The sequence below is a fragment of the Hevea brasiliensis genome, chromosome 5, assembly GCF_030052815.1.
Source record: "Hevea brasiliensis isolate MT/VB/25A 57/8 chromosome 5, ASM3005281v1, whole genome shotgun sequence".
NCBI lineage: Eukaryota > Viridiplantae > Streptophyta > Magnoliopsida > Malpighiales > Euphorbiaceae > Hevea > Hevea brasiliensis.
The window spans coordinates 112,785,350-112,895,902 of NC_079497.1; the positions used below are offsets into that span (position 1 = coordinate 112,785,350).

General features: G+C 32.7%; 9 protein-coding genes and 1 pseudogene across 9 annotated transcripts; 4 read left to right on the forward strand and 6 right to left on the reverse strand.

The window, feature by feature from the left end:
• Window positions 1-19,942: 19,942 nt before the first annotated feature.
• Window positions 19,943-26,753, reverse strand: LOC110666775 (embryonic protein DC-8-like; annotated as a pseudogene).
• Window positions 26,754-32,443: 5,690 nt separating this feature from the next.
• LOC110666749 (probable glycosyltransferase At5g03795) lies at window positions 32,444-36,005 on the reverse strand. The gene is made up of 4 exons (XM_021827339.2): window positions 35,195-36,005; window positions 34,280-34,515; window positions 33,412-33,760; window positions 32,444-33,263 (listed from the first exon to the last, which is right to left on the reverse strand). Exons 1-4 carry the CDS (start codon window positions 35,609-35,611, stop codon window positions 32,580-32,582), a joined length of 1,686 nt encoding a protein of 561 aa, XP_021683031.2. The 5' UTR covers window positions 35,612-36,005; the 3' UTR covers window positions 32,444-32,579.
• A 4,224-nt stretch (window positions 36,006-40,229) lies between these two features.
• Window positions 40,230-44,338, forward strand: LOC110666776 (beta-galactosidase 15). Its single transcript, XM_021827372.2, has 17 exons — window positions 40,230-40,415; window positions 40,488-40,583; window positions 40,684-40,796; window positions 40,959-41,025; window positions 41,117-41,209; window positions 41,295-41,438; window positions 41,524-41,612; window positions 41,684-41,789; window positions 41,876-41,963; window positions 42,031-42,149; window positions 42,244-42,405; window positions 42,486-42,700; window positions 42,796-42,905; window positions 42,977-43,086; window positions 43,181-43,414; window positions 43,497-43,985; window positions 44,082-44,338. Exons 1-17 carry the CDS (start codon window positions 40,248-40,250, stop codon window positions 44,187-44,189), a joined length of 2,511 nt encoding a protein of 836 aa, XP_021683064.2. The 5' UTR covers window positions 40,230-40,247; the 3' UTR covers window positions 44,190-44,338.
• A 913-nt stretch (window positions 44,339-45,251) lies between these two features.
• Window positions 45,252-48,147, reverse strand: LOC110666751 (pentatricopeptide repeat-containing protein At5g03800). Its single transcript, XM_058147450.1, has one exon. The coding sequence runs from the start codon at window positions 48,066-48,068 to the stop codon at window positions 45,321-45,323; it is 2,748 nt and encodes a 915-aa protein (XP_058003433.1). The 5' UTR covers window positions 48,069-48,147; the 3' UTR covers window positions 45,252-45,320.
• A 319-nt stretch (window positions 48,148-48,466) lies between these two features.
• Window positions 48,467-67,192, forward strand: LOC110666753 (E3 ubiquitin-protein ligase UPL7-like). Its single transcript, XM_058147451.1, is given in 16 exon segments — window positions 48,467-48,632; window positions 48,828-48,950; window positions 49,262-49,502; window positions 50,251-50,843; window positions 52,592-53,575; window positions 53,677-53,981; window positions 54,407-54,685; window positions 54,782-55,034; window positions 61,575-61,745; window positions 61,831-61,923; window positions 63,052-63,065; window positions 63,067-63,154; window positions 63,707-63,823; window positions 65,156-65,245; window positions 65,393-65,510; window positions 66,737-67,192. Coding segments are annotated over 15 exon segments (3,459 nt in total). The 5' UTR covers window positions 48,467-48,608; the 3' UTR covers window positions 65,477-65,510; window positions 66,737-67,192.
• LOC110666752 (GDSL esterase/lipase At5g03820) lies at window positions 65,859-68,832 on the reverse strand. Its single transcript, XM_021827342.2, has 5 exons — window positions 68,225-68,832; window positions 68,001-68,131; window positions 67,675-67,908; window positions 66,751-67,006; window positions 65,859-66,297 (listed from the first exon to the last, which is right to left on the reverse strand). The coding sequence occupies exons 1-5, from the start codon at window positions 68,469-68,471 to the stop codon at window positions 66,104-66,106; spliced, it is 1,062 nt and encodes a 353-aa protein (XP_021683034.2). The 5' UTR covers window positions 68,472-68,832; the 3' UTR covers window positions 65,859-66,103.
• A 2,830-nt stretch (window positions 68,833-71,662) lies between these two features.
• LOC110666754 (threonine dehydratase biosynthetic, chloroplastic) lies at window positions 71,663-76,490 on the reverse strand. Its single transcript, XM_021827344.2, has 9 exons — window positions 75,923-76,490; window positions 74,903-75,082; window positions 74,552-74,821; window positions 74,156-74,362; window positions 73,583-73,831; window positions 73,435-73,505; window positions 73,149-73,266; window positions 72,476-72,610; window positions 71,663-72,355 (listed from the first exon to the last, which is right to left on the reverse strand). The coding sequence occupies exons 1-9, from the start codon at window positions 76,370-76,372 to the stop codon at window positions 72,215-72,217; spliced, it is 1,821 nt and encodes a 606-aa protein (XP_021683036.2). The 5' UTR covers window positions 76,373-76,490; the 3' UTR covers window positions 71,663-72,214.
• A 4,489-nt stretch (window positions 76,491-80,979) lies between these two features.
• Window positions 80,980-82,600, forward strand: LOC131180171 (uncharacterized). The gene is made up of 5 exons (XM_058147800.1): window positions 80,980-81,093; window positions 81,136-81,522; window positions 81,684-81,821; window positions 81,920-82,162; window positions 82,235-82,600. Exons 1-5 carry the CDS (start codon window positions 80,980-80,982, stop codon window positions 82,598-82,600), a joined length of 1,248 nt encoding a protein of 415 aa, XP_058003783.1.
• Window positions 82,601-88,645: 6,045 nt separating this feature from the next.
• Window positions 88,646-91,472, forward strand: LOC110652089 (wall-associated receptor kinase-like 20). The gene has a single exon (XM_021807594.2). It carries the CDS (start codon window positions 89,003-89,005, stop codon window positions 90,920-90,922), a length of 1,920 nt encoding a protein of 639 aa, XP_021663286.2. The 5' UTR covers window positions 88,646-89,002; the 3' UTR covers window positions 90,923-91,472.
• A 1,166-nt stretch (window positions 91,473-92,638) lies between these two features.
• Window positions 92,639-99,909, reverse strand: LOC110652088 (splicing factor Cactin). The gene is made up of 13 exons (XM_058147452.1): window positions 99,428-99,909; window positions 99,233-99,324; window positions 98,889-98,988; window positions 97,904-97,975; window positions 97,670-97,732; window positions 97,419-97,559; window positions 94,822-94,917; window positions 94,132-94,416; window positions 93,907-94,045; window positions 93,678-93,817; window positions 93,398-93,574; window positions 93,004-93,270; window positions 92,639-92,921 (listed from the first exon to the last, which is right to left on the reverse strand). The coding sequence occupies exons 1-13, from the start codon at window positions 99,755-99,757 to the stop codon at window positions 92,802-92,804; spliced, it is 2,022 nt and encodes a 673-aa protein (XP_058003435.1). The 5' UTR covers window positions 99,758-99,909; the 3' UTR covers window positions 92,639-92,801.
• Window positions 99,910-110,553: the final 10,644 nt, after the last annotated feature.

Genomic DNA, 110,553 nt, shown 5'->3' on the forward strand with positions numbered 1-110,553 from the left:
AATGCAAATTTGTTTTTGAAAGTGTTTTCATTGAAAATTTTATCAAATTAGCTTTCCAACGATTCAAACGGATCGAAAATCCAAGTTCCGATAAAAAAGTTATGCATTTCCGAAGCCTAAGTGCCCTTTTGCACTTTCTGTTTAGAGAGCACTTCGGCAGTCGAAAGTGGGAAGTTTGGCTGCCGAAGTTCATTCTTTAAAACATGTTTTTTGAGCATTAAAAGCCATTTTGTCCAGAGAGCACTCTGGCAGCCAAAAGTGAGAACTCCGGCAGCCAAAAAGTGGAAACTTTGACAGCTGAAAGTGACTTTTCAAAAGCTATTTTTTGGCGCTCCAATTTTTGACAGCTGAAGTAAATAATTTCATCAGCCCTACCTGGGTTTTTCCAACTCGATAAAATAGAGATTTGGGTGGTTGAACTGCTAGTTTTGCATCTAATACACCCCCAACAGTTATTTTCTTGCAAAAACTATAAATAGGCACCATTTTTTACTAGAAACAAGTTTTGAGAACAACAATCTTCTTGGAAATTTATTGTGTTCTAAAATTTTCTTCATTCTCTCTCTCTAGAACTTGAGCTACCATAGTTAATGTTGAGAACTTGATCTTTTAGTTATAAATTCTTTGTTCTGAGAGTTCATTCAAGATTGTTGTGAGCACTTATTATAATTTTGAGTGTGATAGAGCTTTAAATAGCTTTTGGGTATAAAGAGATTTGTAAAAGAGCAAGGGCTTGCTCTTGTGGTGATTGTAAGGGGTTTATTTTTCACCCAAAGAAGAATTTTAGTAGAGTTAACTCTCAAGGAGGGCCTTGAGGAGATGACGCAGGTTTGGGATAACCGAACCTCTATAAATTTCTTATGTCATCATTCTTCATCTACTCTTCTTTGTGTCTAAATTTCTTTTAGTCTTTAATTTTACAATTAGAACCCAATTCACCCCCCCTCTTGGGTTGCTACAAGGGATAACAATTGGTATCAGAGCTAGTCTCCATTCAAAGACCTAATCATCTTGGAGCAAAGATCAATAGTAACCCTCAATACACAAAAAGGTCAATCGGTGGTAAGACCTCTTTTCTTTGATGGTAATGACTTCTTGTATTGGAAAAATAGGATGTATTATTTCCTTAAATCAGAAGGGCTTGACTTATGGGATGTTGTAGAAAATTGGCTGTTCACCCCAACTAAAATTGTGGATGGTGTGCATGTAGCTAAGCCTAAGGGTGAATGAAGTGAGCAAGAGAAAAGAAGAGTGGCTTTAAATGATAAGGCTATTCATGTTATATTTTGTGCATTAAGTAGAAGTGAATATAATAAAGTGTATATGAAGTCTACTGCAAAAAGAATTTGGAATGCCTTGGTGGTTACTCATGAGGGTACTCGTCAAGTAAAGGAAAATAAGATGGATTCCCTCATCTATCAATATGAATTGTTCAAGATGAAGTCGGATGAAACCATAAGTGAGATGTATGATAGATTGTGGAGATTATAGGAGGAATTAAATTCCTTGGAAAGACTGTCACGACCCAACCTATGGCCGGACCCAAGACTAGGACTGGCCAGCCTAAAGCCCCCGAGGCCCGTAGTAAGCCTAACTGTTCATTAACCCAACTCTAAGGCCCATTGGGCCCAAATTCAAGAAAACAAACGGACAGAGTCCGGCCATAAAATGGACTTTCCAACGGGGAGTTTTCGACTCACCCACTGTAAACACAATAAACCATCCATTGGGAGCTCACCACCCTCCACATACTCATCAACATAATAATAAATGGGAGCTCGGCTCCTCATCCAATCCATCAAAACAGACTTAAAATATTAAGTTTACAGTCCAACATAAATATAATATTACGGACCAAATTCAAATAATTATTGCTAACACATGCGAAAATTCTAGAGTAAATAAAATTACACAAATATCGATAAACAACTGCGAAGTATAAAAGCAGTTAACCTGAATAAATATCCTCCCGTGGCTGTAAAAATTTTTGAACAGAGTGAGCGTTCGACTGAGAGAGTAAAATATCAATCTTAACTATAATCTCTATAACTATCTCAACTAATGCACTGTAGAGTGAAATGCAACATTAACAACATTTTCACATCATAACATCAAAAAGGTAATTTGGAGCACTCACACACCTGTAGTATCAATCATAACATATGGGAGTGATCCTATACGCCTCTCTTAAATCCAACCAGTGCCAATAATTACTCAAGCTCGGACTTCCACTTAATAACCAAATCGAGGGTCCCAATTACTCAAGCCGTGACTACCCCTCAAGGAACGGGTCCCAATAATTACTCAAGCCGTGACTACCCCGCCCTATCCATAGTCCACACCACATCACACGCACGCCAACGACACCGCTCCAAATTACCACAACAACATCCATGGCATATTAACGATTATGAATGCAACATAAATCATGCCTAGAGTTTAACTAAATAAATATATGCATATAAGTGATGCATGGGCATGCTGAACATATAATAATATCGAAATTACAATTAAAATTAATATTTTACTCACAAACTTGACGATAAATTACTGTGGCGGCTGGGCGGAGGAAGAAGGCTGTCCCGGCTCACCTGACAATTACATTACATCTATTTAATAAATTTGACTCAATACAAACAAAGAAAAAGATCAAGTACGTCCTAAGTCGTCTAAAATCGCAGAGTCTCCCTATACCTAGGACCTACCCAACTGCAAAAGGGCTAAAACGCACTTCTATACTCACAATCCATATATCAACAGTTCAATCATATCACACAGCCCCTCCTGGGCCCATCAAATCAATCATCCATCACAATACGCAAAATTTCAATTTAGTCCTTATTATTGATCATTTTTGCAAAAACTGCCCAAACAAGCTCTAAAAATTATAAAACTTTGCCCCGCGGTCCTTAGCAATATTACTAAGCTATTGCAAAAAGAATCGTAATTTTCTAAGCTACCACGAATATTTTATGGATTTTTAATCCTATTTAAGCACTAGAAAATTACGTAAAAGAAAGGTTCGGTTTACCTTTGCCGATTCCGACTTGAGGAACGTGCTCGATGCCCGACAATGGTGGGGTAGCCAAAACCTCGATCCAATTCGAGACTTTTCCGAGTCGTCTGTTCGCATAGGAAATTCACGCATCCGACAAACCGTCGAATTTCCGAATTGAGGATACCTACACGAAGCCCAATAATAATATATAAAAATCGTGGGTGTTACATTCTTCCCCCTTACAGAAAAATTCGTCCTCGAATTTTACACAAGCGAATAAAGCACATTATTACACATTGAGCAGATAAGGGTACTTGCTACGCATGTCCCGCTCGACTCAGTGCACTCTTCCACCGATGGCTCCTCCACAAAACCTTAACCATAGGGATCTGCTTTGATCTTAGTCGTCTCACTTGGTAGTCCACTATGGCTCAAAGTTGCTCCTCAAATGTCAAGTTCTCCTTTAGTTCTATTACATCCGATTGTAGTACATGAGAAGGATCGGAATGTATTTCTGAGCATGGAGATGTGAAACACGGATGAACGTGAGAGAGGTTGGGTGGTAGCTCCAACCGGTGAGCAGCTGCTCCAACTCTATCAAGAACCTCAAAAGGTCCAATATACCGAGGTGCCAACTTGCCCTTCTTTCCAAATCTCATGACTCCCTTCATTGGAGAAACCTTTAGGAATACATAGTCGCCATCGCAAACTCCACATCCTCCGTCTGGGTCCGTGCATAACTCTTACGCCATCTTGAAAGCTGTTTTGATCGTTCCTGATTAAAGGAACTATCTCTCAAGTGTCTTGCACTAGGTCTACATCATGCACTTTCGCTTCCCATTTCTGTCCAAACACAGAGGAGACCTACACTTTCTTCCATATAATGCCTCATAGGGTGCCAACCTATCTTTGGAGTGATAATCGTTGTTGTAGGCAAACTCCACGAGCTAGTTGCTCATCCCATCGACCTCCAAAATCCAAGACACTCATGCGAAGCATGTCTTCCAATGTTTGGATTGTCCTTTTGACCGGCCCGTCTGCGAGGGTGGAAAGCCGCATCGAAGTTCAATCAGGTGCCAAGTGCCTCTGCAAATTTCTCCAAACCGAGAAGTGAACTGGGGCCCTCTGGCCGATATTATGGAAGCCAAACTCTATGCAATCGACTATTTCTCGAATGTAGAGCGGGCGTCTTGTGCCACGAATATGTAGTCTTCACAGCAAGAAGTGAGCCGATTTGGTCAAGCGGTCTACAATTACCCATATCGAATCATATCCTCGCGTGGTACGAGGCAACCTACCACAAAATCCATAGTGATCATTTCCCACTTCCATTCGGGATAGGGAGCTCTTGCAACTTCCCCTCGACGGTCTCTCGTGTTCAAACTTCACCTTACGACAAGTCAAGCACTTGGACACAAAGTCTGCTATGCCTCTCTTCATGCCATTCCACCAATAGCTATCTCTCATCATGGTACATCTTGGTGGAACTCAGGTGGACACTGCAGATGTGTAGTGTGCCTCTCGCATGATTTCATTCTGAGGTTGTCCACATCGGGCACACATATCCTAGAACCTTGCACTAGGGCGCCATCATTGGCAAATCCAAACTCACCACCTTCACCTCTTTGTACTCTTTCTATGATCTTCATTAATTGTTGGTCTCTGCCGGGAAACTCTAACTCTGTCCCTCAAGTCCGGCCTCACCAAAAGTGAGCCAACAATACCCCTCATCTGAAAGATCTAGGATTAAACCTTGATCCATCAACTCATGTACCTCCCGAATCAGCTCTTCTCTTGAAATGTGCGCCAAATCGGTAAGATTTTCTCGCTAAAGCATGCTACTACATTGGCCTTCCTGTGGTGGTACTGGATGGTGCAATCATAGTCTTCCGTAAGCTCCATCCATCTCCTCTGTCTCAAGTTTAAATCCTCTGTTGGAAGATGTACTTCAAACTCTTATAGTCGGTGTATATCTCGCACACTTCACCATACAGTAGTGTCTCCAGATTTTTAGTGCAAAGACTACAAAGCCATTTCCAAATCATGGGTGGGATAGTTCGCTCATGCCTCTTCACCGCCTTGAAGCATAAGCCACTACTTTTCCATTCCGCATCAAAACACACCCTAGGCCAACTCTAGAGGCATCACAAAGACACCTGTATCCTTCACCGCTCATAGGTAGTGTTAACACCGGGGCAATGGTTAGACACTCCTTATCCTCATCATTATAACTGACTCTATCGAGCTCTCTTCCTGTCCTTTGCATCTTATCCACTTCCCTTTTCCTATTTTTGGTATTGTTGGTATCATTTCAATCTGCTGTACTTATTCCTTAATTTTAGTCCTATCTCATCCTTACACCTTTTCCTTCAAAGATGTCTATCCCATCATCAACTTTAACTTTCTTTTTATTTCTTAGTCTTATCTTGAATACTAGTTTCATTACTTCAAGAATTCTAACCCTATGATTTACTCCTACCAGCACATTCTTCACCTTATGTAACACTTATAATTACCCATAGAAAAATTTTTTTTTTGTACCTCCTTTTTTCCAACTTAACTATCAGAACATTATCATTCCCTACCAGCCTTAGTAGGAAATTGCTTATCTTGGATGAATATGAGCCCCATAAACTATAAGTTCCATCTGAACTAACACGGCTGTAGGAAATATGTGTCATGCCTTAATTCCAAACAAGATACTTCACGTGTTCATTCTCCTTAATATAATCACATATACTACATATAGCTTTCTAAACTTCAACCTCAAATTATCCACCAGCAACAATTTCATCTATTGAAACTCATCCATAAATAGTACTTCCTCTAGCTCATAGTTTAAAACGGTGGCAAGCCTTGGTAGCTAACTCCTTTTGACTCCTGTCATTACTCTGTCATCCTTTCATAATTAATACTAGGTATGCACTTACTGTCATTCTCATATCAGGAAATTATGTATGAATTTGTGCCTACCAAACTCTCAATAACTAGGTCTCCTTGACTCAGTTTCTGTTCCTTATATAACCTTCTAGAACCAAAAGCACAAGCTAAACTTGAAAAGAAAGAAAATATCCTCTTATATTCAACTACACCCGATTGTCATATTATAACGTTTCACCTAAGTTTCTTAGTCTTTCTCTCCAAATTTCATCATCTCCTAGCACAATTATGCTCTACCTATAAGGTATCATCTGCATGAACCCTTTACCGTACCATTTTCCTTCTTGACATAATATTTTATAATTTATTAACTTTACTTATACTCGACCTATGATTCATATCTATCATCGCTTTTATTGTGCCCTTAACTTTTGTTGATTCTGAAAGATTTCTCTCACTAATAAATTCTTCCAACACTAATTCCACCCTTATCTAGGTCATTAATTTAATCCCTTAGACGACTTTTATTCAACTTATCGCTTATTAACTTCTCTTTCTCTACCTATTTAGGTAGTCCGCAATACCATCGCACACCTTCTAACATTTACTCATTATTATTGTATTCCATACCTCCATCACTTTTCTTACTAATGTGGTCCCATTTTGGGTTTTCCATCCTTGTCATTCTCCTTGCCAAGAATAACACTTAGCCTATCCTATATCTTAACTTTGTTCCTTTTATTATGCGCTCTTTAGGTTGTCCTTTCATTTATTTCCTTTGTCTTACCCAAAATAGAACTTGACTATTCTATCACTGGTTCCATTCTTCTTCCTAACATAATAGCTGTACTTGCTAACTATATCTTTCAGAGTCTCTATCGCGTTATCATATGTCTGCTACTGATTTGGTCCTTTGACCACTCTAGCTAGTACTTCCACTAGCATTTAGATTATATTGCATCCAATCAATTGCCCAAACTTTCATTCGCACTTTCTTTATCCATTGGCCTTCTGTGATTTATCTTCGCTAATTTATTACTCTTAACACTATTATAATTAGATTATACTATTGTTTTGAATAATTTGAAATTAGAAAGGAACTCAGCAAATTACAGTCATACTTTTATTGTATGATCTCTATTCTTATCCTTTAGCTTACATAATACCCTTACTACCTCGAGAACTGATTCTGCAGTAATTTTATTTATTATTATTATTATTATTATTATTATTATTATTATTATTATTATTATTATTATTATTTTCCATGTTTACTCAATTCCAAAACTTAAGATTTCGGGCACCCAAACCCGTCATCCAATTCAAAGGATTTACATCCATCGTGATCTGATTATATATGATTCCTATAATGGAACTTGTATCCTCTCCAGGATACCCGAGCCAACTACTCTCTACCACACTCTACAGTCCCATCTGGGACACTATTCCATAAGTCATCATTATCAGTAATAACCTTCGATCCATTCTGAAAAGATAGGACTATATCCTAACTTGCTGCAACAAAGGTACTACATCTACCACCTTGCCAGAACCATGTCAAGTTAATGACTCTTTTATCATATCATAGCTCTATAAATCATCAATTCATAGTTTCGACCTTCTCTAGGTAGTAGAGTTGTACTTTATTCCATACTGATACACACAAGGTATACTATTCTCACTCTATAAGTGTCACCTTTACTTTGCAACTAATCCAAACCTCAGTCCGATGGCAAATCTTGATGTAACTATAGCTCATGATGGTGTTACTGAGTCACTGACTCTAGTTATCACCCAAATGTGACCTTTCAATATTCTAACTCTTGACTCTTAGCCAGGAGTTCCCAACTCCTCTGCAAATATAGAACTCGTTACGGCATAACTGTACCAAAACAGGCCATCTCAAACACCCTCATTATGGAGCACCACGGGGATGCACGCACTCTACACAATAATCTCATGTCGATGCATCTGCGCAGCTTACAGAGCAGACATCGAGAATATTGTATAGTTACTACGATACGTCCTGACAAACTAGGTCTCCTAATTTCTTATCTCTCCTGAATCTTCTATTATCACAAACTTATTCTGACTGGGTCATCTACTGATGACTGCCAGTAGTGGTATCCTCATCCTTATCTAACAACAGTACTTTTAAGACTCACTTTTATGTACTCGTGCCTTACACGAAATGGGCACACCATTTAAACCCATACCGACAAAATATAATATTTCTTGAGTACGTATCCTCATGATAGATCTCACATGTCTACTAACTCTATTTCACATTTCTGTACTCCACGAAAATCAAGACACTAATCGAGGTAATCTTATATTTCCAGGTATAACGTAGAATCTAAAAACAAAGAATTACAGGAAAAGACGAAAGAATCCTATACTCCGCATGTGACTCCTAGTAGACTCTTCCCAACACTTAGATAATTTTCCCTATGAATGAGCCTAAGCTCTGATACCAAATTTGTCACGACCCAACCTATTGGCAGGACCGGCACTAGGACCTGGGCCAGCCTAAAGCCCCAGAGGACCGTTGTTAGCCTAACTTTTCATTAACCCAACTCTAATGCCCATTGGTCCCAAATTCAAGAAAACAAGCGGACAGTCCGCCATAAAATGGACTTTCCAACGGGAGTTTTCGACTCACCCGACTGTAAACACAATAAACCATCCATTGGGAGCTCGGCTCACCCTCCACATACTCATCAACATAATAATAAATGGGAGCTCGGCTCCTCATCCAATCCATCAAAACAGACTTAAAATATTAAGTTTACAGTCCAACATAAATATAATATTACGGACCAAATTCAAATAATTATCGCTAACACATGCGGAAATTCTAGGAGTAAATAAAATTACACAAATATCGATAAACAACCTGCGAGTATAAAAGCGGTTAACCTGAATAAATATCCTCCGTGGCTCAGAAAAATTTTTGAACAGAGTGAGCGTCGACTTCGAGAGTAAAATATCAATCTTAACTATAATCTCTATAACTATCTAACTAATGCACTGTAGAGTGAAATGCAACATCAACAACATTTTCACATCATAACATCAAAAGGTAATTTGGAGCACTCACACACCTGTAGTATCAATCATAACATATGGGAGCCGATCCCTATCTGACTCTCTTAAATCCAACACAGTGCCAGTAATTACTCAAGCTCGGACTTCCACTTAATAACCAAATCGAGGGTCCCAAATAATTACTCAAGCCGTGACTACCCTCGAAGGCGGTCCCAAGAATTACTCAAGCCGTGACTACCCCGTCCTATCCATAGTCCACACCACATCACACGCACGCCAACGCACGACACCGCTCCAAATTGCCACAACAACATCCATGGCATATTAAGCTATGAATGCAACATAGATAGTGACTAGAGTTTAAATAAATAAATAAATGCATATAAGTTATGCATGGGCATGCTGAAAATATAATAATATCGAAATTACAATTGAATTTAATATTTTACTCACAAACTTGACGATAAATTATCGTGGGCGGCGGAGGAAGAAGGTCATCCGCTCACGACAATTACATTACATCTATTTAATAAATTTGACTCAATACAAACAAAGAAAAGATCAAGTACGCCCTAAGTCGTGTGAAAATCCCAGAGTCTCCCTATACCTAGGACCTACCCAACCTGCAAAGGGCTAAAAACGCACTTCTATATTCACAATCCATATATCAACGTTCAATCATATCACACAGCCTCTCCCGCCCATCAAATCAATCATCCATCACAATACGCAAAATTTCAATTTAGTCCTTATTATTGATCATTTTTGCAAAATCCCAAACAAGCTCTAAAAATTATAAAACTTTGCCCGCGGTCCTTAGCAATATTACTAAGCTATTGCAAAAGAATCGTAATTTTCTAAGCTACCACGAATATTTTATGGATTTTTAATCCTATTTAAGCACTAGAAAATTACGTAAAAAGAAAGGTTCGGGTTTACCTTTGCCGATTCCGACTTCGGGACTGTGCTCGGGATGCCTGACAATGGTGGGGTAGCCAAACTCGTCAAGTAAAGGAAAATAAGATGGATTCCCTCATCTATCAATATGAATTGTTCAAGATGAAGTCGGATGAAACCATAAGTGAGATGTATGATAGATTGTGGAGATTATAGGAGGAATTAAATTCCTTGGAAAGACATTCACAAATGAGGAGCTAGCAAAGAAGATTTTAAGAAGTCTTCTTAAGGAGTGGCTACCCAAAGTAACTTCACTAAAGGATTTCAAGGACTTGAGCAAGGTACAACTTGATGAGCTCTTAGGAAATCTCATTGACTATGAGATGACCCTCAAAAGAGAGCAAGTGGAGGAACCTAACAAAGCCAAAAAGACCATTGCCTTTAAAGTATCTTCTGAAAACTCAAGTGATGAAGATGATGAGTTTGATGAGGAAGAATTGGCTTTAGTGATAAGGAGAATAAGGAAGATGCTCTTCCAAAACAAGAAGTTTATCCCAAAGAGGATCTTTCAAGAAGGATAAGGGTGAAAGTAGCAAGAGGGATCCTCCCATATGCTTTGAATGCAACAAGCCGGGTCACATTAGAACGGATTGTCCCAAATTGAAGAAGCCTTTCAAGAAGTTCAAGAAGAAGGCACTTAAAGCAACATGGGATGAATCAAGTGACTCCGAAGATGAGGAGATTGGTGATCAAGTTGCCCAAATATGCTTCATGGCAATGGAGGAAAGCTCTAATGAGGTAACTTTAAATGATGATGTTGTTGAATTTTCTTATGATGAACTAGTTAATGCACTTAAAGTTATGAATGATGAACTTGAGATGAGTCATAAGAAAAATAAGCTCTTGAAAAAGGAAGTAGTTTGTTTAAGGAAAGAAAATGAAACATTAACTAAGGATGATAAACCTTTAGGGGATGATATGCAAAAATCCTTAAATGACCTCTCATTAGAAAATGAAAAGTTGAAAAATGAAATTATTGAGCTAAAAACTTCTCCTTCCAAATTTGCTAAAGGAAAGGACAAACTTGATGTAATTTTGTACTCTCAAAGGTCTCCTAGCATCAAGTATGGACTTGGATATAGTAAATTTTTCCAAACACCTCCTTCCAAGACCATCTTTGTGAAAGTATCTAGTTCTAATGAGCCTAGTCCTTAAATGCCTAATCTAAAGGTTTTTAATCCTAGAGGATAAGAACCAAAGACATCTAGTGGAAATGAAACTAGAAAGATCTCAATTCATCAATATACATCTAAGAGAGTTATACCTAGACCAAACTTCCATAAGGGACATGTTACTAGGCCTCATAACCATCATCACACTCACCATGCCTCATGCTCACATGCACATAATGGATATAAAAGAATGGTCATATGAGGCCATATTCACACTCTCATGCATATAGACCAAGAATAAGAAGGTTCAATGGTCATTGTCACTATTGTGGCAAGTTTGGCCACACCAACTATAGGTGTGCTCTTAGGAAAATCCATCTTGGATATGGTAGAATATTTGATTTTAATGATGGAACTACTAACCCCCAAGGACCTAAGTACATTTGGGTACCTAAAGTAAATTGAATTATCATGTGTAGGTGTGCTTGAAATCCTTAAAGCTTGAAAGCAAGTGATACTTGGATAGTGGATGTTTAAGACACATGACCGGAAATGCCAATCTCTTCCTTTCATTTGAAAAGAAAAATGGAGGTGGGCAAGTGACTTTTGGTGATAATGGTAAAGGTAAAATTGTGGGAATATGTAAGGTTGGTAAGGAAAACTCCCTTATTCTTGACAAAGTGCTTTTGGTTGATGGTTTAAAACATAATTTACTTAGTGTTAGTCAATTAAGTGATAAGGGTTGTAGAGTTGTTTTTTAGTCTAAATCTTGCTTTGTGTCTAGGATGAGTGATAACAAAATATTATTTATTGGTGAAAGAATTGAAAATATTTATGTTATCGATTTGCATGCTTTGTCTAACAAAGATGTCAAGTGCTTTGTTTCTATTAGTGATGGCTCTTGGACTTGGCATAGAAGGCTTGCATATGCTAGCATGGACTTTCTTGCAAACTTGAGCAAGGATGAGCTAGTTGATGAGCTACCAAAGATCAAGTTTCAAAAGGATAAGATGTGTAATGCATGCCAAATGGGTAAGCAAGTCAAGAGCTCTTTTAAATCTATTCATAAGGTATCTACTTCTAGACCCCTTCAATTATTGCATATGGATTTATTTGGTCCTACTAGAGTAGCTAGCTTAGATAGTGCATATTATGCCTTGGTGATTATTGATAACTACTCTAGGTATACTTGGGTTACATTCCTTGCTCATAAGGATGAATATTTTGATATTTTTGAGAGATTTTCAAAAAGGGTTCAAAATGAAAAGGTTTTTCAAATCTCTTATATTATGAGTGATCATGGTAGAGAATTTGAAAATGAGAAATTTGATAAGTTTTGTAACTCACTAGGGATCACTCATAATTTTTTTTCTCCTAAGACTCCCCAACAAAATGGTGTTGTTGAAAGAAAAAGTAGAACTCTTTTAGACATGGGAAGGACTATGTTAAATGAATATAACTTACCTACTTTTTTTTGGGCGGAAGCCATTAATACGGCTTGTTATGTTTCAAGTAGAGTTTTAATTAGACTTATTATGAAGAAAACCCCTTATGAGCTATGGAATGGCAAGAAACCTAAAATAAGTTATTTTAGAATTTTCGTTTGTAAATGCTTCATTTTGAATACCAAAGATAATTTAGATAAATTTAGCTCCAAAACTGATGAAGGTATCTTCTTGGGGTACTCTACATCTAGTAAAGCATATAGAGTTTTTAATAAGAGAACCTCAGTTGTTGAGGAGTTAATGCATGTTGTATTTGATGAAGCTAAGCCCTTTGGTCCTAGAAAGGATATGTCTTATGATGATGATGTTGTAAGTAATCTTGATGAGTTGACTCTTGAGGATTCTCAATCTAGTGGAATTCAAGATCAACAATGGAAGATCCCTTGAAGGACTTGGGAGTTGATCAAGTTAAGCTTCAAAAGCAACAAGGTCAACCAGTTCCATATCAAGAAGTTCAACAAGATCTACCTAAAAATTGGACATTCAAGAAGGATCATCCTAAAGACCTAATCATTGGCGATACATCAAAAGGGGTAACAACTAGATCCTCTCTTAGAAATATATGTAATAACCTTGCATTCATTTCTCAAATAGAACCTAGAAGCACAGATGAGGCCATTAATGATGAGAGTTGGGTACTTGCAATGCAAGAGAAGCTCAATTAGTTTGAAAGGAATAAGGTTTGGACCTTAGGTCCTAGGCCAAAGGACCATCCATCCACAGGCATTAAATGGGAGTTTAGAAACAAATTAGATGAGGATGGAAACATAACTAGGAATAAAGCTAGATTAGTAGCCAAAGGCTATAACCAAGAGGAGGGCATTGACTATGATGAAACCTTTGCCCCCATAGCTAGATTAAAAACCATTAAAATCTTACTTGCATATGCATCATACATGAATTTTAAGCTTTTCCAAATGGATGTTAAAATTGCTTTTCTAAATAGTTTTATTGATGAGGAGGTATATGTTGAGCAACCTCCTGGTTTTGAAAATCATAAGTTTCCAAACCATGTTTTTAAATTAACTAAAGCCTTATATGGTTTAAAACAAGCTCCTAGAGCTTGGTATGAAAGGCTTAGTAACATTCTTTTGCAAAAAATAGTTTTTCAAAAGGAAAAGTTGATACAACTCTTTTTGTTAAAAATCATGTAAATGACATCCTTGTAGTACAAATATATGTTGATGATATTATATTTGGTGCTACTAATGAGTGTTTGTGTGAAGAGTTTGCTAATACCATGAAGAGTGAATTTGATATGAGCATGATGGGAGAACTCAAGTTCTTCCTTGGGCTTCAAATTAAGCAAGCTAAGGATAGCATCTTCATCAAACAAGCCAAGTACACTAAAGAATTGATCAAGAGGTTTGAAATGCAGAATAGCAAGCCAAGTAGAACTCCAATGAGCACAAACACCAAACTTGACAACGATGAAAAAGGAAAACGTGTTGATGAAAAGCTCTATAGAGGTATGATTAGTAATTTCTTATATCTCACAGTTAGCAGACTGGACATTAGGTTTTTCGTATGTTTTTGTGCACGTTTTTAATCATGTCCTAAAGAGTCTCATTTGCATGCTGTTAAACGTATTTTTAAATACTTGAATGGTACACTGCATTTAGGCCTATGGTATCCTAAAAATGCATCCTTTAATTTATGTTCCTACTCGAATGCTGACTTTGCTGGAAGCATCCTTGATAGGAAGAGTACCTCAGGTACTAGTCAACTCCTAGGACATTATTTAGTTTCTTAGTGTAGCAAGAAACCAAACTCGATTGCACTTTCCACAGCCAAAGCCAAATATGTGGCTGTGAGTCTTTATTGTAGCCAAATACTTTGGATCAAGCAACAATTGAGAGACTTCAAAGTATCTCTTGATCACATTCCTATTAAATCTGACAACACAAGTGCATTCAATTTGATCAAGAACCTCATACAACATTCTAGAACCAAGCATATAGACATTAGATATCATTTTATATGTGATCATGTATTGAACGGTGATGTTGTTCTTGAGTTTGTTGATACACATCACCAATTAGCTGATATCTTTACAAAACCTTAGTGTGAAGATAGGTTTAATTTCATTAAGAGAGAATTAGGCATGCTTGACAACCTTGATGCTTGAGATGGTGATTTACTGTTCACGTTACTGTACACATGAACAAAATATTGGTTTCCTATTTTTGGCTGCCACATGATCACAACACCATTCCTCATTAATTTAGATTATTCTCTGAAGGTTATTTGCCAAAATTCTATTGTTGCTTTGAATAGACTCCTTGATGTTTTTACAAGTCCTATGAAAATGAAATTAGTGAATTTGTATTGAAGTCTTCTTGGCTCTTTGTAGGCTATTCTTGAGAATAGCTGTTTATGCTGCCTCTAGATTGAGCATACACTAGATAGGTGGTTTGAGTGTCTAAACAATATAGTTGTATTCATAATAGGATTCAAATCCAATAAGCTACGCCTTGTCTTAGAATTGCACCTTGTGAGTTTGCCATTATATGAAGTGTTCTTGTAATCTTTGCATATTGCCATATGTTCTTATATCTTTTGGCATGGTGGTACGCCTTTGAATGATGTCATAATTTTTGTATTTCTTTCCTTTTAGAGTGAATTTTGATGATGCCAAAAGGGGAAAATATATAGCTAGTGGATGAATTAGTTAGTGAATAAATAGTTCCAAATTTTAGGCTTTAAACATGATGTATAAATGATGATTTAGTGGGATACATATTTTGGGTATACTTATGTGATGCTTCTTGGTAATTCTTTGATACATATTCTGGATTGTTTTTGATATAAAAATAACTTTGCATCATCATTCACCTAGGACTCATGGCGTTGCATTCATTGAGTTAAAATCTCTCTTATGTGCTCTTCAAATTCTATTTATTAAGGCACAAATTGTTTTTGACAGGAGGAATACATTAAAGGGGAGAATTTCTGAAAAATACACACTTCACTTGTGCTTAATTTTCCTCATCCACTAATTATTTGTCATCATCAAAAAGGGGGAGATTGTTGGACCTAGATGTCTTAACTCATTTTTTGATGACAATAAATAATTAGTGTGCTACTAATATACTTTGGAAGTGTTTGTGTTGAGTTTGTAGGCCCTAAATTTAAAATTGCCAAATTGTTTCAAATCAAGGTTAAGGAAGAGCAAGATAAGGAAGCAAAAATTTATGGGATCCTACAATGTAACTTTTATTCATTTTATATCTTGTAAATCTCATTTAGTTAATTGTGTTGGCTCAAGTCTAGGTAATACTAAGAATATCTTGTTCAACTTAGTTTTCTCCTAATTTTTTATAAAGGGAAAATTAAATAAAATTTTCAAAAATGCAAAATTAATTTTGAAAAGTATTTTAGTTGCAAAATATGTTGAATTAGCTTTTCAATTGCTCAAACGGATTAAAAATCCGAGTTCGGATCAAAAAGTTATGAGTTTTTTCAAACTCTTAATTTCTTAGTGTCTTTACTTGTAACCTTTCCTTGACCAAGGAGGAGAAAAATAAAATTTTCACATTTGAGAAATGCAAATTTTTTTTTTGAAAGTGTTTTCATTGAAAAGTTTATCAAATTAGCTTTCCAACGGTTTGAACGGATCGAAAATCCGAGTTCTAGTAAAAAAGTTACGCATTTTCGAAACCTAAGTACCCTTTTGACACTTTCTGTCCAGAGAGCACTTTGGCAGTCGAAAGTGGGAAGTTTGACTGCCGAAATTCATTCTTTAAAACATGTTTTTTGAGCATTAAAAGTCATTTTGTCCAGAGAGTACTCCGGCAACCGAAAGTGGAAACTTCGGCAGTCGAAAGTGGGAACTTCGGTAGCCGAAAGTGACTTTTCAAAAGTTATTTTTTGATGCTCTAACCTTTTGCAGTCGAAGTAAATAATTTCGACAGCCGAACCTGGGTTTTTCTAACTCGATAAAATAGAGCTTTGGGTGGTTGAACGGCTAGTTTTGCATCTAATGCACCCCCAACGGTTATTTTCTTGTAAAAACTATAAATAAGTACCATTTTTTACTGGAAACAAGTTTTGAGAACAACAATCTTCTTAGAAATTTATTGTGTTTTATAATTTTCTTCATTCTCTTTCTCTAGAACTTGAGCTACCATAGTTAATGTTGAGAACTTGATATTTGAGTTGTAAATTCTTTGTTCTGAGAGTTCATTCAAGATTGTTGTGAGCACTTATTATAATTTTGAGTGTGATAAAACTTTAACTAGCTCTTGAGCATAAAGGAATTTATAAAAGAGTAAGAGTTTGCTCTTGTAGTGATTGTAAGGGGTTTATTTTTCACCCAAATAAGAATTTTAGTGGAGTTAACTCTCAAGGAAAGCCTTGAGGAGAGAACGTAGGCTTGGGATAACCGAACCTCTATAAATTTCTTGTGTCATTATTCTTCTTCTACTTTTCTTTGTGTCTAAATTTCTTTTAGTCTTTAATTTTACAATTAGAACCCAATTCACCCCCCTCTTGGGTTGCTACAAGGAACAACAAAAATGTATTTATTTTATATTATAAATTTATGTAAAATGATAACTATTTTTATCAAAAAATTATTTTATAAAAAATATATCATGTTAATAAAAAATAATTTATACTTGAATATAGTATTTTAAAAAAATAATTTAATAGAATGTTATTTTTAATTAATAATAATGTTATATATTTTTATTATTATTAAAATTAAATAATTCAATTCATTATTATTAATTTAATTTTTTATTATATTAATAATAAAGAATATTAAATTTATATATTTTTAAAATAATATTATTTTATCATTAATATAATATATTTTCTATAATTTATAAAAAATAAATATTGATTAATATAAATTATGAGATAAAATATAAAAATTTCTTAAAATGTAAATTATTTTTTGAATAAATTATTTTGATTACATTTTAAACGAAATAATCATGAAAAATACTATTAGTATAAAAAGAGTTAAATAAATATTTTAATTAATTATATTATAAATTAATTAAAATTTTGTTATTATAATAAATAAAAAATTATTTAAATTAAATTAAATAAAAGAGAAATTTTAATTTAAAATTAATTTAATAATAATAACAATAATAATAATTTATCTTATTTAAAATATAATTAAAATTAAATTAAAAATAGAAATTATAAATTACCCATGGGCATTATACTAGTTTAATACACAACCATTTTGTTTTGTTGATAAGCCAAGAAACTCTTTTATTTCTTTTTTCTTGAATGTCTAGTCGTTCTTTTTATTGAATTTAAATAAAAGTTTGAATATATTTAAAATATTACAATTTTAAAAATATTCTAATATAAATGAATCAACTCACCATAATTTCTAAAAAAAAGTAAATTAAACCATCTAACAATAGAGTATATGTAAAATTTTTAAAATAAAATAAGATAAAATAATAAAAATAAAATATCAAAATCCCTCTAATTCATCAAATTGATAAGTTCTTTAAAACATACTGTAAGAGGCAAATAGCAAATGTAAAAAAAGTGTGTATTGGTGAAGTGGGATAGATATTAATTCCATATGATAGATGATTTGATCTTGTTCTTGTCCAATTTGTTCACAGTGCAAGACATTATTGGTTATCTTTGTCAATTACCATATATATTATGGTTTGAATATGTGCATATGTGGGTGTCCTGTAATTATTTTTTAAAGGGAAAGAAAAATTATAAGAATTTTAAATTTCAAACTTTATATAAATTGTTATATAATATTCAATATTTATTTGATATTTAAATTAAAATATTTTTAATTAATTTATTGCTGGATAGTGCATTATATCCAACAGCTTTTTATTTAACTTTTGTGTAAATTAATTAATAAACCTTGCCATTTTATTTACCCACATCACTTGATTCTTCCTCTCATTGATATTTTTCCCTTAATTATTACATGATGAGTGTGGGATTTCTTACACTAGTGTTTATAACATTTTAATTTGTTTTAAACTTTTATTCTTTCTTATTATAAAAAATAATTTTTTGTAATAATTTTAAAATTACATTCCTTCATATTATTGAATTAATGTATTTAAAATTATAATTTTGTTATTTTTATTGATATTATAATTAATAAATTTTAATTTATAGATATTAAAGTAATCTTCAAAACTAGTTTTCAAGTTTCATAAAGCGTAATATAACGTAATCAACTATATAACGCAATTAAAGTTGTGATATATCATTGTATTGCTTATATTTAATTGCAATAATTATTTTTATTTTAATATTTAATTTATTTATATCATTAATAATAAGTAATAATTTTTATAGTTATTGACAAGTAAGTGATAGTAATGATGGTGGAAATGTAAAATAGTGATAATGATAATAGTGATCAGGTGGTGGTAAAAATGAGAAAATAAAAATAAAAATAATTAAATAGTAATAACAATAAGAATAATTAAGTAATGATAGCCGATAACAATGAGAGTAATTAAGTGGTAATAATGATATTATTATGCATAGCTTTTTTTTATATATTTAATTTATTTATTTTGATAAAAGCATGTGGCCATAATTATAGAGGGTAAGAATTAAAACTGGATCAACACTTCTCTATATTTGTCCTTTTCTCCCCCACCTAACATTGATGCTTATACATGCACCCACAAGCTAGTCTAATTAACAAGTAATCAATATATTGTGGACAAAACCAATAACTCCATGTGTGTACTCATGCACCTTAATCTTTAATTAATTAACATTCAATTTTTACCTTTTTATATACTGCAAAATAAGTAGTGGACATATTTTTTTAATTAAATTAGAATTTATATTTTCTAATATATTAGTTTTTAGATATCTACAAATTATGAGTGCTTTTTTTTTTTTAATTATTTGTCATTTGTAAGAGGAAAAATGAGGTGCAACTGCAAGATTCTCATCCGTTGGAAAAAAAAGGGGAAGAAAGAAAGCAAAAGATTCCTCTATATTCTATTCAATCATGACGACTAGACTTGAAAGGCCCTCCATTATTACCCCAATTAGGAATTAGGAAAGCCGACGAGGATGGTGAGATTTTTGTTTTATTTGCTCAACAAGCCTGTAACTTCATCTTATACAATCATAATGTCTACCCTCATGCGTTGCACCCCACAAAATTACTAATCACGATAGATTATCTAAATACTCTTAAATTAAGTTTCCTTAAAGTTTGATTTCACATGCCTACCCTAAGGCATATCACTAATCTTTGTGAAAGAGAGTGCACTAATATTACTCTGTGAATCTGAGAGAGTCAAGTTCCGAGTTTTGCTAAAAGAAAATTTTGATCGAAAGCCCAAAAACCTGTGTTTGTGGACTGAATTATTCACACACAAAGCAAACAAAGAAAAGCCCAATAAACTCCAAAATGGAAAATAAACATAGCTAATGTGAAGTCCACCTTACTCGCTCGGTGGGAGGAATCACTTATCGTCTTGACGGTCGGTGCATTTTAAGCGAATAACGCCCTCATCATCTAGGCGTCCAACATCGTTGAAAGTTTGACCCCTCATCTGATCCACTGCTTTCAGAGTGGATGCCACAGCTCCTGGCGGTGTCTCTTCAACAATAAGTACCACCTCCTCCTGCACCTTGTCTCTTGCTGCGCTTCCTCTAAACACAAATTAATAAACAACAAACAATAATCTAAAGGGTTAGGGGTTAAGAAACGAATTTGGATGTGCAAAAATGGAAGAAATTTAGAATTTTTACCGTACAGATGTACTATATAAGTAAAAATATCAAAATATATTGTACAAGTTTTTGAGTAAAAATATAAAAATAGGGTAACATTTAGGTAAATTATAAAAAAGAGGTGAGTTATGGTTAGTTTACAGAAGACACTAATTAAAATAATATATGAAGGATAAAAATATTAATTAAAGTAGTGTTCGAAGAAAAAAAATACGAAACACACATTAAAAATAAAACGCTATTTTAACTGGCGTAAGTGGATTAATAGTATTTTTTACCAAAACGTTAATAATAGTAGCGTTTTTGCCTCGTACACATGTCCAAATTCAATGCAATAGTTTTGACACCAAAACGCTATCCATAATGGCGTCCTCCTTGACCACCATACAATATTTAACTTATATTTATTTAATATTATTAATATAATTAATGTGTAAAATATGTTTTTATTTTAGATAAAAAATAATAATGTATATAATATTGGAACCATGCTTTTGGGAATTTTTTTTTTATTTTTTAAAACATGTTAATTTTGTATTTTTAAAAATACATTCATTTTATAGATTAAAAATATTAAAGTATAAAATTTTAATCGTATTTATTAACAAAAATATATAATGTAATTTTTTTCCAAAATATGTTAGTTTTGTAAATTAAAAAAAAATTAGAGTATAAAATTTTAACTATATTTGTTAATGAAAATTTATATTGTAATTATTTAAAAAAATATTAATTTTATAGATTTAAAAATATTAAATGTTCAACATAGTATAGCGATACTGTACAATTTAAATTACTAGAAAAAGGTACCAATAAACTAAATTACTGGAGGGTATGTAGAACGCTAGCTTAATTAGCATTTCGAGGCCACACCCGTACATGTAGACATAAAAATTTGTATTAATTTGTACGCGTAAAAAAATTAAAATTGTGAAATTATATTTTTCACAAAATATTGGTAATATAAAAAAAATAAGAAATTAAATGAAATTTGTTGCTTTAATATTCAAAAATTAGAAATTAAATAAATTTTTTCTTTAAAATATTAAAATTTAAGTCATATGAGACATAAAAAAATGGTAAACAAAATTTATTATCCTCAATTAAATTAATTTGCACGTGATATTAATTTTTGTTCTTATTATAATTATGGATAATTTATTTTCTTGATAGTAATTAATAAATTTAAGTATTAAAAGAAATTAAATTATTATTTATTACGTGTGAGTATTTATAATAACATAAAATTTAGATATTATAATTGATTTTCACTTAGTACTAAATTAAGTTTTAAAAATTTGTATGAAATTAAATTACAATCTCTTATAAAATTTATAGGTTTTAGTAAAGTATGGGTTGCATCATATGTTATATAATTATTAGTTTTAATTACTTTTTTTTAATTTTCAATTTAATAAAACTAATTTATTAAAACTAATGACTATATAACACATGATGCAACCTACACTTTATTAAAAATTATAAATTTTATAAGAAATTTATAACAATCCGATTTTTCTTAAATTCTATTTTTTTTAAATTAAAATATTATTTTTAATAAGATATTTTAATCGGATATTATTTTAATAAAACTACTATTATTTAGAAATTTAAATTAGTGTTATGGACTTAAATATAAACACTTCCAAAAATTTATTTAAACATATTATTATTATTATTATTATTATTATTATTATTATTATTATTATTATTATTATTATTATTAGTTCTTTATTGTTTAATTATACACAAAATTTCACTTTGAACTTAGATGAATAAACTCGAAAAGTTTGAGGATCAATCATGTAATTAAAAGTTAAAAAAAAAAAACTAGATTTTCGAAATTTCGGCTGAACCCCCCCTCCCATTTCCTTTCTCTCTCTTCAACCTCTCTCCCTTCCTCACTTTCTCTCTCTCGTTTACCTTCTGGCCGGCAAACCAGCGATGCCGATGGTGGACCATCGAACTCTAGAGGCGACAGGTGACCTTCACGGCGGCTGCAGCACCCCATCCGACGAAGGTTCGGTGCATTTTGGAGGAGAGAGAGAGAGCAACGCAATGCACCATATTCCAAGGCCATTTCCGACCAGCTCCGGTGACCGTTCGATGGAAGGAAGGTAGCGCTTGACTCTTGGGACCACGGGCTTCTTGTCCTGATCGGCGGTGTCTCATTTCATGGTGGTTTTTGGCGAGAATCGAGGAGAGAGAAAGAGAAGAGAGAAAGTTGAGGCAATGGGTTTCTGGCTGATTTCTCGATGATCCGATCAGACACTGTTTGAAAAAGGCGATCAACGGATGACCCAGATCAATAGTGAGATTTTCGAGCTTTTTCAATTTTTAAAAATTAAAAATAATTTTATGATAATTATTGATAATTTTTTAACTTAATTTAGGTACAATCAGATCGGTGATAGCTCACCAGCTTCAGGACTGAGTTTTTGACCCCGTCTGAGTGTCCGACGGGCTGTCCTGGAAAGGAATCATATTTATAGTTGATCCTAGCGTTTTCAGACGTTCCATATGCATTTCAAGTGTTAGATTTAGCATAGGTAAACCCGAACTTGAAGCTGTTTATTTTTGCCTAATACCTTATCAAGAATGAAAATTCATAAAATATGCATGGCTGATTAGAAAATTATGATTCTTATTGCAATAGATTTATAACCTTGTTAAGGACCGTGAGACAAAATTTTAAAATTTTAAGAGCTTGTTTGAGTATTTTTCCAGAATGTTAGTTTTAGAGGCTAAAGCATAATATTTTAATTTCATGATTATTGCTTGGTTTGGAGAGCCTAAGAGGGGCCAAATGATGCTGATGAGATATGGGTTGAGATGTGCAATTTTAGAAGTGTTATTTGAATCATTTTACAAATTGAATAGGTCCTAGGTATAGGAGAAATTCTGCCAAAATTTCAACATAAATTATGGCATCTTTTACCTCTTTAAAGCTTTTTTTTGAATTTAATATTGATTAGTTTGTAATTTAATTGTTTAGGTGAGCCGGTCAGCTTTCTTCTTCCGCCCAGCTATCGCAGTGATTTGTTAAGTACTGTGAGCATATATTGATTTTATTTATAATTTCAATATTATTATATATTCAAGGCATGTTCATGCATCACTTATAAATATATGTATATAGTTAATTATCAGGCACGCCCTTTATTCATATGTAATTGATGACTTGCTATATATGTTGCTTTATGGCAATTTGGAGCTGTGTACATGAGTTTGGTGTGTGTGTGGTGTGTATGTGGATACAGATAGGAAGGGTAAACGCAGCTGGAGCTTAACTCATTGGAACCCGATCCTTATTATGAATAAGTCAGGGTAGGCACGGCTTTAAATTGATCTTGCTAGCTCCCACATTTGGATACCAAGAGAAAGTCCAACTTTGAGTTGATCTCGCTAGCAGAGGTTGGAGCTAAGAGAACTGTATAGAGGATCAAATCCCATATTTATATGTGTTAGTATGGATTGACACACGAGTGTGTAAATGCTCCAAATTACTTTTAACGTTATTATGACTTGACCTGTTTAAACAGTGTGAAGATATTGCATTTCATTCTTAAGGATGCACTAGACTTATATAGTTATAGAAATTATATGTAAAATCAATATCTTCCTCTATAAGTCGAACGCTCACTCATGTTCACTCTATTCTTCCAGGCTACTGGAGGGGTTTTTTTTTTTTTTTTTTTTTTTTTTTTTAAGAGCAACCTGCTTCATTCCTCGTAGTTTTATTAACAGTTAGTTATTTGTATTATTATTTTCTAAATTTGAAATCTAAAACTCTGCATATGTTAGCAGTAACATGAATTTTGTCAGGGATAGTATTAATTTAAGTTTTTAGTATTAATAAATGAAAATTTTTATGATATTTAAATAATTTATAAATGATGGTATCAGGGTTGAGTTGGGCTCCTCTGGCTTTAGTTTTTTTTTTTTTATGGTTATCGGGTTGGGTTGACCCGTATAAAAATATAATATATTATTTTATTTTATTTACATATTGAGCCTTAGTTTTAAGCTCTAGTTATGAATTTGAGGAATAATAAGACTTACTATGAGTCTTTGGGGTTATGCTGACTTAAGTTCTAATGCCGATCTGGCCCGTGGGATCGGGTCGTGACAAAATTACAATTTAATTTTACACAAATTTTTAATAACTTAATTTGGTACTAAGTGAAAATAAATTACAATATCTAAATTTTATATTGTTATAAATGTTTACACGTAATAAATAATAATTTAATTTCTTTTAATACTTAAATCTATTAATTGCTATCAATAAAATAAATTATGCATAATTATAATAAGAATCAAAATTAAGATCACATGTAAATTAATTTAATTGAGGATAATAAATTTTGTTTATCATTTTTTTGTCTCATATGACTTAAATTTTAATATTTTAAAGAAAAAAATTATTTAATTTCTAATTTTTTGTACATTATATTATGTGAATATTAAAGCAACAAATTTTATTTAATTTCTTATTTTTTTTTGTATATTACCAATATTTTGTGAAAATATAATTTTACAATTTTATTTTGTTTGTGTACAAATTAATACAAATTTTTATGCCTACATGTACAAGTGTGGCCTCGAGATGCTAACTAAACTAGCGTTCTGCATACTCTCTCGTAATTTAGTTTATTAGTACCATTTTCTGGTAATTTAAATTGCACAGTATTATTATACGTTCAACATTTAATTTTTTTAAATCTATAAAATTAATATTTTTTTAAATAATTACAATATAAATTTTCATTAACAAATACAGTTAAAATTTTATGCTTTATTTTTTTTAATTTATAAAACTAACATATTTAAAAAAGAATTACATTATATATTTTCGTTAACAAATACGGTTAAAATTTTATACTTTAATATTTTTAATCTATAAAATTAATCTATTTTTTAAAAATACAAAATTAACATGTTTTAAAAAATAAAACAAGAAAATTTGCAATAGGATGGTTCAAATATTATATACATTATTATTTTTTATTTAAAACAAAAACATATTTTACACATTAATTATATTAATAATATTAAATAAATTTAATTTAAATATAATATGGTAGCCAAGGAGAATGCTATTATAAATAGCGTTTTGGTGCCAAAACTATTTCATAGAATTTGGACGTATGTACGATACAAAAATACTATTATTATTAGTGTTTTGATGAAAAATATTATTAATTTCTGGACACTAGTTAAAATAACGTTTTATTTTCAAGACGCTACTTAAAATAGCGTATTTATTTATTTTATATTTTTTTTCTTCGAAAGCTTTATATACTACTTTGATTAGCGTTTTTATCCTTCGTATGCTTTTTTAATTAGCGTCTTAAAAATATGAGATAAATAGATACGCTATTTTCAAGTTGACCATATCTAACTCCCTTTTAGCACCCTATTTAAGTATTTTTATTTGTACAGTACTGTACGCTAAAAATTCCAAGAAATTTTACTTTTGAAGTTCTTGATGACTTATCTTTCAGCTTCAGTGTCCTTGACTACTTGGGCTTTTTCCTCAGCCTCATTTTTGTACTCCTTACCTTCCATCTTCAACTCCTCCACTTTCCGCCTCGCTTCCTCCTCGGCTTCGCTCAATTTCTCCTATGGATTCAAGTAAAATAATGCTTATTTGTTTATCTAACAATTTCGCGCATTAGTTGATGAAAATTAAATGGCAAAAAGGTTAAGATTGGGAAAAAAGATGACCAACCTTGGTTGCCTCTTTTGTCCCTTCTGTTTTCTCTTTAACTTCTTCTTTCTTACTAGAGAAGAGGTCCATAGCTTTTCTTGCAGCAGCTTTCGCAGATTCAGTAAGCTCACTGAGCTTACTAGAAGCAGTGCCCTTACCTTCCTTGGCTTTCCCTGCAGTACAATCCTTTGTTTGCTTCGCCTTCTTTGCAGCCCCTTTAGCTTTTTCAGCAGTGTAATCATTCGTTTCCTTTGCCTTCTCGGCTGCATAGTCCTTGTATTCCCCAGCCTTGTCTTTTGTTTCTTTGGCTTTCTGGGCAGCATAATCCTTATACTCTTCTGCCTTTCCCTCTGCAGATTCTTTAGTCTCTTTTGCCTTCTCAGCTATATAATCCTTGTACTCACCCAACTTCTCCTTCGCTGCTTCCCTTGTCTCTTTCGCCTTATCTGCATACTCTCCCATCTTTTCCTTTGCCGACTCCTTCGTCTCCTCCGCCTTCCCTTTCACAGATTCCTTCTCTTCTTCCATCTTTCTTGCAGCAGCATCCCTTGTCTCCTTCGCCTTCATAGTAGTATTATCCTTATACTCCTCAGCCTTCTGTGCAGCCGAATCTTTAGTCTCTCCAACCTTCTCCGCCGCTCTATAAGTACCTTCCGTCCTCTTGGCTCTTACCCACAACAGCCTCCTTGGCCTGCTTGTAAGTACCAGCAACTGCCTTCAACACGGACCCAATAACGCCCGGCCTTCCTTCTTCTTGTTGCTGCTGGTAGTGATGGTCAGTCTCCATTTTGGCTCTTTCTTCGTACTCCTTTAATTATAATTATTGATTACGATGAAATTATTATGCGATTCATTATAATCAACCATGCAATGAAACCGTCGTACATTCATCGATTTTATTATATAATTTTTCATATATATAAGTATAACTGCTTTGTCAGACAACAAATTAAGAAGGTGCATCGTAAGATCTCTATCTTCAGTTGCGCCGGCTCTATAATGCCTTAAAGAAAATTGAGTGCATCTATACTTTTTTAATAATTACTTTTAATAAAAATAATAACACATAATTTTAAGAGATAACAAGTTAAAGGTAATTAGAATAGAGCGGCAGCATAAGGATGAGCGACCACCATAAGACGTATTCTGTTTTAAGGTCCGTATTTAAGTTTTAACTGCAAAAATAGGGTTTGTTATAGGAAATATTGTATGGAGTTGATTGATGAAAAGTTAGAAATTTGATTTGGTATAAGGGGAAATTATTATATAAATTTGGTTAATTTAAAATATAAATATATAAAATTTATGTATTAATATGTGGATTCTATCCAATATTTTATTAGTATTTTATCTATCTTAATAAAAGGCGATATAATTATTATAATTATTAATTTTTTTAATAACATGCATCCTCTTAATTTTTGGTAACAAATAAATAGTAATCGACAAATATTAACATGGTAGATAATAATTTTCTTCACATACAAATTATTATATAAACATATTTAAATTGAAATAGGGAAGGGGCAAAGTGTATATATATAGGGCTTTTGACAAAAAAAGTGTAATAAAAAATGTAAAATACCAAAAAAGGGTGAGTTTGAAACTAATTACTAAAAATGGGTAAATTTTACTGAGGTGGAGGAGGTGAGTGCGGGACGCTAATTATAATAGCGTTTTTAAAATCCGGATGCTATTCAAAATAGCGTCCGGGTGAAAAAAGTTGAAAAAAGAGCTGGACGCTATTCAAAATAGCGTCCAGCTCTCAGTTTAAAGGTTGGACGCTACTTATAGTAGCGTCCAACCTTTTTTTTTAATTTTTAATAATTTTATTTTATATTTTAAATAAAAATATAAATATTATTTTAATAAAAAAATTATAATATGTAATATTATATATTGTAATATTTTTATTATGAATATTATTTTTTAATTTAAAATTAAATTAAAATTTAAATAAATAAAAAATTAAAATTAAAAAATAAATAATTTAAAAAATTTAAAAAAAGTTGGACGCTAATATAAGTAGTGTCCAATTTTTCTTTAAATTTTTAATTATTTTATTTTATATTTTAAATAAATTAAAAATATTCTTTTAATAAATAAAATTATAATAATTAATATTATATATTCTATAATATTTTTAATTATTTTATATTTTATATAAATTAAAAAAAATAAAAATTATAATAAAAATATAAAATAAAATAATTAAAAAAAAATTAAACTATAAGTTGCGTCTAATTTTTTTAAACCTTTTTAATTATTTTTTTTTAATTTTAATTTTATATTTTATTAAATTTTAATTTAAATTTAAATTAAAAAAATAATATTGATAATAAAAATATTATAATATATAATATTATAATTTTATTTATTAAAATAATATTTATATTTTATTTAAAATATAAAATAAAATTATTAAAAATTTAAAGAAAAGTTGGATGCTACTACAATTTTTCTTAAATTTTTTTAATTATTTATTTTTTAATTTTAATTTTTTATTTATTTAAATTTTAATTTAATTTTAAATTAAAAAATAATATTTATAATAAAAATATTATAATATATAATATTATAATTTTATTTATTAAAATAATATTTATATTTTATTTAAAATATAAAATAAAATTATCAAAAATTTAAAGAAAAGTTGGACGAGCGTCCAACTTTTTTTAAATTTTTTTAATTATTTATTTTTTAATTTTAATTTTTTATTTATTTAAATTTTAATTTAATTTTAAATTAAAAAATAATATTCATAATAAAAATATTATAATATATAATATTACATATTATAATTTTATTTATTAAAATAATATTTATATTTTATTTAAAATATAAAATAAAAGTAGCGTCCAACCTTTAAACTGAGAGCTGGACGCTATTTTGAATAGCGTCTAGCTCTTTTTTCAACTTTTTCACCCGGACGCTATTTTGAATAGCGTCCGGACCTTAAAAACGCTACTATAATTAGCGTCCCGCACTCACCTTCTCCACCTCAGCAAAATTTACCTCTTTTTGATAATTAGTTTCAAACTCACCATTTTTTGGTATTTTGCATTTTTTATTACACTTTTTTTGTCAAAAGCCCATATATATATATATATATATATATATATATATATATATATATATATTGAAATGGGGAAGGGGCAAAGTATACATATGTATATATATATACCACCTCAAAATAATTTTTATTATTTTATTATAATATAAATAATGTAAAATATATCAGAAAATTTTATTTTTCAATCATATATTTAATAAATTTTATTACATTGACACCTTTAAAATAAAATTTTCTAACTTAATTATGATCATTCATTAAACTTAACTTTTGTGAAATTTTAATGTTCAAATCTACTAATGATTTGTCTTCCTCTACTGATTTCTTGTAATGATTTGTCTCACTTTACTAATTTCTTAAAATAACTACTTAAACTATAAAATTATAAGAAATATGAAGACCCGAAAGCATCATATTTATAACCTAATTGAAATAAAAAAAAAATATTGTAACATTCTGCAATTTATAATAGATTTTTTAACATATTCATTAGAATTTAAAACTTATGAGTTATTGTATCTTTTTTCTTATTTTTCTTCCATTTTGACAGTAAACCTTATGTAATCCCGAATCACGAATCACGTAATCTTATGTTATTTGCATAATGTTTATGTTATGGATGGATAATTTATCATTTTTATTTTTTAATTTAATTTTTATTACATTTTAAATAAAAATAAATTATTATTATTATTAAATTAATTTTAAATTAAAATTTCTTTTTTATTTAATTTAATTTGAATAAATTTTTACTTGTTATAATAATAAAATTTTAATTAATTTATGATATAATTAATTAAAATACCTATTTAATTCTTGTTATACATATATTAATATATTAATAGTAGTTTTCATGATTATTTTGTTTAAAATGTAATAAAAATACTTTATTCAAAAAATAATTTAAATTTTATGAAATTTTTATATTTTATCTCATAATTTATGTAAATCAATATTTATTTTTTATAAATTACAGAAAATATATTAAATTAATGAGAAAATAATATTATTTTCAAAATATATAAATATAATATTTTTTGTTATTAATATAATAAAACATTAAATTACTAATAATGAATTGAATTATTTAATTTTAATAATAATGAAAATATGTAACATTTTTATTAATTAAAAATAACATCTGTTACATTATTTGTTAAAAATACTATATTTAAGTGTAAATTTTTTTTTATAAATCTAATATATTTTTTATAAAATAATTTTTTGATAAAAATAATTATCACTTCACATAAATTTATAATATAAAATAAATATATTTTATAAAAATTAAAATTTTAAAATATCGTCATTTTCTATTAGTATAATAAATATTAAAAATACATTTTAAAAAAAATAGATTTCATAATTTTAATACTATAACTTTAATTATTTTTAATTATTTTTATTTATAATTAAATTTTTGATGCAATTATATTTGTAATTTATCTTTAAAATTCTACTTTTATATAAAAATATAGTTGTTAGATAATTTATACATAAAAATATAAATATTAAATTATAATTTAAAAATAATTCTGTTGAAAATTAATGATAATAAAATATAAATAATCAAAATATTAGTTATCATTGCACTCGATATATAATTATAATAAATAAAATATTCAAAAGTTTAAGAAATATTAAATAAAAAATTTATAAAAAAATTAATAATTAAATAAATATTAATTAAATATATTTAAATAAATAAATTTTGAGAATAATAATTAATAACTTTTGAAAGAAATAATAAAAATATAGTGCAAATAAAAAAAAAAAGATTTAAGATTATTTAGGTGAAATGAAAATATTTGGTGAGAAGAAAACACTTGATATGTATTAAATGTCTCATATGACATAAAGACAAATAAATGAAAATCATTTAAATAAAAAATTAATTTATATTAAATATTATTTAATTGAAAAATGGTAGCAAACATTTAAATTCAATTTTTATAATAGTAAAATATTTCCTATTTACTTGGCCATTCTAATTAAATCGTCATAAGTTGGTAATAATAATAATAATAATAATAATAATAATAATAATAATAATATAACAATACGCATTAATTAATCTTAAAAAAGTGAAATAAAAATAATGTTAAATTATTAACATAAAAAATAATATATACTAATTATAAATAAGTTAAATTTCTATATTTTATTTTTATAACTTTTTATGTAAACTATAATTTGTCTCTCAAAATTTTTAATAAAAATTTTATAATAAAAATAATAGAAAATATAACAATATAATAAAAATATTTATTAAAGATATGAAATAATTTAAAATTGACTAAATTATATGATAGCTGATTATAAGATCATAAATTAATAGTCAATTTTCTTTAAACTAATGGCCATCAATGACTTATTATTATTATTATTATTATTATTATTATTATTATTATTATGTTTTAAATTATTTTTTATTCTAAATTATTATTATTATTATTATAATAGAGGGTAACATATAGCAAATAATATTTTTACATTATAAATAATAATGATAATTAAAAAAAATAAAAAAAATTAAATAATAAATTAGTATTTATAAAATAATATAAATAATTTTTAAATATTATATTAAATTACAAAATGTCTTAATTTTATTGAAAAAAAATATAATAGTTTAAATAATAAATATTAAAATAGTATCATAAATAATAATATAATTAAAAGAGAAATATAAAAATTAAATAATAATTAGTATAAATAAAAATATTTAAAATTTTTTTATGAGATTACAAATTAGTGATAAATTTTTTTTAAAGTAATGACCATCAAATACCTACTATTATTATTATTATTATTAAAAAAAATAACTTGACAAATAATATTTTTTTTATAAATAAATTTATAAAAGAAATAATATAAATAATTTTTAAATATTACATTTAATTATAAAATTTTTTAATTTTTTAAAAATTAAATTTTAAAAATAACAATAATTTAAATCATAAATATTAATATACTATTATAAATAATAATAGTAATATAAAAAATAAAAATATAAAAAAATAATTAATATTTATAAAATAATATAAATAATTTTTAAATATTATATTTAATTATAAAAAACTTTAATTTTTAAAAATTAAATTTAAAAAAATAATAATTTAAATCATAAATATTAATATATTATTACAAATAATTAATAATAATAATTAAAAAAATAAAAAAATTAAATAATAATTAATATTAAATAAATATTTATAAAACGTAGCATGTGATAAATTTTTCAAAAGAAATTACTACGTATCAAGTCACCCCTTTGCTTTGTTTATATATATATATATATATATATATATATATATATAGAGAGAGAGAGAGAGAGAGAGAGAGAGAGAGAGAGAGAGAGATTCGTGCCTATCACAATGTGATTATTCCTTCATCAGTTATTAGAGATTCAAGCAGCACAAGTCCACCCATAACCCTAATTAATTATGAACAAATATTAATGCAAATATTTAAAATAAGAATCCGGATGCCTAAAAGTACAAGTTACAATAACAACAGCAGTAGTTCCTTTAGAAGGAATTCTCTAATTTTGATCACCCATCAAGGTCTAGCTCTTCAATCAACTGGTGATAGCTTGTTGATTATCAGAGATTCTAACATTCAGCCTTCTGAGCCAAATTGAATGAAGAATCATATGAAAAACATCATACCGCTTAGGTGGAGAATTAACCTCAAAATGCCTCCTTATTTGTTGTCCTCTTCTCTGCATTCTAATGTACTGCCTGGTAGATATACTCATCAATATTCTCTTCAAATTAGGGATATCGCTCACCGGAATCTCGACGGAGAATGACTTCCAATTCAAAACATCGCTAAAAGGCGGTACATAGTGGTCGGAAATCAGCACTGGCACACATCCTGCGTAAAATGCCTCGACAACTCTCGGGCTTGCAACTTCATAACCACTTGGGCAAAGGCAGAACTTGCTTTTTCTCATCATTTCGTAGTAAGATACACCTTTCGGGAGGTACTTATGCACCCTGATATCATCATCTTTGTCTTCCCAATGCTCAAGTAGGATTGGCCTTATAGGGCCATGAACCCCTCCAGCAAAGAAGGCTAAGATTGATCGTCTTGATGGAGATGGTCCACCTATCAAGCCTCTTGTAGTACCTGTTTGGAGATTGATTTCTGGAAAGGATACATCCTTCATGGGATTGAATCTTTCTGATGTGTTCGCGTTGCATAGCGCACGGATCGAGTTTTTTTCAAGGTAAGGAATGGCAAATGAAGTTTCCGGCCCCTGGATAAAGGATGGCAGATGCATACTTAAAATTAGAACATTATTATTTCAATTTTTTTTTGGAAGCACTACCTTACAAGTCCAACCTTAGCAAGCTTAAGAAATCAAGCATACAAATTTAAAATAGCTCAAGTATAGACATTCTTACCCAATCATGGCAAGCAAGCATGAAATGGTCAGCTCCAACGCTTCGATTCCAGAAGGGGTATTTTCCAGCAATGAGACTGACATAGTCTCTTACAGTCCTTCTAATGGGACCAAAATCATGCGAATTGTGAACATAGACGAACTGAACCATCATGGCTACACTAAAGGGAAGGAAATAGACGTGTGCCTTGTTGGGATCTTTGGTCCTAAACTGGTCATCCATCTCCATCCTGTGAATAAAATTTCCTTCCATGGAGTATATGCTCTTGCAAGGACCATTGTGAAAAACCGGTGGTTCTCCTTCTTCGTAGACGAAGACTTTAAACTGTTTCTCCATTTCTAAGTAACTCCTGTGGTGGAAGAAACACTAATTGTTAGGCTAGGCATGGGATACCAGCAGGCAGGCTACAGAATGAGCCTCATAGGGAAAAATGTAAGAAAAAATCTACTGGGTTGAGCCTTATTCCATAAATCTTGGGCAGAATTTTCCTTGGATGCCTAAATTTTTCACATACTTTCCGCATAGGCTTTGAATCAAGTATAGAATTGGCCTATAGACCAAAATTATTGAAGGGATAAACATTTTCTTTCGATGTGTTTTCCAATTTTTAAGGCTCGATAAACTCCCATTGTGTTTCGGGTATGCACCTATTATATAAGCTCATTCTTATTGTATAATCAATTTAGATGCACACACTAGCAAGTATATTAATCTTGCATGAATTTCATAACAAATATTTGATTGAAGGGTTAAAGGACGATATTGGTACAATTGGACTAGTAGCCTATATCTAGTAACTCAATAATCAAGTATGGGCATGGTGGTATCTCCAATGTAAAATAGAAGGATATGTTGAAATTGAAATCACCTGTGGAAGACTTTGGAGTTCCAATACATAGGGCCCATTGGAACATATTCAGGGTCTCGCGATTGATTTCCAAATTTAGCATCTTTAATTGCAGCACGAGCAATTTGGAGAGCAGCTTCGAGCCTTTCTAAACTGGAATGCTCTTTTTCATGTCTGGTTTTGATCGAAAGATCCATGGAAGCAATGGTAGTTTCGTTCCTTGAAATTTCCAAGTCTTTTTCTTCTTCACTTGCATTCTGGAAAATCAATTTACAAAAATCTCAGTCGCTATTAAGAAAAATAAATTAAACAGTAACTCCAAGAATTAATTATTATTATTTTTTTTAAATATCTGTGAAAATAGTCAATTGGGTAGCAATAAAAGCTCATCAAATTACATTTATTTGTTCATAATTACATTATGCTTACATTATGCTCCAAAAGAAGGAGCACAGTAGCTTATTTTGACTACTCTTGGCCCACAAATTACCTTAAATACAAGTTGAATAATTCCACTCTTCCCAAAAAATTAAAAAAAAGAAACTCGGTTTATTATTAGGATTCGACGTTTTCAAGGCAATAGTTATGCAGACAGCGTTTTGATTTCTCTTTGTTGTTGCTGAGTTCTTGTTTTGTCCTAATCGAGACCCAGAAAAACAAAAAACACAACTTTGCCTGTACGCTAAATTACCACAAATCAAAACATCAACATCATTTAAAAAAAAAAGGAAAAAAAAAAATCAGGGATTCCAAATTCTAATTTGTAAAAAATCAGAAAGACTGGAGGGCAAAGGATTTCTGAATCCTGATAAAGTAACTACAAAGAATCATCATCCAAATCTGCAAGAATTAGTAGTTTTTGATTATGTTAAACAACAGAAAAGTGGTGCAGAGTAAATACTAAGTAGTAATGCATGAAGAGAAAAAGGGACTCACATGTTCTTGAACGTCTACAGCCTGAAAATCTAGAACAGGTGGAGGAGTAGAGGGAGAAGAAGAACTGTTAAGGGCAGAGTATTCATCAGCAAGAGCCTTCTTCTCTTCTGCATAGTGAACTCTCACTTCCATCCCCACCATCGCTTCTTTAGGAAGCAAATCCAGTACTCCACTTCCATTATTCTCTTTTGCATGTGAAGAAGCTGGCGCAGAACTGTCCAAAGAATCAGCTGCACTAAATCCCATCAACAAAGGATGGCCAGATAAAAACTTCCAACTGGAGAATTTTGGTCCCAAAATAGCAACAAACCCAGAAACCAAAATCAATGGCGTCATAAACAACAAAAGCTTTATTGATGATGATGAAAACCTCCATGCGTGCCCTTTTCTAGACCCATAATTATAATTATCCCCCATCTCTCTCTCTCTCTCTCTCTCTCTCTCTCTCTCTCTCTCTCTCTCTATATATATATATATATATATATCTGTTTTCGATCAAGTGCTCTCCTACTCTGCAGCTAGCTTAGACTATAATCTGTTTGCAACTGAAACCAACTCAAGACTTTGTTTTAAGTCTTAGCCATTTCTTTAAGTTCTTCTTGACCTTAATTAAAGAGCAGAAATAGTTGAACAATTGGTAAGCAGTTGTTGTCCCCCCCCTCCACGCCAAGCAGCGTCGTCAAGAAGCACTGTAGATTGGGCTTTCCCCATGCAAAATTTCCTATTTTCAATTTTACCCTTTCCACGTGTGGTCTTCTTTTGATCTTCAATGTCCACCCATCGTCTTATCTGTACAGTGTACGTTTGATAAGAAAGTATAGTGATTTTTTTGGAATCTAATAGAGTGTTGCAGGGTCTGGACAGAAATGTGTATATGTTTCCTTGAACTCTGATTCTCTGTTTCTGCTACTTATAGCATCAAGAAAATGAAAATTTTCTAGCTGGAATGACTATATTACCCCTTAATATGTTTTGGACTTGTGTATATGTGTGATTAAAAGAAAAATTGGACTTGTTATCAGTAATTGGTGTTTCATGTGTATCTCCTGAGATGAATTGAATTCGGCACCTCATCACCTCTCATTAAATTCCCAGAAGGGCAAACTCATAAACTCAAGTAAAGATTTTCTTTTATTTCCCAATTTCCTCTGCTTCTTGTTGTTGCTCTCTGTGTCATCGTCTTTTCCAGGCAAATACTGGTCATGGGCGTCAGGGACTCATGACTCAGGCCTAACCGCCAGCTTTCAATACTGCAAGTGTGAAAAATTCTTGTACTGTCTAAATCTAGTTAAAAATATAATAAGAATTATCCATGACATCACATGCAAAAAAAATAATAACCATCTTCATCTTATCGACTTGTGTTTTGGCGGTTACCCATTAAACAAAACCTCTTGAGCTATAATTAATATTCATGTTATGGCCTACACCTCCACTCATGGGGTTGAACTTGAATTGAAGTGCACTTGCCGTGAATTTCTTGCTGGCCATTGATTATATTGAAATGGATCCACTCCCTATATAATTTTTGAGATGTATTTAGTGATATTAACTGTTTTAATATTTGTAAATTATTTTATATTAATTATTAATAATTAATTATTTATATAATTATTAAATATAAAAATAATGATATAATTTTATTAATTTAATCAAAATATTTCTTTAATTTTTAAAAAATTAAGAGAGATAAATTTTTATAAATTATATTCTTAATTTTTAAATATGAGTATAAATATTATGTCATCAAAAAATAATATTTTAATTAACATCCATATCAATTCAAAAACTTAATAAGCTATTAACCCATTAGATAATAAGATTCAAAAATTATATAAAATTTTAATATCTTAAATATTTTTTAACGTGAAGATTTTTAATTTTAACACCATTTATTATATATAATAATCAAAATATAAAAATTTTTTAGCTCCAGCACAAATTTAATATGTTGGATTTCTTCATATGATATGTGGGGAGAACAAGACAAATTACTATGATTAATTCCATATTGATTAAGTGCATAACATAGTATTAATTTCAATCCTAATCTCAATGTTAAACCACTAATTATATATATATATATATATATATATATATATATATATATATATATATATATATGACGATTTTTAAATTATTATTAGTATTATTAAAATTAATTAAATATTTTTAAAAAATAAAATTTTAAATTCCATAAAAAATTTTCTAATGAATAATTATTTAAATATATATCTTAAAATTTTTTTAAAAAAATAATTCACTCTTTTCTAAAAATTTAAATAAAAAATTATTATTTTCTTGATAATTTTTTAAAATAAGATAAAATTTTAGTAGTTGAAATTTAAAAATATTTAAATAAAAAGTTGATTTTGTTTCAAATATTAATATATAAATTAGTCATTTTACTCGCATAAATATGGCTCTTTTATTTTTTATTTTAAATTATAATTTAATATTTAATTTTATAAAATTTTATATTTTAAAACAATATTATAAATTTTTTTAATGATAAAATTATTAGTTAATTATATTAAATATAATTAAAATTTGAATAATTATATCCCTATTAAATTAAATTTAATTTTTTTTAAAATGATTATCAATTATTTTTCTCTAAATATTCTTTCATAAAAATGTACAATATAATATTATAATTAAAAAAAATAAAAATTGATAAAAAAAATAGAAGAAAAAACATAAAAATATTACAATGCAAGAAGTAAAATAAATAAAAATAAAAAGAAAAATGAGGATTTAAATTTTAAAATTAAAGAGACTAATTGAATTTTAAAGTAATAATATATATGTCGAGTGAATATTATTTAATAAATCATTAAGCAATGTGGATTAATATTATTTGATAAATCAGCTTTGCATAATTTTTTTAAGTGTGCTGATAAGTTTATACAATATTTTATATTTTTTTAAAAATAATATTTATTTGTTTTTATATAAATCATTAAAAAATTATACTGATTAATGGTATATCTCTTTACTCTAGCTATTTGATTTTTAAATTCTATATCTTTTACTGAAATACTTTTTTTTCAAGTACATACAAAAAAAACTTTAAAAAACAGTTTATTATTATAAATATAAACATAATGAATTTAAAAAATAAATCATAATAAATAATTAAAAAATAATTATACAAATTTTAAAAAATATAAAACAATTAAATATCGATATAAGCTAGTCAATTAAGTTGATTTTATTTCAAATATTAATATATAAACTAGTCATTTGACTTATTTATTATTTATTTTAATATATATTTTAGTATTTATTTTTATAAAATTTTATATTTCAAATCATATTATAAAATTTTGTCCTTAGTTAGTTATATTAAATACAATTAAAATTTTTATTAAAATTTTAAATAATTATATTCAATATTAAAATTAAATTAAATTTTTATTTCTAAAATGATTATCAATTATTTTCCTTTAAAATATTCCTTCATACAAATGTAGCAATATAATATTTTTATAGTATAATTTCATTTGAAAAAGACCATATATTATTAGAAATAATTTGTCCATAATAATTATAATAATAAATATGCTAAAAATAAAATCTTAGATATTATAATAATATTCAAGAAATAACAATAATAATAATAATAATAATAATAATAATAATAATAATAAATCAAATAATTTCTTAATTTATGATTTGCATTTTGTTCTTCTCTTTTTTTTTTTTTTTGAAGTCTTAAGCTTCTTCTTCTAATTTTGAATTTTTTATACTTCTCAGAAATTATAAATTTTCATTGTTTTTTTTTTATAAAATATTTTGTATTTTTCTATAATCACTGAAAAGTTGTATGGTTAATGTTATATCTCTTTATCATAACACTTTGATATTCAAACTCTATATCTTTTATAAAAATATTTATTTTTTGAAGTATAGTAGATAATTATGCACATAACAAAAAAAAATTGAAAATAATTTATTATTATAAACATAATGAATTTGAAAAATAAAACATAATAAATAATTTAACAATAATTATGTAAATTAAAAATTATTAAACAATTAAATTATTGCTATAAGCAAGTAAGAAAGTGAGATTTTTATAAATTATATACTCAAAATTCAAGAGAAATGAAAAATGAATTTATTTTCTAATATTAATAAATAAATTATTTAATAGTAAATAATATAAATATGATTTAATTTTGAATTTTTAATTTTGATAAATGATAAGTATTATATTTTAAATTAGTTCATGTATATCAATTAAAAGATAAAAAAGTAAAAAATAAAAATGTTACTAATTTGAAAAAAAGTAAAATAGATAAAAAGAAAAAAAAAGAAAAATGAAGATTTAAAATTCAAAATTAAAGAGAATAAATTACATTTTAAAGTAATCAATATTTGTGCCAAATAAATATTATTTGATAAATTATTAAGTCATGTAGATTATAAAATATGACATATAACAAGTTTTTAAGTGTCTTAATAAGTCAAATAGTTTAATTTTATAAGATCATTTTTATACCTTAACTTTAATATATATATATTTCATTAAAATATTTTTTTATAATTATATTTTAATATAAATTAAAATTTTAATGGTTGAAATTCAAAAGTTGAAATCCAGATAGAATAGATAAATAAATTATTTAAAAAGATTAATAGATTATTTTTTAATTTAAAATCAAATGATGAATAAATTATTTTTTACTATTTTTTAAATATATATATATAGCGGTTTTTAAATTATTATTATCAAATTTATTAAATTTTAAATACAAAAAATTTTTTAAAAATAAATATTTAAATTTTATAAGTAATTATCTAGTGAATAATTATTTAAGTGTATACTAATTTATTTTTTATTATTAAAATATAAAAAATAAAGATAAAACGTGGTGATTTTTTAAACTATTCAGTGAATACTTCTATACAAGAGAACCAATCCATTTCAGTTTATTTATAGCAATCCATTTCAGTTCATTTATAGCTATAAATACAACCCAATTTCTCATTTTTAATTCAGATTTTATTTTCGTTTCAATTTCCAGCTTCAGGAAAATTAACAATAATGGGGTTTTCTGCCATTTTTTCAGCTTTATGCTTAGCTAGTCTTGTATTAGCCAGCTCCCTTTCTTCTGCTTATGAGGTGACTTACGATGATAGAGCCATGAAGATCGATGGCCGGAGAAAATTATTGATTTCTGGTTCCATCCATTATCCTCGCAGCACTCCTGGGGTAAGCCAAATTTAATTAATTAATTAATATTTTTAATTGAAATTCACTAATTATTATTATTATTTTTTTCAGATGTGGCCATCTCTTATTCAAAAATCCAAAGAAGGAGGTCTTAATACCATTGAAACTTATGTTTTTTGGAATGCTCATGAACCTCAACCTCGTCAGGTTTTTCATATTATCCCTTTTTATTATTATTTTTTTAAATATATATTTGTTTATTTATATTGTATAATAAATAATACTAATTTTATTTTTAAATTTTCAGTATGATTTTGCTGAAAATCTTGACCTGGTTAGATTTATCAAGACCATTCATGATGAAGGACTTTATGCTATTCTTAGGATTGGACCATACGTCTGTGCAGAATGGAATTATGGGTAATAATTATATTTAATATATTAAATCATTTAAAAAAATTTTTTTTGTCTTTAAAATATAAACACTGAATTCCACTGTATATTTTATGTTTTGAGTTCGAATTTAAATAAGAAGAATTTTATTTTAAATATTTTATTAATTAATTTTTATTATTTTTTTAGAGGGTTTCCAATTTGGCTCCAAAGTTTGCCAGGCATTAAGTTGAGAACTAATAATGAAGTGTTCAAGGTAAATTTATATGCATTTTTTATATTATTATTGTTATTATTTAATAATAATATTTATCTTTCTTTAAATTATTTTATTTTTGCAATTGTAGAATGAGATGCAAATCTTTACAACATATATAGTGGACATGATGAAACGTGAGGGTCTTTTTGCATCACAAGGAGGACCTATAATCCTTGCTCAGGTTTAATTAATTTTCACTTAATTAATTTTATTTTTATTTATTAATGGTATTAATATTTTAATTTTCTTTTAATTTTAATTAAAAGATTGAAAATGAATATGGAAATGTCGAATGGGCTTATGGAGATGATGGAAAGGAGTATGTGAAATGGTGTGCTAAAATTGCTGAAGACTACAAAATTGGTATCCCATGGCTCATGTGCCAACAAGATGATGCCCCATCACCAATGGTATATTAATCCTTTTTAATCTTTATTAAACTATAATTAACATTTGATTATCCAATTAATTAATGTTATTAATTTGATTCTACAGCTTAGTGCTTGCAATGGTTGGTATTGTGACCAATGGTACCCTAAGAACACCAATATTCCCAAGATTTGGACTGAGAATTGGAGTGGCTGGTTGGTCCAATTACAATTTATTTTGATTAATTCATGTTTTTGTTTTCTGATTTTAATGAAAATTAAATTAGGTTTATGGATTGGGGAAATAGAGTTCCACAGAGAACTGCTGAGGATCTTGCATTTGCTGTTGCTCGTTTCTTCCAACGAGGTGGTACTGTGCAGAATTACTACATGGTTAGTGTTTAATTATTATTATTATTTAAAATATAATTATATAATAATTTTAACAAATAATTAAATTTCCAAAATATTTTCTTTAGTACCATGGTGGTACCAACTTTGGCAGATCAGCTGGAGGTCCATATATCACTACATCTTATGATTATGATGCACCACTGGATGAATATGGTGAGAAAATTCAAGTTTTGTTTATCTAAATTAAATGAAGTTTATTTTTCTAATAAATTTTTCTTAGGTAATCTACGCCAGCCCAAATGGGGCCATCTTAGGGACCTTCATCTGACATTAATGTCAATGGAAGAAGCTCTCACCTATGGTGAGAGAACATCTGTGGATTACCAGAATAATAAATATGTAAGCAAATTTTAATTTTCTTTTTTTTCTTTTTTTGACAATAGAAAAACCCATTTTCTTTTATTAACAAAGTCTATTTTTAAAAAAATTTTAGGTCACCATTTATGCTTATCAAGGAAAGAGAAGTTGCTTCTTCTCTAACACAGATGAGAAGAATGATCAGATATTAACATTTGAAGGGAAAAACTACTCGATTCCTGCATGGTCTGTTAGTATCCTTCCTGACTGCTACACAGAAGTTTACAACACTGCCAAGGTGATTACATATAATAATAATAGTAATTAATTAGTAAATCAGAAATCTAATACATGGGTTTTAATTATAATTATTGGTAGGTTAATGCTCAAACTAGTATCATGGAGAAGAGGCCAAATGGAGCAGATGATTCTGAGGAGCCTTATGCTTTGTCATGGCAATGGAAAGAGGAGAAAATCCCTCACCTTGATAATGAAGGCCAACTTCAGAGTAGTTCTTCATTGGTTTCCAACGTTCTCATGGATCAAAAAAGGGCTGCTAATGGTTCCAATGATTACTTGTGGCTTTTGACCAAGTAAGTATATTTAAATTAATACCCATTTATCTTATCATTAATTCTTGATGACTACTTCATATTCATAATATATTTTATTATTTTTTTTGTTCTAGCTATGTGCATAATGCTAGTGATTCTCAATGGGGAAATGACAAGGATATAATTCTCCATGTTCACACTAATGGGCATGTTGTTCATGCTTTTGTTAATGGAAAATACTATGGTAAGTGCTAGTAAGTTAAATGAAATTACTGTATTTAATTACTAACATGATAATTTTATCATCTTTATCAGGTTCACAATGGGCACAAACTGGTCATTATGAATTTGTTTTTGAGAAAAGCATTGATTTGAAAGATGGGAATAATTCAATCTCCTTAGCCAGTGTAACTGTTGGATTACCTGTAGGTTCTATACCATATCCAGACACTTTCTTTTCTCATTTTTTTAAAAATATTTTTATTAATTACATTTTTTTTGGGGGGTGTTTTTGCATAGAACTATGGTGAGAATTTTGACACAGCAAGAGTTGGAATTCATGGTCCTGTAAAATTGATTGCAAGAAGTAAAACTGGGGAACCAGATGTGGTTAACGATATTTCATCAACCAGATGGGTTTACAAGACTGGATTAATTGGTGAAGATCAAGGAATTTACCAAGTTGATCCTCGTCATATTTTTCAATGGGAAACTTATCAGCTTCCAAATAATCGGCCTTTCGTTTGGTACAAGGTAACCCTTATATATTATTGATCACTAGTTCTGAAAATGGAATGCATTGCTCTAAATGGAGTTTCTTCTTGTGTTTATGCAGACAACCTTTAAGGGTCCAATGGGATCAGATCCTGTAGTGGTGGACTTGCTTGGGTTGGGGAAGGGAGCTGCTTGGATTAATGGGCGTAGCATTGGGAGGTATTGGCCTAAGTATGTATCCCCAGAAGAAGGATGTGATGTAACTTGTGACTATAGAGCATCATATAGGCCAGAGAAATGCAACACTGGGTGTGGGAAACCTTCACAAAGATACTACCATGTCCCTAGAGACTGGCTAAATGCAGATAATAATCAGCTGATTTTGTTTGAAGAATTAGGAGGCACCCCATCTCTTGTTAGCTTCCAAACTGTCACTGTTGGTAAAGTTTGTGCAAATGCTTATGAAGGTCATAGTTTGGAGTTAGCTTGCCAACCAGGAAGCAAATTTTCTAACATCAAATTTGCTAGCTTTGGTTTACCTGAGGGTAGCTGTGGGTATTTCAGCAATAGCACATGCCACTCTGAGAAAGCTTTATCAGTTGTTGAACAGGTTGATTTTCTTTAAGTACATACCCATTTTTGTCTGTGTTTTAATTTTTCCAAATTGAATTGATAATTTGGGTTTTTTAATTTCTTGCTTTGGCAGGCTTGTCTTGGAAATGAAAAGTGTGTTCTTCATGTCACTGAAGATGCTTTTGGACCTTTACGTTGCAAAGCTGATAGTTACAGGCTTGCTGTTGAAGCTGTTTGTTAGGTTTTCTATTATCATGAACTCTTTAATTTGTTAGCTTAGATTTAATATTTCATTTAATTCATAAATTCTTTTTAATTTATTAGTCTCTTTTGGGGTAGGAATATATTTGTACTTAGACTTGAGTTAATATTAAAGTCTTAATGGTTTTTTTTTGCCATCTCATAACAATATTCCAACTTGGCAACTTCTACTCCAAATCATCTCTATTGGTAATAATGATTATTTAGTGTATAAATTGTCCTGTTAATTATGGATATAATACAATGATTTAATAATTTTCTTCATGATATTAGGTGTTTTGAGATCAATCATCAAAAATCACATTTAATCACAAAGAGGGATCCAAAGATTTTTTCCCCCTGGATACTGTTTAAGGGGCATTTGGTTTACTTTTTGATAACTTTAAAAAAATTAAACTGATAATTTACATCAGCTTTATTGTTAAAACTAATTCTAATCAGTTAATAGCTTATTTAATTTGATTTTTATTTAGATTTTATTATCCTTTTTCTTGTAACTTTTATTTATTTTTATCTTTTTATTTAACAACCTTAACATTTTAATTAATGTATTACAATTTTAATAAAATATTTTTTTATAAATAACTTTTATAAATAACATAAAACAAAGAATATTTATTTATTATAAAATTTTTTTTCTAAAAACTTAAAATTATAAGATATTTTTCTTTATAAATAAAAATAATTACTTTATTCTTTTATAATTACATCTTTAAAATTATTTAATTATTTTTTTTAATAAATTTAATTATTTTCTTATTTTAATAATAAAATAAATAAAATAATATAATAAATTTATAATTTTATATTTATTTTAATAATAAAATAAATTATATGATATATATCCTTATTAGTTATTTTATATATCAACAGCAATATTTAAGGATAGTTTTATAAAATACTTAACATAAATTTGCAACCATCCCTTATCAACTATCAGCTAACAGTATCAGCTATTAGTTGTATTCAACGGCTAAACTAAACATCACATTTGAGGCATTACATGTCTACATACAGGTATAACTATGCTACTATCAATCAAACATAAAAGGATAAGAAAGAAGAAAAAGATTATACAATGTTCACTTTTTAGGAGCAACAGAGATAACCATCACCAGTAATCTTTGCATGAACATTGACCATTTGAAAAACAATGAAACCCAGAAGAATCCCGTAAGAATATCTCTCTTCTGGTAACAACAGACACATACTTCAAGAATGAATGGCAATCCCCACATAGAAGGACGTTCTTCACTATACGAATGGGTTCTCCTGGTCTGGTCGTCAGAAGTCCATATGTTGCTGCTAGTTTTGCACTATGATAAAATAAGAATTCCTTCTTTTGATGCTCCTCTACTTCATGAAGTACAAAGCTTGTATCATGTTCATACCCAGCCTTCAAGCATTCCAAGATTAGTATGTCTAATCCACTATAGATGTCTTTTGTCTGAGGATGTGATTTATCTCTTACATAAAATGAATGAACCTTCTCCTGATGAATAATCCAACTTCGACATGGGTGCTTCTGAAACCCTCTTTCTCTCATTTTGGCTCTAACCAATTCTGAGCAATGCCACCTCCCAGAAGCAGAATACAGATTCGATACAAGCACATATGTGGATGGATCCTGTGGCTCCATAACCAGTATACGCTTCGCAACCCGTTTTCCGATGCTTGTATTCAAGTGAAGTCTACAACTATCAAGCAAAGCTCGCCAAACAGAAGCCTCAGGCTCAAAGGGCATCTTAATGATCAATTTCTCTGCTTCTTCAAGGAGACCCCAGTGTCCCAGCACACTTACCAAGGAGGCATAATGCTCTGAAGTGGGCTCAATGTCATATATATTTTTCATAGAGAGAAAAAGCCTACGACAGTCATCAACTAAATTTGCGCTGGTATGCTTGTAAGCAGAAATAATAAACACAAGTGTGACAGTGTCGGGTTTTATGCCTGCCTTCTCCATTCTCGACCAGACAACCAAGGCCTGATCTCCCTGCCTGTGAAGGAGATAGCCTGCAATCAAACAATTCCATGAAACTATATCATGTGCTGACATAGTGTTGAAAGATTTAATTGCATCATTCATGCTAAAGCACTTGGAATACATGCTAATTATGGAATTTCCTACTCCTGTGTCATCTACAAACCCAGATTTAAGAGCATGACAGTGGATTTGCTTCCCCATCTCATGAAACCCTAGAGTCCCACAGACACTAAATACTGAAGTCAATGCAACTTCATCTATAACTACTGCCCCTTCTGATTGGCTTTGGTGGAAGAGAACAATCGCTTCATCTGGCATCCCATTTCGAGCATAGCCACATAACATTGATGTTCGTATTATTGAACTATCCTGATCATATGGCCAGCTGTGAAACATCTTTTCAGCATCATTCATCCTTCCACATCTCGTGCACATATCAAGCAAAGCAGCTTCAATGAAAGCATTTGATCCAAAACCAAACTTTATGATAAACCCATGAATTTGTCTGCTAATTTCAAATTCCATGAGCATTCCACAAGCATTTATAACACTAGTCAAAGTGAAATCAGTTAATTCTACTCCTTCCCGGACCATCTTAATAAAAAACTCCAGTGCCTTCAACTCTTCACCGTTTTTACAGAATCCAGTCAAAAGAGCATTATAAGAAACAGAATTCCTCTCTGGCATCTTCTCAAATACCTCTACAGCCATATCCACATATCCAAATTCCATATACGCAATAATCATTTCCGTCCAAGTAATTATATCCCTTACTGGCATCATCTCAAAATCGGCCACAACATCTTTTAGACTCCCACACCTAGTGTAGAACAAAATAATTGCATTATTAATACTCAAGTTGCACTCTAACCCAATTCTAATGGCATGTCCATGAACCTCTCTACCTCCCATCACAGCATGGCACCCAGCACATGCAGTCAACACCGTTGATAGAGTAAATTGATCAGATTTAAAATCAGTAGTTCGGTGCAAATCTCGAAACAGTTCTAATGCTTTCTCATATGACAATTCGTTCACCATGCACGATATCACAGTATTCCACGTTGCAATATCTCTTTGAGGCATTTCATCAAACAATCGACTCACGTAATCCAGACTCCCAGATTTACCATACAAACACATCAAAACATTTGCAACAATGACACAATCTAAGTACCCCAGCCTGATTATCAACGCATGAAGTTGCGAACCCAACTCTAATTCCAAAGTCCTAATACAGGCAGTTAAAATAGCAACAAAACTATAATCATTAGGCTCAATACCTGAACTCCTCATTCTAAAGAAAAGCTCAATTGCTTCTCTCCCTCGATTCACCTTGGCGAAACTCGAAATCAAAGCAGTGTAAGACACCACATCGGGGCTAGAGAGGCCCCGGAAAACCCCGTAAGCATCGAGAAGACGACCCAACTTTAGGTAAGCCACAAGGACTGCATTACCCAGATGGGTATCCTCTTCAAGCTTGAGAACCCAAGCATGAACAGCTCGGGCAAGGTGGACATCAGCGTATTTGACAGACAAGCGAAGCAAATTGAGTAAATGGTCAATTTCAATGAAAGAGTCAGAATTGGTATTTGGAAACGAAGCGGAGTCATCGAGAGTGTCTAAAGGGAAAAGGGGTTGAGTGTTTTGCGGCTTAGACACAGTAGGGTCTGGCGAAAGGAGGGATTGTTCGGTGGAGGTGGAGAAGCGAGAGCGGTGTTTCTGACGGAGTTTTGGATTAAAGAAAGAAGGTGGAGCGAGTGACAGATGATGGAAAATAGTTGATTTTGAAGGCAAGCGAAATGGATTTGGAGAGGAAAATAAAGGAGATATGGCGGAGATGGTGGGTGCACTGGGTGGGTTAATGGCAGCCATGTGCTAGAGGCGCCAAACATAATCTTCTTCTTCTCCTGTGAACTGAGTAGCGAATGGCAGTCGAATCCGCCGCTTAACGGTTTCTAAATCACGCGCCATTAAATTGGTAAATTACTATTTGGTGTATAATTTGCACTCAAATTAATATATATATGTATATTTAATTTTTTAAAATTTATAATTTAATCTATTTTAATTATGTCAAATTGAAGTTTTTCTATTTATATTTGAAAATAATGTATTTTTAATTTTATTTTTAATTTTATAATTTTTTTTTTCAATTGGCCAATAAATTATGTATCAAGTTTAATTTCTCTATGTTGAATGAACAAGTAATTAATCCCACAATAAGTGGTGGTTATGTAAATTGCCCAAAACAGGAGTAGTGTAGAAAACGCTCCATGCACGCGCGTATGAACATACAAGTTGCATCATAGGCATCGTTGTGCTTTTTTGGCTCGTTGGGTAAATTGACTAGCGAAAACGACAGCCATCTACAAGCTTTTCCCCTCACGATTATGTAGAACTGAAATTAGCTCCATGGACAAACCTCGCAAGCATCAGGTGCTTCTCCCTGTCCCCGATCCCTCAAAAAAGTGAAGATCTTCTTTTAAATATTCCATAAATCTCTCATCAAATTTCTTAATCTGCTTTTGATTTTATGGAATTGAAGTAATTGAACGTTAATTTGCTGTCAAATTTTTCTGTCATTAATGAATTGTAACTTAATTGTGTTATTTATGGATGGAAACTGTTCAGGTGTCCTTAAGGGGAGCAAGTGCGAGAGAGATATCGAGGGACGCCCTTCTTGAGAAGGTCTCCCATGAAAGAGAGCGCCGTAGTTATGCTAGACGAGCTACTGCTGCTGCTATATATGTCCAGGTGCATAATTTTGTTGTAATTATAGCTATTATTGCTTTTTTTTTTTTGGTTATTATCATATGAGATGATTAGTTGTCTAAGTATCTGACCCAATTGCCGGAAAGTGGATGAGGAATGTTAATTTGTTTACCTTTGTGATTGGTAATATTGTTATTATAATTTGCGAGAAAAAAGTGCTTAATTTGCAATCATGCTTTATCATGTAAAATCTAATGGAATAATTAGAAAGATTTTTTAATTTCGTTTCTCTAAGGTGGAAGAAGCTGAATGGAGTTTTGTGTGAGAATGACCCAGTTTGTTTGTGTTTTCAGAGAGTCTGGCGGTGCTATAATGTGACAAAAAAGGTAGCTCTGAAGCTGCAAGAAGAATGGGAAAACATGTTGCACCATCGTGATAGTTCAATACCTGCCAGCTGGGTTTCCAGCAGGGTTTTTAGGCCTTTTCTTTTCTTCACTGATTGTTTATCCATTCGGCATGGGAAGATTTGCAGCAGAGATGTTAACTGTATGCAGGCCTGCCTTAAGATTCTGTTGGAAAGCATAAATTCTGCTGGTATGTTAGTTTGCCATTCTTATAAATGGGTATTGGAATTCAATTTCATTTTTGTTTTCTAAATAATCCAGTTGCTTCATAGAAATGCTGCAATTATGCTTTCTGTTCTTCTTTTAGCAATCTTGTTGAGAATATTGAATTTGTAATGGGTAAGATAAAATAAGTCTCATCTAAAACTCTATGCAGCTGGCAATGTGCTTATATACAATTTTATTTTTTCGATTTGGCTTCCTAAGAGATGAACTGTTCATAGATGTAGATGTTTTGCCTAACCATGTTTTGGTAATCTAGCAAGATGTATTAGTTTGTCTTGCCTTGTTCTTCAGAAATTATTAACTGAAACTAGTAGAATTTTGCCATTTAGCATGACCAAAAGTGCAAAACTTCTTTACTAGCCATCAGTATCTATCAACCTGGGACTATTGAAAACAGATAGATTTAAAGGCATCTCTCTCTCTCTCTCTCTCTCTCTCTCTCTCTCTCTCTCTCTCTCTCTCCCTCAAAATGATGTAGTGTTATTTGGAGGGAAGATAAAGCGTAAACAAAATAATCAAGCACCATATTAGTCACTTGATGTTCTTGTGACAGCATATGCCTCAGATCATGATAACAGCATATTTATTCCTTGAGATCTTTAAAGGACCCAATTCATACTGTACAATTTTATTCATTGACCTCTCTCCTTTTCTATTTTTAACCTGCTCACTTCATAAACAACTTATGTCCTCTCTCTTATTTTTAAGGGTAGATTCAAGACACAACTTCTGCTCCCTAGCATTGGGTACACTTGAAGAAAGAAGAATGTGGACATATCAATCAAAGAAGCTGATTTCTCTCTGCTCATTTCTCCTTGCCAAGTGTGATAAATCTCTTGCTGGGGGACAAGATGTTGTAGTTCTTATCTCTCTTGCAATGCGTTTTCTTGTTGTGTTAACTGATCTGAAAGGTTGGAAAAGCATTACTGACAATAGTCTTAAAGATGCCAATGTAGCAGTAAATGATTTGATTAGGTTTATGGGAAGCTGTGAAAGTGGTCTTTACATATCTATCAGAATATACATTAACAAATTGGATATTCCTTTTAGTTCTCAAACAAAAACTATGGTCCACATAGATGATAGCTTCTTGATCACTGCAACTGCAGTAACTTTAGCTTTACGGCCATTTCATGCAACAGATTTTCTATCAACTGGATTTGACCTGCTGGACAAGCATTCTGCTGCTGTGCAGTACTGTTTGTTTCTACTTACAATTCCCAGGCTTACTCAACGTCTCCCAGCTGTTCTTGTATCTGCTTTGAAGCACAATTCTATTCTCTCACCATGCCTTCAGACTCTACTGGTAAGGTTCATCAAATTTGAACAGAAGTTTCTATTTTTTTTTTTTCAATAATTAACTTTTCCTTTATAATTTTTTTAACAATAATGGCCCATAATTGTATACACTACATATGAACAGGCTTCCTACACAATACCTCATAAACAGCTGATGCCAACTGACTCAGTGATTATACATATGCTTTGTGCGCGTTTTGATCTACATAGTCATTGCTTTTATCTAAGTTGACTTTGGCAAGTGGTAATGCATCAATTAAGGATTAGCATAACCTTGTCCAGTCTGTACAGAACTGGACTCAGAAAATATAGTTTTTCTGCTTTTGAGATTTATATGTGGAAAACGCTCTTTAAGCTTTTGATGAAGCCTGAAATTGTTGCTTCAGATGAATTGAAAAAGTCAGAAGACAACAAAGAAAAAGAAACATGCTTGCATTAAATTTAAATATCAGTTAAAAACTATGAAGAATTATGTAAAAGTGAGTTTATAGCTCAGGCAACTACTTCACCTAAACGTTTAACCCCATTATATCCTTTAAGAATTTTCTAGTCTCCTTTGTCATAGATGGACGTTCATTAAGAAAGAGCACTCTGTCTCTCAAATCTATTTGAGTTTTACAACCTGAAAATTAAGAGGATCAGGAAACTGCTTAAAACCATCCCCAGCAATCACATACTAAAATACATGATAACATACTTATGCCAGACAAGACTATAGATTAGAATTGTTAGGTCTGCATTGGGAAATAGGAAGTTGATACAATATAAAATAATCACACATAAAATATAAACCCTTTTATTAAGAAAATACCCCCCAAAGAATATTTCCTAGAATATGTTAAGGAATATGCTCTCATCAATTTCCCATAAGTAGGGCCAAGTAAGGAGGAAGGGGGTTCCTCTTCTTCTCCTCTTCTCCTTACAATTTTCTCTACTCTTTCTCTACCAAAATACTATTCCTCTAACTTGGCATTGGAAGGTCCTCACCGGAAACTCCTGGTGGACCTTTGACTATTTTTTCTTTGTCTGCAGATCCCTATAGCTAAGACAACGAAATGAGACCCATAATGTGGATGAATGATTTGTGTGATCAAATATCAAGAATCAAGATCATCAACTTGATAACATTTTCTCGGGCAGAATATCTTTACTTGATGTCTTGTTTAGAGTCTTTTATACCAATACGAAGCAGTCACAATTCAAATCATTCATCTTCACTTCAGTGATGTGTATGATTGAAATGAGAGTACGTTGGTTAATTGTATCCTTCTATGTTTAGAGGATAGATCCCTTAGTGAGTTATGCAGTGATTTCCTTCTTTACAAAAATTAAATGACATGAGCCCAAATTTACTCATCAAATCTTGAAGCTGCTTGGGAATGATGGTCACTTAAGACTCAATATTATTTACTTTTAAATTTTTTAAATATTTTATGAAGTGCCAATAACTTGGATGTGCTTGGCCATTGGCTGTATTGCCATGAATTTCTGTAATTCTTGCTAACAGATGTGTGCTGGTTGATATATTATGTAATTAAATGAAGCATTCAACTCTGTTAGTTATTCCATAATTCTGTCCAATTATATTATCATTTTATGCATGCTGTGTTTAATTAAATATAAAAATACTATAGTATATGTTGTGTTAAACCCCTAAAGTCATTCAAGTCTTGAGGTTCTCATTAATTCAACTTTGTAGACCAATATAACATCCAAAACATGTGAGACTGATCAAACTTTGGCAGATGATGGCAGATTTTGGGAGATAATATATTAACAGAGATGTCCCAGATGGATCATTTGAAAATTCAGCATTCTTTGAAGGTGATTCCACCAGTCGGTTGGGCTCTTGCAAACATTATTTGCCTTGCTACTGGGAGTGAGAATGACTTTTTGGATCCTGGAGGGCTCAATCAAAGTCTGGACTATGCATTCTATGTCCATGTTGTGATCATTCTTGCTGAGAGCTTATTGTCATGGCTCGATGACAGTGGATGGACTGAAAAGGAGAACCAATATCCTCAGGTTAATTCTGAAACTTCTGCAGAGCCTGTTGGTAAAGTTTCATACGAGAATGAGACTACATGTGCCTTAAAAATGTCTTATGTGGACCTACTAAGGCCTGTTTGTCAGCAGTGGCATCTTACAAAACTTTTGGCAATCTCGAAGACTGATGCCTATGTTCATACAGATGAGGCTTTGACTGTGCAAAATCCTAAATACTTGAGGAAGCTGGAACTGCTTGATATTGCATATTTCTATTCTTACATTCTCAGGATATTTGTAATCTTGAACCCCATGCTTGGGCCATTACCTGTTCTTAATATGCTATCTTTTACTCCTGGATATCTTGTCACTCTGTGGGAAGAAATGGAAAGTTTACTTTTTCCTAGAAAGGGCATCATTTCTGCTGATCATGATTTTTTTTCAGGCAATAAAAAAGATTGGGTTGGTGATAAAAAACAAATGCAACTCAATAAGGAAGGAAGTAATAAATGGGCCAATATGCTCTATAAAATTACTGGTAAGTCCCAAGCTGATGTTGATTATACAGATTCAGCTGATGGGCAACCCAGTGCACAGGTGGATGAAGATTTGCAAGATGTTTGGGATGTAGAACCTTTGAGGGGTGGTCCACAAAAAATTTCAAAAGATATTTCATGTTTGCTTCATCTGTTCTGTGCAACATACTCCCACCTGCTTTTAGTTCTTGATGACATTGAGTTCTATGAAAAACAGGTAAACTGTTTTTGCTTCTCTTTTTTCCTCCATTCTTTCAACCACAAGATCTTATGGAGTAGTCCAGAATATTTATTTGAGCATTTTGTGGTACAAGTTAGGTGCCATTCAAGCTGGAGCAGCAACGAAGAATTGCATCAGTGCTCAATACATTAGTGTACAATGGCTTGGCCCATGGTACAGTTCAGCTGAATAGACCTCTTATGGATTCTGCAATCAGATGTTTGCATTTGATGTATGAAAAGGATTGCAGGCGCCAGTTTTGTCCCCCTGTTTTGTGGCTTTCATCTGCTAGAAAGAGCCGACCACCAATTGCTGTTGCTGCCAGAACTCATGAAATTGTGTTGTCTAATGCAACATATTCTGTAATCATTACTACCCCACATGTATATCCTTTTGAAGAAAGGTAAGCATGAGACACATGATAGCTGTGTGCCTCATTCATGTTTCTTGTCCACTGTTTGCATTAAAATCTTCAAGCTGCTAGTTTAGATTGGTTGTTGGGCATTTCGACCTAGCTCTGTCTGCATGTGCATTTTCCGTTCTTCAGACCTTACTCTTTACTAATTAATTGCATGATAATTTTGCTTTCTCCTGTCTAGTAACTTAATGTTTTTATGGGCTCTCTCTCTCTGTTGGGTCAAATACATTTCTTTGATGGTTTATTACTCTTCTTCTATATGTATCCTTATTTTCACTGCAGTGCCTTTCCCATGGACCATTTTCTTTGATGGGATTTGGAAATCTATTCCTTTGTTACATTGCTTAGTTTTCATTTTGTTTTTTTCATGCTGATGGGTGTTTTCTTGACATCATTCATTGTCTTGTCAGAGTTCAGATGTTTAGAGAGTTTATCAACATGGATAAAGTTTCTCGAAAAATGGCTGGTGAAGTTACTGGACCTGGTTCTCGAGCAGTTGATATTGTAGTTCGCCAGGGTCATATTGTTGAAGATGGATTTCGGCAACTAAATACTCTTGGATCAAGATTGAAGTCATCCATTCATGTTTCATTTGTTAGTGAATGTGGCGTTCCAGAGGCTGGCCTAGATTATGGTGGTTTATCAAAGGAGTTTTTAACTGATATATCAAAAGCAGCCTTTTCTCCTGAGTAAGCTTATCTCATGTCTCTACATTGGTTCTTTTTCATTATTTGCTTTCCCACAAAACAGTGTTTTATGTTTTATCCATGCTATTATGGTGTAAGGTATGGCCTATTCTCCCAAACATCAACATCAGACAGATTTCTAATCCCTAATCCAACTGCAAGATATCTGGAGAATGGTATCCAGATGATTGAATTTCTTGGAAGAGTTGTTGGGAAAGCTCTTTATGAAGGAATATTGCTGGATTACTCTTTTTCACTTGTTTTTGTACAAAAGCTGTTAGGCCGATATAGCTTTCTTGATGAACTATCAACACTTGATCCAGAGCTATACAGGAATCTCATGTATGTGAAGGTAAACCTTCTTGATCAGTTGCACAGTCTCTCCTCTATTTTATTTAGTTGATTATTTGTTTATTTATTAAGCTATACCTTTCCTGCTTCGTAAATTAAATATATGAAGTTCTTGCTTAAGAATTATTGACCAACTTATGAATTTGCATATGGTTTGATGTGTTAATTTTAGCCAATTTAGGTTAAAAATGTTCTATGTTAAATGACTTGTTGCACTCCTAACAAGCTGCAGAAGACACCTCCTGAGAATAACAAGGATTGCTATGCTTAATTGAATGGATTTCTGAGGTACCATGAATTAAGAAGATGGAGCTAGTAGAAAAATGCTTAGGCATACTATAACTGTAATTAAAAAAAGTTGATATAAGAAATCTATGTGTTCAAGATTGCTCTGAGGAATCTAAAATGAGAAAAATTGTATTTATACAACAAACCAAAACATCAACGAGAAGTTGCTTGTTTCAACTTTGCTGAACAAGATGTGATAAAAAGGAAGCCATATATACTTTATTAAATCATTTCTTTCCTTATTGACTTTTTGACAAAAGAACTGTGTTGTTTGCTTGAATAATTTAACTGAAGATTGGCATTTTAAGAATGATGAAACTAATGCATTTGAAAGAAATTTCTGTATTGTTCATATATCTCAATGACTTTGTACATATGCCTATTTATATACAAAATTCCTAGCTTTACAAGAAAACTTAATTTAATGGAAATTAATACAAATAGGAAACAAGATATACATAAGGAAAAAGAAATAATAATCCCTTTAACGTAGGGACTGAGATTCCAACACTCTCCCTCAAGTTGGTTCATATATATTACACATGCCTAACTTGCAAATTAGAGGATGAAACATTTTGTCGCTGAGTCCCTTGGTGAACACATCGGCTAACTGACATGAGAGACACTCAACAATCCATCTACAATTTTATCCTTTATGAAGTATCGATCAATTTCTATATGTTTGGTTCCATCATGCTGTATTGGATTGTAGATAATACTGATAGCAGCTTTGTCATCACAAAACAAGTATAAGCTATTATTTTCTGATAGTTTCAGTTCTTCCATTAACTTTCGTAATCACAACAATTCACAGACACCTTGAGGGCTCTATATTCAGCCTTTACACTGGATTTAGCAGTCACACTTTATTTCTTACTTCTCCAAGTGATCAAGTTACCACTAACAAAAGCACAATAGCCATTTTTGACCTTCTATCATCAAGAGATCCAGCCCAATCTGCATCTATAAAGGCCTTTATTTGAAAATGTTTATGCTTTGAGAATAGAAGTCCTCTCTCAGGGGCAAATTTCAGATATCTTAGAATACAAAAACAGCTTCTAAATGAGATTCACGAAGATCATGCATATATTGACTCACTAGACTTACTGCAAAAGTTATATCTGGTCTAGCGTGTGAAAGATAGATCAATCTATCAACTATCTGATATCTCCCTAAATCCACGGACTCCCCAACTCCAGCTTGCAATCTATAATTTGTCTCAATGGGAGACTCTACTGGTTTATAGCCCAGCATATCTGTCTCTTCCAAAAGATCTAATATGTACTTCCTCTGAGAAATAAAGATTACTTTATCTAATCTGACAAGCTCTATTTCAAGAAAGTACCTCAAATTTTCTAAGTCCTTAATCTCAAACTCTTGTGCTAGACATTGCTTCAAATTTGCAATTTATTCCTCATCATCTCCTGTCACTGCTATATCATCCACATAAACAATAAATAATGTGATCTTACCTTTGCAATGTTTTATAAATAAAGTGTGACTAGCATTATTCTGATGGAAGCCAAAGGAGATCATAGCCTTGTTGAATTTGTCAAACCATACCCTAGAAGACTGTTTTAGGCCATACAAAGCTTTTTTCAATCTGCAAACCTTTTCTTTGGTTTTTTCATCATCAAATCCTGAAGGTATTTCTATATACACTTCTCCCTTTAAGTTTCCATACAAAAAAGCATTCTTGATAATGAATTGCAGTCAATTTTAATCAAGATTTACTGCACAGGACAATAAAATCCTGATGGTGTTCATATTTGCAATAAGGGCAAAAGTCTCATGATAATTTACCCCATATGTCTGTGTGAATCTCTTTGCTACCAGTCTGGCTTTGTATCTCTCAATTGAGTCATTTGCTTTGTGCTTCACAGTAAACACTCACTTGCATCCAACTTTTTTTTTCCATCGGAGAGAGTAACAAGATCTCATGTCTCATTCTTTGCTAAAGCCTTCGTCTCCTCAACCATAGCAGTCTTCCATTTTGGATTAAGGTATGCTTCCTTCTAACCTGTGGTATAGAAAAAAAAAAAAGATAAGACAAAGGCTCTATAAGAAGAAGACAAGGTATCAGAGGAAATAAAATAGAAATAGAATGCTTAGTACAAGTCCAGACTCTTTTTCTGAGAGCAATAGAAATATCAAAATTATCAATAGTAGAATTCAATTTAAAAATAGAATTAGGATCATCAGGAAGTAAGGGAAACTCATCACATTATTTAGGAAATTAATTCCAGGGATGCTGGTTGATCAGATGTATCAAGCTCAATGGCTGTATCTGTCTTATTCTAACGCATGTAGGTTCTCAAATTCAATCTATTCAATCTCCCTGACGTTTGAGGAGGTGGTTGGTCCTGATTAGATAGCTCATTACTAAGGTGTGACCCAAGTCTAATAGTTTCCCTCTGAGGTGGTTGGTCCTGGTTAGATGGCTCATTATGAAGGTGTGACCTAAGTCTGATAACCTAGCTAGGAAAAAACACCTCTCCCTTTTCCTTCTTATACTTTCACTGAAGAGGCGACTTGATAGGGAAATAAGGCTTAGATTCTCTAAAGGTAACATCCACACTGACAAAATATTTTCTAGTAGGAGGATGATAACATTTATAGTCCTTTTAAGTGCTAAAATAACCTACAAACACACATTTAAGAGCTCTAGGTTCTAACTTCCCAACATTTGTCTTGTGGACAAAGCAGACGCATCAAAAAATTTTTGGAGGAACAGTATAAGAATTATGGCCTTGTAAAACCTTTAAAAGGCTCTTAAAGTTCAATATTCTTGGAGGCATTCTATTGATAAGATATGTTGCAGTAAGAACCGCATCACCATGATAGGATGTAGCTAGATTCATAATAAATATAAGAGATCAATCCACCTCCAATAAATGTCTTTTTTTTTTTTTTTTTTTTTTCAAACACCCCATTTTATTCACTAGTCTTGACACAACTAATATGATGCACGATACCATTTGAATCCACAAAAGCACGAAAAATACCATTAACATATTTTGTGCCATTATCAGTTCTTAAGATTTTAACCTTAGCATCAAACTGTGTGCAAATCATTTTGTGAAACTGTTGAAAGCAAGAAAACACTTCATTTTTTGCTCTCATCAAATAAACCTGTGTCAGTCTAGTGCAACATTTAAAAAAAGTGACAAACTATCATATCTCGACAAAGAAGTAGTTTGAGTAGGTCCCCATACATAAAAATGAATAGTCATAAAAGGGACCAAACTTCTATTATCTATTGAAGGATAAGGTTGGCTTCTGTGTTTAGCAAATTCACAAGTATCGCAAACTAATAATTTTGAGTTGCAACTTCTAAACAAATTAAGATATAACCTCTTTAAAGCAGGAAAAGATGGATGTCCTAATCTCCTATGTCACTAAATAATCTCCTCGTTAGCACTTATAATTTGTCTTAATAAAGCCTGGTTTGCTTCGAGATTTGAGAAACTACAACCGCCAACTAAAAAATACAGACCATCTCGCAACCTACCACTACCAATTATTTTCTCTGTTTTCAAATCTTGAAATATGCAATGAGTAGAAAAAAATTCAATTTTGCAATTAAGAGCTTGGGTAACGGAACTAACAGATAAAAGATTAATAGAAAAGCTGAGAACATGAAGAACTGAAGTGAGATTTATAGGGAGTGCATGTAATAGAATCTGTACCAGAAATTGTTGTTAAGGAACTGTCCGCTATATGGATTTTTTCTTTTCTTGAGCATGGAGAATAGGTGGAGAATTTATTTGAAAAGCCTGTTATATGTTTGTTTGCTCCAGAATCTATAATTCAACAAGATTTGTCAAGATTGGTAAGAAAAAAACATTACCTGATTTGACAAAATTGGAAGAGCCAACTGTGGAAGATTGAGATTCAAGCGGAGACAACAAATGCCTTAGGGATTGAACTTCTTTATTGGAAAAAATGTCAATATCATTTGTTCTTTCAAAGTAATTCACTATTTCAGACATATTCGCTTGTGGTCAGATCAAGGACAATGGCGGGTAGAGGCATAACACATGAGGAATAGTTGAAAAATTTGGAGGTCCATGTTCTGTGAAACAGTGCCGATGAACAGGGATGATGAACAGTGCATGTGAACAGTGCTCATAAACAGTATTTATAAACAGTATCAGTGAACAGTGTCCATAAACTGTGCATGTAAACGGTACAAGTAAACAGTACTGATCAACAGTACTAAAGCCTGCCTAATGAGTTGAAAGCTATGTTACCATGATGAAATTAATGTATTTGAAACAAGGTATACATAAGAAGAAAGAAATAATAATCCCTTTAAAGTAGGAATTGAGATTCCAACAAAGAATTTAACTGGAATCAAAATCAATCTGATCTAACTTGCACCTTTGATGGCTATGTGGCATTTCTTGGAACTTTTAGCACAATGTTTCGGCTTTCCATGGTGGGAAAATGGAGAGCTACAAAGAGAAGATAATACATCTTAATTACTAGAAATAAAAATTGACAAACATGGATTAGATAAGGAGAGTAGCAGACAAATTAAAAGAGAGGAAAAGAAGAGAGAAGGAAGGAGAAATAGGATGGGGTGAGAGTGGTGGAGGAAGGAGAGGTACGGGATTGAATGCCTTGTTGTATCCTTTAGCTAGTTCTGGTTTGGAGCTCTTAATCAATGTGGGAATCTCCTGAGAGTGCAGTTCCCTTCATAAAATCGAAAGTCTTTCTGAAGTAGAATATTAGTATAATACTGTATTCTTGAGTAATTTAACACTCAACTCAACTCAACTAAGCCTTTATCTCAAAAATTTATTGGGATCGGCTATATGGATTCTCTTTCTCCACTCTAAACGATTTTAGGTTAAATTCTTGAAAATTTGTAATGCTTCTAGTTTATATTGTACTACTCTCTTCTAAGTTAGTTTAGGTCTACCCCTTCTTTTCTTTCTATCTTCTAACCCAATGTGCTCTGCTTGTCTAACTGGAGCCTCCGTATGTCTACACTTCACATGATCGAACCACCTCAATCTCCCTTCTCTCAACTTATTCTCAATTGGCACCACTCCTACCTTTTCTCTAATACTCTCATTACGAATTTTATCTAGTCTAGTATAGTCACTCATCCATTTTAACATTCTCATCTCTGCAACTCTTATCTTAGACATATACGACTCTTTCATTGCTCAACACTCACTACCATATGACATGGCCGGTCTTATGGTTGTATGGTAAAATTTTCCTTTCAACTTATTGGGAATCTTACGATCACATAAAACTCTCGTGGCACATATCCACTTCAATCATCTGGCTTTAATCCTATGACTAACATTCTCTTCACATCCCCCATCTACTTGAATGATTGAGCTGAGATATTTGAAGTGATTACTTTGGGGCAATACCACTCCATCCAAACTAACTCCTTCCCTATCACCAATTCGGCCTTCACTAAACTTGCAATGTATGTATTATGTCTTCGTTTTCCTTAATTTAAAGCTCTTTGACTATAGAGTACTTCTCCAAAACTCTAACTTTCTATTGAGTCCTTCTCGCGCTTCATCTATCAGAACTATATCATCTACAAATATCATGCACCAAGGGATACTCTCTTGTATATGTTTCATCAATTCATCTAGAACTAATGTAAAAAGGCAGGAGTTTACAACTGAACCTTGGTGTAATCCAACTGAGATAGGAAAATCTCTTGTGTCCCCTCCCACTGTGCGTACAATAGTAGTTGCTCCTTCATATATATCTTTCAATACTTGTATGTACCTAATTGATACCATCTTTTATTCTAACACTCTCCATAAGACATCTCTTGGAATACTATCATAAGCCTTCTCCAAATCGATAAAAACCATGTGTAGATTTTTTTTCATATTTTTATATTTCTCTATCAAGTTTCTAATGAGAAAGATCGCTTTCATAGTTGAACGATTGGGCATGAAGCCAAATTGATTGGGAGAGATAGAAGTGTCTGAGTAATTTAATACTAATAGGACTAAAGTGAACATAAATCTAACATCCATATCAGCTAATAGTGGCTTGGGCTAATTTCATCTGGTTTGTTTGAAATAAGGCATTATGGTTACTTGGTTGAGCTATTTCCATTGCTTGGAACTCCATAATTTCTTTGATGATTTGGAATTTTCTTCTATGTAATGAGTATCTTTTTTAGATATCTGCAAAATTATATGTACAAGTTCACAGATATCTTTTATTTATTAATTTAATTTTTCTGTGGCTGCTGTTTATACAGCATTATGATGGTGATCTCAAGGATCTCTCTTTGGACTTCACAGTTACAGAAGAATCATTTGGTAAACATCATGTTATTGAGCTTAAACCTGGTGGCAAGGATGTTTGCGTGACAAGTGAGAACAAGATGCAATATGTTCATGCAATGGCAGATTATAAACTCAATCGACAGGTATCTAACTACTTCCTTTTTGCAAATTGTATAATAGCTTCAACCTCTGTGATAGATTTACTTTATGTGATTGTTCTTATTGCAGATATTACCCTATTCAAATGCATTTTATAGTGGACTAACAGATCTCATATCCCCATCCTGGTTAAAGTTGTTCAATGCAAACGAATTCAATCAGGTAATCTTGTACTTGCATTCAACCAATATCCTGTCTGTCAATGACACATCGCTCTTGACTAGGGTATTGTATTTGCTCAGGTCAACCCTGTTTTGTGTATGTAGTTTTCAATCTGTGATGTTAACTTCAGAAGTTACATGGGCTGATTCTCAATTCATATAAAGAAGTTGGAAGGGTAAAGGCATGTGTTTCACAGAGCTAGTCTTCTGTTAATTACTTCCATTAAAATATGCTGATGAGTTGACAGAAATAAGCACAGTTCTCAGTTCTGTTTGAAATACGTATCTTTCAAGTCAACTGGCATTATGTGGAGTGAAATTAAGGACGGAGAAAATTGTATCTTAATTTAGTTTTTCTTTAGTGTATAAATGAAATTATGGTTATATTTTTTTTTTGTGCACTAGGAAAAGAAATCCCTGAAACTGTAAGATGTTCAAATCCTAAAGAGCACATTTGGTTCACTTCTTGCAACAAAATCCAAAATATTTTTTTATATGTTGTTATACATCACTCATGAATTTTGGTGGAATTTAATTCTGCATATAGTTTAAAAATTACCATAAGCTTTATTTAGGTATCTAAAATGAAATTGGTATGAAATTCTTGGAGTGGATGTTTGCATGACATCCACTGCCAGTCAGTGAAAGTCTAGATTTTTACCTTGAACCTTTTATACTTTTGCAGTGTTGTCTAACAATAGTTTTATACAAAAGGATTTGAACAAATTAAAGATAGGTTGTTAAAATTCCCACATTTTGGTTATCTACCTACTCTCATCTCCAATATTGAGTTAGAGTTGTAGTAAAATTGTTTAGTCAGCATGTTTGCTTGTATGGGAGAAATGATGACATCACAGTAATGTGCAAGTAGGCCCGCTAAAAATGTTTGGTTTCAAAATGAGAAGTCCTGTAAGTTATCTTCTTGAAATTATAAAAGTGGCCTTCAATCTTCACTGTTCATATAATGTGATATTTGCTTTGTATACAATCACAATGGAGCAGCAAACATGGTTGCAAACCCTTTTCTCTCTCTCTCAGTCTGTCTCTTTTTAATGCTGCAGAATTTTATCTGCCATTCTTTATGGGTTCATTCTATCGGTCCAATGCTAACCAAGGTTACTATATTCAGTTACTTTCAGGTGGTGGACATTGATGTTGATGATTTAAGAAATAACACGCGTTACACAGGTGGCTATTCTGAGGGGAGTTGGACAATCAAACTTTTTTGGGAGGTACTGTACAAATGGAGGTTTATAGTTTGATTTTTCTTAGGCTTTGAATGTATCTCTGTGTAAACAATCACATGCATCTAACCCTGTTTTTGAAAGAATTAAGATGCAAAATTTGTTTGCCTAAAGAAGAAATTGTTAGTAATTTTGAATTATTAATAGGAGTATATCCTAAACAAATAATGTAAGGTTCTGTAGCAGCAGTATCTAATTGCAGGTAGAATGACTTGATCTGGTTTTCACGTGATATTTTTTTCACTGTATATAGTAATTCTCGGAATATCTTCATGCAAACTGCCTCCTTCCTTAGGAGCTGCCTCCACCCCAGCCCCTCCTTCCTTGATGGTTAGGCAGATTCCACATCTATCTGAAATGATACAAGTCAGATAAGATGGTTATACCCATACTAAACACCATTCCCATTATTCCATGTCTCAAACTTCTTAATAATATTTATTCTGATTTTGGAGTTGCTTCTCTTGATATCTAGTAAAGTGCATTGGTTAAATTTATTTCCTTCTTTTAACTCCTGATTTTCTTCTATACTTCTTTCAGGTAATTAAAGGATTTGAACCAAATGAACGGTGTATGCTGCTAAAATTTGTGACCAGCTGTTCTCGAGCTCCATTACTTGGGTTCAAACACTTGCAGCCATCCTTTACTATCCATAAGGTATGCCCTTCATCTCACATCTTCAGGCCTTCAAGGAGAATAGATTGAAGGCCCATTTGGTTGTAGCATTGGAATCTGAAATCAAGAATGTATTGGCAACCAGAATGGTAAATTACCTTGCATGTTTGCTTCAACGTGCACATAGATTTTGATTCCTTTTCTGACTATTGGGTAATTTCAAGTCTTGTCATCCACCATCCAATCTGATTTTTGCTATTTTTTTTCCAGATAGTAATGAGGCTTTGATTGTGTGCTTCAAGAAATTTCTAATGCTTGAGTTGCTATTTTGATGGTTTTAGTATGATATATTGTTTCATGCTGTTCTGTGGAAATGCATCTCAAGATCTGCTATGTTGATCATAAAATGGTGAATAAGATGTATTATTTGGGGCACACAGAAAAGATGATTTCCCCCCTTTTCTCTGCAATACTGAAAAATTGTGCCAACCCTTGCACACTTGCATTACAAAAAGAATGCTATGAACATTGAAAGTTGCTTGAAACAAAGGCAAACATAAAATTGAATGACCTTTTGTCCTTTTCTTTTGGAATAATCCATATAGAAGCTTTACTTTAAAGAAAAGATCTATTAAAGTCCCTCAACTATTATTTTGACCTATTGGGCCTTTGAATTTCTATTTTTGAAAATATCGAGTCCAATTTGTCCCAAAAGCAGCTCTGGAGTGTTAAATGTTTTCTTATAGATTAATAAATGACAAAAGATAGAAAGTGGTGGATTGAATTTAATTTTTTTTTGCATATGCATGGACAAATTGGATTCAATAGATACACAAATAAAAATTCAAGGGTTAATATGTCAAGTTTTAATAGTTATTTTTCTCTTAGGTTCAGGTAATGGGCAGCTTTCCTGCTGAATGAATTGATCCATTAAATGATGTGCTAAGATCTTTGATTGGATTAAAATAAAAGCTGTGCCCTAACAAGCTATACATGATGTCTTTTTAGGGGGCAGCTTTTATTTTAATTGTAATATAAAATGATATAAATATTTCTCTTGCAAAAATATCTATTGTGAGATTTCTTGGAGAATTGTAATTGGTTACTGTGATGGGGCAATGATTCTTTAAGTGATTTGATATTTATGCTTGCAGACATAGGCAGATGCTTCTAGAAAATCTTACAGATCTGTTTTTTGTCTTTTCTTTATTGTACGGACTGGATTCTTTCAAATCCATTCTCAAAAATTCCCTCACTTTCAACAAAGAAAATAACAGGATTAAAAGAATACAGAGAGATGAACAAGAGAGAAAAAAAAAAAATCCTAATTTTATAATAAAAGGAATTGAAATCAGGAATCTGATTTTTATGTAGGTTGCATGTGATGCCTCTATTTGGGCCTCATTTGGAGGACAAGATGTAGAACGTCTTCCATCAGCTTCTACATGCTACAATACTCTCAAGGTACTATTAATGCAAGACTCGGGGCTGACAACATCCAGCATCTTTTATCTAAGTTTCCTGTCAAAATACGTGTGGGAGGATGTGTGTGTGTATCATATATCTAATCTTGGTCATTCCTGTGTTTTCTTGATCTTTGGATGACTATAGCTTCCAACATACAAACGAGCGAGCACTTTGAGAGCAAAACTTCTATATGCAATCAGTTCCAACACTGGATTTGAACTTTCCTAGGGATTTATGGATCTTTGAGTTATTGACATTTCAGGTGAATATTTTTGTTTTATGTTGCCTGCATCTGTAATTCGTAGTTCTCATTGCTATCCGTTATTTTTTCCCCTTTTTTGATACATTGAAAAGTAATTGCTATCCATTGTTGGAATATCTTTTTGCTATGACGATTTATCACGTGAGCGATCACAAGAGACTGTTATAAAGCATCATTTATTCTATTTCTTCCCCATGCATGGTCAATCTTAAGCACATAGAGAACTGTTTTATTTTATTGGCTGGAAAGAAAATGGAAAAAGATCCATTTGAGGAAACATTCTTTAAGAACAAAAAAATTGAAAGGTTCTCAAGATATTTTCATTCTAGAACAATTCAGCTGCACAAGTTAACCAAAACAAAGTACTCACACAACCATAATTGTATCATTAAAGAGAAGCCTATTCGTCTACAAAAGGTGCAAACATAAAATCATCCAGCCATGTGTGGCTAACTAGTTTTTACATAACTATGAGATGATACCACAATCTGCAAAGCACCTATGTATTGTGATGACATTATACATAGCATATATGTAAGAAGATGACAGTAATACAATAGTAGCAAATTGTTTCAACTACAGTGGGAGCTGCTTCAAGAAATGAGATCGAATCCCTGTGTTAGTAAATCACCAGACAAGACACTATTAGCAGCTTCAGAAGGATGAAATCCATCCCAAAACACGTATTGTGTAGCATTTGAGCATGTTCCCAAAGACCTTGCATTGCAGAGAACTGATGTCTCTAAAGTTCCTGTTCCACAGCAAGCCTTTCTCGACTCAAAGAACCCTGTGACAAGACAACAAATTATCACAAGATGAATTGATGTTTTATTCAACTATATTTATCTAGCTATTAATATTTGATCTGTGTAACAGTGAAAGAATTGGCATTATATATATATATATATATATATATATATATATATATATATATATATGTGTGTGTGTGTGTGTGTGTGTGTGTGAATTTTTTTTTTTTTTTTTTTTTTTTTTTTTTTTGCACATTAGGTTAGAGGATAGAAAGAAAAAAAGGGGTTGACCTAAATTGACTTGGAGGAGAGTAGTACAACATGACCTAGAAGCATTACACATTTCTGAGGATTTAACTCAAAATCGTTTAGAGTAGAGAAAGCGAATCCATATAGTCGACCCCAAATTTTTGGGATAAAGGCTTAGTTGAGTTGAGTTGAGTTGTACTCGATGCATTAACTATCTGGTTGTTGCAGAAAAGGTACATTACCATTATCACTGGGCTTCAAGATCATATCCAAGAGGGGCTCATAGATATCAAAGACCACAAGTTTGAGGCCGGGTAGATTGTTTGCCAGGCTTTTGGAAGTGCTGTTTAATTTCTCGTTGAAGGCAATGGCATCACGGTTTAACCTCTCAACACACTGATTGCTTCCTGCACCAAAGAGGGTAATAGCTGCAGGCAAACACCCTGTTGGTGGTAGGCTTGTCACTCCAATCCTTCTTGCTCCCAGTCCGTATAGATTCTGTGTCAATCACCATCCCTGTTAGCAACTACTTTGTGCTATGAAAGAACTAAAGAAAAGGATTTCTCGTTAGTTTAGATACCAAACTGAGTTTCATGTACAAGTTTGAGATCAACATCATGATATTGATGTGTACATTCCCACCTATGATATTGACAGGTTAATTTTTATGTATTTTTGTTGGCAGATTCGGTTGTTCACACTTCAGCACATGAGATTAGAAATGGGAATGGAGCACAGTGGGGATGGCATTTCCATTCCTGTCCTACTAGGTTTATGTACCTGACGGACAGGAATTTCTTTAAGGGTTAGTGAAATCCAAATTGATCAAAACCAGTCTTGAATGAGATGGTCCGACTTGGGTCAAAACGGTTATTCGTTAAAAAAAAAATGAAAAATTCAATTGTTGAATTTTATCAAAATTGGATTAAATTGGTTCGAATCGAAATCAAGATTGGAGTAGATCCTTCAGTCCAATCTCAGTTAGCCCTAACTCTTGAAGCCGAACCTGCAGTTCCGGCCAGCTTTATATAGAATTGACATCTGCCTAAGATGTTCAAAATGCAGGTATTTTTTGATAGGCTTTACCCAACGCATGAGCTTTTTTATTTTTATTTCTTTTTCAAATATTTTGTCAGGAAGCAAAGAATTAGTAATACAATTAATACCTGAATGAAAGTTGAGTAAAATCGCATGAGTCTATCGGAGAAGAGATCAGCTGAGTAGACTCCATTAAGAAGGGGATTGATATAGTAATTCTGAATAAAATCACTGCTTCCAGCACTCAACAGATGGATACCACCAGATAATATCTCATCTGCCTTGGCGTTTCCTACCAAGTTCACTACTTTTGTTTGGTATTCCTTGTAGTACTTCAGCTGCTGGGTCAATGGAATGGCACCCTACAGAATAATCCACAAGAAAAATTCAAGTAATCTCTGATACTGATACGGAGAGAGAGAGAGAGAGAGAGAGAGAGAGAGTATTTTTCTACATATAGCCTGGCGGTGCCATCATAGAGACCAGAAGCAGCTGAGGCAAAGTTAACACCAGTCAAGAGGTTGTTTCCTCTGGCATCTTGGCTAAGGTAAGCTGGTGGGTATGAAGTGAATCCAAGGTACTCAGCTGTGCATGAAGAAACCAAACAAGTAATCTCACGAGATTGGAGATGAAGAAGAAGAAGAAGAAGAAGAAGAGTGGATTACTGAAAAACTTTACCAGTGAAGTCTGTAGCTAGTTTTCCATTGCAGAATCTTCCAGTTGGCCTATGATTAACAAAGTCTCTTCCATAAGGAGGAAAATTTGCCTTAATAACTGTATTAAGATTATTATTGTTACCCACATCAACAACAGAATCCCCAAAGATGATGAGGGCTGGAACAATAGGATCTGCATGAGCTACTGAGGATACCAAAACAAGAAGGGAAAGGGAAGTGCCCCAAAGACTTCTGCTTGCAAACCCCATTTCTCCTTTTTTTTTGCCCTTTCCCACTAAGCCTCTGGCTAGTGCTGAGAGAGAGAGATAGAGAGAAGAGGAAGCAGGTGGGGTAAGAATTTAAGAAGGATGAGAAGTGATACAACAGTGTCAAAAGCTGCTTATTTCCTGGGAATGAGGCGTGTTTAGCACCTCACAACACCCATGATTTTGTTGTCCTCTAATTTAATCTGTACTTATTACGCTAACCAAAAGTGTCAACTTATTTGGTCTTGTTCATATGTAAGTTTGAGGAGGTGACGATGGACTTAGCTAAAACTTACAGCAGCAGAGAGGCAAAAGTTTTGTGCCTTCCTAATTCCATATCACATAATAATACATGATGCTCCACAACCACCTGATTAGCCATTGCTTAAAAAGAAAACCCAATTAGCCATTTTCCTCTTCCTTGTTGTAAACGACATAAAACTGACTTCCTATATATATCTCTACATATTTTCAAGTAAATGCCCTCATCGAAGCAATAATACGATGTTTTAATTTATTTTTCTAAATAGATAGACAAAATTGTTAATAATGACAAAATTCAGATATTAAATAGCTATTTATTTGAAATTAAATGGATTAAAAAATTAAAATATTCGATAAAATAAAAATTTATTTACGTTTTAATAAATTTTTTAAAATATATGAACTAATTTATTAATAATTATAAAAATCAAAGACACACTTATAAATATTATTAAAAAATTTTAGTTAAGTGATATTAAAATTATAAAATAATCAATTTGATTTAAAAAAAAAAAAAAAACCCAACCCGTAGACTCATAAGCATACACTGAATGCTCATTTTAAAAAAGAAAAAGTCTATTTACAAAGAAGCAAGTCAATGATTGTTCTCTCTTTAATGATAACTCTGCCACAAGCAAAGCCTCATTATGAAGGAGAGAAAGTGGATTGCATGTAGTAGGTTTAATGGATCATCCATTAAAACACTAAATTAACATTACTTCTCTTCATGATAATAAGTCTACCTAATCGATGCAAGGATTACAGACTCTCTGATAGATCCAATTGATTCCCACTTTTTCGAGTGGACGATGCAAATGAAAAATTGTACTCAATTTCATTAAATTTCGCTGCAAAAATTCCGGTACGGTTTTCTAGCAACAGGAGTTAATGGATTTTTTTTTTCTGGTCAATGGTAAATATTTTTTTTTCAGGTTCAACGGTAGTTTTTTTTTTTTTTTTCACAGACTCTCTTACTTTGACAATTTTAAACGTTGAGGGGATATAATTTAGTGAATTAATATTTTATACAAATTTTTTGTTTCGTGATGCTTGAACTATTACATTATAAGAGTTAAATTTATATCTTTTGTAGAGCTTTTGAGCTCTTACATCGGTGGTAGATGTGTGTATGTGATTTATATAAATTAGTATATTTTGATAAAATTATTACTATTTTATTAAGTGGTGCGTTCTGTCTCTGAATTACGTGTGTGTATCTGCCTTTGAAAAAAAAAAATCTTAAGGTCAATAGGAGTGAGTCGGTGTGTGTGAGTATAGCCTAACTCGCATAAGTCTCTTAGTGGGACTGAGCCTTCAAGCTCCCATATCTCCAAGAAGAGTATCATGTCCCTGAACCACGTGTAAGTATCTACTTTTAAAAAAAATATATATTTTTATTAACAATTTAAACTTTTGGCATAACGGTAAGTATTCACTTCTATAATACAATTGATATCAAAATCAAATTCATAGATTTGAATCTCTAAATCTCTGATAAGTACTGAGAGTATTATTGATACTGAGTGAAGAAATTTAAGCGATTTATGTTGTTTCACTTCACTAAATAAATTTTACTCAGTTTGAAAAATCAGACAGAAATTTATGCTTGAAAATCTAACTAATGTTTCATTAAACAACGCAGCCAACCTAAAATAGATAAATTGGCGTCCTCTCACTACACATCTCTTGCCGGATGAGCGATGGGGTGAAGGAATCACTTGGTGATTTCATCTTCATTTCCTTTCCTTCTGCTACCAATGAATGTTCATACTACAAATTTTATGGCTTTAGAATATGAAATAGGTACATCAATTATTGCCTTTCCCGCCATGGAGGAGAGTTTAAGTCACTAAAATGTGGAGCCAATTGGAGACGAGCTGTTGCCTAGCTCTCACATAATTGTAAAGCTACTGAAGCGAGTTCAACTGTTGAAAAGCCAACATCTTTGGCCTCTTTTACTTCTTATACTGACAATGGTGAAGTGGGATGATGTTTGATTAAGCCACATGATCTCAAATCACTGAACTCATTTGCTACTATGGACTCACATAGGGAATTGGTTTTTGTATGATTCCTCAATAATAAAATTTAACTAACAATTAAACTTTAATCCCAAACCCCAAACCAATTGGAGTCAATTATGTGAATCTTTTTTCATCATTCAACTCCATTGGACACTAAATCAATTTCAATATTCAAAACTTATAAATCATTTGATACTTCCACCATATCATCTTACGTCTCTTACTTTTCTTTTCTCTTCTTCCCCTGTTGATATAACCCACCCAAAATCAAATAAAAAAAGTCAGTAGAGCTATTATGACAATCTAAGAGTCAAAGTTTGATCAAAAGGTTCATGACAGATAGCCAACCCAAGCATCAAATGGCTCAGTTTTATCAGGACGAGCATCATAGAGCTCAAGCAAGCCCAAGCCAAACATAAACATGCGTGAAGCAATATTAGCATCGAATGTTTGCCCAACCTACTCGAGCAACACCCAACCAAGCATTGGTAGAAATAGTCAAACATAGAAGCAGATTCACGAGCGAGAATCCAAGGACAGGAGCTGAACATGCCAAGATTCTCACCACCAATTTCAACGGCTTTTTGGCTTTTAGTCTATAAATAACAAGAATAAAATTTAAATCACATATTTTTACATTACTAAAACTCTCCATTGAACTCTACTTTCATTCTCAAACAAGCTTTCTAATCAAATTCTAACTTGAGCGTTGGATCGACCAGCTAATAGAATATTAACCTCACCTTCTCTCTATGTTACAGGCTAACAAGGCATCAAAATTGATCAAAAGAGACACACAACAACATCGCCTACTAACTTATCACGCTTCTGCACTAGGGCCACTATGGTGAATGATAAATACCATCACAGTGACTAGAAAGTAAAAGGATAAACACAAAAAGCAAATGAAACATTAGAAAATTGTATAAACAAACGAAAACTTTGTACCTCACTGCGAAATACAAATAATATTTTATCTTAATGCAAAATTCATAATTAAAATGTCAGGGTCAGCGGAGGCTAATATAGGCCTTCAGGAGATTTCAGGTTGCTTCTGCACCCACAATAGGCGGATATCATGAAAATAAAAAAGATTCTCCTAGAACAAGATTTTCTCCACTCGGCTTCTTCGTAAATATACAACGTCATAGTCCGTTGCATCCAACCGCATATGTATTGCTTTGCCTTAGTTAAATTTGTCAAATGTTATATGATACCACCACTTATCTTTTAGAGCACGTAAAACTTTAATCATATATTACAAAAATGGCGAAAGAACCACAAATCAGAAAACATAAAATTTCCCTCTTCACTTCACTTTATAGCATATAACGGCTCGCTCCTATAGAAATGGAGGCAATGGTGTATTTTTCCATCCGCAATCGCCCCAAACGGATGGAGTGCTGACTGCTAAGCCTGATAGGATAATCCAGCTGAAAAATCACAGGGTGGCGATAGTTAATGCATCAGAAGCTGGTAGTTATTGTCATCAGTTACAAGAACATAATCATATCCAACATTCTTGGCACGACTATGGAACTCATCCATCTCATTTTCAGGAACCTGAATTCCGACCAACACATTTGCGCCAGTTTCACCCTGTTGGAGAGGAAATCCAAGAATGAATTAACATAGATTGAGGAGATGAAAAATATTCCCCAACATAATTTACCTCCTGAAATTTTAATATTTATGGAAGACAAAATTTTGGAAACCAACCTGCCCACGGTAATGGAACAAACTAATGTTCCAACGTGGACTGAAAGTGTCCAAGAACTTCATGAGAGCACCAGGCCTTTCTGGGAAAACAAAACGACAAAGAATCTCATTCGCAACTTTCAATCTGCCACCCATCTGTAAGAGGATTAACTAGCCTTAGCATTGCATTGCACCACAAATTTAAACATGGTAAACACAAATTTACGTAGATCCATTTTCCTAACTAAAAGGTTTTGTCACAATTAATGAACTTAAAAGAAAAGAATCCAGAGTCCATCCTCTCACCTCACACTGCAACACCCACACAAAAAGCAAAGGAAAGAGATAATAGAATCCTATGTGCTTTAATTGCTTTATCATTATTTTTTGGTGAAAAGACAACGGGGTTTTCCCCATTGGAGTGGGCTTGGGCTAAATTGGACTATTATCAAGCTTGGAATTGACATTTAAAGGAAGAAAGGGGCAACAGGAGGTCGTTTCACAAGTTATTGTTTATGAAGTCAAAGACAGTTACTAGATTATGACAATATATATTTATAAATGGCACAGAGTGTCCAGATACCAGAACATTATTTACTCTGAAAAACATGTTCTAACAAACACAATCTTCCAAAGAGTCGGCTTGCAGCCATGCATTATGATGACAAAGAAATTATTTAAAAAATATCATTACCAAATAACGCAAGTGATCTTTGACCAAGTCACTTGATGTAAGATTGCAAGTTCTCAGTTGAGAAGACTCCATCCGCTGCTGCAGTGCTTTAATTTCAGAAACTGTATGAAGCCCAACACTGCACACAATATCACATGGATAATTAAGTGCCCTTGCTTCTTAATCAAATAGCAACCATTTAATACTTTAAAAGATTAGTGACAAACAATTACACAACTATATACCGTACTATATCAACAAAATGATTTACATTTTTCTAACAACTGATAAATTCAACAACACTAACCTGTACAGGACAACAGCCTCCTTTTCAGAATTACATCTGTATTTGAACTCAGTGATATTCATAGGTCCCACCTGCAACCCAAATTATTTTCAGTACAGAATAAAACAAGAACTCCACAAGAGAAGTTACTTGAAGTTATCTAACAAACCAGTTCACAAAAGCGTTTGAACATCCCAGGCTCCTCTGGCATAACAGTTGCAAGCACAGCCTCCTGTTGCCTACCAACATTGGCAAGTTCCGTCACAACCCTCAGTTTATCAAAGTTCATATTTGCTCCACTTGTTATTGCCACAACATTTTTGCCCTTAAGGTTATAATATTTGCAGTATGCTTCAGCTCCAGCAAGGGCAAGGGCACCCGCTGGCTCTAAAATGCTCCTTTTCTCCTCAAACATATCCTGCAACACATGAAACATGTTAAAGCTCTCCCTCCCTCTCTCTCTCTCTCTCTCTCTCCCCAACAATCAATGCTTAATTCATCTTTTACAAATCCATTGCATTGTTTACTCACGTGAATTGTGATCCTGTGCTGAAAATGCAATGATGTTTTCAGACTGCTAATTGTCCAATGCACTTATAACTCTCTTGTATGATGTTTTTCCCAATTATGCTAGGAAGCTAGCTAATAACCCAACTCACTAACTGAAAATACTTGGGCCCCATGAATGCCTTATGAATTAAAGGGCTATTTACACAAACTTTGAACATTAAGTAAACTTTACCTTTATTGAGGCGCAAATAGCATCACGGCTTACCAGAACCACACCATCTATCAATTCCTTGCATAAACGGAAAGTTTCTTCACCAACCTCTTTAACAGCCACACCATCTGCAAAACCTCCAACCTGGTCCAACATCACTCTCTCACCATGATGCAGGGACAATGCCATTGCATTTGCATCACAGGGTTCCACCCCAATTATCTTTACCTGCGTTTGAGAATCACATTAGTGGTATTCATAAATTTTTTAAGCTCCCAGAATCCATAGAAACTTTACCCAATAGTAATATGCAGAAAATAATAGCAATATACCAACAATATTAACGCTAAACCTAAGCATATGTCTGGAAAAGTTTAAAAGTAGTAAATGAAAATTGTAGTGTGACAACCAGCATACCTCAGGATTAACCCTCTTTACATAGGCAGCAATACCAGCTATTAGCCCACCACCCCCCACAGGCACAAAGATTGCGTGCACTGGGGATTGCATTTGACGCATAATTTCCATCCCAACTGTTCCCTGTCCCATTATAACATCTGGGTGATCAAAAGGAGGTATGAATGTACGACTCTCCTCGTTAGCCCTTTTCTTAGCATATGCCTGTGCCTCATCATAAGAGTCCCCAACTAGCTCAACAGTTGCACCCAGTCTCTTAACAGATTGCCACTGTGGAGGAAACAAAGCTACAGTTCAATTAAAAAATCAGGCTCATGATTGTTTATAAAAGTAAAATTGAACAGCATGTACCTTGATTTCCGGAGTAGTTACAGGCATTGCAATCACTGCATTACAGCCTAGTTTCTTGGCAGCTAATGCGACACCCTGGGCATGGTTTCCAGCTGATGAGCAGATAACCCCTTTTTCCAACTGTTCTTTTGGAAGTTTTGCCATCATATTATAAGCTCCCCGCAGCTTAAATGAGAAAACCTGAGAAGAACCAGAGATCAACACAGATAGTACATGACATCAGTACATGCATTTTTCCCATTCAAATGTCAAAAAGCACACCCATCCTGAGCGGCCGCATCATAACTCTTCAAAAGACTAAACAAGTACATATTGTTTATCTCACAGCCTCTATATAAAATTGACTTGTTTTCAAAATTAATAAAGAATCTGAAAGGTAACCACATATTTTGCAACTAGTTGAGCAGACTTTCGAACAGAAAAGGAAAATTTGCAATGAGAAAGTAAAATAACAATTTCATAAGCAAGGATAACGTAAAATAAATCATATAGAAACAGAACACATTAGAAGCTAGCAAGCACTGTAAGTTAAATTTATGGAAACAAGCTAAAAATAAACACTTATATCACGTAGGTCAAGGAAATACGTTTTTTTTTTTTTTAAATCAAATAACTGTAACCTCAAACCAATTAAAAAATGGTAGATAAAAATGACTCAAACCAAAAGCTCTTATCCAACAGAATAATGATCAAGGATCACCCAATTTAAGCAATTTTTGAGGAAAAAAATGTTGAAATTACCAAAATAATAAGATTATTCCAAATTCTATTAAACCCCAAAAAAGCTTCATACTTGAAATGACTGCCAAGACCCAAAATTAACTACTACTTTTTATGTATTAATTCAAAGCAGTACCTCAAAAAAGTACAACAACAACAAATGTTTCACATTATTATGCCCGGAAAACAAAAGAATCAACTCAAATTCATTAAGAAGGCTTCAAATATCGCATTCAAATAAAACCAAACGATAAAGAGAAATATAATTAGAAAAGAAAAATTAAAAGAGAAAAGCTTTACCGGCTGCAAGTCCTCTCGCTTGAGCAAAACCTTAACCCCCAATCTCTCTGACAGCTTAGGCGCGACCTGCAGGGGAGATTCAATCGCGACGTCATAAACCTTAGAAGAAAGTATATTCGTCAAGTACTCCATGGCATTTGTAATGTTATTAGTCCCGTCCTGAACCGTACGGTCAGGCACAGCCCCGAGGTAACCGGGCGGGTACTGGAGAGAACTGGGGGAAACTTTCTTTGCAGCAGTAGAAACATTAGAGGAGGAGGCCGGCAAGGGGCGTGCAGGCGATGGCGTAGGCAATGGAGGGACCTCCGCCGCCGATTTGGAGAGGGCAGCATTGATGAAGGGCTTGATGGAAGTCTTGTGGGATCCAGGAAATGTTTGTGGAGTCAATTTGAATCGGCGGTGAGGGCGGAGAAGAGGTGCCTGCGACGGCGTTACACGTAGAGCCTCCATTTGGTTCACGGAGAGAGAAAGAAGCGAAGAAGAAAACGAGGCTCTCCTTTTTTACAGTGTCTTCTGTTCTGGCTGCTGAGCAAAAAGGGTGATTAAGGGTTCAAACGTTTGATAGGGTCGGGTTTATTGAAAATTAATTTATATTATTAAATTTAATTTAATGTGGATGACAGGTCCGAACATGGGTAATGTTAGTTTACTTGGCGCGTTTTTTGATTTCTATAAAGAGTGAATCAGAGATGACACTGACATGTGTACACGCACGCGTTTGATATGGTTTGCAAATTGCAACTTTACTTGCACGCGTTTAGGGCTTAATTTCATTCACTCTCCCTTAATTTAATTAATTATTATTTAATATCATTTAGTGTTTTTGAATTAAGTTTTATTAAAAATTTCAAATAAAAATTAATTTAAATTTAAATTTATATTAAAAAAGAAAAATATATAATTTAAAATGATAAAAAAATTCGAAACACTCGATTTTTATCCATTTATCACTATTTAAAAAAAATGTAAATCTCCAATCATCATACAAAAATCTTCTATTGTTATTTAAATATGAAATCCATTTAAAATCTATAATTTATTTAAGAGAGCACTTATGCTTTAATTAGGAAAATTAGTTCACAAAACTTATAATGCTTATTAGCATATAAAATTTTTGGATTTGGAACTCATTGCATGAAGACAAGAAAATTAATCCTTTTAAAAAAAAAAATCCAAGTTTGGAAGTGTAATTAATTAGCAGTCTTTGATCATTAAGTCTAGGCTGAGCAGAATTCGGTTCAAACTGAAAAATTGAATCGAATCGAGTCAATTCGGTTTAATTGATTCAATTTTAAAATTCAATCAATTCGGTTCGATTTTTGAATTAATTTATTTTTATGAAAAATTTATGAATTATGTTTAATTTTATATATATTAATTATTTAATTTCATTGATTAATGGTTATTATATTCAAATTAAAATTAAAATTAAATTAAATAACTTAAAAATCAAGTCTAAATTAAAAAATCAATTAAAAATTAAAATCGATCGATTTAAACTGAATCGAACTAAAATAGAGTAATTTGATTCGATTCGATTTTTTATCCATTTCGATTTGATTCAGTTTCTAAAATTTAAAATTTAATTTTTATAATTTAATTCGATTCGAACAGAATACTCACTCCTAATGTCTATGTTAGAGTCTTGAAACAAATGCTTATATGAATAATTTAAACCTTTTTTTTTCTTTTTTTTTAAATAAAAATAAAATGTGTAATATTTAAATCCTATTTAATATTATCATTAAAAATACAATTAAAAAAAGGTATTTTTTTTTAAATATATTAATTAAAAATATTAAAAAATAATTTAATATTTAATTTAATAAATTTTAATCATAATAATATTAAAATAATAAAATATTTTTTAAACAGTAATTAAAATAATGCGTTTTTTTTTTTCCTAAAAAGTAGATTTAACTTTTTATATTCAATATCAAACAGCCACTTAAATTGGGATAACACTAATTAAAGCAGAGGTTTAGAACCAATTACATGGGAGCTGGTTGTTAAACTGAAGCTTGGCTTGACAACGATCAGCCCCATTAGCTAAGAGTTTTTTTTATCAAAGGGGTGTGATAAATATATATATATATATATATATATATATATAAAAAGATGAATTTAAATTTAATTATAAAAGAAAGTAAATTATATTGAGATAAAAAATTTGAGGGCGAAACACTAATTATAATAACATTTTGAGGTAAGTTTTAAATAAAATAAAATAATTAAAAAATTAAAAAAATAGGACACTACTCTAACTCTTTTTTGTAATTTTTTAATTATTTTATTTTATATTTTAAATAAAATATAAATATTATTTTAATAAATAATATTATAATAATTAATATTATGTATTATAATATTTTTATTATAAAAAATTATTTTTAATTTAAAATTAAGTTAAATTTTAATTAAATAAAAAATTAAAATATAAATAACAAATATTATTTATATTTTTTTATTTTTAATTAAAAAATATAAATAAAATTTTTAATAATATTTGTTAAAAAATAAAAAAATATAAATAATATTTGTTATTTATATTTTATTTTTTATTTAATTAAAATTTAACTTGATTTTAGACTAAAAATAATTTTTTATAATAAAAATATTATAATATATAATATTAATTATTATAATATTATTTATTAAAATAATATTTATATTTTATTTAAAATATAAAATAAAATAATTAAAAAATTAAAAAAAATCCGATGCTACTGACTTTTCTTTTAATTTTTAAATTATTTAACTTTATTTAAAATTTACACAATATTTATAATAATATCTAAATCTTAAAATATTATTTTAATTAGCATTTCGCCATAAAATCTTTTACCTCAACATAATTCACATCTTTTTAATAATTAAATTCAAATCTATCTTTTTTTTTATATATATTTTTTTATTACACCCCCTTTGCTAAAAAAAACTCTAGATGGAAAAAACTAGTTGAGACAAAGTGGGATGTCATTTTCAGAATAGCCTGAACAGAAGCCTTGATTTCCTTGGGAGGATTTATGCCACCATTAGTGAGAGATTCTACCACTAGAGCCGAGTTGAATTCTAGGATAAGGGACTGGCGACCGATATCCTTTGCTAACTTGATTCCTTCCAAGACGGCTTTAGCTTCCCCTTGCAGAGGATAGCTGTAGAATACTTTCATGGCTAAACCATCAACCATAAAAACTAGATAATTCCTGACAACAACCGCTATTGAAGCAAGAGGCTGATCTTCCTTCATGCAACATCACAATTGAACTTAAGACATACTCTTGAAGGAGGTTTCCAGAATTGGGGTTGAGACAGAGCTCCATTAATAGGTTGCCTTCTTGATGTGTCTGTGGGCATTTCCTGAAGTTCATTCAGAAAGTTGGAGATCCTTTTAAGTAGTAGCCAGCGGATTAGGAGGAACATGATCGAAAGCAGCTCGGTTGTGCTCTTTCCAAATCTGCCAACTGGTGACTGCCACTGAAGAGTATTCTTGGTTCAAAATCCCATTTGACGCTGCAGATACATACAAGTTTGCTCACCAAGTAGCAAAGGAGGCAAAACCTACTTAGTCCGGCTTATAAGCACAGGAGGTGGAAAACCAGGATGCTTTAGAGTGACTACACCAGAAAATAGTGTGCTCTATGGATTCATTATGCTCCATGCAAATAGGACATGAAGGATTGTTTGGAACTCAGAGATATCAACATGTCCCACCTGCAACCCAAATTATTTTTAGTACAGAATAGAACAAGAGCTCCACAAGAGAAGTTGATTAAAGTTATCTAACAAACCAGTTCACAAAAGCTTTTGAACACCCCAGGCTTCTCTGTCATAACAGTTGCAAGCACAGCCTCCTGTTGTCTACCAACATTGGCAAGTTCCGTCACAAACCCAGTTTATCAAAGTTCATATTTGCTCCGCTTGTTATTGCCACAACATTTTTGCCCTTAAGGTCGTAATATTTGCAGTATGCTTCAGCTCCAGCAAGGGCAAGAGCACCCGCTGGCTCTAAAATGCTCCTTTTCTCCTCAAACATATCCTGCGACACATGAAACATGTTAAAGCTCTCTCTCTCTCTCTCTCTCTCTCTGTCTCTCTCCCTAAAAAAAAATCAATACTTAAGGCATGGTTTCCAGCGGATGAACAGATAACCCCTTTTTCCAACTGTTCCTTTGAAAGTTTGGCCATCATATTATAAGCTCCCCGTAGCTTAAATGAAAAAACCTGAGAACCAGAGATCAACATAGACAGTACATGACATCAGTACATGCATTTTTCCCTTTCATGTGTCAAAAAGCACATCCATCCTGAGAGGCCGCATCATAATTCTTTAAAAGACTAACCAAGTACACGTTGATTATCCCATAACCTCAAATATCACATTCAAATAAAACCAAACGATGGAGAGAAATATAACTAGAAGAAAAATGAAAAGAGAAAAGCTATGGGTTGCAAGTCCTCTCTCTTGAGCAAAACCTTAACCCCCAATCTCTCCGACAGCTTAGGTGCAAATTGCAAGGGAGATTCAATAGCGACGTCATAAACCTTAGAAGAAAGTATATTCGTCAAGTACTCTATGGCATTTATCATGTTATTAGTCTCGCACCGAACCGAACGGTCAGGTACAGCCCGGAGGTAACAAGGCAGGTGATACTGGAGAGAATTGTATTGGAAAGGCAGCTGTTAGCTGCCACTTATTTTGCATTTATTTAGGACATTTATTTAGGAATTTTTTGTGTGCATATCTGTTCTTACCTTTTGTTGTATGATTTTGATACAATTTTGGTAGTTTAGCTTGATTAGGAACTTATTTGTTAGCTGTAATTTTTTATATATATCTTTGATTTCTGGGGCAATAAAGATCAGAATTCTTATTCCAAAATTTCTTAGTTTTTTTCCATGGTATCAAAGCCATGGCTGATGAAAAGAAAAATGAGAGTTCTGGATCAGGGAAGAAAACTTCTAGTTCTTACACACTGAATTCGAATGACAACCCAGGTAACTTGATTACCCAAGTTCAGTTGAAGGGCGAGAATTACGAAGAATGGGCGTGAGCAATGCGGACTGCATTGTGGGCCAAAAAGAAATATAGTTTTATTAATGGATCTGTCAAGCAACCAGCAGATGACTCACTGGAACTCGAAGATTGGTGGACGGTTAACTCTATGCTGGTTTCTTGGGTGTTTAACACCATTGAACTGACACTTCGCTAGACCATCTCTCACATGGAGAGCGTAAAGGATCTGTGGGAGGATATTAAACAAAGGTTCTCGATTGGGAATGGTCCACGAATGCAGCAACTGAGATCGGATCTGGCGAATTGTAGGCAGGAAGGTCAATCGATCGTGTCCTATTTTGGAAGACTCAAAACGTTATGGGATGAAATAAACAACTATGATCAGATACCAGTGTGTATGCATGCGAGTTCTGAATGCAATCTTACCATTGAATTGGAAAGAAAGCGTGAAGAAGAAAGAGTTCATCAGTTTTTGATGGGCTCGGATGAAGAAGGATACGGAACAATGCGCTCTAATATTTTGAGCACTGAACCCTTGCCCAATTTGAATCGTGCCTATGCTATGGTTGTTCAGCAAGAGCGGGTGCGAACTATAACATGAACCAAGGAAGAAAGAGGCAATCCTATGAGTTTTGCAATTCGAGCAGGTGGTCGAAATTCAGGGGGGGGATAAAGAAAAATCCTCAATTTGTTCTAATTGCAACCGAGAGGGACATGATGCTGAAAGTTGTTTCCAGCTGATAGGTTATCCAGAATGGTGGGGTAATAGACCACGTGGAACTTCTGCTGGACGAGGAGGTGGTTAAAAGCGTGGCAATGGAGCGGAACGTAGCAAGGGAGGAGTTACTCGTGCCAACACCACACAATCAACTGGAGTTGATGGTGGGCATGGAATTGTGACAGATTCATATCGAAAGGGTCTTAGTGGATTAAATGAAGAGCAGTGGGCTACTTTGCTGGGCATGTTGAATTCTTATTAGAATGGTGGCAATGAGAGGCTGACAGGTACGCAGAAGATATTTTCTTGGATTATTGACATAGGAGCTTCCCATCATATGACAGGAACGTTGGCATTTTTTAGTGAATTGCGTGACATTGTGCCATGCTCAGTTGGGTTACCTAATGGAGAAAAGACCTTGGCAGTGAAAGAAGGAACTGTGTTGCTTGGAGGAGACTTGAAATTGCAACGAGTCCTTTATGTGCCAGATTTGAATTGCAATCTGGTCTGTGTATCACAACTACTTAATGATTCAAATTTGATTATTCAACTCACTAACAAAATTTGTGCTATACAGGACCTAAATTCGAGGAACTTGATTGGAGCGGGTAAGCAACGCGAGGGGCTGTACTTTCTCAAGGGAGTGACATTGGTACATGCTTGTAAGGTAGCTGATGTGGGGTCTTTTGAGCTTTGGCATAAGAGAATGGGTAATCCTTCTTATAAGGTGGTAGAGTTAATTCCAGAAGCTGGTAGCATAGTTAGAAAAACTAATAAAACTTGTGAAGTTTGTTTTAGAGCAAAGCAAATGGGGGAGATTTTCTTTTCTAGTGACAATAAAGCTGATGGTTGTTTTGAATTGATACATTGTGATTTGTGGGGACCTTATAGAGTTCCAACTTCTTGTGGAGCAATTTACTTCTTAGCAATTGTTAATGATTAATCTCGTGCTATTTGGATATATTTGCTGAATGGAAAACAATAAGTAGCTTGTGTTCTTAAGAAATTTATTGTGATGGTTAAACGCCAATTTGAAAAAAATGTGAAAATTGTCAAAAGTGATAACGGAAGTGAATTTATGTGCTTGAAAGAATATTTTGATGAACAAGGAATGTTGCATCAGACTTCCTGTGTAGGAACACCTCAACAAAATGGCCGAGTGGAAAGAAAAAATCGCCATATTCTTAATGTGGCAAGAGCCTTGCGTTTCTAAGCAAATTTACCCATAGAATTTTGGGGAGAATGTGTACTTGCAGTCGGGTATTTGATTAATAGGACTCTATCTATGTTATTAAATGGTAAAATCCCATATGAGATGCTCTTTGGGAAAGTGCCTTCTTACAAACACGTTCAGGTTTTCGGTTGTTTGTGCTATGCGCATAATCTGAATCGAGATAAAGATAAATTTGGTAGTAGAAGTCGTAGGTGTGTTTTTGTTGGGTATCCATTTGAAAAGAAGGAATGGAGATTGTATGATTTGGAAACTAAAGAATACTTTGTATTAAGAGACGTGGTATTCGCTGAAACAGAATTTCCATATGCAAATGAGAAAACAATGGGTGATGAACTCATTAAAAATGGAGTTGAGGAGTTGGGTAATGAGGTTGATGGTTTAGAGAACAACTTGGGAAAGGAGTACGATGAAAGTGTGGGTAGAGAAAGTGAGGTGAATCCTGAAACAGAAGAATTGATCCATGAAATCAGTGAGGGAGTGGATAGAGGTGAAGTTGTTGAAGAGCAACTAGGTAGGGGACAAAGGGCCAAGCAACCTAGTGTTCGTTTGAAGGATTATGTGACAAACGCCATCAAAACAAGCCCCTCGGTATGCTCACCTTCCCAATCTGATTCCTCAGGTACGCCTTACTCTATAGCACATTATGTGGATTATGATAAATTCTCTGCACAACACCGATGTTTTTTGGCAACCATTACTACAGGACATGAACCAAGCTCTTATGCAGAAGCAGTTAAGGATGAACAGTGAAGAGCGGCTACGAGAAAAGAAATACAGGCTTTGGAGGATAATGGTACATGGACAGTTGAAAATCTGCCATTTGGGAAGAAAGCAATAGGAAGCAAGTGGGTATACAAAATTAAATACAATTCTGATGGAAGTATTGAACGATACAAGGCACGGTTAGTGATATTAGGAAATAATCAAGTTGAAAGCATAGATTATCAGGAGACTTTTGCTCCTACAGCAAAAATGGTTACTGTGTGCACCTTTCTTGCCATTGCGGCTGCAAAGAATTGGGAACTCAATCAAATGGATATCCAAAATGCTTTCTTACACGGTGATTTGGAGGAAGAGGTTTACATGAAGATGCCGCCTGGTTTTGCTTCTCAATCACCAGGGAAGGTTTGTAAACTCCAAAAATCTCTATACGGTTTGCGGCAAGCACCTAGATGTTGGTTTGTGAAATTGGCTGCATCTCTGAAAGCTTATGGATTTCAGCAATCAATTCAGATTACTCTTTGTTCACTTTTCGAGCTGGGACTGTTCAATTGAATGTGCTTATTTATGTGGATGACCTTATTATCTCTAGCAATGATGTTTCCACTGTACAAAAATTCAAGAACTATTTGAGTCGTTGCTTTCATATGAAAGACTTGGGGAAGCTGAAATTTTTCTTAGGGATTGAAGTAGCCAGAAACTCGAATGGTATTTTCTTGTGTCAATGTAAGTATGCGTTGGATGTAATTTCAGAAGTTGGATTACTGGGTTGCAAGCCGGCTAAAACTCCTCTTGAACAAAATCACAAGTTGGCCCTTACCGAGAGTGATGATGTGGATGACCCTGCTCAATATAGGCGTCTGGTGGAACGGCTTATTTATCTAATAATAACTCGGCCTGAGTTGTCTTATTGTGTGCATATTCTTGCTCAGTTCATGCAACAACCGAAGAAAGCTCATTGGAAGGCAGCTGTTAGAGTTGTGCATTATTTGAAAGGAAATCCAGGTCAGGGTTATACTACTGCATGCCAATTGTGATCTCAAATTGTCTGCTTACTGTGATTCTGATTGAGCTAGCTGTCCTTTGACGAGACGGTCTTTGACTGGTTATTTTGTTCTTTTGGGTGAATCCCCTATCTCGTGGAAGACTAAAAAGCAACAGACAGTATCTCGCTCATCCACTGAAGCTAAATATCGGTCTATGAGTACTACAACTTGTGAACTTAAATGGTTGAAATGATTATTGAATTCTCTTGGTATGGCGCATACTAAACTTATGAATTTGTATTGTGATAGTCAGGCAGCTCTGCATATAGCTGCTAATCCTATCTATCATGAATGTACCACATATTGAAGTGGACTGTCATTTTATCCGTGATGAGATATTGAATGGTAACATTTGAACAAATTATGTACTTAGTTCAATGCAACCTGCGGATATCTTCACAAAGGCGTTGGGAAAGGATCAGTTTGACTTTCTTCTTCGCAAGTTGGGCATTCGAGATCTGCATGCTCCAACTTGAGGGGGTATTGGAAAGGCAGTTGTTAGCTGCCACTTATTTTGCATTTATTTAGGGTATTTGTTTAGGAATTTTTATATGTATATCTGTTCTTATCTTTTGTTGTATGATTCTGATACAATTTTGGTAGTTTAGCTTGATTAGAAACCTATTTGTTAGCTGTAATTTTTTATATATATCTTTGATTTCTGGGACAATAAAGATCAGAATTCTTATTCCAAAATTTCTTAGTTCTTTTACAAATTGAGGGAAACTTTCTTAAACAATAGAGGACGAGGTGGCAATGGAGGGACCTCCGCTGCCAATTTGTATAGGGCGGCATTGATGAAGGGCTTGGTGGGAGTCTTGTGGGATCCAGGGAGTGTCAGTGGGGTCAACTGGAAACGACGGTGAGGGCAGAGAAGAGGCTCCTGCAATGACGTTATACGGATATCCTTCATTTGGTTCACGGAGAGAGAAAGAAGCGAAGAAGAAAATGAGGCCATCTTTCTTACAGCCTTGTGTTCTAGTAGCTTAGGCGATGGTAGTTGCTTGGCGCGTTTTTATGATTTAAATAGAGAGTTAATCAGAAGGAAACATTGTTTGCAAATTGCCCTTTTTTTTTTTTTTTTGCAAATTACAATTTTACTTGCACGTGAGTTTCACGTTTGTTTCGTTTATTCCCCGCTTCAGCTTCTGTTCGGGAGCAAATTTTATAAAGAAAAGCAATTTTATAATTTGCCATTAATTTATACTATTTCATTTCAATACAAAAAACGTGTTTCCACTTGAAATGGAATTCATTTCACGTGAAGGAAACGCTTTTCTTCAATGTTAAAACGATAGGACATAGAAGTATGTGGTTCAAATGCATTCAGAGAATGTGGTTCAAATGCATTCCTCACCTCTAGATTTTGAGATCAATCCAGTGTATATACTCATCCACAATTTCAATATATTTGATTTCATTTCATTTCATTTGGCCTAATATGATTTTTCTTGTCCCTGAAGTTGCACCATTGATATAATAATTCTATGCTTGGATCAAAAGGCAGCCAAAATCTTTAATTCTAGGCTATTTGAGTACTATTGAATTTCACTGGATTATAAATGGAATGAAATGTGACAAAGGGTATATATATATATATATTTGGTGGGTGTGTTTTGCTAAATTTTCTTGGTTATTATGCCCTTCACATTTTCCAGTTTGCTCAATTTGCAGATTCTTGCACAAGGTGTAACAATGGAAGATTATAATAAGCTTGTAAATGAACTCCGAACAACTAAGAAGAGATCGAGCAACCGAAATTGCAGAACTTATTTGCTTGAGATGGACTAATGCTTGCCCAAGGCATGAATTGATGAACCTTCATGAACAAGAGTAACAAATTGCTGAGAAGCAAAAACATTTGGATGCAGGTGGAGAGAATAGAGATTGTGGATTAGTACAGCATAAAGATGGATCAGTTTTGAACTACAATGACCCTTACATAGGTTTGGCAACCAGTAGCCATGATCAGGATTGTTCAAAAAGGAAAAACATTGCTTCATAAGCTTAAGAGATGGGTGGAAGGAAATGATGACATGAACTCAAAGCTGGAAGAGAAAGAAAAGCAAGAAATCAAGTGATTTGGCAGGCTTTTTGTTTCAGATGAGACAGAGGAAGAACAAGGAGGTCTTGTTCTAGTACATAATCAAGAAATTGTTGAATTCTATACATGTTCTCTTAAATAATATCTTAAGAATCATGAAAATTACTGACAAATACCAATAATTATATTACTTGTGGCAATGTAATTGAAATTATAAAGAACACAATTATTGTATAACATATATAACTTGCTCTAACAAAAATCAATATCAAGTGATCATCCGTGACAAATATACTGAAATAAAGTAGTTTTTATAAGACATAAATGTTCATGAGATGATATTATGTTAGAATTATGACTCAAAACTCTAATGAGATTTGGAGAGAGATTTTTTCTAATTTAAGTGGGAGAAATATTAGGATAGATGAATATTTTCTATAATAAGTAGAACTCTTAATTTAGTATTATTCCTAAATTGAGTGAGACTCCTAATCAGATAAGAATTGAGGGAATTAACACTATAAATAATAGGAAAATGATGAAAAAAGTTATTTAGCTTTTGCCCATTGAAGAGAGTGGCTTTCAGCTCATGGAATGAGGCTATCGCCCATTGTAGAGAGGGGCTTTGCAAATTGCTGCGGATTTGACTCTACCTATTGATGAAGGGCCCTAAGGTGGAGAAAGGACATAGAATTCAAGAGGAAGGGATTCTTGTCCATTTGTGAGAGGGCTCTTGCCCATATAGTTGAAGGTACCTTTGTGGTGTAGAGTTGTAATAGTAAATATATTAGGTTATGTCTAGAGTAGGCTGAGAGGGACTAACTAATATATTTACTATAAGCAGTTTGATGTTGTATGGGCTCTCTTTTGGATGTAATTGGGTTGATGGGTAGTATAGCTATGAGCTTGTAATGATGATTTGTTTATTATTGATAGTGGAAGATGTTATGCCCGTGGATGTAGCCTATGTTGAGAGGGTGAACCACGTAAATATTAGTATTTTATGTGTTTATTTTATTTTTTTATAGTTTACACGCTTTCGTAATGCACAACATATTAAAAAAAAAATTTCTAATCCAACCATGGCTAAAAACATAATAGGAGGGAGAAAATATTACTACTTTCTTTGTTGCCCCCTATCCTCAGAAATTGCTTAATAGAACTATAAAAGCATTGTGCATCCATTCCATTTTTACAATAATTGTAAATACTCACTTTGATGAAGGGTACAGAAGGCAAACTTAAATTGATAAGGCATCTCCTTTGTAAAACTTTTCATTGCTTGTCACTTTGATGAAGTATCTTTTATTCCTGAAATCGATTTTTTTTTTTCTATATCCCAGCTGCTTGAGAATCAATTACTTCAGCTTTTATGATAAAAAATGGAATCACAATGGATTTTTTTTTTCCCTCTGGTCAACATTTCTACTGAGAAAAATTCCATGTCAGGCCCATATATATCTATATCACCACCTTATCTTCCATTCAATTATGCATTATTAATTTAATAAGTTTCAAAGTTCTATTCTACCCAGTTAAGATGGCAATATCTGAATCTTCCTTCATGTATTGGCTTATTATTTCAGTCAAATCTGTAAAAATGAATTTGGTAAATTCTGTAAAATGACTAGTTTATAAGATGATATTTATTAACTTTCAAGTAAGCTTGGGGCAAAGTTTTCTGTTCTTCCAATGGTAGAAAGTGTCAATGTTCATTAGGTGTCTATTAGTTATCCTTTAAACTTCACGAACCAGGTTTGCAGGTTCCCTGTAAAAGTTGTTGAAGGTTGATGCACTTGTTGCTGGTCATATTGGTTTTGTTAATTTGGATGAACAAGGCAGCAGCCAGCAACTTACAGGAAAAGTGGATTATGTTCTCAGAACTTCAAGGGAAAGAAACTTGCCCACATAAAATGATAACATGATACTCTTTTTGTTGTTAAGTGTGTTTATAACCTTCATAATGCTGCTTTCAATCTTATCCTCATTGTGTACTTTGTTCATAGTTTTTTTTTTTTTTCCTAATACACATTTTACCAATAATAGTATCAGAGATGTGCCATCCAAAATCCACATGTAAGCTTATAAGAGAACATAAACTTGAAATGAGTGGCAATGCAAAGGCCAAAGAATTCTTCATTTTGATGATTTGCTTTGAGAGTATTCCAGATAGATTCCTGAAGCCACTTTCCAAATTATCATTCACCCACTTTATTCTCTTTTTCTAGCCTTTTATTTACCCCGTCAACCTTCCTCTTTGAGCCATTATTCATTGCAGCTCTTCATTTGTGCTCAGGCAAAATGATTACAACTAACTCTACTGCAAAACCACTTTTCCTTCTTGGCTATATTTGTTCTCTTCTTTCCTTCGGTCATTACTGTTATCCCCAGAAAACCTGCCCAAACTGTGGCTCCATAGAAGTTCCATATCCTCTTAGCACAAACCCCAATTGTGGTGATCCAAACTATCGTCTTCGTTGTGATCCCCAATCTCAGAAACTTTATTTTGATACCTTGAATGGAAGTTCTTACCTTGTACTCAGAATCATGGCCTCATTTCAGCGCATGGTTGTGCAACCATCACCATGGGTGTCTGGCACATGTGTTACTCAAGACATGCTGGTGAGTGAGGGCCTTTGGTTAAACCAGACACTCCCTTTCAATGTCACAACATCCAACACAATCTTCCTCTTCAACTGTTCACCTCGGCTCTTTGTCTCTCCTCTCAATTGCACTCCTTCTAGTCTTTGTCACAGTTTCTTGGAAAGCTCTGGACACGTCAACAAAAATCGATCACTTCAGTGTTCCAGCAGTCTCAACCCCTGCTGCACCTTCATCGCTGGTGGAATGCCCTCGGCTTACAAGATAAGGCTTCATAGTTCGGGTTGTAAAGCATTCAGAAGCATCCTTAATTTGGATCCTGAAAGGCCCGTAAGTCAATGGGAAGAGGGACTGGAAATTCAATGGGCTTCTCCCCTTGAACCAATTTGTAAAACACAGCTTGATTGTTCTGGAGCTTCCAAGTGTTTACCTGCTGGTACAAACAGCCTCTTTCGTTGCCTCTGCAATAAGGGCTACCACTGGGATCATGGTCATGGTAGTTGCCAAAAAAAGAAAAGCAGCAGGAAGGCTAGCCTCGGTTTAAAGGTCTCCATAGGGGTAGTCTCCTTTCTTTCTCTAGCTGCAGTAATGGGTGTGGTTATTTTACGCAAGTCCACACATGCTACCCAAGCAAAGCTCGCAAGAGCAAGAGAAGACATGTTGAAATCAAGCAATGTTGGGAAAACTGCAAGGATGTTCCAGTTGAAAGACATAAAGAAAGCAACAAACAGTTTCTCTAAAGACAGGTTTTTGGGGAGTGGTGGTTTCGGAGAAGTCTACAAGGGTGAGCTTCAAGATGGAACTGTGGTGGCTATTAAGTTAGCTAAAGTTGGTAATGTCAAAAGCACCCAACAAGTACTCAATGAAGTTGGAATACTTTCTCAAATCAATCACAAGAACTTGGTTAAACTCTTGGGTTGTTGCATAGAAGGTGAGGAGCCTTTGATGATCTATGAGTACATTTCTAATGGGACACTACATGAACTTTTACATGGAAACTCTTCAACCTTTCTGGATTGGAGAACAAGGCTGAGAATTGCTCTGCAAACTGCTGAAGCATTGGCTTATTTGCATTCAGGAGTATACACTCCCATTTACCACAGAGATGTTAAGTCATCAAATATACTACTAGATGATGACTTCAACGCTAAAGTTGCAGATTTTGGGCTCTCCAGACTAGCTCGCCCAGGGCTGAGCCATGTGTCAACCTGTGCTCAAGGAACATTAGGGTACCTGGATCCTGAATATTACCGCAACTATCAGTTAACTGATAAAAGTGATGTTTATAGTTATGGAGTCATGTTGCTTGAGCTTTTGACTTCACAAAAAGCCATCGACTTCTCACGAGATCAAGACGATGTCAATTTAGCCATTTATGTGAGCCAACAAGCAAAAAATGGTACAATCATGGAAGTCACAGATCAGCGGCTGCTGGGTAAACATCCCTCAGGGAATATACTAACAAGCATAAAACTGTTCTCAGAGCTAGCCTTTGCTTGTCTGCGGGAGAGGAAGGCAGATAGGCCCAGCATGAAAGATGTGGTTCAACAACTTGAATGCATAGTTGAAATAGTAAATCAGGAAAACGTCTTGAATGAGGTTAGTAGTGACAGTATATGAACGACTTATGATGCTTTTTAGAGTAATTGACTACTAAAATATTTTGTTATTGACGTTTATGGTCTTTGAATATTCAAATAACAAAGTAGAAGGTTTGGATGTGGAAAGGTGGTTGAAATAATGGACAATAGAAGCTAAAGTGATTCCAAGGATAGATGTGAGTGGATGGAAAGACATGGAGGAAAAGAATGGGATCAGAATCAGATGCTTAATTTGTGCAAAAAGTATGAAATGATCCAAAAGACTACGAATTTCTGGCATGGGGTAATTGGAATCTGTTGGAATGTATAAGAATCGCTAGCTGTGAAGAAAAAGCAGTCCATCTTTTTTAAACAGGAAAAGCAATTCCATATAGAAGTATGAATTTCATTTAGACTTGTCATACTAGATAAGCATTGCTTGATTTTTGTTTTCTGGTGTTTTTTTTTCCTTGTGCAATATGTACTAAGCTGTTATATGTGTGTGTACGCATATGCGTATATTTATATATTACATAAATAATGCAGATCAACATCGACGAGCACTTACTATGATTGTTATAGCATATTCTTCCACCACAAATCAAAGTGGAGAACTTTCTTTTTCCTTCTGTTTTTCCCCTCTAGTTTATAAGCACTTTGACAATAACTATTAATTTTCATGGCATCAAGCGTGGACTTTCAAACAAGTTCTTTCCATTGTGGAAAGCTTTTCCGTTTGTCTTTGTGAACAGGTGATCTATTAGGATTACTGATGCTGTGCATGATCTATGTTTGTTCATGTTCTTGTAGTCTTGCAAAGAAATGGCAAGAGGGAGATATATATAGTTCTTAACCCATTATACAACCAGCAATGCATATCAAATACAAAAATTATTGATATTCTAGTCATAACAGGCTGGAGTTACTATTGAAAAAAACACCTTAAATATATTAGTTAAAAAATATTAAAAATTAATTTAAAATTAAATTTGATATATTTTAATAATAAAAATAACAAAACAATTTTTTAATTTTTTTTTTTTTTCTAAATCTAAAATAGTATCTGTACCTCAATGCGAAACAAAAAATCCTTGACATTTCTTCCACGTTTTTTAAAACCCACTAGTTCCTGCAAGAAAGAAGCAAATGGAACCAAAGTGATGAGTGCAATCAAGAAGCTGTCAACAAAAAATTCTAAGAGGAAGAGAGAAAAATGTCACGATAAAAAGACACTTTCAAGAATGGTGTTAGTCAAAAGCAATATAAAACATCTTAGTGATGTTTCTACTTTCTAATAACATGCTTAATTTCCCCATAAAGAGCTTTATTATTCAAGTAGCGAGTGGAATCTATGCATTTAACATTCAAATTCCTACTTATGATTATGAATGGTTACCATGACAAGAAAGGGTCCAAATACAGAAGCTTCCAATGCAAGGAGAGTGGAGATTTTTGTAAACAGAGCGAGGAGACTTCTATTACGATGTCTGAGCATAAATGGTTTGTCTTGTCCCATCAACCAAAAATATTACTTGTTATTATTACATAGTGTACAATTGAGTGAAGCTAATAGAAGATCACTACACTACTTTATCAAAGCAAGAATGGTAAAATGGCAACAAGATTACAAGAATCAAAGAAACACATCCCACCAAGCACCAAGGAAATGGAAAGTTGTAATCAGAAGGCCCACATGATCAGTTGTTTTGATAATTATTCTCAGCTTATTCTTTGATTAATCTTGGACATCAGCACGTAAATTATTGGCATCTGCTTAACATATGTTCATTTAATAGTGCAAGTATTCCTATTTTATACCCACACAAAAATGTGTTAAAAAAAGATCAATTAACTGTTTCATACAATTTCATAATGTAATATACAGATTCGGGACAAATTTGCAATATAGTTCTCAAGGATCATCTTCGGTAGCGGTAACGTTTGAAATTGAAGTAGACATGCAAAATTCCACGTTCAAATGTGCACTTGAATCCCTTCTTATGAGAATATTCCCATTCTTTGTTTACAATCCGGAAAGCCTGTCATACAATGAACCATTAACAAGTGATTAAATCGAAACAAAATAAGCAGAATACTTACCATCTGATCAAGAGAACTTACTATATCTTCATAGGGTGGGCCAGCATGGAACCTTATAATGCAGGTCTCATCACTGTTCCCATCCTTCTCAATGGTATAAACTGGAGCTTTTGTCTTATCCACAAGGTCTGGGTAGAAGATATTGAATTTATATCCTTGGACAATCTTTGGTGGCGGATTGTCGTGATCATAATGAGTCTGATTGTATTTGTTCCATTCATATCCAGTGTGAACACGGTTGAAATACTTGGGCTTTCGTGGTCGGTACTTATCGTGCCACCAGTATACCTGCATCCACATCATTTTGTTAGGACAACTGAAGACGATTCTGAAAATGAGTTTCTAGGCCTATGATTGTCTTGCTTTCCTTCTTGAGGTTTAGAACACAAATGCGAGAATAGCCCAGATAGGGTACCTGTGAGTCCAGATTCACTTCAGCCCCAGAGCCAAACACTGCATCACCTTCCTCCATTGCCCCCATAGCTTTAATGGCTTTCATCTCAAAGTTATCCTCTGATGGAGGTGGCTTTGATGCCATGGCATCTTGAATTCGTCTTTGTTGCTCCTCTAACACTGCCATACGTTTGGTTTCCTGTTAATGTATCAAAAATCTCCAGTTAAAATCAAGAAGCATGTTTTTCACTTGCATGCTTATCAGTGGCAGTGGGTAATAAAGAAATTGTTGCAAAAGTTACCAGTATAGCCCTATCTTCTTCAGGATCAATTGCTTCTTCATTTTCATCACCATGTAGCAGTTGAGGAGAAAATGATCCAGCTTCTTCTGCCTCATGAGTCTCCTCCTCTGTCAGAGGTTCTGGAGAAAAAGTTTCAGCATCTACACAATATGAACAACCATTAGCCAAAGTTTGGTCCAATTATCTGAACAAGAAACCAGCATTTCACCAGAAATGAGAGAGAACGTACCTTTTAGATCATGCTCATTCTCCTCCTCAATAGGCCTTAAACTATGATCATTTTCCAGCTTGTCACGATCCTCCATAGGTGGCTCAAGGCGTTGTAAATGCTTGCGTAACATCTTAGCATGAATTTCCTTCAAACAAGCCTGTAATTGCACCAATTCACTGGTAAGCTCCTGTACTTACAAACAACTGCAACAGTAAGTATTGAGTAACTTCAAGTAGAAGTTACCTTTGCCTTGTAGATCTGAAGTCGTTTGAGAACAGCCTCCCAGTACTCCACCACCTTTGCAGTGCCAGAACTCATTTGTGACTCAATTTGGGACCGTAATGCGTCAAGCTCACTGGAAGTCTTCCCTTCCAAGAAATTCCTGACGTCTGTTTCAATGCTAGAATGCAGACCCCTTTCTTCTGCAAGCAACTCAGCCGGAGGTTCCTCTCCACGCACCCTAGCCCGATCCAATGCATCCTTTTTCTGAGCTTCAGCTAGCTCCCAATTGCAAACCACCAAAAGGGCCTGTTAAATTGAATATGTTGATATACTTGTCCAATACACATTCAACTCTAGAACAGAATATATCAGCAATTTCACACAAACATTGCAATGAAGTATTCATAAATGCTCAGGTATTATTCTTCTGATCAATGATGATGAGAACTTAATCCAAGAAATAATTTAATACATTAAGCTTGCACACAGAAACCTGTGGACATTTGTGAGGGAGAAATGGGGGAGGGAGAAGAAGTGTAGTCTATTTCCTTTCATCTGCGTTAAATTTCTATTTCAAAGCATTAACCAATTCTAAAGGATGAGCAATTTGAAAATTTCCAAAAAGATGACAACTGGCCTGAAGAACTTATACATATGAACAAGAGGTATAACACCACTCAAAACATGGGAAGAACCGGAAAGAAATAGTACCTCCCAATAATCAATGTGTGTCTGAGTTTTCCTATCCATATCCAGATGCATTTTGATGTCATCACGAAGCTCTTCCATCTCTTTTACTGTCAGACCCTGAATCATGTTAAATGTCAAAGTCAATGCTTGGAAGAAAATACTCAACACTTATTTCATGTCAAACTAGCCCATGGAAATGTAAAGCAAAAATAAGTGAGGTGTACAGAAAAAACAAGATTTCACAACTTTGAATAGGTACATAAATTAACCACCTAAGAACTCCCAACATATTAAAAATAGTAGCCTAAGAAACTACGAATTAAGTCAATGGAGATAACTCTTGTAATACAATTAAATTTTGAGAATAGTCAAAGTCAAAAGAATCTTTAATCTTAAATAAAATAAATAAACAAAATTGTTATTGCTATTGTTGTGCAGTAGTGCTATAGTAAACAAGGGAGAAAATTATACCCAAAAAATAAATATCTATATTATATATAAATGTATAAAGAGAGGGGGGAACATTGGGATTACCGAAAATGCCCTTTATTATTTATAGTATTTACAATCATATTTTTTTATTATCTAAAATTATTTTATAATTTATATAAATTTAAAATTCTTAGTCCTACTTGTATTTAACTTTTAAATTTAATAGGCTATTGTGGATTTTTATTGGTGTTATTCTATAATTCTAATTCCAATATTATTTTTGGATTTTAAACGATATTATCTATTACTAAAGTGAAAAATTGGTTGATAAAATAAGTAAAAATTATTAATTTTTTTCACTTTTTTAATTGATGGGCTCTGATTTTTTTTCTTTATTATAAGTAAAAAATTTATAGAAATAATGATTTTGTTGCTTGTTGCTATTATAGCAATTTGCAGTTTCTGATGCCAGGTTTATAGCAATAAGCAATTTATAATATTGGGTTTATATAATTTAACTCTGCCTTGTTTCAGCTCAATCAAGCTATTGGTTCGATTGAAGCAATTGCTAAGGCATCCAAACGTATCCTGGAGAACATAGATCTTTCAGCTGACAATATGAACACTATTGCCAGGTTTTTCAGAGATCCAAAGTTTTACCTTAGTCTAAAAGTTAAATGATATAAATAAACAGTAATCATCTCTGTGGGTTCCTCATATTAGATTTAGTTCACTGTTTGTTATGTATGATAAAGGTGAGCATGAGTGAGTATTTCATTTCAATTAGTAGAAAAGTAGTTTAGTATTTCTTAAGCTTGGCTACAGCCACTGAAGTCCATACTGTTAATTGTTTAGGTAAATATATATATACATGTGTGTGTGTGTGTGTGTGTGTGTGTATTTTTCATTTTTTACCAAATTTTGATATAATGCACTAATGCACATATCTTACGAACCATGGCAACAATTGCATTAACTGGTGAATGGCTTATCAGCATAAGTTAAAAAAATATATTATTAAGAAGATAATTCTAATTTATTTAATACAATCATATATATAATTTTATATTATTTTAACTGGATAATAAATATTAAATTAATTAATATATTTTAATAAATTTAAATATTAAAATACTAATAAAGAACAGAATCCTAATAAGAATAAAATTAAAAAAAATTATATATAATAAAATTACAAAATGATAAATCCTAATTTAAATAAAACTAATTAAGCTAACAATTACAATAAGAAAAAAAAAAAAAACCACACAGAACAAAGCCAACCTAATAGGAAAAAAAACTATCTTATCTTAGCTTGATTAAAAAATAAATCTTTACTCAAGTGAAATACTATCTACCAACAAATTTTTATATATAATGAATGGAAAATTTTGTTAATAGAATATAAAAATATAACTACAGAGGTTAATTAATTAATTAAATTATAATTACATAATAATTTTTAATTAATAAATGTGTAAATCTAATTAATAATTAATAACTAATTTAACACAAAATCCGTGTGTGTGTGTGTGTGTGTTACTAATTTTATGAGTAAATACATTATTTTTAATAATTATGAAAAATTATTAGATAAATTGCAATATGATAGACTTTTAATTTAGATATTATAAAATTTTATTCCTAATTTCTAATAATCTGAGCTGCAAAAAATATCAATTGAACATATAGTGATTTTACTTTGAAAAATTGTGATTTATGTTACATGCATATAATAACATGAATATTATTTTCAAAATTTATCAATTTTCAAAGGCAAACTAAAGAGGTGTTATGGTTTTTCTTGATGTGATATTTATAACTTCTCTATTCTCCCAACTAGAAATCCATTAAATCATTTATCAATTAAACCTGATAAAGTTGTAGCAAAAAATATTTTTTTTTCTTTACATTCATAATATTAAATTGTCTTTATATTATTAATTTAATTATTTTTATATAAAAAATTATTTTAACTGGCTATTGATTATTGTTTTTATGGAAACATTAAATTATATGTAAGAAATTAACAAAAAAATTATATTTACAAAATTTTAATTATGAATAGTACAACGAGTATAAATAACATGCAATGTGTCTTGAAAGAAAACTAGTATAAAATAAAGAAGGGGGAAAAAGGATAAATGAGCTGCACAATGAAGAAAAACTATGTTATCAACCCTTACCTTGAAAACCATGTATGGCTCATTTATTTCTATATCCAAATCGTCTGATACATTGAGGTGCTTTGACAGAATATCTATAGGTTTCATTCGTCCTTCTTGCAGTCTGATACAGGACCTGATTTTGCTTTGATCAAAATGAAACTGTAGATAGAATATTTATTAACTTCTTAGACTAAGATAAAATTGAGAATTGACAAAACAGTGATGGAAATATAAATTAGAGAAGCAAAAATAAAAACTCTGCAATATACCTCCTCTTCTTTTTTCTCCCAATCTTGGAACTCAGCCCTAGCACGTTCTCTAGCCAACATCGCCTGCAAAAAGAAATGCAGTTAAACCATACTTCATCCAAACATCAAGTCATCAATTAACTAAGGATATCAGAACATGATTAAAAATTAGCTTTGCCAATGTCAAGACAGTTTAATTTCACTGTGCCAAGAAATTTTAACAATAATTTTTTGCTTTATCACAGGTCTGCTTACCATTTCTTCCTCATGCTGTGCCTTTTCAACTGCCCTTTCCTCTCTTCTCTTTTTCACCTTCTCAATCTCCGCCTGCATCACAAAATTGAAAACATATATTAAAATCCAATATCTGATATGAAGAATTTGTAATAATTGAACCTCCACTTCACTAGCATCCAGTGTAAATTAAGAGATCAAAAAGCTAATGTAATCTCTGCCACAGATCGTCAGATAAATAATATAATTAAAGATTTGTACTCCTGCCTGGTGGCCTGTTAAAACCATAATATTGTTATGTCTAACTAAAGCAGCAACTTCTTTTTCCAAAGGATTATTAAATAAGCGCCAATTCTGGTTGTTTGACATGCATTTAGATACTGGCATGAATAAAAGAGTGTCAAAACAAACGTATGAACTCCAATAAACAATATTGGATCTTCTTGCTGCTTAATAAAGCTTCAAGGAAGAGTTCAATTTTGCGGAAGCTCCAGCAACTATGGCATTTTAGGCATCTAAGCTCCAACTTGTCAAATACAAAAACCCGCTTCTTGGCTTTCATGATCATGAGGTATTGATGATCATGAACATTGTATCATGTAATTCTATTTCATCATTCCCTCTCACAATTCTCATGAATCTATCATTCCTCTCTCTATAGTCTATATTCTCTACTTCTGTTGTTAATCCTAACAATTTCTGATCCCTCCTTCCCCTACAAAAACTTCTTGTTTTTTCCTCTCCTCCCCACAACCACAAAAAAAAAAAAAAAAAAAAAAATCAGGGGCCAACAAGAGAGAAAAAAAAAAAGGTTGAGCTGATCAATCATCAATAATCAGCCACTTAGCTTTTATATACAGTGTTTCAGCCCTGCATTCTACATCCTAGATGATGAAATTTCTATGATCATCATATGAAAATACAAATAATAACACATCTCTACTTTGTTCATGAAGTGAATTTACAACAGCACAATTATGGGAAAACTAAACCTAGATATGCATACCATTCTTTCTCTTTGCCTCTGCTTCTCAGCTTTAACAGAAAACATGTCAAGTGGCACGCCTTGGGAAACATCACGTTCAATCTTCTTTCGCCACACAAATCTGCAATGACACATGACAAACCCCAGTTGGATTCAATAGAAGTAACAATATGTAAGCCTCCAATTTGTAATTTAGTTAGTCTGTAATCCATTACGTTAGTCGTTTTGGCTTAGAGAGAAAGAATGAAGTTAAAGAATTTCATAGTTCCAAGTATTACTACTATTGTCGTTGCTATTCTTATTATTCATTTCTTGCATAGTTATTTAAAAAAATAATTACACAATTGAAGGCCAAAAAAACTTACTTCTCATTAAGATTGGAATCACCAAATGGATTCGAATCATTGGAATAGCCAGACACAGACTGTGCCTTCAATTTCTTCGCGACTTTCATAGCCTAAGTAAAACAAACCACGACATATGGTTAATAGAAAATCCCAGTAATCACAAAACAAAATAGGCTAGGGCAAGGGCTAGGGTTAGAAAGATTCAACAATTACCTTTCTCTGAGCTTTCTTCGCCAAATACTCAGCAATTTCTTCTTCAGTAACCTTCCTCGAAGAGCTCTTCTTCTTCCGCCCGCGATCGCTATCGCTCCCATCCCCATCATCAGACTCGTCGTAACTCCGGCTCCGTCGACGACTGCTACGACTGTGTCTGCTTCGGCTACGTCTACTCCTTTCTCTACGCTTGCCAGAGCTCCTCCTGGGCGATGAGTCTCTGCTCTCAGAGTCGTCCGAGTAGGAATCGGCGTCGGAATCGTCCGATATTCTATGCCTACGCTTGGAAGGCGATGAGGTAGCTTTATCATTCTTGCTCCTGCTGCCCATAGAGCGCTAGGTGGTTGTCAAAGGGAAGGAGAAAATACAGAGAAAATCTCGCAGGTCCAAGGTAATGCAACGGCAAAGGGATCAACTCGCGGCTGCTCAGTTTCGTAATAGAGATACAATCTCGATTATCCAACAGTGGAGGGAAATAAATAAATAAATAAATATATATATATACTTGATTTTAAATTCATTTAACTTGATTAAAAGCATAAGATTTATTTATTTATTATATATATATTTAAAATAATTATATATTTTTTAAAAAAGAATTATTTTATATCAGAGAGAATTTTTTGTGGGTGAAAACCCAAAAAAAATGGATGTGCAAGGTTATGGATTCAATTTCTAGTTGAAAAATTAGAAGCTAATTACAAATTTTCACATTTTAGAAAATGTTCAATATTGAGATTGAAACTTAGTTTTTTATAAAATTATTCTCTTCAATATTTTTTTAAAAAATAATTCGAATTTTTGTTTAATTATGTTTAAATTTAATATAAAAATAATTTTTAATAGCATCCAATTAACATATTGAAAATAATATATTTTTTTGTAATAGTAGTTTAAATAATAAATAAATTCTTAATTTTGAGGGCGGCCTTTTTACTTGGATCTCATTCCACCCCAGAAGAAGGCTATAAAACTGAGTTGGATAATGGCTTCATACCAAATTTCATAACTTATTAGTGAATATATATGTATATATATATATAGTAAATGTGCATAGAGGAGTAACTCATTTAATATTAAAACCTCCAGGATTTTTCGGCCCGTGCTAAGGCTAAATTGTGTTGTCAATGAATTATGATTGTGGCTAAGCTCATTAAATGTGATCCAAGAAGAAGTACACAAAGTAGTTTAAACTCAGCCTGTTATTGTAACTGGCTAACTGCACTCATTTTGTATACTGGAAAAATAATAGCATGCATTAATTGTTCATTAATTTTTTTTTTTTTCAATCGCAGAGTTGCCACAGTAGCAGTAATTATATTGGAAATATACAAATATAAAATTTTCACATGCACAAAAGATAGAATGAGTGAGAGATATATAAGTGAGAAAGATCCATACACTCATTACCTTGTTGGAAGTGGTGTCAAGTTCATGGGTGTGTTCTTTCATAAGACCCATTAAGAAGGATTTTCTTTAAGTGCTTTAGACTCCCCAGATCTTTAACAAATGATATCAGAGCCTTAGTTTAGCAAAGGACGAGTATGTAAACAGTGGTCAGTGATTCTCGTGATGCTCTGACATGTAGATGAAAGAGTCAGGTGACTCCTAGTGCTCCCAATAGAGCAGAAAGACACTCTTCTGGAGAAGAGTAGATCGATGGAGTGGGAACTCTTGGTACACGTGATGGCTCTAACATAGCTCTTAGAGATGCATGCTTGAGTGGGTTTGGTGGAGTAATTAGGGGCTCTTAGTATAATACTTGAGTTAAGGAAAAAGTTAAGGCTTTCATTTAAAGAGTAGCAAGCCTATTAAGCCTAATGTAGAAGAAATTCACACTTAGAACATAAAAGTGTAGAATTCTCACATTGGAAAAAAATTGAGATGAGTGAGAGACATACAAGTGGAAAAGAGCCATAAATTCATTGCCTTAAGGTTTTGGGTTAGATGTAATGTTAAGTCCATAAGTGTGTTCTTTCATAAGATCCATTAAGAAGATTATTTCTAGGTGCTTTGGGCTCCCCAGATCTTTAACAGATCAATGCTATTGTGTCGTACTAAAAAACTAAATAGAATAGCATCCTCCTTTTGGTAGGGAATGAAATAGCGGAAGCATGAAAAATACAAGTTTATATCATTGAATTCAAAAATTTTCACCTAGGGTCACAAGCATCATGCAAGATTTATTTTTATCTATTTATAACAACACTTATATAGCTAGGTCACCACTTAAAACCCTTGTCAGATGTCACATTCTGATTGGCTCTAGGTTTAATTGACCCAATCACATTGTGCCAAGTGTCAAACATATATTTAATCTTAATTTTAATCATCTTATATGATTAAAAGACATTTGGCAAGCTTATGTGTGATACCATGTGTCACCATCTCATGGTGCCATATGTCATCCTGTGAAATGACCAAAATGCCCCTGTGTCTTAATTTTAAGTTCTCAACTCAAAATAATTATTTCTCTTCTTCTAATCAATTTATATCAAATATAAATCAATTAATTAATCTTTATTAATGTGAAAACCCATATACATTTATTATTTATTATTATTTTATTTTAATTAGCTAACAATAATTTAATATATTTATAAAAAATATATATATTTTATTGGATGGTCTGCTTATTTATATATATATATATATATATATATATATATATATATATATATATATAATTTTTGAAATTAAATATATATCTGCAATCTGAACAACCCAGTTCAATAATAACTCTTATCCCATTCTACACCTAATAGAACTCTTGAAATATATATATACCCTAATCATCTCTTCTGCTAAACTTTGCTCTCAAAACCTGTTTGTCACCTCCTTTTTCTATCAAATACTCTCAACAGAGGATCCCTAAATTTTTACTTCTTATTCATCACATTCGATTCTGTTTTCAAGGTAAAAATTCTTATTCTTTATTCAATAATGGGTGAATTTGATTTTATTTTCTTTCATTGATTTGTTACAACTACCCTAAAAATTTATTTCCTTGATCATTATTATTGAATTGGATTGATCATAATTACTGTTGGATAATAATTGATTATTATTATTATTATTATTATTATTATTATTATTATTATTATATAGCCTCTCGTCCCACGACGTCCCGTTCACCTCGTCCCGTTATATATATATATATATATATATATAAGTTATTATATTTTATTATTATTTGATATTTTCTTTATATTTTGGGTATGTAGGAGATTCAAATATTCATTCTGTCAGCTGAAATTGTCTCTCTTTTATTGAATCTAGCTATTATTTTGGAGGTTCCAGGTGAGTGGTAATTATAGTACATGGCACCGTTTTTGTCCCTTTTAAAATTTCTTAGCATTAAGTTTGTTATTAAATGAAATTTTAAATCAATATTTTAACAATGATTTTATATGTGATTTTCTAGAGTATTATTTTATTATTGAATTTTATTTCGATTTTGATTAAATAATTGATTTTGCCAACTATCTCTGCATTAGACTCATTAGGATTCCAGGAATAGGCCTTTAATGTATTTATATTGATTGATATTTGACTATAAAATTTACTGATGTGTTACTGAATTGATTTGAGATTGATTTGATTTTATTGAATTGATTTGAGATTGATTTTATTTTATTTACTCTCTGAAACTATTGAAATACACTATTGGAATTGCACTATCAGTTATTATTTGCTATCTGAAATTTTTTATTGATTTTGATTGATTTGTACAAATTGATTTTCTATTTTGAATTGGTACCTGTGCCCAATATCTGTTTCTGTTATCTGGCCCCGCCGTGTGGACTATCACGGTATTAGGTTACATTGTCGATTCATGCATTATTGCAGTTTATGGTTTGCATTAGTATCATATGCATTGATATCTGTGAAGGAGGAGGAAGGTATCTGATATCTGGTAGCGCGCTTACCATCTGGCCTTTGGTGATGTGGGGTATCATCACCCTAGTGCACTGTACCATAAAATTTTTATTGAATGAATTTATTTTATATATATGTTTTATGAAATTATTTTATTAATGATTTTGACAGCATGAGCATAATTTTATTGAATAGAAAATTTATTGTGAAATTAATCAAGCGTCTGTCTGTTCCTATTCCGTTGTATGCTATAATTATCATTCACTGAGCATCTAGCTCAAACCACGTTTTCTCTGCATTATCCTGTTTGGATCAGTAGAATTCTGCAGCTGATTCAAATATTCAGTCCATTTTCTGGAGAGGGACAACTTTGAATTGTTCTCATGGTATGCCCGAATTCATGTTTTCTCGGGCTAATAATTAGTTTAGTTATTGAACAGTTTAAGTTTTTTTTTATTATTATTGAAATCTATAGAGACTCCGCAGTTTACCTATGGGATATTTATGATGTTTATTTAGCATTTTGTTTATTTGGATTTTGTCTATTTTTGGGATTAGTAATTGACAATATATTCGTTTAAGATACTCTGATAAGACTTGCATGATTTAAGAATACTTAAATTATGCACCGGTCACGGTTCAAAATTTTGGATCGTGACAAAATTGGTATCAGAGCCAGGTTGAGGTCTAGTAAACTTGCGGAGTATAGGATCCTTAACGTCTTTTCAGTTTATCATTGCTTCAGATATCTGTGTCCTTCGTACTTTTTCACCTGTCTTAATTTGGCTCACATTTTCAAATTTAATGCTTGTTTATTAAAATGAATAAGTGCCTAGGTCTGTTAGACGTAAGAGGAGAACTAAGGCCAAGGGTCTTAATGGTGCAAACCTTGATCCAACAGGGGAGGTACCACCTCAAACTATTAATCAGACATCTGAACAGACGCCTATAGCTAAGACTGGGGCATAACCATTCCAATTAGCTACTGCAGCTCAAGCACCTAGGGCTGGTTACATGCAGTGAATCGTGCCGTTAATACTATAGCTGAGTACCTTACAACTCAACCACAGCAACCAGTGGTTGGCTCTACTTCAGCACCAGCTCAGGATAGGGCTCGATTCCTTGACTCTACAGACTTTCTCAAGCTAAAACCAAAGGAGTTCACTGGAGAGGATGCATTAGTTGATCCCTTAGATTTTCTAGATGATATGGAGAGGTGTTATGACACTATGGGTTGCAGTAGTGCTAGGATGGTAATGTTGGCAGGAAATCAACTTAAGGGAGTTGCTCGTGAGTGGTATATCTCTAAGAAGAATGGGTGACCTGAAGGTTCTATCCTCTGGCCTAAGTTTCACTCTCTCTTCTTAGAGCGATTTCTCCCTCCTAGTGTTCAAGAGGCTAAGGCTTTGGAGTTTGAAACCTTGAAGCAAAGTAAAATGACAGTTATAGAGTATGAGATGAAGTTTACCAAATTATCCCGTTTTGGTAAACACTTGATTCCAAATGAGGAGAAGAAGGCTCGCAGGTTTGAAAGGGGCTTACGAGATAGACTAATTAATCATGTAGCTCCTTTACGACTACCTAAATATGAGGAGGTGGTTGATCGAGCTAGACAGATGGAGATGTATGATGATGAACGTTGGGCTCGTGAGCAGCGCAAGCGGTTTAAGAAAGATAGTCAAGGTAATCAATTTAACAGAGGACAAAGTCATCAGGGTTCTTATCAGGATAATAAGCAGGGTTCTCAGTCTACAGTTGGCAATAGGGCACATCAATCTGAAGTTGGTCAGGGACGTGAGCAGAGGACACATGCAGGGAATGCTCGGTATAACCAGATTAGCACTGAGCCTATTACCACTCTTTGTCATCATTATGGTAAGCCACATAAGGGCACTTGTCATTGGGTCACTGGAGCATGCTTTGGTTGTGGGGATTTGGGACACCGTGAGCAGGATCGCCCTACTAGTGAGACAACTCAGGGTGCTGGTCAAGCAACACATTCTGCTCCCTCTCAGGCTCAACCAGTTTCACATTATAGTGGTAGAAGTCAGGGTTTTGGTGGTCGCGGTCTGGGTGGTAGAGGTTCTGGTGGTAGAGGATTTGGTCAAACTCAGGGACAGGCATCTGGTGGTAGAGGTCAAGCTAGGGTTTTTGCTTTGACTCAGCAGGATGCTCAGGCATCTATTGCAGTAGTGACAGGTACACTTCCTATTTGCTCATTTGATGCTAGAGTACTGTTTGATCCTGGCTCCAATCATTCCTTTATTTCTCCATACTTTTCCATGAGATTTAGTACACCACCTACTTTGTTAGAGTATCCTTTATCTGTATCAACACTTATGGGGGATGCAATAGACACTGATATGGTGTATAGGGGATGTATAGTTCACATTGGAGATAGGGAATTAGCTGCAGATCTTGTTTCTTTGGATATTTTTTAGTTTAATGTGATTTTAGGCATGGATTGGTTAGCCACTTATCACGTTTCATTGGATTGTCATAATAAAGTTGTATTCTTTAAAATTCCTGGGGAGGCAGAATTTCAATTTCAGGGAGATCGCAATATGGCCTCTAGTAATCTTATCTCTGTAGTGAGTGCTAGATGATTAATGCGAAAGAGGTGTAAAGGGTATCTAGCTTATGTTAGAGATGTTCTGGTAGAAGGTGCAGGTTTGGAGAATGTTGCAGTGGTTAAGGAGTTTCCTTATGTGTTTCCATAAGATTTATCAGGTTTACCCCCGGAGCGAGAGGTAGAGTTTGGTATAGACTTAGTTCCTAGAACTGAGCCCATATCTATGCCACCTTATCGTATGGCACCCGCAGAACTTAAGGAGTTAAAGGAGCAACTACAGGACCTACTAGATAAGGGGTTCATTCGCCCTAGTGTTTCTCCATGGGGTGCTCCTGTGTTATTTATACGGAAGAAGGATGGGTCTTTGAGAATGTGCATTGATTATAGGCAATTGAATAAGGTAATTATGTGTAATAAGTATCCTCTTCCACGCATAGATGACCTATTGGACCAACTTCAAGGTGCAAAGTATTTTTCCAAGATTGATCTGCGATCGGGGTATCATCAATTGAGGTTCAAGAAAGAAGATATACTCAATAAGGCCTTTAGGACTAGGTATGGACACTATGAATTTCTTGTAATGTCTTTTGGTCTTACCAATGCTCCGGCCGCTTTTATGGATCTCATGAACAGAGTTTTCAAGCCTTCCTTAGATCAATTTGTTATAGTGTTTATCGATGACATTCTAGTATACTCAAAGAGTAAGGAGGAGCATGAGCAGCATTTGAGAATTGTCCTTCAGACCTTACAAGAACACAAGTTATATGCCAAGTTCTCAAAATGTAAGTTTTGGTTAGATAATGTGGCCTTCCTAGGCCATTCAGTATCTAAGGAAGGGGTGTGCGTTGATAAGAAGAAAGTTGAGGCAATGCTTCATTGGCCTAGACCCACAACTGTGTCAGAGATTCGTAGTTTCTTGGGTTTAGCAGGGTATTATAGACGGTTTGTTCAAGACTTCTCTAGTATTGTAGCACCTTTAACTAAGTTGACATAAAAGAATGTGAAATTTCAGTAGTCTGAGGCTTGTGAAAAAAGTTTTCAGGAGCTTAAGACTCGTTTAACTACAGCACCAGTGTTAGCCCTTCCATATGGATCAGGGGGTTATGTAGTATATTGTGATGCTTCTAGGATTGGTTTAGGATGTGTTTTGATGCAGCATAGACGGGTTATTGCATGTGCTTCTTGTCAGTTGAAAAGGCACGAGCAGAATTATCCAACTCATGATTTAGAAATGGTTGCAGTAATTTTTGCTTTGAAAATCTGGAGGCACTATCTGTATGGTGAGACTTGTGAAATTTTCACTGACCACAAAAGTCTCAAATACATATTTAACCAACGTGATCTTAATCTTAAGCAAAGGAGATGGGTAGAATTGCTGAAAGATTATGATTGCACCATACAGTATCACCCTGGAAAAGCTAATGTAGTGGTTGATGCTCTAAGTAGGAAGTCTTCTGGTAGTTTAGCCCATATATCTACCAAGATGAGGCCTTTGATTGGTGAATTACATGAGTTGTTAGATCAGGGAGTAGAGTTTGAAATCATAGCTGGATCATTCTTAGCACATTTTCGAGTTAGGCCTATATTGATTGATCGAATTAAGGCTGCTCAAAAGAGGGATTCTCAACTGTGTGAGATTATAGATAATATTCATCTAGACCAAGCTCAAGGATTCATGTTGAATGATGATGGTGTTCTTCGTTATGGCACTAGACTTTGTGTCCCCAATATTGATGAGTTGAGAAGAGAAATCATGGAGGAGGCACACCATTCTGCTTACACAGTACACCCAGGTTCAACTAAGATGTACCATGATTTAAGGGAGCATTATTGGTAGGGTGGCATGAAGAGGGATATTGCAGACTTTGTTGCTAAATGTTTGACTTGTCAGTAGGTTAAGACAGAACATCAGAGACCATCTGGGTTACTTCAGCCATTGCCTATTCCCGAGTGGAAATGGGAGCATATTGCCATGGACTTTGTTGTGGGTTTACCTAGTACACGAGGTGGTTACAATGCAATCTGGGTGATAGTGGACAGATTGACAAAATCTGCTCATTTCCTTCCTGTGAAGACTACATATGACTTTGCTAAACTTGCACAGTTGTATATAAACAAGATTGTTAGTCTTCATGGAGTTCCAGTTTCCATTGTCTCTGATCGTGGTACTCAGTTTACTTCTCGATTTTGGAAGAAATTCCAAGAAGCTTTAGGAACACGAGTAGACTTTAGTACTGCTTTTCACCCTCAGACGGATGGACAGTCAGAAAGGACCATACAGACATTAGAGAACATGCTTCGTGCATGCGTTATGGATTTTGGTGGCTGTTGGGATCATCATTTGCCTTTAGTGGAGTTTGCTTATAATAACAGTTATCAGGCAAGTATAGAGATGGCTCCATATGAGGCATTATATGGTCGAAAGTGTAGGTCACCAGTTTGTTGGGATGAAGTTGGAGAAAGAAGGCTTACTAGACCAGAGTTGATACAATTAACTTCAGAGAAGGTTCGACTAATTCGTGATCGACTTTTGACTGCTCAAAGTCGACAAAGAAGTTATGCTGACCCTAAGCGTAAAGATGTAGAATTTATGATTGGTGATCATGTATTTCTGAGAGTTTCCCCTATGAAAGGAATCATGAGGTTTGGGAAGAAAGGGAAGCTTAGCCCTCGTTTTGTTGGTCCATTTTAAATTTTGGAGAGAATTGGAGCAGTTGCTTACCGTTTAGCCCTTCCACCTGGTTTTGCACATGTACATCCAGTTTTCCATATTTCTATGCTTAGGAAGTATGTACCAGATCCATCTCATGTTTTACAACCTCAAACCATGCAATTTAGGGATGATATGTCATATGAGGAGCAACCAGTAAAGATTTTAGATCGACAAATTAGGAAACTCCAGTCTAAGGAAGTGGCTTTGGTCAAAGTCTTGTGGCATAATCACTCAAGTAGTGAGGCCACATGGGAGGCAGAATCTGAAATGCGAGCCAAATATCCTCACTTATTTGATTCTTCAGGTTAGAATTTTGTCTATTCAAATTCGGGGACCGAATTTTTTTTAAGGGGGGAAGTATGTGAAAACCCATATACATTTATTATTTATTATTATTTTATTTTAATTAGCTAACAACAATTTAATATATTTATAAAAAATATATATATTTTATTGGATGGTCTGCTTATTTATTTTTAGATATATATATATTTATTATTTTTGAAATTAAATATATATCTGCAATCTGAACAACCCAGTTCAATAATAACTCTTATCCCATTTTACACCTAATAGAACTCTTGAAATATATATATACCCTAATCATCTCTTCTGCTAAACTTTGCTCTCAAAACCTGTTTGTCACCTCCTTTTTCTATCAAATACTCTCAACAGAGAATCCCTAAATTTTTACTTCTTATTCATCACATTCGATTCTGTTTTCAAGGAAAAAATTCTCATTCTTTATTCAATAATAGGTGAATTTGATTTTATTTTCTTTCATTGATTTGTTACAACTACCCTAAAAATTTATTTCCTTGATCATTAGTATTGAATTGGATTGATCATAATTGCTGTTGGATAATAATTGATTATTATTATTATTATTATTATTATTATTATTATTATTATTATTATTATTATTATATATAGCCTCTCGTCCCACGACGTCCCGTTTACCTCGTCCCGTTCACGTTTATATATATATATAACTGTTCATCCACATGCACCTCGTCCCGTCCTCCACCACAAACCCAATTCGCATATATATATATATATATATATATATATATATATATATATATATATATATATATATATATATATATATATATATATATATATATATATATATATATATATGTTATTATATTTTTTTATTATTTGATATTTTCTTTATATTTTGGGTATGTAGGAGATTCAAATATTCATTCTGTCAGCTTAAATTGTCTCTCTTTTATTGAATCTAGCTATTATTTTGGAGGTTCCAGGTGAGTGGTAATTATAGTACATGGCACCGTTTTTTTCCCTTTTAAAATTTCTTAGCATTAAGTTTATTATTAAATGAAATTTTAAATCAATATTTTAACAATAATTTTATATGTGATTTTCTAGAGTTTTATTTTATTATTGAATTTTATTTCAATTTTGATTAAATAATTGATTTTGCCAACTATCTCTGCATTAGACCCATTAGGATTCTGGGAACAGGCCTTTAATATATTTATATTAATTGATATTTGACTATAAAATTTATTGATGTGTTACTGAATTGATTTGAGATTGATTTGATTTTATTGAATTGATTTGAGATTGATTTAATTTTATTGAATTGATTTGAGATTGATTTTATTTTATTTACTCTTTGAAACTATTGAAATACACTATTGGAATTGCACTATCAGTTATTATTTGCTATCTGAAATTTTTTATTGATTTTGATTGATTTGTGCAGATTGATTTTCTATTTTGAATTGGTACCTGTGCCCAGTATCTGTTTCTGTTATCTGGCCCCGCCGTGTGGACTATCACGGTATTAGGTTGCATTGTCGAGTCATGCATCATTGCAGTTTATGGTTTGCATTAGTATCATATGCATTGATATCTGTGAATGAGGAGGAAGATATCTGATATCTGGTAGCGCGCTTACCATCTGGCCTTTGGTGATGTGGGGTATCATTA

Bases quoted from the DNA above. Each gene is read 5' to 3' on its own strand.
- LOC110666749 (XM_021827339.2), bottom strand. From the start codon at position 35,611: ATGGGGGATAATTATAATTATGGGTCTAGAAAAGGGCACGCATGGAGG. The intron at 33,761-34,279 runs GTGATTTCAATT...CTTCCACCACAG, and splicing joins AACTCCAAAGTCTTCCACAG to GAGTTACTTAGAAATGGAGA. The intron at 33,264-33,411 runs GTAAGAATGTCT...TCCTTTATCCAG, and splicing joins TGCTTGCTTGCCATGATTGG to GGGCCGGAAACTTCATTTGC.
- LOC110666776 (XM_021827372.2), top strand. From the start codon at position 40,248: ATGGGGTTTTCTGCCATTTTTTCAGCTTTATGCTTAGCTAGTCTTGTA. The intron at 41,964-42,030 runs GTGAGAAAATTC...AATTTTTCTTAG, and splicing joins TGCACCACTGGATGAATATG to GTAATCTACGCCAGCCCAAA. The intron at 42,406-42,485 runs GTGATTACATAT...AATTATTGGTAG, and splicing joins AAGTTTACAACACTGCCAAG to GTTAATGCTCAAACTAGTAT.
- LOC110666751 (XM_058147450.1), bottom strand. From the start codon at position 48,068: ATGGCTGCCATTAACCCACCCAGTGCACCCACCATCTCCGCCATATCT.
- LOC110666752 (XM_021827342.2), bottom strand. From the start codon at position 68,471: ATGGGGTTTGCAAGCAGAAGTCTTTGGGGCACTTCCCTTTCCCTTCTT. The intron at 68,132-68,224 runs GTAAAGTTTTTC...CTTCATGCACAG, and splicing joins ACTAGCTACAGACTTCACTG to CTGAGTACCTTGGATTCACT. The intron at 67,007-67,674 runs GTATTAATTGTA...TGATTGACACAG, and splicing joins TTTACTCAACTTTCATTCAG to AATCTATACGGACTGGGAGC.
- LOC110666754 (XM_021827344.2), bottom strand. From the start codon at position 76,372: ATGGAGGCTCTACGTGTAACGCCGTCGCAGGCACCTCTTCTCCGCCCT. The intron at 75,083-75,922 runs GTAAAGCTTTTC...GGTTCTTCTCAG, and splicing joins AGCGAGAGGACTTGCAGCCG to GTTTTCTCATTTAAGCTGCG. The intron at 72,356-72,475 runs GTTGGTTTCCAA...CCTCTCCAACAG, and splicing joins TGTTCCATTACCGTGGGCAG to GGTGAAACTGGCGCAAATGT.
- LOC131180171 (XM_058147800.1), top strand. From the start codon at position 80,980: ATGCGGACTGCATTGTGGGCCAAAAAGAAATATAGTTTTATTAATGGA. The intron at 81,822-81,919 runs GTGGGCATGGAA...AATTCTTATTAG, and splicing joins ACAATCAACTGGAGTTGATG to AATGGTGGCAATGAGAGGCT. The intron at 82,163-82,234 runs GTCTGTGTATCA...TGTGCTATACAG, and splicing joins CAGATTTGAATTGCAATCTG to GACCTAAATTCGAGGAACTT.
- LOC110652089 (XM_021807594.2), top strand. From the start codon at position 89,003: ATGATTACAACTAACTCTACTGCAAAACCACTTTTCCTTCTTGGCTAT.
- LOC110652088 (XM_058147452.1), bottom strand. From the start codon at position 99,757: ATGGGCAGCAGGAGCAAGAATGATAAAGCTACCTCATCGCCTTCCAAG. The intron at 97,560-97,669 runs GTATATTGCAGA...TTCTATCTACAG, and splicing joins GGGAGAAAAAAGAAGAGGAG to TTTCATTTTGATCAAAGCAA. The intron at 93,575-93,677 runs GTAACTTTTGCA...ATACATTAACAG, and splicing joins AAGAAGATAGGGCTATACTG to GAAACCAAACGTATGGCAGT.